General features: G+C 46.0%; 9 protein-coding genes, 1 long non-coding RNA gene and 1 other non-coding gene across 11 annotated transcripts; 5 read left to right on the forward strand and 6 right to left on the reverse strand.

Annotated features, from left to right (window-relative positions):
- Window positions 1-1,154: 1,154 nt before the first annotated feature.
- On the reverse strand, window positions 1,155-15,057 carry LOC131294368 (inositol 1,4,5-trisphosphate receptor). Its single transcript, XM_058322417.1, has 17 exons — window positions 14,957-15,057; window positions 14,678-14,864; window positions 11,649-13,574; window positions 11,246-11,577; window positions 10,870-11,168; window positions 10,107-10,421; window positions 8,695-8,976; window positions 7,942-8,466; window positions 7,475-7,818; window positions 6,689-7,393; window positions 4,124-6,047; window positions 3,909-4,060; window positions 3,422-3,797; window positions 3,000-3,337; window positions 2,119-2,385; window positions 1,423-2,067; window positions 1,155-1,355 (listed from the first exon to the last, which is right to left on the reverse strand). The coding sequence occupies exons 1-17, from the start codon at window positions 15,055-15,057 to the stop codon at window positions 1,269-1,271; spliced, it is 8,805 nt and encodes a 2,934-aa protein (XP_058178400.1). The 3' UTR covers window positions 1,155-1,268.
- Window positions 15,058-15,247: 190 nt separating this feature from the next.
- LOC131282309 (uncharacterized) lies at window positions 15,248-30,657 on the reverse strand. Its single transcript, XR_009188663.1, has 3 exons — window positions 30,564-30,657; window positions 29,211-29,498; window positions 15,248-15,359 (listed from the first exon to the last, which is right to left on the reverse strand). It is a non-coding gene; the product is annotated as an uncharacterized LOC131282309 (long non-coding RNA).
- Window positions 24,748-24,820, reverse strand: Trnat-ugu (transfer RNA threonine (anticodon UGU)). Its single transcript has one exon. It is a non-coding gene; the product is annotated as a tRNA-Thr (tRNA).
- A 912-nt stretch (window positions 30,658-31,569) lies between the features above and the next one.
- On the forward strand, window positions 31,570-53,071 carry LOC131282102 (mitochondrial adenyl nucleotide antiporter SLC25A25). The gene is made up of 6 exons (XM_058311498.1): window positions 31,570-32,457; window positions 35,629-35,870; window positions 35,944-36,055; window positions 51,757-51,915; window positions 52,005-52,572; window positions 52,664-53,071. The coding sequence occupies exons 1-6, from the start codon at window positions 32,191-32,193 to the stop codon at window positions 52,867-52,869; spliced, it is 1,554 nt and encodes a 517-aa protein (XP_058167481.1). The 5' UTR covers window positions 31,570-32,190; the 3' UTR covers window positions 52,870-53,071.
- Window positions 53,072-56,103: 3,032 nt separating this feature from the next.
- Window positions 56,104-57,218, reverse strand: LOC131294369 (angiopoietin-related protein 7-like). Its single transcript, XM_058322418.1, has 2 exons — window positions 56,428-57,218; window positions 56,104-56,242 (listed from the first exon to the last, which is right to left on the reverse strand). The coding sequence occupies exons 1-2, from the start codon at window positions 57,216-57,218 to the stop codon at window positions 56,104-56,106; spliced, it is 930 nt and encodes a 309-aa protein (XP_058178401.1).
- Window positions 57,219-73,981: 16,763 nt separating this feature from the next.
- LOC131294370 (uncharacterized) lies at window positions 73,982-74,296 on the forward strand. The gene has a single exon (XM_058322419.1). It carries the CDS (start codon window positions 73,982-73,984, stop codon window positions 74,294-74,296), a length of 315 nt encoding a protein of 104 aa, XP_058178402.1.
- Window positions 74,297-91,883: 17,587 nt separating this feature from the next.
- LOC131294372 (uncharacterized) lies at window positions 91,884-109,638 on the forward strand. The gene is made up of 6 exons (XM_058322420.1): window positions 91,884-91,901; window positions 100,664-100,719; window positions 106,608-107,429; window positions 107,970-108,412; window positions 108,504-108,752; window positions 108,833-109,638. Exons 1-6 carry the CDS (start codon window positions 91,884-91,886, stop codon window positions 109,636-109,638), a joined length of 2,394 nt encoding a protein of 797 aa, XP_058178403.1.
- Window positions 109,639-115,309: 5,671 nt separating this feature from the next.
- Window positions 115,310-116,491, forward strand: LOC131294373 (uncharacterized). Its single transcript, XM_058322421.1, has one exon. The coding sequence runs from the start codon at window positions 115,310-115,312 to the stop codon at window positions 116,489-116,491; it is 1,182 nt and encodes a 393-aa protein (XP_058178404.1).
- A 1,690-nt stretch (window positions 116,492-118,181) lies between these two features.
- LOC131294374 (protein suex-1-like) lies at window positions 118,182-118,727 on the forward strand. Its single transcript, XM_058322422.1, has one exon. It carries the CDS (start codon window positions 118,182-118,184, stop codon window positions 118,725-118,727), a length of 546 nt encoding a protein of 181 aa, XP_058178405.1.
- A 17,269-nt stretch (window positions 118,728-135,996) lies between these two features.
- On the reverse strand, window positions 135,997-136,395 carry LOC131281358 (uncharacterized). The gene has a single exon (XM_058310683.1). The coding sequence runs from the start codon at window positions 136,393-136,395 to the stop codon at window positions 135,997-135,999; it is 399 nt and encodes a 132-aa protein (XP_058166666.1).
- Window positions 136,396-142,109: 5,714 nt separating this feature from the next.
- On the reverse strand, window positions 142,110-142,922 carry LOC131294376 (uncharacterized). Its single transcript, XM_058322425.1, has one exon. It carries the CDS (start codon window positions 142,920-142,922, stop codon window positions 142,110-142,112), a length of 813 nt encoding a protein of 270 aa, XP_058178408.1.
- Window positions 142,923-143,750: the final 828 nt, after the last annotated feature.

Here is a 143,750-nt window from a genome sequence, read left to right on the forward strand (position 1 = left end):
ATGGGTGCTTCGGAAACGATTCGTTTTCAACAATCAAACAAACGAAGCAAAGTATCACAAAGCACGGTTTAAGCAATCATCCAAGGAAGCGATGAAACAAATGGTTACTGTGTGGTATATACTTAGATATTATAGCATTTTCCTTGCCTTCGTTGATGTAGCGTTTTTTTTAAGTGTGTAAATCTATTTTTAGGTTAATTTTTTTTTGTTCGCGAGTATAAGGAAAAATTATACGGATAGCGTTTGCGGAGAGAAGCCTTGCAGATTTTAAACCTTTTCTAAGGCGAGTAGCAAATAACCTATGTTCTTCGTCACAGACATTATTATTGTCGAAAGGATTGCTCGATTGAAATGGGTTTCGATGGTTGAAGCTCTCTCGAAGGGGGTGGATACAAAAAAGTCAAAATCAGTCTGTTAGTTCGATTGGAAGATGGGAAGACTCGAGGGGAGCGTTGGGTCAGAGATTCTTAAAGTTACAGTTCTTCTCCGTTTAGGAAGGTGGTAAGTAGATAGGACGAGGGAAGTTAGGTAATCAAATAGCGATAGAAAATTGGTAGGCCCAAATCACAATGTTAAAATGTTACTCGAAAAATTATTAAACGCCACGTGGTACGACGATGATGTTGGGGAAAATATTTGTCCATGTATCCGGCACTCCCTCTCTCTCTTTCTCTTCTCAGTCGACGAGTAAATCATTTCCAGTGCAGTGCGCATCGTCTTACGGGCTAACTTATTACTCGTCATCGTCGTCATCGGTAAGGTAACACTGTGAGATATTATCCTGTTTTGCAGTGCATTTATAATAACTACATTTCCCTAGTGTACAAGTATATATATAGGACAAATTGTGTGCAATAGTTTAACTACTATCTATTTAATTTACTACAACATTTAAGCATGCATTGCATAACAGAACATATTCACAAAAAGTGGGCGCGGAAAACAATTTCATTTTCCCGAACCTTCCTGGACCGACATTTAAACACTAACTCTCACTATAGGAAGCATAACGAGAATCGATTCTCCTGCTGAACTAGAACTAAAAGCCGGGTTACAATTAACTCCTTCTTCAGTATAGATCCAAAGGATAATTTAAAATGGGAGAAATTCTTCTTCGAAACTACCAACCCTCGACCAACGGATCCTTTTCCCTTCGTTCTTATCACAAATCAGCATCACTACATCCGCAAAGGCTTTGACGTCCCTGCCCGGGTGTCGTCTTACAGCTTCCTTCGAGCGTCCTCCCCGAGCAAAGCGGACGTTGAGCATCAAAGCTGTGGATAGAACTGGTACGAAGTGGATGTGGTCGGGTTGAGCAGGGCGTGACGCTGTCGTTGTTTGCGCTGTTCCGTCATCTACGGGAAAAAAGAAGTAGAGTGAGGAAAACGGAAGTATAAAACCTTATTCTGAGCCTCCGCATACCTTATTCTCCAGCTCCATTATCTGTGCCATCAGTTCCCGCACGGCGATGTGGTTCGTTTCGAGCAGGTTCTTCAAGCTGCGCAGCTCGATCTGCTCCCCGTCGCCATCGACAGCGGCCAGCGACATGGCGCGCAACCGCGGGAACCAGTCCTGGATGTTCGCCTTCACCATCGCGTGCACGTAACTCTCCGGTCCGGTGAACTCGGTCGGATCCTTCACCTTCACCAGCACGATAAAGTACAGATAGTGCCACATATTGTGCTCGTTCTTGATGTGCTCCTCGAAGCTGACCGTCTTGTTGTCGAACGCCGACCGGTTCAGCCCGCAAATGAAGCAGGTGTTCTTCAGGATCAGCTCCTTCTGCTGCTTCTCGCTTCTCAGATCGGCGAACGTGTCGATGATCACACCGAAGATTAGGTTCAGCACGATAATGATGACGATGAAGAAGAACAGTAGATCGTAGATGACGCGCGGTACGAACAGCGTCTCCTTGCGACTCGGTGCCCGCAGTATGTCCCCGATGCCTCCGCCATTCCGGAGCCCCTGATTCATCGTGGTAATAATGCACATGATCATCGAATCGCAGCCCCGTTCCTTCATCTCCCCATCGGCCCCATCGGCGGCTTCCGCCATCTGGTTGATTGCCTTCGAACAGGTTTGTTCCACCACCTGTTCCATCACTCCGGGTGGGGGTACCATGTGGCTGGCGAGCGTTGACGCAGCATCCCCACCCTCGCCGCAATCCATGGCGCCAGCATCGACCGGGGAAGCCACCGACGGTGGAGTATACTCTTCGTCCACCGGCACTAGGAAGTCATCCCGGAAGAACATGTACCCAATGATGGAGAACATGTACACCAGGATGAGAGCTAGGACGGCTGTCAATATAATGGAGCGACCGTTTCGAGTTACCGAGCGTATAACGTTCAGCAGCGTTTCCTCACGATAAACCACATCGAATAGCTGGAAATAAGGTAAAAAAGGAAATCACAAAAAATAGTTAGAGAAGAGTGACCGATTTGTAATACTTTTGTTATACTATAAGTCAAAGAGATTGTTGCTAGATTAGCATCAAATCACTTACAATATAGGTTTTCTATCCTCTTAAACGTAAACCTACGAATCCACTTTTTCGCAAATGCAATAAAATCATCGTTATTTGTATACTATTCGATAGTTGGCAAGGCAATTTGAAGACTTAAAAGGATGAATTTAAATAGATTTTAGGAGAAATGAAACTAGCCTGAAAGGATGGAAATGATATAAACAAAAATTGTCGTTACCTTTTCCAAAAACCCGTCTTCCATCTTTAAATAATAGCTTAAAATTTATTGTCTAAATAAACATATTTTGTTATTGTTACTTGTTTTATGAAGCTTTAAAGTGAGTATGCTGTTTGGAAACCAAAAAATGTGAATTTCAACTACATATTTAAAGTTGTATAGTTTTTCTAACGGTTTAAAGCAAACAAATATTTTTAAGATGATTAATTCATTTGAAGAAACTAAAGATGCTGTATGAAAAGATGGTATAAAATGTCTCAAACACAACACACCTAACTCGCCTCCCTTACGTACCAAAATGGAGAAGAAGAATGGATGCAACAGGACACCGAACACACAGAACAGCAGGTAGAAGAAGTGATACAGCAGTTCCGCATCCGTGATGATCGAGACAAAGTGTTTCTCGAGCGTTCCGTAGTTCCCCATCAGGCTGATGATGTGCACACCCTTCATCACGACAGTAATGCAGCCGAGCAGCCAGAGGGTCGGTTCGGGTCCGCAGGAAAATATCAACCGTAAGATCAGAGCCACCACGAACGTCCGGATGCCCGACTGCCTGGGCAGCGTAATGACGATCGCTAGCGAAACCAACATCACGATCCAGATCAACGACGACAGATGGAAGCTCAGCTCTGTGGGGAGAGAGGGAGAAAGGAGGGGAAACACATGGTGATACATGATCACGCGAACCAAACGAATTGATATTTTCCTCTTACCCGGTACGGCATTCTCGAACGGATAGAAAAACGCCACGATCAAGTTGATCAGCACGGCCAGATTGAACAGGATGTTACTCCACAGCGACATGTAGCTGCTCACCCAGAACAGGGCCGGCTGGCCGCGTAGCTTCTTCTGCCACTTCATCTCGTTGAACATGGCCTCGTGGCGGTCGAAAAAGTCCGCCACCTTGCTACCCTGGTCGTCCCGCTCGGCCGTGTTGAGCACGCGCACCTTCGTGTCCTTGGTGAGATACTCGCAGATTTCCGGAATCGGAAAGACGATCTGCTCGAGCGTCCGATCGTGCCGCACGATCTCGATCTGTGCCGTGTGCGTCTGGTAGAAGAGAAGCGCTTGGTTCGTTTTACTGTTCGCCTTGCTCGTGGCACTCGATACGGCCGATGCGGCGGCGGTTGGGCCTCCCGCCCCACCAAGGCTTGACGCTGGCGTAGCAGTGATGGTGAGTCCGGGACCGCTGGCCGTCGCTGCCGCGCTTCCGGCGTATGTGTCGATCTTCAGCAGACTCGCAAGCTCCTTGTTGTGCTGCGCCAACTGATGGCATAGGATGTAGATGTTGTGGCCGACCTCCTTCGGCGATACCCCCACATCGTCGTCATCGTGTCCATCATCACCGAGTTCTTGGCGCAAACTACCATACCCATCGTCACTCCCACCGCCACCGCTCCCACCTCCTCCCGCACCCCCACCGTCGTTCTGGTTCAACAGCAGCAAAATGTTCTCATCCTGATGATACGCCCGGCAGGCCACATCGATCAGCTGCTTCGGGTTCATGTTCGCCAGAATACGCTCCGCGTTCTCACTGTCCCCGCGGGACTCCATGATGGCCAGTAGCAACTTGGATGCGTTGTTTTTCAACTCCAGCACCAAATCCATTCGGTTTTTGCCGAGTGGATTGATATCGTTCAGGATCAACGCCGTGATGATGTCCAACCCGTTCGACTCGTGCGTCGCGATGCAGTTCTGATTGTCGTGGCACGGTCCCTGGCAGTACTCGGTGAGTGTTTCGAGCGTTTGGTTGATCAGCGTCACGTTGTTCTCGTTGATGTACAGCCCGAGCAAACCGAGCCCGCCCGTCGTCGAGCCGCAAATGCAGTCCAAGAACATGAGCGTCTCCGAGACGAGATTGTAGTTGGTCTTGTTGTTCTGATTCCTCAGCAGATTCTGCAGCTCCGGGTTGTGGTTTTCGCAGAGCAACTGTAGAAAGCGTAGGATCGGTTGCATCACGAGCACCTTGTTCGAGAGCTTGTTGTTCTCGTCCTTGTCCTTGTGCTTCTCGAGCTTCTCCGCCAGGATATCTTCGAGCGCCGAACTGCCGATGCTCATGAGCGAATTTTCATCCCCATTATCCGACCCGGTGCCATCGGAGGTGGCCGCCAGGTTGCGCGCATTGATGTACGACTGCTGCGTCATGAGGGCGGCATTTTGAAGCTCCTCCTTAAAGTCCTCCGTGATCACGATCCCGTTCACCTTGTTCACGTTCTTCCGTTGGCCGAGCTTGTCCAGATCCTTGCCCTCCACCTTGCTCTCGCTCGCCTTGTTCGCCGCCATGTCGGACGTGTTGACCGTGACGGTCGATTTGATCTCCTGCTGGGCGTCTTTCATCTTGTCGAAGAACACCTTAAAGAACGACTGACTCAGGTCGTTGCTGAGGAACTTGTTGTACATACCCTTCTGGATGATTGGATTACCACCCTCGAGCAGTGCGATCCCGAGCTCGATCGCTTCGACGAAGATCGACGGTGAGTTAATCGATTTGATCACCAGCTCAATCACGAGATCGCTGGCACCTTCCTTGTCCAGGTGGTTTTGCACTTCGTGCAGCGTTCGCCCGGCACGGATGAGGTACTTTGCCCCGGGACCATGCGATACGCTCGCCGTCAGAGGACCAGCCGCACCTCCTACACTCGCCGCGGGTTGAAGAACCGCCGGAACACTGGCCAGTGGGCCCACCACACCGAGCGGAAGGGCTACCGCCGGTGGTTGCAGTGAGAAGTCATGACCAAAGTAACGCTTCAGCAGGATCGTACGCAGATGGTCACCCTTGTCGCCGTAGTCGCAATCGATCGTCATCATCTCTTTCAGTGTTTTCAGGATCTTCACGCACAGCTTTTCCTCCTTCTCTTCAAGCAACTTCTCCGTGTGCTTGATCAGATGCCGGATAAAGTCACCCGTCTCGCACTTCTTGCGTGATTCCGTGTTGAGTGGAAACAGTAACTCCGACCGGTACAGGATGTCCACCAGCAGCGACTGTTCCGCCTCGACCAGCGGCTTCAGTTTATCCTCGAGCAGTGACACGATGTCCTGCAAGCCCTCGATGATGCTTCGGTCCATGCGCATGATCTGCGACTGGGAGCGTTCCATCTTCGCCTGCTTCGTCACCAGCAGCCATTTGCTGGTCTGGCGCGATAGCATGGCCGTTTTGTTGAACATTTTCACCACCTGATTCTCCAGATCGATCGGAATCGCGATGCCGCGCGGTTTCGCCTTCTCCGACAGCGTCCGGATGCAATTTTCCACATTGAAGCGCTGGGATTGCGTCAGATCTTTGCACTGCGTCAGTTTGAACGAGTTCTGGAGGATCTTCACGAATATAAGCTGTCTTTTCTGTGCTCGAAAGGGAATAAATAATAAAACCTCGAGTTAATGAAGGGTGATTTACAACAAAGAAATGATCCTCCATAAGCAGTTAGCGAAATACGTTCAAAGTTCAACGATATCTAGCCTAGCTTCTTCTACGAAACACTCTCTTTTCACGGGCGTTCCTTGCCTGACTTAAAACCAACTTTTTCAGCAACGGCAACCGAATCTCGTTCATGCTGTCCTGACGCAACAGCCGCTTGATGTGATACCGTTGGCCGGAGATGATCCGGTTCAGTTGCTTTTCCCACGCGCGGTTCGAAGCTTCATCTTCCTTTTCAGGCACCTCCAATTGGGGATGTTTCTTGAGGCAGCATAATGTAATTTTTATGACGTTTGATTAAATAATTCCGATACTTGAGGGACTGGAAAATAATAGCTAATAAATGTCTGACTTAAATATCCACTTTCCGAAGGGTAATAAATCAAACAATTCCCACAAGGAAAAACACTTTATGTCCTTGTAAATTTAATTCCAAAGTTTGTCAACCCTTCAACATTTTCAAAAATATTTAAATTAAAGAAAATGAACTGAACTTTCCTCGGTTTCGCTGGTTTGAAAAATACCACTATCTCGTTCACCCCCGGCGGGTGGTCTGCCTACTAACCTGAAGGGCCGTACTCTGGTCGGAAAACTGACTGTTGAAGAAGGTGATCAGTATGTTCATGACCTCGTTGCAGACGTAGTTCTCCAGCTGGCGGTTGGTGAACGCTCCGCCCTTCACCACGTTGTTGATATCGATCAGGAACGACTTCTCGAACAGACACCACATATGGTTGGACGAGTAAATCTCCTTCACCTCCACCTCCGTGTCGATGTAGCAGTGGCACAGGAAGTCGACGTACGCCACCTTCACCTCCGGGATGCAGTCCGGGTGCGAGATCATAGCCACGATATCGTCCAGCGCCAGCAAACTGTTGCACTTGATCTCGGTGTACACGTTCTTGCCCATGGTACAGCAAGCGAGCAGCTTCACCAGCTCGATATGGTACATCAGGGGACTCGGGTCGGCCAGCGTACCGGCACTGTAGCTGCGCATCAGCTCAACGAACGAGTTGAAGGAAGCCTTGTCGTTGTAGAATACCAGCACCTCCTCGCCCGCGTTGACCAGCTCCTGCATCACCATATCCTGGCACTTGCGGATGAACTGGTTCTCCGCCTTGATGATCGTCTGGAGGAACTTGAGATACTCCACGTGGCGCCCGTGTATTTCGATGCAATGGACAAAGTGTTGCACCACCTTGTCGCTTACCTCGTTGCAGAGGTTTAGGTTATCTTTGAAGATGGCACACACCGTTTCAGCTTCTAAAATCTGTAAACGAAAGATATGCAGGATGAGATTGTTTATTTTCATAAGCCAACTAATAAAAGAGCTCGCTCTGCCATCCCTTACCCCCGGGTTAAGGAACAGATCCAACTGTTTGTGCAGCAAGATCTGATTCTGCTGATTGCCCAAACAAAAGTTCTGCAGAAACTCGTGCGCCAATCGCATCAGCTCGTTCATCCGGTAGTCGTCCTTCTCGTCGTAAGGAATCTGCAGCAGGTCCAGCACCACCGTGTGCACGCCAACGTTACGCAGCAGTCGCTGTTCGTGCTTGCGTGGCTTCACATTCCCATCCGGACCGGTGGCCGTAATGCACAGTTTGTTCATGCGTATCAAAATCTGCTGGATCTTCTTGTACTCCTGCGCCTGCTCGGGATTCAGCTCCGGGCCGTGGTCGAAGTTGAGTTGCGATTCTTGCTTCACCAGCTCCGGTTTCCCTTTCGCTCCGGATCCTCCCCCTTTGCCACTCCGGCCACCATCCCCTTGGTCGTTGTTACCACCTTTCGAACCGGAACCTCCACCACCTCCACCACCACCGTCGGCTCCGTCTCCCCCTTCACCGCCTGCGAGCAAATCATCCGTCTGCTTCGACTTGTACACCCAAAGCTCCGACTTTTCCACGCTCTGCCGCAGAACGTCCAGATCGAACTTGATCTGCTTGTACGATTCAACGTCGCTGTCCGACACGAGCAGTTGCACCTGGCGGAAGGCGTGCAGTACCTCTTGCCGTTGGCTAAAGTGGCGGAAGAGTAGGTGCAACGCACCGGATACCAATGCCGGATACTCGTGCATGATCAGGTGGAGCAGGACACGCAGGAATGTTCGTCCGCCCTGCCCATCGAGATCCAGCGGGTTGTAGGTGTCCTCCGTGCAGCCAAAGATACCTTCCGCCTGGAAGCCGATCGATTCGAGGTCGATGTTTTTCTGCCGCAGATTTATGTTCTCCGCCGTCGGTGGCGCATGGGAGGTTCCTTCACTCCTACCACCACCGGGTCGTGTGTGTCCATCCGCCGAGGTTGTACTCTCGTTCGACATCGTACCGTGACCTTCGGAAGTGGAATCGGATCCCGTGGTGGTAGTCATCGTTTCGGTCGTACTGTTACTCAACGTTAGCGACACTTCCGACGTGGTATCACCCGCACTCCCGCTACTGTTCCCGTCCACCGTGGTACTGTCGGCCGGCGCAACAACTGACACCAGCGGAGACGGTTCCAAACTGGCCCGAACGATGGTCGGTGGCTCGGGCACGATTACGGTGGGTGGTGGTGGTGGTGGAGCAACGAGAGCCGTCGCCGCCGCTGCCGCCGTTTGCTCATTTTCATCAAATTCTCTTTTAAATATCGACAGTAAACAGCTGATCCGATAGTCCAGACGGACGTCCAGGATGAACTGGAGGATTTCGATAATCTTCAGCTTGGTGTCCATCACCAGTGGGTACTCCTTCATCAGCTGCGAGACGGACTTGCGGTGCTGTATCGTGGGTGACACGATGGCGGTCGAGATGGGACCGAGCGTGAGCGACGTCATGACCGCTCCCATGTCTCCGATTCGTCGCAACACGCCACCCTCCGCTGGAATGAGGGTAGGAACAAAGGTCTGTGTGAGTCGATGAACTGCTTGCCCCGCAACAAGGGTGGGACAATCCGGAATTGATAATTTTGATTAACATTTAATGCCAATCATACGAAGTCACAACCATTCGTTAGTAGAATCTACGTTATTAACCATAACCACTACTACTACTACTGGAATAAAAAATATACTATGAATAAAACTCCAATGAATGTAGCACATACCAACTCTGCGAAATTAGAAGGGGCAAACAAATGGAAGCCAACAGATTGTTCTCCCCAAAATTACGCGCGACCCAAATCAATTCATGAATATGGAAACATTTTCGTTAATGCCATATGAGACGTTCTAGGTCCAACCCTACCACAACGAACTACTGCTGGGTGGAAAGATTGACGAAAATGATTATGTCAGACACAGTGGTCTCTCGCCCCCTCTGCTTATCCTCCGCATGTTTCCACCATCATTAATCCAGCATAAATTCCATTAGATTCCGGCCAAATAACATCACACATGACACGTACAGACACTCATGAACCGGTGTAATCCTTCTTTTGGCATCCAATGGTTGTCGTTTTCGTATTTGTCAATTCACATTACGATAGATTGGGTCCTTTGAAGAAGCAGTGGAAAAGGCGGAAGGATATCGACTGGACAATCATAAAATACAAAGGGAAGGTTACGTGGAAGGAGGATAATTAATTGTTTAGCATTTAGCAACGTTCTATTGTGAGTTATTACCCTGTGCCACATGCAAAAAATTGTGTAATACTAGTGAAACTACAATTGCTGGAATTTGTAGAAATTTTCAATTATTTCCTAACAAATCAAATTAACTTTCAAAAGTAGGAGTTTGGAGTTGTGCCTTATGAATCTTTTGATCAGATTCATTGAAGCTCGATTCATGAATCGTTGGGATTATTCGGGAGTCATTCATATTCATGAATATGAATATGACTCTGCTTATAAGATTTGTAGTAAATGTATTTGTGCTGGATAGATTATTACGGTTTTAAGATAAACTTATAAATGCTTTATAAAAATAAAACTCAGTACAAAGTACAACACAACGATTAACAAACAACTACCAATACACAGCAAGCAATACACCAATCCCATTAACACTTACCACCACCGTTAGCACCACTTTCGCTACCAGACCCATTGATGGTTGCTTCCGGGATGCTACCGGACCGTAGCTTGGTGGCGTTTTTCGTTGCCTCGATAGCTGCCAGCACGGCCACGGTTGAGGCGGACCGGTTCAGCTTTTTCGGCATACCAAACTCACTCGTCAAAAGCCCACCACCACCACTGAGACTGCCACGCTTGGCGACGTCGTCGGTGGGATCCTTCCGCCCGGAAAGGCCCTTACCGCACGCCGTAGAACCAGCCTCCTGCCCTTGAATCGCGATTTCCGGCACTCCACCGGCACCTTTCTCGTCAGCTGGGAGGTCATATTCCACCGGACGATTGTGATGAGGATGACGATGATGGTTTGTTAGTAATGATGATAAAACGTGCATAAATGATTTGCGAACGTCATTGATAAAAGGTTATATAGAACGGCCAAGCATTCCCTGCGAGCATTATCGAACAAAAAATAAACAAAAAAACGGAGGCTTCTAATAACACTAGACACAACAATCACAGAATAAACTGCTGTAAAACTAAATGGCCTAACAGCAATCGAAACATAAGGTCTCCGGGCCCGAAATGTCCCACAACAAGCACGAGGGACACGCATCTATCCTATCAATTAATTCAGCCCAAAAACCAAAGCAAAACATTTCTCCCAGCTTATAAAGAAACCGATTGTTAGATATGGTTATTAGTTAACACAACAAGAGAAAAATGAAATCGAACCATCGGCGGGTCGCTCTTTCGTGACTTACAATCGATGTGACCTGTCGGAAGCCCGGTACCGTCGGCTTCACTGCTCGAGACGCAGTCCAGAATGTTCAGCAGCGTCTTCGTCAGCCGCAGCAGATCGCTGAAGCTGTAGAACCCGAAGTAGATCAGATCGCGCGCCAGCTTGACCACCTCGAACGTCAGTTTGTTCTGGTCCTGGTCGGCAAACCACATCTTCGACACGACATGATTGCACAGGTAGTCCTCGACGAAGGCGATCGTTTTGTTGAATCGTGCGCGCACCGCCTCCTTGTTGCTGTCCGGTTGCTTCTCGATGTCGTAACTATGGGTAACGGGGGGTTATGAAAACATTTTTTAAAACCATCAATCCAAGCAACCAAATGCTCGGTTCACACTTACTCGTTTATCGACATAACGGTGGGTATTTCGGACCAGAGCCGCGCGTACTTGACCGGTGTGACCGGTTCCTGTGGGTCGCGATCGACGTGGAGGTGAAGCATGAGGCGACAGAACGACGCCCGTAGGTCGTACGGGACGGTCTTGTCCGACATGCAGCGAAGGATTAGATCAATGTCCAGATGGGGCGAGAGGTTGTTCAGTGCCAGGTACTGCCGGTTGAGGCACATGTTCGAGAACAGGTTCAACTGGTGGCGGTAGTAGTCGAGGATGGCTGTGTCAACCGTGCGACCAATCTTCAGTCCCTGCGCAAGCCGACTCATGGATTTCGATTGCTAGAAAAATAAACCGAAAAGTCACCATATAAGAGCATACTTTAAACGTGGTCAGCAACAATTCGACCTACCGTGCGACCCTGCCACATTAGAACCACCTCGTAGCGCTTCTTCTCGTCCAGCTTTCGCTTTCCTTTCGCGGAGATTCCACCCTTAGAATCCGTACCGTCGATTCCACCGGACGATGTCGATTCATCCACCTCCCGAATCTCGGTGAACTCCCGATTGCCACGCTCCAGCTCGTTCAGATAACCCAGCGGATCATCGTCCACCTCGCGCAGGAACGTCTCGATCAGTATGTCGGCGTTCTTCGCGCTCAGCACACTCTTGCAGATCAGTTCCTGCGTTACCGCTATCGCCTTCTTGTTCGAGACGCACAGATCGGACAGGTAGTCAAGGAAGCGCGACTGCCAACTTTGCATGTTCTTGCGCACCAGCCCGACGAACGTTTCAATCTCCGCCGCCGTGATGTGCTTCTCCAGCAGCTTCCGGTTGTTGTGCAGCAGCGCCGTTATAGTGTCCTCCGCAAGAATATCGTACCCGATCTGTTTCTGCATCAGCCCGAAATGTTTCGCGATGTACTCTTGGTTTTTGCGGTAGTCCTGTTGGCTCAGCTTCAGTATCCGGTAGCACAGGCGGAAAATGTTCTTGAACGGTGCATTCTTCGGGTCGCCCAGTTCGTCGATCTTTAGGAATGGGCCGTCACTACCCTTCGTCTCCTGAAACGGTCCCTGTAGTATCTTGAACAGTTGCTTGAGAATGTACTGCTCGCGAAGCAGCTTCTGCCGGTCACGATTCGGGTTGTTGATCGTCAGCTCGAGCGCGTCCGACTTGTTCTGATCGTTCTCCTGGCCGGCGATGAAGAACACAATGTCCTGCAGTAGTGCGATCAGGGAGCGTCGTTCGTTAGACGAGATCGTGCCATTCTCGAGCTTCGTACTCATGGCCAGCAGCAGTTTGCAGGCATCGTTGGCAAAGTCCAGATCGCGAACTTCCACTGGCGACACCGGGATCAGCTGGAACGCTTCCTTGTCCTCCTTGATCGCCGAGCAGCCCACCTTCGACATGACGGGCTTGTCGTCGTCCGCATCGATCGGGACGGAAGTCGCGTGAACCCACGTGCTCGAGCAGAGGTGCCGTAAGCGGACGTAGCTCGACTGCGGAACCAAACCTTCCGGGCGCGTGATCGTCGTCGAGTCCAGCTCGAACACGGACGCGATGTCGGTCGAGTGTGGCACTGGCACGAGCCGGAACGAGTCGCCGCCCTGCGGATGGCTCGAACTGCTCGACTTTTCCGTGCGCGAAATGTCCTCGTCGATTTCGGCCGCCAGATAGTAGCCGGTGGCCAGATGCTTGAAGCGAAACAGCGAGTTCCAGTGACCGGCACCGCCCCGACAGCTATCGTGCTGCACCACCTCAACCTCCCACAACGCCTTGCTGCTTGTGGCCGCCGTCGCACTGCTCCGACCGGTCGTGCGCAGGAACACATGCTGCTGCTTCCGGTACTCGTCCATCGTAAGGAACTTTTCCTGCTCGGCGTGGAACAACCGCACCACGTCGCCGCCCTTCAGCACGTCCTCCTGGTTCTCGCGCTGCTCCATGAACAGCGTGATCTTCCAGGAGGTGGACGAGTTGAGCACATTCACCTCCTTGCTGCCCGGGTTGTCGGGCAGCTCGTACGTGGCCGCCACGTGCAGATTCTGCCGGTTCGCATTGACCGGCTTCAGGATAACCTTGTCGCTCACCACCACATTATCGCCAGCCGAGCGCAGCTTGTAGAACGGCATGATGTAGAACCAGGAGCCCTCGTTGCCGTTCGCGTCCAGGTACACACGCATCGCGTTCTTCTCCAGCAGGGCCGGCAGCCGGATGTTCACCGTCACGTACTTGTTCGACTTGAGGTGAAGCAGCTGCACCACGCTACCGTACTGGACGACCGTGCCGAGAAGTTTCTTGTTTTCCGACTCGTTCTGTTTCTTCTCGATTTCGGCCGCATGCTGGTTTGGTTATCAAAAAGAAAAAGCAAAACTCGATTAGTGCTCCAACTTTCTCCTTCTCATTAGCTCTCATATCACAACCGGACGTAAACCATGGGTCTGATTAAAACCACCGGAAGCATCTTGCTCTATCTTATGAATGTAAAATGTGTCTACAAACTTTTCCCACTAACCCAACGTGATGCCCAAAACGAAGCGGGAACGTCTTACAGTCCCGCATTTCTTGCCATTCCGATGGGGAACTAATTGTCGCTTTTGCGCACGAATAAATTCATCTCTCTAATTAACCTGTTCCGAGATTATACTGATGGGCCGATGTTTGTTAGTTATCAGGTGAAACGCACGGTGCTCGGAAGACACCATATGGTTGCGAACAATATCTGTTTCGCAACTAAAGCCACCAGGTCTCGGACATAGGGAAACCGGAATATAACAACGAGGTAAAGTTATAAAACTCCATGGCTTAATACCAGATATTGATCGTATGGAAAACAGACGATGTTCCGTAAACAATTTGACTCGATGGTTGTAAAAAAAATGTTATAAGCCATTTTGTATGCTGCAATGCTTCTCACGTAAATTCATATAGAAGTCACTTACAAAATTAAATCTAATTCATGATACGTTGATCCACTTAATCTTTGCAAACATGTTGCACTTGATGTTTGAGAAAAGAAAACTATAAAGATTTATCATTGTTCTTCCAATTTGTAACAATGCGCTATGCAAATAATTAACACGTTCGTTGTTTGCGTCATCCACAAATGGATTAGTCACGTTAGATAACGCTTTTTTTATCCTTTAAGTAATGTATTTTCAATTTTCAAACGGCTGATGAAAGTATATTTTAGGTCCTTTCAGCTGACCGTTGAGAGTATCATTTGAACAACGACCGAATTAAAGCTGTTTTGGGTTCTCTCTATGTAACTTTCTAAAAACTACTCGTTGATGATAGAGAATGCCGTTAGGAAATACACTTTCCAAAGGAAAAACGATAGTACTCATTATTCCCCGTTTTCAGATCGTTCGCTCGCTTTCGCTGTGTTGGCATTCTTTCTACCTCGGGGCAGCACCCGTTAGACCAAAGGCACCAAAACACTCACGTGCAACCGCTTCAGCAAACTGGTGTCGGTGTTCGTTGTCGTGCTTTGCTTGGCCGCCTTCCAGAACTGCTTCTGAGCCGAGTAGCGATTCATTGGGCAGATTTTGATGAGACAGTCGCGGAACTTTTCCGGCGGATCCGTAAGGTCGCCGGCCCCGGGACACACGACCACACGGTCATCGACGAGGCTAGTGCATAGAGGAGACGGAAAGGGGAAAGTAAATGGATCAATATTCGAACGACCACAGCAGCCGGACAACACAAGACGGATGATACTCACCCGAGGGTACTCAGGAACCCGGACACGCTGCCCTCGGAGTAAAGGGACACGATATCGCCGAGGTGCAGGAAGCTAACCGAACCCATCGTACTGTCACCCATTGTGAGGCTGTTTGCTATTGTTTCTCCGATCGTTCGTGAATGTATCCCGCTTGTCCTTGCGGTTCTTTCTCCGATGAATTATCAGTTAACCCTCCGGGGTGGATATCTGGAAAGTCCTCCCCCCCAACTTTGCAGGCAAGGAAGGGAAGGTTCTATAATGGAGGAATAATTCCCCACACTTAACCTAGCTTTTCCGTTTGTGATGCTGATGCGCTGCTCTCGAGCGTTTGCCTTCCACCTCTCGTCTCTTAAAGCTTCACGCCAGACCCTTTGGCTGGCGGTTGTTTCAAGCGGTCGAACATCTGGAACGGAAAAAGAAAGGGGTGGAAAATTTAGTAAAAAATATATCCAACAACTTTGTGCATGACTAAGAGCGCATCCATTCCAACGAAGTTTCGAAGAAAAACCATAAACGGTTCGGTGTGAAGCTGTGGGAGGCCACAAGGGCCCCAGGCCTCTGGTGTTCGTTGCAGTGTCAATCGGCGAAGAACCACTTGTCACCTTCACCAACGAGGGAAGTCAGCGTTGGCGAAAAACAAAAGTCGTGAAATGAAAATTGCACCCAAACCGGAACGGCGACGAACGGAGCGAAGCGGGACAGAAAATTGCATCGCAATGACCAGTCTGTTAGTCGGTCTGTGTTCTATCGTCTTTTCCCCCGAACGGGTCCACCGATGGGAGCTTCGATCCGGATGCGGCGGGAAGTATCTCCCGACAGGCAAGCGGAAACCATTTAGCTGTAATTGCAAAACCATGCACTCGCCGTCTCCCGAGCGCACGGATCAAATGGCGATTAAATGGAGACCAATTGCTGGCCTAGACCCCCCTCTCCTGCTGCCCAGGGAAGAGCGGGGGGTCTCGATTTGCCATCGGCGTTTGGGGGCCGCTTTTAGAGCATGTGTTTCATTTCCCTTTCGCCCACGAAATATTGTGCTATAAATTTTTGGTACAAATTTGCCTCAGCCAGCGAACGGGTATTATTCATCCTCCGTGGAACGGTTTATCCCCTCGAGGGGGGCGCCAAGAGTATGCCTTTCTTTTTTTTAAGGAGATATTTTTCCGTGGCAACATTATGGACTCCATTTATAACTGCTCGTGGGGAATAAGAATAATAAGCTAGTTTATTAGCTTCCTACGCCAAATCGAGCAGAATAAATTCAAGTATAAATATATTCATTTTTTCAAGCCCACAATAGACTTCATCAGGCTTAGCAAATCGAGCACACAGAGCTAGAACATTTATATACCGATATTGCACTCGCGATCGGGGCGAACCTGTGTGCGTTTCGTGCATCGAATGAGTTAGTTTAAATAAATAAAATCTCATCACCCGCACCAGCTTCGCCTAGATGCAAAGGCACAACATTCAAAACAAATAAACCAAGCTGATGAGAAAACTGGCAAAGGCATTGGCGAAGCAATCGCGGTTCCCTTGCGCCCCATCAACACCTTTCAAGGTGCATCTTACGACGCAGATAATGATCGCTAATGAGATGCGCATGACACGCTCGGGTCTAAGCTAAATGTAAAATCAAAACCTACGCAGGGACATGAGATGATCGGTTTTGCAATGTACTTAATACATACGCGCGAGGAAAATGAAACACCGGCCACCGGTATTGAGATTCATATAAATCACCATCGGCAAGTTCTGGCTTCCTGCTGTAAACGACACCCACTTCCTTTTCTGATGCTTGAAATGGATCGAGTGATCGAGTGAAATCTACATAAACATTCGCAAACCGAAACTGGATTTCGATCGGATTACGAGGAGGGAAGAAAAAAGAAGCCATAAATATCTTGATTGATTTCAATTCGATACCATTAACGATTCCAGAGCATTTCCAATCGGAGGTCCATGAAACCCAATCCCGATTGGCGAACGATACTTTGCTTTTTCTTATGTGAAGAAAAGTACGCGATCTCCCGTGTTACTGGAAGGGGATTGAATTTTCCACGATCAGTCCCAAACTCGGTGTGTGGAAAATAGCCTCCCTTTTTGTTATGCCTAATCCCTGAACTGAATAATCTCCCGCGAACCTATGGTCCCGATCGAACCCGAGATGCTGTTGTAAACATAATCGAGAGTAAAAGTTAATGTAACGCGGGTGTTTGCAGCATCCCTTCTTCTTCGAAACGAAAAAAAACCACCCATGTGAGAAGAACGTGTTCCGTACGCGAGTGTACTCCCCGGGTATTGTTTTGGGTGGCGGTACCAGACAGAGGTGAGTCAAAATCGAACTCCAAAATAGACAACCGATTGGAGCTGGGATAACGGGTGGTTTTTCTTTGGAGCCAAGAAGCGAACAAATCCTCGCACCATTTCTTGGAGCGGGAGATGTCAAGGGGACGGTCGGATGGGAGAAAATAAACATGTTGCCACCAGGCATCCATCCAGTAGTACTAACACGCGGACACACGCACACACACTGGAGCACGCAGCATGACATCATGTCGGGGTTTTGGCGGGGAACAACCCGGCGGAGGAGCCAATTGAACGTGATTGTGCTAATCAATTCACCGGTTCGCCGAAAGCTATTCCTACGTTCAGTAGAACCGCTATATACCGTCAGCTAGTTCCAACGATCGATAGTACAACGAACTGAGCATCTAGTTTATCTTCCCTCTCAGATGCAGCTAGGGAAATGGTGAAAAAAAATTGGTTAAAAGAATTGTGCTTCTTGTGGTATCCATAATTTGTGCTATATTAAAATATTTTAAACAAAATAAGCGACATTTTTAACATCATTTTTTAAATGAATTCACTTCGCGAGCGTAAGACAATTAGAACCTTGAAAGGAACAAAGTATTGATTATTTCAACTGAATATTATTTTTACTGAACAAATTTGAAATAACCTACAACTGCTTTGAAAAGTATTCCAGGATGTCTAAATATATTTCGACTAGTTGGACTCAGAGCTTCTCAAAAATATAGTACTGCCAATTAACTTGTAATGAATACGCCTTTTAACGAGTTAAATTGTATTTATGGAACATCTTGTTTTTGCTGTTTAAAATTTAGACAACTCGTTAAAATTTTGTATCCGCAAAAAAAGGAAAGTTTTCTTTACACCTATGCATCGTTCAATGAAAAGTAACAAGTTGTTTCAAATTACTTTTCATAACTTTCACAATGTTTAAGGTTGATGACAACATTTTGTACACTTTTTATGAACATTATTTTGTGGGATTTACTTTACTTCCTGCAAATAATATGAACACTGAAACAATTTAATTTAATTAAACTTGAAACAATTTCTTATCGGCTTTAAAAGTTCATTTAGAAAAAAAAGATCCAAATATTGGATAACATTGAAAGGACGCGTAAAAATGTTTATATTTACGTTAATATTTTTAAGTATATCTATTATGGAATGCTTATTTTTGAGCTTCGTTCGAGGACGTCACGGAGTATGTGCCCAGCTTCTCCCACGCGACCTTCACGCGGAAACAACCCGCTTTGGTAGGGCAAGATATTTCAGAAGAAATCGATAAAGCGAGTTTTTCCTCCCCGGGGGTCGCTCCGGGAGAAACTTGATACCGGCCCGACGCCAAATGGAGACGCCTGGTGCCCGACTTTGAAACGCTACCCGGAACCAGACAGCCATTTCCCGACCATGATTCGAGGTTGGCAAATGAAATGAAACGAAATGAAATGTTTTACAAACAACATACAGGGGCTTGGGGGTAGGGTTGCGGTTTTTCGCTGGACGCGTGCCACGTCGAGTATTTTTCATTTATTGCCATTCGCCGGTGGCAATTGGCCCGGCAACCATCCCGGGCTCGTCATTGGCCAATAAACCCGTTTACGATCCAATTGGCAGCGCGCGGCTCCCCTTCGAAATGGTGTGCGTTAAAGGTCCTATGAATTATTCCGGGCGCACTTGAACCTCCCAAGGAGGTGGAGGATGAACGTTGTATAACTGAACCGTGAATCAACCAAACGGGGGAAGAAAACTGTTCTTGATAGAGTTTGTGGAGCGAAAAAATGGAGTTGAAGTCAACATAAACTTGTTACTTGCCTGACAGACTCTCACCTCCCGCTGTCAGGGAAGTTGTCCGGTTCCGTAACCCAGTTTGCTCCGAGTTTAAGGTTGATTGAGAGGGGTAGCAAGAGCGAAGACGAACAGAAGAATAATGGCAAACAGTTTTCAACGAACACCGGCCGGCGCTTATTTCCTTCCTTACTGTCGGATGGTTATGGGTAGTGAAGGTCCTATTATGATGCGAAAGGCGTTGCATAAATATGGTTAATACAAAAAAACACAACTTAGACAAGCATGGACGAGGCGAACGAACGAAAACCGTTCCTTTCTTGCTTTCCCGACCATAGAATTTGTTCCCAGGGACTGCGATGTGAAAAGAGGTATAGAAAATGTGTTTCACAATCATTTGCCTATACCTAATTGGCATTTCCGTACGGTTTCCGCATTTATGCGACGTTACGTTCAGTTGCAATTCTCCACCTTCCTGCCCTCCGCAACACGCTCCTGTGCTAACCCTCGCCCCAGTTGCCTAAGTTGGCGCACAATGTTGCCAACGAAATGCGGCTGCGAACAAACACCTAATACCCAGCAAGGGAGTTGGCCGGTGCCGTTCGTTTGGTGCTGGAAAAAAGGAGATTATGTTACCAACAAACATACACACACATACACGCGGGAGGATGTTACAACACACTGGTGCCTATCACGGTCCGCCCGGCACGGAGTGTGTGTCGTTGTAGTTGCTTTCTCAACTCGTATTTCCGTGGCTACGGTCGGGTGTTGCATATTCTGCACTTGCTGCATCAAATGCTGTTGTGCTTCTGATATGGCCAAAGTAATCGGCTATAAGCTGTGCATTGCAGAAATAGAACAGTGTGGAACTTAGGGCTGAGGCATGGCGCAATCATACTTCACCAGCACTGATTGCCATTGTACTTTCACCGATTCTTGCTGCTGGACTAGTTCCGATAGCACGCTTTCGTTGGGTGATTTGTGTGAGAGCTCTAGAGCGATTGCCGCTTTTAACTGGAGGTATCTGTTGTCCTGGTTCAGTGGAGGCCAACGTCCGTAACCACAACTGGGATTTGATACCTCCTCTGGAGACATAATTATACTCTCGGTATTTCGACAAGGTTGCTCCAGCAGTGTGTCCATTAGTCACTGACTCGATCACACCTTGTTCGTGATGGAGTTTTGGAATTTCTCCAGTGATGATCCTAATGGAACAACGACGCAGAACTTGGTAGACCATTTGTTACACATCGAGAACACCCTAGCAGGATGTCGGCTTCCGGCTCGTTCCAACCGATTTTCCAACAGGCAACCATCACCCGAAAAAAGGAAGTCACACATCAGGAGTTTTCTCTCACACACAACGACGGGTCAAATCGCAGCGTGGTTACGTAACCACAGGAAGGAGTGAGCCTCACGGAAGCCGAATCGGACCCGGACCACGTACCACACGGGGTTCGGGGAAAGCAAAAGTACTCTACTGGGAGTCGGCAGAATGGCCTCGTGGTGGGCTAGTTGTTAGAGTGCGTGCCTGGTGCTGCGACCTGGGGACGAGCATTAGCGTCATTGGTCCTACGAGGTTCATCGTTCACACCCGTAAGTTACATTATCACGTAGCTTTCCCTTCCCAGCGTAGGCCCAACTTTGCAACAAACAAACTCAAGGTGATGAAACTGATATTGGAATGGTGTTTTTAATTACGAAGCAACAGCAACTATAGATCTTGTGTTCGGTTTTTGGCCTCTGAAGTGTCTGCAAAACAATTTCCATCATCCGCTTTTAATAATAAACAATGAAAACTATTTCAACATAGCATCAAGAGCGTTCAATTTGTTTAAAATTAAAAAAATAACTCATTTCAATTTATTGCTTAAAAAATAGAAAAGCTAAACAAAGAAAAGTAGAACAGTAAAAAGCCAAACGATAACTCAAAAACGAGTACCAGAAAATCCACATTGGAAAAGACAGAGCTTGCAAACATTAAAAGCCAAACATTTCCTCACCTTGCGGTATATGCCAAGTATCATCGGGCCGACGTTAATTCTTTCGAAAGAATGACTTTGTCAGGAAACATCAGGAGTTTTCTTTCACTTCCACCCTGCTTTGTGAGCCGTCAAGAAAAGGGCATGGTTGTAATATGCTGCAAAGGATCAGAAAAGTGTTTCTTTGTGGCTATTAAACCAAGCCATTCCCTCCACCTTTTGTAAAGATGCAAATGCTCCAGCAGGAGCTAGTAACAATACGTCCGTCAAAACCAAAGAAAATTGAGCTTTTTTTTTTGGAAACTCAGTAAAGTTTGTGAGGCTGAAAACAAGGGTAATATTCTACTTTACTCTACTGAAAAGTTGCTATGGCAGTTGGTGCAGAAATCTTCAACTAACGTTCGTAAAATATTTATGATAAAATATAAAATATTTAAAAGTAAGATAAAAATGAAAATCTTATGTTCATGCATACCGCAACGTAGTTCTCTTCTTCCATCGTGTTAAGATGTTTGCAATAGGTAGTGACATTCACATCGCTTCAAAAGCATTTCTACTGCTGAGGTATTCTAGAAAGCCCCGGAGAAAATTTCCATTTTCGCATGCTATTTGCATTCGTGAGAAGTTTTCTCTTTCTACCCACCAGCCCAGAAAACATTCTTGCTTTCCTTATTTTCACTTATTACGGACAGAGCACCTCTCGAGCAAAAGATGCTTCGTAGCATAAATTCCTCCATTTCCTGCCCCAACATGGCCAGATTTAAATTTAGCTGATTACGGCGATGGCGTTGGGCGATGGTTATGGTTTTGCTTAAGTTTTCGTTATGCTTTCGTTAGAAATTCCGCTCGGTGTGTCGGCAGCTTTCTCATTTGCTTCGAGAGGGCTCTTAAAAACTCTCGAGAATTTTAGGAAAATATGACCATCGTAATGTTTCGGCGATTCGTTCAAATATGCTCCGACAAAATAGTCGACTGGTGCTACGCTGGCAGGGATGATTGGGTTGTCAACATGCAGTTGATTGCCCTCGTTGAAAGCTACCGTCCGCCCGGTCACGGTTGATAAACAAGATAGCTTCATCAAACAAAGATACCGGGTGCGTCGACGGGCGGCTTTTTGATGGATGGCCATTATTGTTTTATCATCCGCCAACAATCTGCTGACACAACAAACGTCTCGGAAATTTATGCCCCCGGGGGAGAAAAGCGGACCGCAACATAATCCACTACCAGTAGCGCTAAATCCACCTGCCGATCGGTTCGTTCGGGTGGGAACATTGGCGCGTGGTATGATTTATTTGAATTTACCGGGGTTAAAAATGGCACAAAATGTCGTGCGTCCCACCGATCGGTTGCCATTCATTACAGCCCTCGACTGCCACTAGCCTTTTTCGTGTGGGAGTTTCGTCGACTGGATCGTCCTTTCCATAAGGTCCACACAGCCCGGCCGGTTTCATCCCTTTTTGCTAGTGCCATCGCGTTCGCTTTCTATCGTTACAAAATTGAGATGATTTGTGGCCACAAGCGCACACTCCGATATTCCAATCACGTATTCTTGGAGGCCAGTAACGCCCCGGCAACGAGCGTCGTCCGTCGCCTCCGCATAGTCTGCCTTGAAACTACTCATCTATGATTAATTCCCTCGGTCCAAAAGGCAAGGCCAGCAGCCTACAAACCGTTTCTTCGCTCGTCCTCGATGCGGCTTCTCTAAATCTTTTGAAAGTAAGAGTAATCGAAAGCGAGTAGATTTATGGGAAAGCAAATTCGGCATCCAACTCCTACCGTTTTCTTGGAATTTGACCTGAATCATCGCGTTCTGCTTCGTTTTAGTTTGATTTTGATATCTTGGGTAATCAAAACAGCGTTACTGAATCTTAAGGCACATTTGCTTGGCGAAATGTCATGATTTATACATTTGTAAATTTGTTTTATTTAATTTGCTTACTCGTTAGGAAGGCATTATGTGTTCCGTTAGACACATCAGCCCGATCGCCTTTTTCCAGTATTTCGTGTCAAATCAATTCGTAGAACGTGACAAGGGATTACTTTTTCTAGTCAAATTTATCTAGGCGGAAGCAAATGCAAACCAAAGCGGGTAAAAATGTAAGCCTTCCTTCCGGGGCTCGTTGTGCTATTTGATTTTCATTTGCTTGCTACATGAAATACTGATGACGAAGGAAAAAAAAATCCCCACAGAACATTTTGAAGGTTTTTTACCCGGTTTTCGCCTCAGCATATGTACACTTAACATTTGCCCCCGCCTGGAAACCAACCCAGCCGGTTCCCGCGCAAACCGACCCCGCCAAAGGACCGCTCTCGAAATGCCGCTGCTTATCGATAAATAAATAAACAAACAAGCGATCCAAACGAACCCAACTCGCGAATCGAGCAAACGCACACCTACCGAGCTGGATTCAATTTCGGGACCGTGTTTCCACTCCAGGTTGCTGCACCAGTCCCTCGTTTCGTCCCATCCCATACCAAGGGCAGTGTGTAGTCGAGATGAAAGTATGCGCGAGCGGGGAAAACCCGGTCCGATGCGGTTCCAATTTATGAGAAGTTCTTGGCTTTTCGCGATACGCGCTGTCTTTTTTTTTTTTTAAACTCTCCTAATTTCGAGCCATGTTCGCCCAAATAGCCCCAGACCCAGACGAATCTCAGCGGCTTACCTTTGCGAACGGGGGAGACTGGAGATTTTTCTTTTCCTTCGAGCCGAAGCAAAACAAACCCTAAATTCATTCCCACCCACAAAATGGAACAAGAAAAATGCAGGAGTTAGTTTGCTCATTCCTTTTCCGTTTTTCTTTCCCACTGGTGGGTAAGATACTATTGGGTGAAAAACGAATTCCCCCGATCGTGGAAAACATATCTTTTTCCGGGGCAACACAGACACACACACACAAACAGTCCTAAACCTTGCGCCGGTGCTTTTGTGGTGTTGAAAGAATCTGTGGAGGGTCAAAATTATGTGCACACATTAATTTCAACGGAGGACTTTCCGCAAGTCAGGTTGTTTTCGTTACGATCGAATTGATTTCGTTTAGTAGTGCACGCAACGAAAAAAAAACCTTGGAAGTTATAGTCCTTACGTTTAAAGAAAAGGATAACTCCGAAACAAATACTTGGAGGTTGATTTATGTGGCTTTTCTTTTCAATTTTAAAACAACAGCCGGCGTGCATACTAATAATTTGATTCTGAAAATTTGAATCCTTTCGTTTCCCTCCAAGCGAGGCGGTTTACAGTCGACTACGAGGTACGTTAAACAATGTAGAACCGTTAAGGTCCACGGCGGGGAAAGGGTAGTTTTAAATTATGCATTTTAATTGCCTGCAAGCTGCTTCTTTTGCTTGCCGCGAGGGTCGGGAAAATGAGGTACAACAACAAAGGGCAATCTTCCCTTTTCCTGCTGGCTGATAGAGAAAACTTTACACGGTGGCGATGGTTTGAATAATGAATTTCCTTTCGTGTTAGGTATTCATTACAGAATGATGGAATAATTAAACTTTTTACGTAACAGTGTTGCATAGAATCCGAGCTACTTTAAAGAATTCTAAACACACTTTTAGTGTTAAAGAATGTTAAATGATAATAACAGGGTAAAAAGCCACCTTTTCAATTCCCATGCAAACAAGTCAAATTATTTTCGAGTAATAAAATACGTGCTTGTCTCGGGGGAGAAATTACTTCTCCCCCATTTCCAGCGCATTCTCTACTGCCTCCTGTGAGAATCGAACTCACGACCGCTGGTTTACAAGACCAGCGCTCTGCCAACTGAGCTAAAGAGGCTCCGACGATAAAGCCACCATTTTTAGCCATCTGTTTCTGTTCTTACTACGGTTAGCATCAGATGCTCCTGGAGCCTGCGTCACAAACGGCCCAAACCCGGTCGGTCTCTTCGGACGTTTCCCGGCAGCGCAATGTGTCTCGTTTCCTCTCTACTGTACAGCTCATCTTTTTCCGACTTTGCACAGCTACGTTTCAGTGCGTTTGTTTTTTCCTCGCGGCTAATGTTCGGTTTGTTTGTTTGCCCGCCGTACTGTTTTTCAGTGCAAAGCACGACAACGACGACGACGACGACGACGACAACATATAAAGACGATGACGGGCGGCCTCGCTGTGTTGTTGGACGTGCTGCTAGTTGGCGCTTGTTCTAAATTCCAAAATCTATCATCTGTTGAACGACGGGCTGTATTGCTAACGAGACAGTCAACAGGTCAGCGGCGCGACCACGAATACGACCGACGGGGACACGACACGGTCGTTGCCATGGCAGGGAGCGAAAACACACACAGAAGAACGGGGCGAGTCCATTAGCGTTGGGTAAAACAGTCATCAACCCGCAAAGCTGAGCATCGGTTCGAAAAGGTAGATGAGGTTGGTAATAAAAGCGGAACACCAAGTGTCTGATGAAAGTTTTTGCGTGGAACATTTATATGACAACGGGCTTTGTTGATGGTTGATGGCACCATTTTGGATACTGCACCAAATGCACAAGTGTCCGGCGGACACGGGCATTCTTCATCCGACGGAGGACGTCGTCGAAACATTCATCTCGCGGTGCGTGGAAGATATTTTTCAATTTGGCACAAAGGCATACCAGTTAATTTGTTTCCAAATGAGTGAAAGGAACCATTTTCTCCCGTCCCACGAAGCACACACACAAACTGGCGACATGTTGTGCAGAAAGAATTGGGCGAGGTCGTTGCCTCGCTCCAAGGAGGACAAAGTAACGACGGGAGTGGGGATTCATGTCGCGGGAGTTCCCCGCCAAAAGAATGACACTGGATGACACCGATCCACCCAAGAGCCGTGTAGAATGTTTCCAATCTCTTTGGTTTTTTTTGTTCGTAAGCCATTTCAAAGAAAATTTTGACACTTAAATTAATGATCCGCTGACGGAAATTTTAATTTTCTTTACAGCACAAAAACGGAGGACACAATTCCGAGAAGGTTTTGGACGAAGATATTTGCCTTTAGGTTTCATTATCTTACACAAAGATGACCCAAGATGACGAATTGTGTATTTCCATCCTCTTTCGAGCAAGGATTTGTGACTTCATGACAGATTCTGCTTCAAATTAGATCTTCACGGTGCAACATTAATTTACAACCATCCGAAAGCTACCCACTGGGCTTTGCCGGAGGAAAAAAAAAGCAAACGCAGGAAACGTATCCATCATCCGGTTTATCATCGTTTGTATCGGGTTGCTCGTGTAGCCCGAAGGTCGGGGGAAAATGTTAGGATTGAGTTGGTATACATCCCTTGGTCTCGGGGACCGAAACTGGGAAAAGTTAATAAAATCATCTGCCCTACAGGGCTTTGGGGTTGAAAATTCATTTAACAACAACAAACGAGAATGCACGACCCTTCGATCCTGAAGAACCCAACCAGAATGGAAAGCTACCAAACGCCGGATCGATCAAAAACGTAAGCTTTTTTTTATTTTAAACAATACCGAACCCGGATATTTTCCTTTCTTACCCTACTGCTGTCACTGCGTTCAGCTTCCAAACAGAACAAATCAACTTGAACCAAGACCAGACGCTCAAGGACTCATCGAATGGCGAGTTAAACGATGGATTCAGCGTCGTGGAGGATTATCTGGATTTGATTTCCAAGTGGATACTTTTGTCGTCTCTTCTACTACCTTCATCTATTTGTATTGACTTACTAAAAGGGTACCAATATCGCTTAGCCGGTTTTTCGCAATAAATCCTTCTTTTTTCAAAGGTTGATTGATATTTCGAAACCATTAAATTTTGGTTGAGGTTAAGTAAAAATAAGATCGTCCGTCATTTTCTTTCTAATTACAACAAAAAATATACAAAAATACATGGGTACACAGAAAGTAATCGTTTGCAACACTATTTTCGGAAAAACTGTCCTTCAAATGCATTTGCTAAATGGCTTCTCCATCTACGCTCCCCCGTAGCGTAGTTCCCCCGGATTTGAAGCACTTTCAGCGAAGGTCTTTCGAGTGATTAACATAAATGGACTAGATCCATTAATTTTATTCGCACGGACATTTACGGCGGGAATGGCTCTTCGTTCGATTGATTTGGAATGTATGAGAGGGCGCCAGAGTTTGGAGTAGCAAAGCCGCGAACAATTCGGCATAAAATAAATGAACCCTAAAAAAAAACTAATGTGAAGGTTAATGGTTATTTTTGACGAATCTTTCAAAAACAACCTCGCTTATTTAGTGTTACCAATTACTCCAAACGATGGACATTTGTGACATTGAAAATATGCGTTCTTTTCTACGCGAATCAACAAGGGTATGAGAAACGCAGATTGCAAGACTGGACTGTTTGTAAATGAAAAGTAGTCGGCAAGAGTCGGCACGCTCGACGAATCAGACACACTTCCGTTCAGCGTGTTGTTGAAATTCTCGATTTCTTATCACCTCGTCCCCGGGTGGTTCATATTTTATGTTACTTTTTTGCAGCTGGCGCCGTTACTCCCACCGATATTCCGCCGTGTGTTCACAGTTTTGAACGAACATACGAACACAAACCTATTTGCATGGCGCGTTGATCTTCCTTGGGCGCAGTTAGACCACAAGCCCGAACAACTCGTCAGCATTAGAACTTTCGTTGGGGCTTTTAATTAGCGTATTCCCGCGGACTTTTCTCACCCCTTCACAAGGTCGTATGCGTTCTAATGAACGTACCAACACAGCCACTAACCATTCTAATGCAGGAAGTTGTACAACTTTAGCGTTTGCAAAGACACACCAACACACACCCGCCGAGGGGATGGATGGCGAGGAGGGTTAGGTGGGCTGGAAATATAGATAGGAAAGGAGGAAAACGTGCCCCTGGCGAGAACCCCCCACTACGGCAAAGATGGACTTAGAACGATCTTCCCATTCCAGGGGACAAACCGCGACACTGATAATGGCTGCAATTATGGCAGCGAACAGCATCTAACGGGTCTGATTGGGAGCTGTCGATAAGAACATCTTCGGAGGATCGAGGAGAGAGAGACCGTCGCACAGTGGCGCAACCGTGGGTGGGGGGAAGTCGGACATCAATAATTTTCATGTTTTTTAATTAGAATTGTAATAAATAAATAGAGTGCATTTTTGGTACTAGCATTAGACCGTTGCAGTTCCAGCGAGATTTTTTTTAATATTCTAAACTGTCACATATTTAGTAAAACTGTTCTGTCATAGAACATCAGCAAACTATTGAATCAACACCGCAAAAGACCATCGAAACCGAAGACAAAAGTTTAAATACCCGTAGCTCCTAGAAATGCAAGTGTATAAAATTTTTACTGGAAAACTTTTTAAGACGTAATATTTTCACGCATAATAAGTTCTTTTTAAAGTTGACGATTCGCAATAATTTTAATAGAAAACTATCGTAAACATGTAATTTTCAATGAAATTGTTTTTAATAATTTTTACAAGTAATTAAGGTTAAAATCTAAGCTAATTGACTTCAATACACTACATTGCATACACATAGTTGAATGATTGACTTGATTAGAAAATTACGTAACCTACTGGAAACTGTTTGGCATACGATTACGTCCAGAGGCGCATTTTGCTATTTAATTTTTCGTATATTAAGTCAATGGAAATGTCCACTCGCAGAGCCACTGTGCGGGGGGTGCACCATAACGTCCACGTCATTCGATGGAACGATCATTTGGGCTAAGAATCCCCTTTTGGATTTTTACATTTACATGTTACATTGGGAAAAGCGTTACGTTTGGATACAGAATGTTTTTAAATGAGTCTTATGCTTCTTAAATCGTGTTAGTATTTAAAAGAGTATTTTTTCCCTCTCGCTAAATGCCTACATACTGTAACTATAGCGACAAGTAAGAAGTTAATCGGACACCACTGGCAAACCGTTGCTACGGTATCATGTTTTTCACGCATGAAGAACAATTTTCATCTCGGTAACTCTATCGGACCGTCTCGGTAACAACAGGTGCTGCCACTGCCAAGATGCCATTGAATAAAATGTCACAAGTTTCTTCGTTTTTCCGTACCAGCATCGCCTGCTCTGTGTTTTAATGAAGACGCTTTACGACGACGAAGAGAAGCAACGAACACAAAAAAATGCTACGATATTGTGAAATGTAGCTGACGTCTGCGAGAATGTTCTGGAAAATATCTGAATTAAACTGAACCCAAAAACATCACCAGAGTGCACTTACCGAACATAAAACTGGATGAAATGTAAGTTTCGCTGCTTCGTTGAAGTGAGCCGATTTTTACAGTAAACGAATATTCATGGGACAAACTCCGTCCGTTGCACTGACCAGGCGTTGTAAAACTCCGACATTCACAGACACGGGACGTACTCCATACCGGATGATCTTCACCGTTTCGAGAAACACTTTCAAGCGGAAAAATGACGTAGGTGCGAGGTGCGCAACGTGGTTCGCGGTTTGCTGGAACTTATCCAAACCAAACGAATGGGGCTCGCGACTGGAGCTGCCGGCCTGCACCGCAGGTAAGACACATTAATGAACGGATAAACAAACCGATTTCGACCCAACCACCGCACCACCACTACCCCGGTACCCGTTGGGGCCTGCTTCCAGCTGAGAGACGCGCACCAATTATTTGCCAGCCGCGATCTTCACAACCTTCTGGTTCCCTATCGCTTTGCCTAGCGCACACTTGCGCGCGGAACTGGAAACGGAAGAGTGATTCCCCACAGCGGTGCGCTGTGTATAGAACGAAAACACAACACACCACCTTTAAACGCACGCGACCGCGGGAACGCTAGCACGCTAGCACCGCACAACTACGCACACTTGCATTGGACCTTCGATTACAAGATTCCGACATTCCGAAACCAATTCCATGATAGAAAAGGAATACAGGGAGCCGTACACCTTTGCCGCTTTGCACGGCTACATTCGACGTTCTGTCTCACACTTACGCGCGCGCGCCCCCCTCCCTCACACCCAATCGCCTGACCCTTCACTCTCGCGTGGTCAACGGGCTCCCCACTGGAGCCTCTTATTCTTGCCTACTCTTCTTCCAGGCGAGATTTTTCTCCGGTGCCGATGCTGGGGCTTTTCGATTTCACACTTTTCTGAGGTGACAATCAGGTTGGCTTTTGCTGCCTTTTTCTTCAAAAATAAAAAAAGCTTAAGGTGGCCAGCTACCTGTTCCTCCCGAATGGGGAGAGTTTTTTGGGTAGCCACGCGGATAAGTTGCAAAGCCACAAGAACACACTGCACAACTGGACACGTATACAATCTACGGTAACATCACATTCGCACTTACAACAAAAACTTATGTTTTAACAATTGCTAAAGCCATTGGTTTTATTTAACAGTCAACACACCGCAGCACAATTGGAGCCTTTTTCGTGAACGAAAAAACAACAGAGCAAACAGTTAAATGGCGCCTCTGAAAAACTACCTTTTGGGGGAAGAAATGAAAACCATTTCCTACGCCCAACCAGGTGTGCCGCTTATTCTCCAAACCCTCCGCCCTGCGTACGAAAGCCCCAACCGCAGAAGAGCAGTATGTGCTGCAGCTGGATAACCTACATTCCACGGACGGCAAGCAAACGGATGGCGACGAACCAAACCCGTCCGTGAACGGGAAACGTGAACTCACGCGACGTACACGGCACAAACTCCAACACTCGACTGAACACGAACTTCCGAGCGCCGCACGTCAACGCTCGTGCAGCCGTCGTTTCAAAACAACGCGCACTTCCTTCTCGCTCTCTCGTTGCTGTCGCCACCTTGACCATTTTTCGCTTTTTTCCAAAGTGTTGTTTACCTTTTCTATTGGACAGCGTCGAGAAAACTGAAAGGTACCGTCGTTTTCGATTCTTCTAATCGTGATGACCTCAAATAATTGATGAATAATGCCGCTGAACTTTGCCGTAGATTTGTAAAATTCTGTATTGCGTCATGATGTCAAAGCGAGTTATTTATTAACTGACCTACTTGAAACATATCTTGTGCTTTTCTAGCTGCAAACAGCTGTCAAAAGATGCCATAAACAAGATGAGTTAAAAAGAAGGTCACTTCATAGCGTCGTCGTTGTTGCAAATTGATTTTGGTGTTTGGCAACACAGCAAAAATAATTCTCAACCACGTGACCTAATTCTGATAATTAAAATTTAATTAATTTTTCTTAAAACCATTTGTGCGGAATTAAATTACCTTCTTCTATCGCAGTTTTGGTACAGTAAAGCCAAAGTATGAATGAAGAAGGTGAGGTCATAAACGAATTTGAATGTAAATTTTGATACCAACGGTTAACGTTCGTTTACCAAATTACGCTCGCAAAAACGAAGGCATCATTAAAAACCTTTAATATTGACCTGCTGAAACACTTTCTTATCATATTGAATGTGTTAATTTTTGCAAAACTTAGCTTCAGACACCAGGGAAACACAAATTGATTTGCGCGAGCTGTCAAAATACATCCGTATCGGTTTTGGATGAACCTACCCCCCTATTACAAACCTTGGCTGGGAGTGCAGATAAATTCATTCCGCCGTCACAAAGCGCTGGCGCATCAAAAGTGTCGAATCGTTAGAAAGCGAGAAAGTCTCGATTCTCGGGTGTTGTTTCGCCCCAGTCAGCTCGATATCGCGCAGCACGACACTTTGCCGTAGTTCGTGGAATCGTGGATCGATCCGCGTGTCTGGTGCAAAAATCGGTCCCGTGTGAGCGCGCCCCCGCGCCTCCGCACGACGGATTGGTCACGACGTTCGATAGTGTTTTCTTCACTCGCGGGTCACCAATTTCCAGGGAATTGGTGCAAGATCCTGCTGATTGCAAAGTTTTATACCTTCCACTTGCCAATGGGGCAACGTCAGGAAGCAGTGTGCTAGTGTTTTTTTTCGTGCCGTAGTTGGCATTGGGTCGAGAAAAAGTAACGCGTCAGAAAAGGCCCGTGAAAAAGTGTGTTAGTGGATTTGTGCAACCTTTTGTAGCTTGTCTGGTGAAAGCGCCTAAGGCCAATTTCGATAGCGTGGCATAAGTGTCGTTTCTTCCATCGGTTGTCCACTCGTCTCCCGGTGCTGTGTTGGTGGGCCCAAGACTTCCAGGTGCTTAGTGGGAGCGGCCCGAACGGCAGAAAAACACGTGGAAAAAAATCGTCACACACATCCGAAGAAGGTTGATTGGAAAATCGGATCCCGGTGTGGTGCATACAATGGTCAACATCAACAGAGGTCCGGCTGGCCACAGTAACGACAACAGCGCAAGCAACGGCACCGACGGTGGCAGTGGTGGAAGCTCGGACAGCCAGAAGTATCCGCCAGCGTTTCCACCGCACTATCTGCACGAACTGCCCCAGGCGGACGAGGAGCGGCTCGAGAAAATCTTCAACAAGCTCGATCGCGACGGCAACGGTCGAATCGACATCCACGATCTTTCGTCGGCACTGAAGGAGTTCGGCCTATCGCACCAGTACGCCGAGGTAAAAAGCGCCAGGCCACCGTGGCACTGTTGCCCAACACTCTACTCCATCCATCACATTCATCATCACGCATCAAAAGCTGACTCATCATATGATTTCATGGCCTCCTTGTTTATACTATCGCTTTACACTAAAGAAGGTCTCCGCTGAGGTTGCTGCGACGGTGAGCGAATATTTGCGCTTATTCGTGAATTTCTTTCTGGAAAGTTTCGTTCGTTTGTTTAACCTCTCCTCTTTTTAAGCACAATCGCCGTACCAGCAGTCGGTCACAAGGAGTTCCCGGGGAGAGTTTGCGAAAGTCCCCCCAAGGACAAACACAGCACCCCACAGCATTATGAGAGTATGGTAGACGGAACGGCGGGAGACAGAACGGGATAGGAGCCGTCTGTGACGACCACCACGACGGAAACGACGTATGCGCACTTTGGTTCGCGTATTTTCCCGCAATCCCTTTCATCCATCACCACGTGTCGGCCTCCTTATGCCGCATGGGGTGTATGTGCGGGGGCCAACCAGAGACGAGCCCTCTCTTTGGCGTCCATCGTGCGGGTTTGAAAGTGGAGGAAAAGTCAAAAGCCTAGACCTTCTGTTGCCACAAGACGTCGGATTGTCTGCAGCTCTCTTGGATGGACCGTGAACTGACCCACGAGTGAAGTGGTGAAATCGATTTTTTCGAATTCTCCGCTTCCTCGCGAATTGGATTAGCGGAGAGGTTGAGCGTTTTTATGAAGGTGGAAAAGATTGCCACCCTCTCGGGTTTGGGTGTAGTTAATTAATTAGATTAGTTGTTCAATCAATCAAACAAAGTAAATTATAGGTATGATGAGATGAGAGTTATTTAGATAGATTAGTTATTAATTGATGTAACAAAAATTTTGTTTTGGTACAATACTACTTAAATCAAACAAAGGCTAGTCAGAGTAGAATTATACGTTGATTTAATCGAACATTATAACAGTTAGTTGTACAAAATAACGCATAAATACAAAAATCTCACTGGCGGCGTGCCGATGCAAAGTCTTCCTGTGTCTATTCGCAGGAGATTAATTGATATTTTGCTTGCTTTATATTGAAAACAGGGCATTTTCTTTTAACCCACCCGCAATCGCGTGTAATCGGCTAGGAACAAGATGCCTTTTTTTCTTTCATCCTTCTCGGCTGGCGCGGCTCGCCTTATCGCTTCCGGATTTGAGGATTCCCTCGTGCCGTTGATAAGCGTGTGGCGTTCACTAGCGTTTCACTTTTTGCTGTTTTGCTTCTGTAAACACGAGGGCGCGTCAGCTGATCAAGAACGGAGCATCGATTACTTAAACGCACCCAATGTTTTCCCCAGCATAAAATTAAACGGGAGCGACACGCCACTTCGGTTATGTCTTACAAGGGGCCGTCGCTATACGTATGATGATAGCGATTTGGCACGCGAATGCTGTCTGTCACCGATTGAACCACCGGGTGGTATCGGGTGGGTGGCGCAGAGGCCCATTTACGACAGCCAGATGTAGCCGGTCGACCACAAGTTTTTTGCCATTTTCCACGTCGCTTCCCGGTCGTGTTCAAGAAAGTTATTTCCGAACCGCATCGTTGAACACCGGCGCATTTGATGGTACGAAAAACCGGGAACATCCCATGGGTAGCGGTTGCACTCGAGCAAACTACCGTCCTCCCTGATTTTCCTTGCCTTCCTCCTTCTCTTTTCGTCAGTCTGTTGTCTATATGGTGGAATTTTAATGTTATTTTTATCCATCCTTGTGCAATCCCAGCGGGGGCTGATGTAGCGTTGGCGATGCAGAGGCAACGTTTCCCGGTAGTTCATCGATGTGTGAACTACCTCGACATTGACAGTGGTATGATGAAACCGGCTGCTGTTGCTCCACGGAGCCGGCCAGCAAAATGGGATTTGCAAACGTGGCCAAGATATAGCAAATCAGGGTAGACAAGAAAAACTGTGCCGTGTAGGTGGTAGGTGCGAATTTTCCCTTTCGTTTGGAATTATTTACACCAGATTGATTGCAGAGATGATGGCAAAACTCAAAAAGGTAGAAGAAGAAAGGAATGAATCAGTAGGATGTTTTCATTGATTTCGAAGCATCCTACCCACAGTCTTTAAATTTAATACAAGCATTCGCCGACAAATCGGTAGAGTGGTCGATAGCACACACAAAATCTAGGCCACCGATCATATTGTGTTTACGCTGTTGTAATCTGCGTCGCAAGCAACATCAATGCCACGACAGGTGCCGTTAACAAACATCTACGTGTGGACTTGTAATATTTTCGGTGAAGGCCATTGATGGAATTTTGTCTTTGGTCTTCGATAAATTCAAGACAAGAGCAACAAACACCAGCTTATTCGAGATTGTGTTACTTGGCAAGCTATTCAAGCATTTCAAATTTTGTACAATGCCCAAAACACACTTGTGAAATTATAACAACAATGTCACAACAAGCCTTTGCACAATCCGTAGGTTGATAAAGCATCTAAAAGTAGGACAAAGTTAATGGCCATATGGAAATTTGCCAAGTTAACAGCAATATAGCGACGCTACCGAAAATAGGGACTTTTTGAACTAATTCCCCTAGTTTCTGTTACAATATCAAATTAACAAAACTCCATAAAAACTCCATAAGATACTTGCGTTCAGATAGTAAAATTACTAAAATACGCAAGATCAACCGGACATGTTATTATGTGCATCACTGTACAACAAACGTTCAGTTGAGTACAAGCTTGTGCGCAAGTATTGCACGCTAGTTGAGAGTCGGTATAAATCAGTGGTGTAGAACTTCTCCGTACAACGGCTTTCGGTGGGAATTCAAATAATTCAAATAAAGGAAACACAATTTTTCATTTCATACATAAATAAATGTGGCTTACACTCTTAACAATCGTAGCTTTTCACACAATGGCGCATGGTTAATACACTATCTTACAATTTTCGTGCTAATTTATTGTTTATGTGGGTGGTTTTTAATATTATTTCTTTTCCTCTTTTCCTTTTCTTTTTACATGGAATACAAAATACAAACTTGTAATCATCATTACGCATTACCACATCATCCAAACACTCTGTGCTTTGCTAATATGCTTGGGACAACAAACCTCTGCTAATGCAATATGCTCCGGGATCACAAATCGCCACGAAACAACAACAATACCATCGCACCAACCAGGAATATGGTCACTCGTTGTTCTTTCAGCGCTTCCTGAAGCAGTCGGACCAGACGCAAAGCGGCGATGTCGGGCTGGCGGAGTTCATACACTACGTGCGAGAGCACGAAAAAAATCTACGCTTACAGTTTACACACCTGGACAAAAACCGAGACGGCAAGGTCGACCTGGAGGAGCTGATAACGGCCTTCAAGGAGCTCGGCATCGACATGGACCGGCACGAGGCAGCCAAGCTACTTAAACGGTAAGAGAAATGGTACATCCCTTTGTTCGATCACGAAAAGCTAATTTGTATTTCTTTTGTGCAACGTTTTTAGAATGGATAAAGATGGCAGTCTGAACATCAGCTTCGATGAGTGGAGAGACTTTCTGCTGCTGGCTCCATCATCCGACATACACGAACTGGTGAAATACTGGCGGCATTCGACTGTGAGTACCAGCGTTAGTTGGAAGGCGTTTGTAACATCGGGAAGCATGCTGGCAATCGGAATGCATTTGAACGGGTTTCAACGGTCTACCGCTTCCCTTTAGAAGGAGATAAGAACAAACAGTTGTTTTGATATCGAATTGCACAACGTGTTGCCAGCGTGTCGACCTATCTTTACTAGGACAATGTTTCCTTCTCTTCCTCGCGAACGAAGGGGCTTTCGTAAAAGCAAATGTCTCGCGTGTTCACTGTGGCTAATGTTAAATTGTTCTCGTTTGAATGTTCTTCTCCCTCGAAATCATCTTTTTGGTTTTGGTTGGCATCGCAATCCGCAACGATCCGAATGAAAACAACCCGAACCGTGAATCGAATAACCCCGAAGAATCTTAGGTACAATGAAGCCTACCTAGGGACCGTTGGTCGTGGCCGTTCCGGTTCCGCCCGGCTGCGACCGCCGCTTTCGTCTTCTTCTTCTACGACGTCGGACGATGTGCCGATGCCAACGGAGGATGGCATATACGACCGGGTCCGTCCGGTGCTCAGGCTGCTCGATGTCGAACAGGCCATTGAACACGTCACGGACTTACTTTTGAACCCGCCGGCGAATGTGTCCCACCACAACTCCTCCACCAACCATGGCGCACCCTCGCACCTGCTGGTGGACGGTAAGGTACTGTGTTTGACACGTTTCTCTTTCTGCCCGCGGTTGCTCTTTGATTTTTCGTTTGTTTAATTTATCGATTTTGTTTTCTCTAAATTGTTTACCTACACACTACACACATTCCTGCCCCCCTCCGAAAAAGATTCCGGCTGTTATCGCTAGACGTTCGCACAGTTTCTCCCGTTTGTTGGACTGCTGGAAGTTTATCTATTTTCTTTCTGTTTCTGGCTCAAGATATGCTACTGCTCGCTATCATCACCCACGGAATGGCGGGGTCGTTTTGCACCTTTTTTATCGCTACCGTCGAATGCAACACGTTAGCGAAAAGGAAGTGTATGGTACCGCTGGCGGCGACATCGGTGCGGATTTTGTGTGCAAATGACACTTTCTTTCTAGGTGTGATATTCAAAACTGATCTCGTGCATTGCCTTTTCGCTGACGATTCGTAGACGTTTCGCTTCTGATGGCTAGTTGCTGTTGTATGACAAAAATAATTTTAATCATAATGCACAGCAGTTGTTTCCATGTAATGTTGGTTTCCTTTTTTTTTTGTTCTGCTTTTGATGCCCGTGAGTTCAGTTTGCGATCTTGGCCAAACGTTGAAAATCATTCGTTTCACCTCCCATATGACTGTGTTGCTCTGGCAGAGCGCCATTTAATGAACAGTTTCGTTCGGGCATGGACACGTTTTTGCTCATGAACTTTGTATGAACTTTTTGCTTGCACACTTGTTGACTCATTATTGCACTGTTCCGAGTTTCAACATTTCCGCCAACGTTCGCTAGATTGATGTCTTACATCATCAAGGCTGCAATTCCGATTTGCTCACATTGTGTTCAATACATCCATCTCATTCATGTACAATCGTTCAACAAGAATCAACTGATCATGTGTCCATCAAATATATATTATATGAAAATATGAATTAAGGAATGAATTCGTTGTAGACGAATTTTTAGACACGAATGTGGCATGAGTCGAAAGCTAATTGTAGACAAATTTTTAAGCTAATCAACAGTATTTTAGACAACTAAGTTACGTAGATGCTAGAGAAAAATAAATAGGTTCGATTAATAATTCAAAGTTAGCATGTAAGAACAGTTTAATGTAGTATTTTTCTGGAAATCAACAGCTTGTGATGAATGCAAACCAAATAGCCTTTGAGGTCAATGTCGCAACGTGACGCAGCGCGTTTCCGATCATTATTTATTGCCGCATGCCTTCTGATAACCCTTAGTACATCCCGGTTCTGAGAATGTGATACAATTTATCAGAAACGTAGCGAAAAACAAAAAAACATATTCCGCGCCTAACGTTTGTCCCCCCGAATGACGTAAAAGAAAACACGACCAATTGGCGTTCCGTTCTCAGTTCTGTTGTGTTTTCCTCTCCCGTTCTAATCGATCTGCGTACAAAGTCTACCACCTCATCCTCTTTGTTGTGCCTCACAGCCCGATGGGGCACATGCCAAGCCGAAATCCGCTTCCGATCCGGTTTCGGACGGTTCGAGCATCCCTATTCTTCGCTTCGTAACCTTTCACTCCGAACAATGATGGTTTCCTTACGACGATCGGTTTGTTCGAACTGATTGCACTTAGGAACGATCGTTCGCAGCTGACGATCGTTCCGTGGGGGGACGGCTGGCATTATTGAGGGCATCCACAAACAGAAGCAAGCACACTCTCTGGGACCTTTGACGCGCGAAGTTGAAAACGTTTTTCTTTGTTCTTATCTGGGCCACCACCACCACCACCACCAAGAGCGTCGACAGCCCGAGGTATGGCCGCGGATTGACGGTTTCGTTGCTGCGCCTTTGGTGCAACGTTCAATGGCCCCGAATGGACGCACATTGGCGCGGCGTGTGTTGTTGACGGTGTTCGGTTAGTTGTTACAATACGGCATCAACTGTTGGTAGTGAATTGGGATTTTCATAAATTAAAAACAAATGAAAGATGGTTTAATATTCCCTTATTGTATTTTTCTAGACGCAGAGCATTGAATCAGATTATAGATATTTTAATCTATATTTCATATATGGTTTGAAGATCAAAATATAACCTAAATCATCGAAATTACTTTCGAGTATTTCAAAATGTACAATTAAATTTAAATAGTCAAACAGCTTAAACAGCTCAACAGTTGCAGAATGGCCGTTAATTCAATTGCCACTGTTTGCTCTTATACACCTTGGTCGCGTAATCTTCTCCGACATACGGGCGCGTGGCTCCACGAGTCCCCCCTCAACGCTTTTCGTATATTTTTCCCAATCTTACACGTCGGCCTCAGCTAGAGCTTCAGCTTTGACCAATCAGCGATCCGGTTCCGACCGAGTCGAGCCTCCTCGCGAGGGCGCTCTCTGTTTGTGTCCGCAACGGTGTCGTCAACAACAGCCGGTTGCGATCTTCTATCCCTCAGCCCTTCGCCCTGGGCGCGTCACGGTGAAGCGAAACCCGAGGATTGAGGTGTTTGTGAGTTTCGTCTTTCCCCTACACCCCCCGGGTGGTGGAAGGTGGTCAAAACGATGACGTCTGCTTGACACTCGTACTCCGAGTGGTAGGAAGATGCTTGTGCCTTCGGTCGTGGTGCCGATCCCGGAGGGGACGAATGGACATCATCAGGGGCTTGTTTGTGTCGGCTGAAGCTGTAGTGTTTTCGAAGAAACACTGGGTTTCAAGTTACTCCCTGTTGCCAAGGACCGATATAGATGTCTCTATCTCTTCCACTCTTGTGGTGGTGGTACAAACTCGTCTAATTGATAAATGTTCCACCGGTGTGAAAGTCATGTTTTGATGTTATATTGTGGCCAGACCGATGGTAAACAAGAAATTGCATGCCTTGCACCACCGGCGCGGGGTGTCACAATTATCGCATAAGCCACCCTCGACAACGGCAAGTTTTTCATACCTTGAAAAATGTGCATCATTTATCTCGACGTCCATCGAGGGTGGTTTTGCGGAACCGTCTGTTTCAAATCCTACCGGAAACTAAAACCGGACAACACTGCGCTTGACTCCACCATGACCTTGAAGAGAGGCATTCACTCTTTTCAAGGTAGCTCATACCGTTTGTACCGGTCGAGACGGAAGCGCGTCTAGCCAAAAACGGCTCTTAAGGAAGATCCTGTTTTCGTGACGCTCCTTCTTGTTCGGATTTCGCTTTTAGAAAGACGGTTCTCGTCTCTACCTTACTAAAAAAAAGACAACGCTAACCAATGAACGTGCTACGCATATTATTCACTCTTGCTGAAGTTTATTGCTGCGTGATGTTTACCGGGCACACTTTTGTCATGTGATCTTCGTGAATGAGTGTATACTGGTATGTGCCCATGTTTCTCTGTTTTGTTTATGTTCGACCTGGGAATCCCAGGAACAGTTCCGTTTGAACTCGGAACGAGAGTGTTGTGGCTCGAGAAAGTTTTAAAAACAACATTCCATTCCCCTTGGGGTGCGTAATTATTTTAAATGGCGAAGCTATTTTAGGCTGAAAGTAACGTATTTTGAAAGACGGCCACAACCATCTTTTAAACGATTAGCCACATTTGTTAACTATAAATATTTATCGTTACATCAGATTACAATTGATGATACCTGAATAACTGGTCTTTGTTGGATGCTTATATCGATAAACGCCATCGTAAAATAAATTAGCGCCTTATTTCGTGCAGGAGAAAGCAATGTGTAAAGTACTATTTTTATCTATTGCATGCTTTTTTAATTATAGAAAAATATCTCTGTACAGTAAAAAATGGCAACAATAGAAATAATCGCACGTGGCTATATACCGATATTGACGGAATGAGCAATGTTCTTCTACAAATATAATTGGTTTCCTCTCGCCAATTCGCTCCTTATACACCCAGTTCGCTTGGTGATCGAACACATCCCACACTGGCAGTTAACTTTATCCCGAATAGAACGTATACGTATGCGAACACAATGAATGACCGGCAAACGGCGGGATGGTTATTTATAGTCCCGGTTGAGTATTGCAAATAAGTAAACCAAAAATAGAGTTCGCCGGTGGATAGGATAGTGGACGCTGCTTATATCATTGGGATAGGTACGGCCTGATCAAGCTGCTGACTGAAGTGTGTTTTAGGGTTTCTGTTTGTGCTATTTTTAAATTAATTATTACGTAAAATTCAAACCAATTAAAATTACTGTAATATTCATTTCTATTTCCATGTGTAGAATTTGTTTTGCAAGCGTTGAAACGATGTTTTAAAAACATTTTGTTTTTTCTTTTGAAGAAGTACTTGCCTTAAGTGTGAATCTGTATTTTTTACCATTTTTGCAATTTTCGTTGTATATTTGCAAGCTTTGAAACGATATTTTGAAAACATATTTTTTTTTTCTTTTGAAGAAGTACTTGCCTTAAGTGTAAATCTGTATTTTTTGCAATTTTCATTGTATTAACGATTGTTTTTTTCTTTTTTTGCTTTCGATGGAGACGCATGGTGGTTCTATGTATTATTTCACTTTAAATAGTTACCACTATTATTTCTCCTTTTCTTTTCGAATAATTATCGTTTGAAATGTGCCACCAAATTTGAGCAATACTTTTCTGCCAATTCATTTGAAAAGGTTGCTTTCATTCACCTGTTCGTACGTTGTGGGTAATTTACTCTTGTTTCGGTTTTTGGCCGGTTCGAGACCTGGTGGGGCGGTAAATTTTCTCAACACCAGCCGTCGGAGACAGATTTGGTGCTATATTTAAAACGTGTGCGATTTTCCTCGCCATAATGTGCTAGCTAACGAAGAACCGAGGCCAAAGTTGGGAGTGTTTTCGCGCAAACAAAATCTAACGCCGACGCAAAAAGAGTCGTAGAGTAATCAGAAGTTAGAGAGGCGTCAGATTCTGCGTGGTTTGTAGCGTGGAATGACGCTGTTTTCTAATCGTGTTCAGTTTCGGTGTTTAATTTACGGTCGTACAATGTTGTCTATTTTCTTGTTATTTTGCTCTCTAATACTGCTTCAGCTCCTGCAACTTGACACGAGTCTGTTGCCCATTGCCTATCAACTTCTTGGATGGATGGATGGAAGAGGAACTCGGAAATTAATGAAGCCGAAGGAAGCCATGCATTTGCACGATGCATGGGATGTGTCTATTTTGTAAATAGGACTAGGCCAATGTTCAGCGGGTGTGGAAAAGTACCACCACCGCACGGGGCACAACCAATGGGCTAGTTGTTTATATAAATTGGCAAAGTATCATCCCCCTCCAACCGTGCTCTCCGCCGCTTTCTCTACACGCCCTACGAAACGTCCCACATATTGCCATGCACGATGTTCCGGCAATCCAGTTTGGGCCAGCTTTATGCGGTCCTCTAATGGATGCCAATTGGCCAGTTTGACCATTGTCCCTTTGGTCGTATGTGCTAAAACGTCCCCTTCTCACTTTGACCCGTCCCAGCTTGGACTTCAAGACGATTGATGGTATGTCTCCCTGGATGTTTCGTCGTCGGATGGTGCGCGTGATCGTGTCGCGAATTATCATCCCGGAATGGAACGATCGACGGCGCAATTGGACTGGTAGAGCCAAAGAGTACAGTGCCTTTTAGCAGCTGTCTGGCACACGACACCCGCGAGCCGTGCGTGAATTATCGTTTTGAATGCCAAAGAGATCAGGAATTCGGGTAGGGGTTGAACATTTCGTGGGCACATTTTCTCCTACCGCGACGGTGTTAATCTGTCCTTCCTCTTTTTTTCGCACAGTTATGCAAGGTTCATGCCCATCAAATGTAGCACCTTTTGGTCCGGGAGCTAATGGTTTCCGAATGGCGATATTTGCCCTTCCAACTACCGCTCGAAACTGGTAGTAACCTGAAGTACTTGATCATGCAGATGTCATCTGATCTCGGCGAAGGAATTGAAAAGAAAAAGCATGGTAACTTTTTCGCGACAGGTAGATCCCTAATGTTTCTATACTCTTAGGCCAATATTTAGGTTAAATATTCTTCTGTGAGCTTCCCATTTTGAGTGCCACGGCTTGAGGTAGAGTGTATATTCTAGTGTATAGAGCAATTAGGATCGAACCATTTTTGTCAAGGATACAGGATGAATTCTGGACAAATAAATGCTTAGGTGACAAAAGGAATGATTAAAGCACAATTGACTCATTTGTACCAGCAATTTAATGTTCCAATTAGGGCAGTAGTAGAGCGCAAAATAGTCTAGTACTACTTTAATTGGAACATTACTTTTGCGTTTTGCTTCTCACATTTCTGCATCATGTAATAAGTCTCATTGTTTGCATCATGGAAAGTTACGAATATATTTTAACGAAGTCCTTATCGAAGATCTTTATGTCTGTATTTGTCAACATCTGGCTCGCTTATATATATATTTACCTTGCATTGACGCAAAAGGGGGCACGATCTTTGCATTGGGGTTTCGAGAGTCGTAAAATTGGATTGTAAATTTCCCCGTACAATGGCAGTGTACCCTACCTCTAATCTAATCTGCTTGCACGAACGTAAGACGATAGGATGTTATCATTTCGAAATGTGGGTTGTATCAAACATGCTCCTCTTCTGGAACCAATTGGAAGAAAGGTGTCCAATCGGAGGGCAGGTGCTCGGTGCATTATCCTTTGCGATGTCTGTCCCATCCACAAGCCGATCCCTCAGCTCGTTACGCGACATTCCGATCACATGGCCGAGCGCGTGTTACGGTGGTCACTCCAAACTAGCTCCAACCGGAACCTTGACCGCAGGCCATTTTTTCCCGGGAATTTGTTTGCCATCGTGATCCAATTAATAGGTTTTACGGTTGTTCTCGCACCGTACGGCGACGTGATATGGTGTCGCGTCATCGCGTCCGGTTCCCTCGTGCGCTTATCAGTCGCCAAACATGTGGCCAGCAATGTGTGCCAGCGAAGCGTATCGAGCCGACAGTGGCCCTAATGAAACACGGACTAGGCTGATACTGCGTTGAAAATATTTGTCTGTGTTACGAGAGGTTCTCGAACGCCGTTGTGTGCGATCGGGGTTTGTGACGTCGAATGTGACCGGGTTCTAAGTCCGTCCTGTGCGTTGCCCGGCCGTAGTCTAATCTACTACGCTTCAGCTCGCCATCCACTGCTTGGACACTCGTGTTTACCGTCTGAATGTTGCTGGCGTTTCCTAGAGCAGCACGACTTCATGACGTCAGCCAGCGACTAAGCGGCCGATGGATGCTGCCAAGATCGGTGACATTCGGCTTCTAAAACCACCACCACTATCGCTGTGGGGAATTTTTGTTTGGGCGTGCTTGATGACGTTGAACGCTGTGCATACCCCGTGTGATGATGTAGCTTAAAGCGATCGGACCGGCTTAAACCGATTCACGTCGGTTCACCGAGGGCAGACGAGAGCACTGCTCCTGAAAGGAAAAAAAAGAAGTTATTATATTCTCTTTGTGTGTCTCGTGTCATTTTGTGCTATTTAAGAAGATGATTTAAATTTGAGCGGAAAAGAATTTTGGAAAATCTTCTCAACACATTTTTTAAATTGATACCAATGTGATCGGCTTTGCGTCAATTTATTAATCATAATATCCTTTTTTGCGATTCTCACTCATTCCGATTCGGTACTGAACAAAACAACAAGGATGTTTTATCTTGGGATTTTCCTAGTCCTGGGAACATATGTTTGATAATGGGCATTGGAAATAATTTAATTTTGTTTATTAATACGTTCAAGAAATATCTGGAACCATTTTACAGTAAATCACTGCTGTTTTGTTATTTCTGTAGTAGTGAAGGATTTTTACTTTGCTTATTTTAGTTGTGTTAGACATGACGTTTAGGATCTACTAGTATTTGGGACTGCGTTCAAGTGTCTAACAAAATGGTGTCTTATAGAAAATTAGGTTCCCGATGTAAGGTCTATGGTATCTTCAAATGAAACCATTCTCTTTATATCTATTGATTTGAACTGTAAACGCATTTCCTCCTCCTTTAATGGGTACTGCAAGTGCACAGTACAGTATGTGCCAATGGATACATACGGCAACCGACGGTTTCACGTGCTTTTACGTAATGATGTACGATTTGTGCCCCCCACCTGCGACTGGTGCATCCCCCAATAACTTGATCATGCCTTCGCCACGATTTTTCTCACTTTCGCGGTTTCGTTATCGGTAGAGCACTCTGTCGCTCCATCGTAGTCCCTCTAACGTCTATTCGTGTATCAGTCCCTCTCTTCATCGCACACATGACTCGCGAGTCGCCGCCGTTTCCTGTGTCACTAACGCGCTGCTTGCTTCTGCCGGACGGCAAGACGACCGCTCTGTTCAGTGAGATTCTGGCCACCGTCTAGACTGGACGTGTTTTTCGCTAGTGTCGGCGAAAGTTCACGAATTTTCTCAATCGTGCCGAAGCGAAAGAGGTGTGTCCACAAGGACTGCAACTGCAACTCCGAGTTGCTAGGAACGTATCGTATCCAAGCCGGCCGAGAAAACGCACACGCTTCTCCGAGTAGGCTTCGAAATAGTACTCAACAATAGTGGTTGGATTTTTTTTGTGTTGGTTACTACGTTAAGCAAAATCCCACAATCTTTCGACGTGAAGCCTGCGGGGATATAGTGTTGGAAAAATCAAACAAAAAAATCGGTTTGCAGTGAAGAATCAGTTGTGCCGCCCTGTTTTAAATCCTGACGACCTTTCGGAACAAAGGAACAATATCTATCGGGTAGCAGTGAACAGCTAAAATACCCGCGAAATCAACAACCTTGCGAATTGGCAACGAATCCGTGATTCAGCATCCAACCCAACTCCATAAACAGGTTGCGAGGGGTTTTTTGTCCCCATCGCTAGTGTATTATCCCCCACGTCTCGAAACGACCACGCGCTTTGGTCCATAATCTCGACCGTGTATTGACGCGGTACGACGAAAAGAAAGGGCGCATTGAGCGAAAGAGAAGAACTTCCGCGACGGGCGCGAAACACAGTTTTAGTCGCTGTTGCTAAGCGCGATTGCGAACAGCTGTTTTCTACCGTTCGAGCGCGACGAACAAACGAACGCGCGTTACCAAGAAACGCGAATCAGCGAACCTCGAGCGGTGGTGAGACTGAACACGAATACGGACGAAAGGGCCGCTCTTACGCATACCCTTCAAAAAACGGGAAAGTACACGTGCTTTTGTACCGAAGCTGAAATTCCAGTGCCCAAGTGGAGCTGAAGCAAAAAAGAAATCTGCCCCGCGAGTTGGTAAAGCACGCGAGAAAAGTGAGAGAATCCTAGTGCGAGCGAATGCTGCACTAAACCCGGTGGAATATTCTAGCAACAGAATAGCTTGTGATATTAGCTAACAGAGGTCTGAAACTAGTGCACTTTTTTTTTAACGTGTGTCTATGTGAGTAGTGTCTGAATTTGTGTCGTGATACACACAAAGGAAAGCAACAAGGAAAGAAAAAATCCCGCCCTAAATCACTTGTGATAGAGTACGAGGGAAAGCCAGAACCAGAAACTCTGTGCCCTTAGTATCTCAAACCGTTGTATGTTAAGTTAACAAAAGTATAGAAACAAAATGGCCTTCGAACAGAACGCGATCCAAGTGGGCGGCGATGGGCTGGAGGATTTTATCCTAGCCTTGAAGGAACTGCTGTCACCGGTAATTATTGCACTTTAAACATTATGTCAACGGTTGGGCTTGGTAGCTTCGGTAGCAGCGCACTTGGTTTCCATTCGTGCATCCAGGGTTCAAATCCGGTTTGCAGAGAAATATGTTGTTTTCATACGATGACTTATCAGTTCTTGTAAAATTGATGCGTCACTCTTATCTTTCATCTTATCTAACTTTATTTACTATCGTCCCTTGTTTATCTCGAAATGAAGGGAAATTTCCGGCTTCGTTGGAATTTCACTGATGAGAGTGTGAGCATATCCGGTAGAGGGCTCTCTCAAGATGGGGAAGATTGTGATGATTCATACTATGCATACGCACGTTGTTGAATCATAAATGAATGAACAGCAAGTAAAAATTTGGTATGTGAAGAGGGGGCTCGTGATCAACAGAGCAGCAGCATCAGCATGGTTGCTTGGACTTAGGTGTGTGTGCGTGTGGGGTTTTCCATTCGGAAGGTTTCCCCCGTTAAAACCGGCCCCCCCTCATTCCATAATCCCCTCTCCAATCCCTCTAAAACAGGTTTTTAATGAGAGTCGTTGGCTTTGAGTTTTTAAACCCGCCTGACCGGCGGGATCGCGTTTTGCGATCGCTGTTGCTAGGTCGATTGACGTCTGCACGCGAACGTTGCTCGTACAGAAGGTCGCTAGAGCTCTGCACCGGCAACTGTTTTGTAGGTTTCAGTATTTTAGGGTTAAAAAAAGGAAACTATCGACTATAATTATATTTTTCAACTGTCATCGGTGTGTGAAACAACAATTAAGTTAGCAAATGTCATCCAAAACTAATGTTTTCCTATCCAACGATACTTTACCCTTCAAACAGCGCCTGGGTCGCCTGCCTTTGGGGTCAAGGCGCCAATGTCATCGAGCGTTAGTAATTAAGTGTCAATTAAGCACGACAATAATGCCCTCATAAACTCGTTTGTCCCTTCCGTTTGGTTCGTTTTTCTGCCCTTTTTCCCCCATCGGGTATGGCGTCGTCTATATTTTTTCCGTCGCGTCGGGTTAGAAGAACAAGAAGGACATGTGTCGAAAGAAAACCTTAAAATGTAAATGCACACACCCCCTTAACTAACACCCCCCTCTGTGATGGGTGGATTTGCCGTCGTTGGTGATATTTCCGCCCTTTCGGACACTGGTATGGTATGTGTCGTTTGGTTGCTCCACTTTCCGCCTTCTTCAGGCCATGCTTCTTGTTTACTCAAAGTGAAGGACCTTTAAGGACCCGACGATGATGCACCTCCCCCGAAGTCACCCAGTTTTTCCTCCGCCGTTTTTGTACCCGTTTCGTTAATGTCCCGGAAGGACACCGTCCTTTGCACAAAACAAAAACAAAAAACAACGGCCAGCGATGCACACTCTTTTGAGCTTGCGCACTGGGAAGGCACATTTTTGGCGAAATTTGTTTGCCAGAAAATGTGCAAAAAAGTGGCCTTTGCAGTGGACCTTGTGTAACAGTTTCCATTCAGTTTCGGTATTGGAACACCGTTACGAACAGCTGTGTCTAACGCTTGCCAAAACGTGATGCTTGCAAATGGCGTTAAGAAAAAGTGCACGCAACCAACGGACCACTTTTGAATTCGCAATCTTTTGCAGTCGTTGGGGATGGATGGAGAAAGAGAGTGCATGGCCGGTGGCATTTCGAAAGGATGACGGTGGAATGAATGGTGTACCTAGGCAAACATTCCACGTTGATCGTCTTTGGGATTTGCGAGTCAAGACAAAAAATACCGGCCGAGAGCGGAAAACATCGCGGAATGGCGTAGAGAGGGTGACAAAAGATCGAACTCCCCCCGGTGGAGTGGAAAGGATGGCGCCACCCATTCGAACGGGAAAATTGCTCCGAAGCTTTTCCCGAGCGAGCTGCCATTATGCTGAGCGTGACGGACCACCTTTTTCTCTGATTTTCCCGTTCCCGCTCGCTTGGGTGTGTGTGTATGTGTGTGCAGTTGGAGTTGAACGTGGTTCGAAACGTGTCTTTTTGCCTACGGTTTTCACCTTCCTCGCCAATTTTTCCCTGTCCCTCTCTATCTCTCTCTCTTTCTCGTACGGTACAAAATTACCTTTGCCGAACGTCGGTGGCCGCCCCGAAGGTGGACCGAGCCAGCCAGTTGACGGTTGACGGTCGGAAAAGTTGGTTGGGCCACCGTGTTGGGCTGGCGTGCAGCAGCAGTTTCGTGAGTGCCGGAAAACGGGTTTTTCGTGGTGTGTTCGTATATGCACCCCAAGGGTCCCGTGTGCGCGCTGCCTTGTTCTCGACCGAAAAGCTCCTCACACAAAGACAACCCCGTGGGGGCGTTTTGCGAAAGGCACAAGAAAAACGGCCTGCGACGCTAGCCGCCATGAGTTCGCTGGCAATGTTTCGCGTTTTCGGTTAAAGTTTGGCATTGGTTCACGTTTCCGGTTGGCAGGACCGACCACTAGGGCTGTAGCAACATCAGCAGCACCAGCAGCGCCCCCACGAGGACAACGTGCGTGTGCACGTTGCGCGTGGTTTTATCGATCTCTAGTCCCACCCCGCCCCCCCACCATCGTGAGTCCGTCCGTGCTTCCCTTTCCCACAACTTCGGCGTTCGTTTGCGGCGTCCAAATCAGCTGCAACGGTGCTGCGTCCTGTCGGTATCCAAACCCGGATGGATACGTTGGACAGTGATTTCTACGTTGAGCTAGTGACGAAGGTATGATGATAATTCATCAAGAGAAATTCAAAGAGTCGGAAAGGAGTTTTCTTGAACGAAAGAAACACATTTCAAAGGGATTGCTTCATCGTTGAGACAAGTATTTAATTAAAAAATCCCCTTGGATACCTTCGGTTCCATCTCGTGAAAGAAATCTACACTTTGTGCACGAAAGATCGCTGGTCCTGCTCTTCTTTTGTGCAAAATGTAACAGGATAGGAAGATCAAGGAAACGTCGGTTGGCGCACAGAGCTAAGACGATGGCGCGCGTTCATCCCTCAGAGTGTGACAGAGGACGGTGAACTTACGGACATTACCTATTTTTAGTAGCGCGTGACGGGTAGAGAAAAACCGTTCTCCTCCAATGCAAAAACACAAATGTTGCAAACCGTCGCTCAAACGTTCCTTACGTAAGTGGGAACAGAATTGGTTATGTCAGGTCTGTGCTATCGGTACGCGAAGGTAAGGGGATGCTTTTTTTCCCTTCACTTCTGGAATGCACTTGGAAACCGACTTGAAACTGCTGATGAATGGAATCTTCCGCGTGGTTGCCGACGCCAAACATGTGTTTTTTTTTTGCTTTCACTCCACATCAAATAACTGACCCTGGAAACACCCCATGGCCCCAAAGTTATTGCCCGAAAGCACGCCTCCCAAAATGTTTTGTGATAAGCCGAGGGTACGGTTGTTTTCGACGGTTCTTCGGTAATCGGCAACGGCGGGACTCGGCTGCTGTTGCCAAGGGCAGGTTGGGCCCCTTTCGGTGTAAGCTGCTGATAAGTGACCGGTCGATCACGAGATGGGATGGGAAGAAGGAGGTCAGTACGGGCTTTCCTAAGTCATCCCTGAGTTCGGTGGTACTGTCTGATAATCGTGGGACGTTGTTGTAGGCAGTGGACTGACCGCAGGCGACACGGCGAACGAGCTTAAATGTCATTTAAAAGCGGTCGATTAAACGCGACAAGCAATTTAATTACACTTCCTTCCCTTTGGCGTGACAGTGTACTAATGATGAAGATGACGATGACTCTCGGGGCGATTTTCCACTGGAAGGTGTGTGCATGGGCGACACGCAAGGAAGGAAAGACAACTTGTGTCGCAGAACGCTTTCGTATGCTCAAGGAGTGAAGCGAAACAATTTGTGTGTCAATAAAAGTAATAACCATTTTGTATGTCCTTTGCATACCTCGCGTGTCTTTTGGGATGGGTACACTGGAATGTAGCAAAATGGTCAGTCCTACCTAGTAAAGTCCATGGTTGGAAAGGTAAACATTCCACTTTTTATTTTCCGAGTCCTTCGGCATTCCTTTGAGTTATTTTAAACGATTTAAAGGCATGCAGGTGAATGTAGAATTGTAAGGTAATATTTTTTGGATGTTTAAATAATATTACCTTAACAGGCTTTAGCGCCTTGAGTTGCTCCTCTAATGATCCCGTTTTCAGTCTTTTTTCATCTCGAGCCCGTTCGGGACGAGCCCAAATGTTTCTTTATCGCTGACGCACGTCTCTTTGCTTAGAACGAAGGTTGTACTGTTGTTAGTACAATTGGACACGGAACACGTTCAGCTGAAATGACGCTTGAAAAGCTGGAGTGAACCAGATCGGGACGCATCTGCTTAGATGGGTCTGTTTCTCAGTTCATGTACAAGGGTACTGGTTCAAGATTTTGGTACGGGTTGATAAAGTTCTTTCGCGCAACAATAGGGAACCTTTCGGTGTGGTTCTCCATAACCTTTCCCAATTTGGAACGAGAGTTTAAAGGTGTCCCTGAACTAGATACCACTCTAGTGCCATGGAGGGGCAGTTTATTAATGCTGTACATAAATTATCTACCATGACTTCAGCGTCCTATGTCCAGCTGATGCTCACATGGAAATTGTTGTGACGATTGTGCCGACCTATGATGGGCAACAACTTCATATACTGCGGGCTAGCATGTTTACAAGCACAAAATGTTAGCCATTCGCTCGTAACGAATCGAAAGCAACTCCCTTGTCTCGTGTATGCGCAAGCAATGACGAAATAACACGACCCAAACGCGTCAGCGATAATGGAGGTCGTCGATCATCAAACACAACCGATAAGCGTCGTCACTCGGTCGCGGAATGCACGCGGTCATGGTGATAGGGATAGGTGTCCAACCAGGCAGGTTCAGTTTGTTGTGGTTTTTTTTTGTTGTAGCCGTCACTCTGTGAGTACTTTCTCTGAAAAGCAGCACGTTTTTGTTGTTCGAAAGTACGATCGCCGTTAATTATCGCTGCTAATTAATACTGGATCGATCTTGTCCAACGCCAGGGTTAGCGGGATTGATCCAGTTGTGTTGATGAGCAAATGCTGCTCAGAGCTCGCTAAACAATCGTGTAGATGCCACATTAGAACGATTAACGTTTCTTTGTAGCAAACACCTCTTAATCCACTAGCGGAAGTAGTAGTAAATGTGGATTATAATAATTCACTCAGTCGTACTCATTAACACACCGAGAACATTCTTCATCCATCATTTTTGTTAGCGCCACACGATCGTTGCTCGCCACATAGTTTTTCCTGTAAAATTAGCATTTCCTTTAACCAAATCGTGTTGTTCCGGCGACTTGGGCGTATCTTCTTTCCATTCCACACGCGCTGCCCTGCCACAAGCGTCACCGTACAATGCTAATTAGCCCTAGTTTTGTGCCAAATAATGTCGTTTTAAATGCGCCTTCTTTCTAAATACGCCATTCTAATATTAATCTTCCTTTTTGTGCCTTTGTTTTGCAGTATTTGGATATCGGTGAGGATCTGAACGTACCTGATGACTTCACGCAAAGCGAAATGCAAACCGGCATGTGGTGGCGCCACCTGGCGGCCGGTGGAATTGCTGGTGCAGTGTCACGCACATGCACGGCCCCCTTGGATCGGTTGAAGGTTTTCCTGCAGGTATGTTTTGTGCGCTTGATTGAAATCCGCTCTCTAAAGTGTGGTTTTAATTAACTTGTTTTTTATTTTGTTTTGTTTTTTTTTTTTAGGTGCAATCGACCAAACAGCGAATCTCAGATTGTCTTCAGTACATGCTGAAGGAGGGCGGAGTGCGGAGCCTCTGGCGGGGCAATCTGATCAATGTGCTGAAGATCGCGCCGGAGAGCGCGATCAAGTTTGCCGCCTACGAGCAGGTGAAGCGGCTGATCCGCGGCAACGACAAGCGCCAGATGACGATCTACGAGCGGTTCGTGGCGGGCGCTTGTGCCGGCGGCGTCAGCCAGACGGCGATCTACCCGATGGAAGTATTAAAAACCCGACTAGCGTTAAGGAAGACGGGCGAGTACAGCAGCATTCTCGATGCGGCCGCGAAAATCTACAGCCGGGAGGGCCTGCGCTCGTTCTATCGCGGCTACATTCCAAACATGCTCGGCATCATCCCGTACGCCGGTATCGACCTGGCGGTGTACGAGACGCTGAAGAAGAAGTACCTCAGCCACCACGAGACGGAGCAGCCGAGCTTCTGGGTGCTGCTGGCGTGCGGCAGTGCGTCCAGTACGCTCGGCCAGGTGTGTTCCTACCCGCTGGCATTGGTGCGGACGCGATTACAGGCACAAGGTAAGATACGAAGTGAAAGCAAGCCCCCTACCCTGCGCCTTTGTTACTTATACTAACTCTCTTGTTGTTTTCTTTGCTACCTTCCCCGCAGCGGTTACAATTGGCCCCAATCCGGACGGCAGTGTCACGGTGGAACCCAACATGACCAATGTATTTAAGCGAATAATACAGACGGAGGGTCCGCTCGGTCTCTACCGCGGTATTACGCCGAACTTCATCAAAGTATTACCGGCCGTCTCGATCAGCTACGTCGTGTACGAGTATACGAGCCGTGCCCTCGGCGTAAACATGACGTGATCTGTTTCAGCAGTGCAGCAACACCAGCAGCAGCAGCAGCAGCAGCAGCAGCAACGGCAGCAACGGTCGTCACCCACTTGCCCTTCGCCGGCTCCATCTGCTACAATATTACACACCTAAGCTAATGAGCACACACTCACACACATACATTCACACACGCGCCAAGACACCAAGACCTGGAATGGTCGTACCGGTATTTCGTCGAGATATATGGCTCAGTTTTTCCAACCTGCTCCCCAAACGCTAACGAAAAGTTGCGGAAGTTTGCGGGAAAAGCGATCTTTCGTGAATAACAAGACGATCAATCTCAACATACCGATCAAGTGTGTGTGTGTGCGTGTGCGTGTGTGTGTGTTTGAGAAGCGCCTTCATCTTCGTTCCTGTTGCAACAATCTACTCTTCAAGCGCTTCCTCGTTTCGTTGCCGTTGCTGAACATCCTTTTGAGAAGGTTGCCGATATTTCAATCGCCTTTCGCCACGACAAAAAATGGACAGAAGGGGAGCTAGAGCGAGAGAGAGAGGGAGAGATAGAGAGGCTATGGAAAAGAAAAGGAATGTGAGGAATGCAGCCGATGGTCCCAACCGAGGAGGTTTGAGGAAATCGGAAAAACTGCTTAGAAATGTTGAAGCGCATAGGTTGTGGAGCGGGCAGGCAGGGAGAGTGGTTGAGAAGGATAGAAAACAAACCAGCTAGATGCGAATGATGCAGTTCGTTAACTTATTTCTGTAATTTTATTAGAATCATTCTTTTTGTAATTTTAAGTTTAGTTTTTTCAATTCTTTACACCACATCATTCGCCGGCAACATCCCGTCCGTGTGAGTGAGAGACACGTGTGTAGGAAAAAAAACACGTGTGTGGAAAAAAAAACACGAATGGCACAGACGATGGGTGAAGCCGTCAGGAAGAAGAAGAAGCATGTTGTCCCGTGCCATGTGCTTTGCGAAACTTCAGGACAAGTTTTTAAACGTTCCTTATACAATGCATGACGCGCGACCAAGGCTTCCCCCATCTCTCCGGTCGCATTGCCGAACGATTGGGTTGACATTTCTGTTTTTTTTTATTTCTACACCTGCCACGTAGCGCTAGTTAGGACTTTAAACAATCGAAAAAAGGTGACGCTCTCTGTTTCTTCTCGTCTAGTGCGTTTGGATGTGCGTCACCGTGGGAGGGGCGTATCGTTGTGTGGCGGAAGCGCAGAAACTGATATTTGTTCGTAACCGAGCCGGTTTGGTTGGGTGGAAGTGATGCATCCTTACTGATACAAAACAAAACACGAAATAGAAAACAAATTTAGCAAAACTAAAATAAACCTTTCAACAAACCACGTACACAGCTAGTAAAGACTTATACAATGTTACATTATTTATTATAAAACGAAAGCAGTTTAAGCTAAGCGACCGCAGCCAATGAATGGAAGTAAGAAATGCTTATAAAAACAAAAGAAAAACAAACCAAGATAATGGAAAATAACAATACACAACCGTCTTATCGAATGCGATATGTGTTAGTATGTTTTTTCTTTGAATTATTTGTCGTACACTTTGATTGAGAAATGATTTACGATCGAAAAGTTAACAAACAAACCAAACGTGCAAGTGCATTCGTATCACACATTTTCTTTTATTTCCCATACTGATTATCACAGCACAAAATAATGCTTTTGTAATAAACGATATGTTAGACTTGTGTATACCTATGGTTTATTAATCGAATAATCATGACTTAACCGTTGCTCATAATCTAATACAACGGATGAATAATTTATTTATGTTATAAAAAGTCTATTTTAATTTTATTGGATGGAACTTGCATTGCTATCATACACAAGATCGAGTGGCCAATATGAATGAGCAGAATAAACAACTAACGACAACTAACGCAAATTCACGATCCTACGAAGCAAACAAAGCACACTTAGTAGAACGTATTCGAGCAACTCGATGGCAAATTCTCAAAAACCAACTTTTCGTCACCAAACAAGTTATTTCTCCTGTGATCATGGATGTTAAACTTTCATATAAAAGAGATAAGATTGAAGCCTTCAACGACTAGTAGCAATCAAATATTCTATTGTCGAACGTTTTTGTTAGATGATGCAATTGCACTTGCAGAAGAGACAAAAAGGGCGATCATGCAAGTACCGGTCCGGGAAGCGAAATTATGAATGTGGAAAGTAAAGGTTGAACGAGTAGGTAGGATACGACAGTATCTGGTTTGATAGCAACTGGATCTGCGGACGACTGCAACCGTTGGCAAGAAAATTAATGATAGCAAAGGGATGATGCGCCATTGTTTATGTGCGTATGCAATGTAACGAAATTTATAGCATTTTGCGTGTTTGTTACCAGTGATACTTAGAAGTGTATGTGTGTGTGTGTTTTTTTTTAAATTATACGATAAAAATCTACACACATACCCACAGATACTAAATCAAATAGTTCTTACAGATGATCGACGTTGATAATTCCAATCACTTTTCGTGTGGGTAAAATAACGCTGAAAAGTTTCTCACCACAAATAGTTAACACAGCTCAAACGTTACATGCGATTGGACCTTCTATACAGATTAATGTCCTCAAAGGCAATTGGTGGATTGCCTGAGAGGGACACTGTTTAACTTCTACTTATACATTTTCTCAACAGAATTCCTTTCGCATTTGCATGGAGGTGCATCCATAAAACATTTGTTCGCGTGGCTCGAGCAACACAGAGAAGAAACTGAGAATAAACTCCAAAACAGATGCTTCTACAACTACAATTATGTAATAGAAAAATTCAAATTTATCTATGAACCAGCCAATGACAATTTCAATAAATACTGCAAAACGAGTTGAAGTAGAGTTTTCTTTAGTAAAAGGGTAGTATCCCATTAACACAGTTTGAATTTGGGTTTCATTTGATTTCGTTGGGTTCCCTTCAAAGTGCGTCATATTTGAATGGTTTTTTAGATGATATTTTAAGAGTAGCAACATTTTTTCAAAAAAAGGAAGGATGTTTAAGAGTAGCTGTAAATACTATGAAATACGGAATGACTTTTTTTTTATTAATAGACTATAGCATAAATATGACATCAAAGCAGTGCTAACATTAATACGGAAATTTGTATTTATTGGTTATGGTATCTCTGGCCAATTTTATTGTTTCAAAATGGCTCTGTTGGAATCTCATATTTTCTTCACTGTCTACAAGACAGTGAATGTCTGTCTTCTGAATGCGATCGAGAGTCGAGTTTCTAATCAGCGTTCGCGGACCCCCGACGGGTCATCATTTTTGTTGATTTCAGCGAATAGTAGTCACCATGCCAATGATACCAAGTCAATCCCAGCATTTTCTGCACGACAGGTTGTTGGTAATACTTTCCATTCAAATGACTGCAAAAAAATTAGAAGATGTATTAGGTAGTTGAGAATAGAAACCAGTGGTGACTTGATTTTATTATTGAGTGTTCGCTCACCAATAAACACAATCACCAGTATCATGTGTCCTAAACCACCATCCTCCTTGAAGTTGGGAAGCACAATTTTGATTCGGGCGTTTATCGTTATCCCTATCGTACGTAGAGAATGGCATGTCTACGTGGAATTTAAACGAGTTTCCCGCCGTGCCCGAATATTCTCCCAGCTGTTCGAGTACGTAGTTTTCATCTTCACTTCCGATCTTAAAGTCATCGTAAAGCGCATGCTTAATTTTTCCATCGAAGTCTTCGAGCACAATGAGCAATTCGTGTTTCGCGGATCGGATCATTTGGTATAGTGGCTGCAGTCCAATCCAAAACTCCCCTTCTTGGTGACCAAAACCATTCTTGTATGATTTCCAGTTGCGATAAAAACCAATCGATTCGTTAACCCGTTGCTGTATTGTGGTCCATGGATTATGCAAAGTACTTATTCCCAAATCTTGCACATATTTGTCTAAACGATGCATTGGAGATTGATGTAGAAGGTTCAGAATCCCGATATCAACTTTTTCTTCCAAACGTTCCGCTATCTGGGAACTGTTATCGTAACGTTCCTTCATGCGAGATTCAAGCACATCCACTTTTGTATGCAGATGGCGCATCATGTCGAGAAACTGAGACGAACTGGTTTCGATTTTCGTTTCGGTTTGGTTTATTCTAGTCATTATCTGTGAAGTACTATTCTCGAAGCGCTTCTCCATGCGAGACTCCAATGCATCCATACGTGATTCCAAGCGTTCCAAAATGCTAGTGATCTGCGACAAGCTGCTCTCGTAACGATCTTCCATTACAGATTGAAAGTCCCCCAAATGTGCCAGCAATAACTCGAACTGGAATCCTCCTATGTCGTTATTAACCTGAACACTGTCACAGCGGCACTGGTTCGGCATTTGCACACCAAATGTAAGTACAAAAATTGCACTTAAGATGTTCATTTCCAATACTTTGAGTAGATTTTCCAAACTTCTAATGTACTTAACTAAACAGACGACCGTTCTCAAACACTTACGATCGCAAACTGATGGTCGTTGTAAAGTGACCGTCTCCGAACGAACAGAGTAGGCTTATCACTTAATGTGTCCGGTTAATACCAGGTTTTACGGAATTCTATTTTTTCTTTGTTTATTACTTTATGCTGCTTAACGATAACGTCTGAAAGCTGAAACGATTGGTCGATGTTCTTCAATTGAAAGCTGTTAGTGTTTTAAAAATTGGTGTATGATCTGCAGAGTCAAACACTTTTACCTAATCGATCAGAATCATGTAGGTTACCAAATGAGTTGCACTTGTTAGTTGTTATTATTTACGACGTTCTGGGTGTTTTTTTTTATTGTTCATTACAATGGCTGGTGTCGTGGCTTGATTCATTAATATTTACTACGAACGCTTTTTGACCAAACTCTTTATGGAGGTACTGTTACCATCTGCTGAAGCTGTTACATGAGTTGTTGCTTACGGGTAATGAGCCGTCTGCGGATCATCATTTGGCTTGATTTCAATAAGTAATATTGTGCATGAATATTTTGCCAATATACGCCCGTTTCTTCCTCGTACGTTGGTTTTCGCTTTGTCCAATTCGTTGGGGGCCCATTGAAATTTGAATGTTTTCCATCATGCAAAGATCCGATTCCTTGAACCGGTGCAGACTTCTGCTGTTGCTGCTGCATTCATTTGTGTAATTGTCGCATACAGCTTAAATCGTCGAACAGCTCCTCGCTATTTCTTCTTTTTACAGTTTTGGATTCGGCAAAGAATAACGATCTTTCAGAGGCTCGTTCATGGTTTCTTGTGAAGCATCGTGTTTATATTTGTATGTAGTTACGGTGGCTAGACTTTGATGGAGTAACTAGAATTCTTTTCTTTTCTGGTCAGTTTTTGTAAATTCTCGGTAGCCGATCAGCTATGATCCTTCTGGGGGCGGACCAACCACGGATCATCATTTTAGTTGATTTCAGCGAATAGTTGTCACCATGCCAATGATACCAATTCAATCCTTCCATTTCGTCTACGTTCGGTTGATGGTAGTACTTTCCATTCAAATTACTGCAAAAAAAATTAGAAGATGTATTAAGTAGTTGAGAATAGAAACCAGTGGTGACTTGATTTTATTATTGAGTGTTCGCTCACCAATAAACACAATCACCAGTATCATGTGTCCTAAACCACCATCCTCCTTGAAGTTGGGAAGCACAATTTTGATTCGGGCGTTTATCGTTATCCCTATCGTACGTTGAGAATGACTCGCCAACGTGATTCTGGAACGAGTTTCCCGCCGTGCCCGAATATTCTCCCAGCTGTTCGAGTACGTAGTTTTCATCTTCACTTCCGATCTTAAAGTCATCGTAAAGCGCATGCTTAATTTTTCCATCGAAGTCTTCGAGCACAATCAGCAATTCGTGTTTCGCGGATCTGGTCATTTGGTATAGTGACTGCAGTCCAATCCAATACTCCCCTTCTTGGTGACCAAAACCATTTTTGTATGCATTCCAGTTTTGGAAAAAATTAACCGATCCGTTGAAACGTTGTTGTATCGTGATCCATTGGCTATACAAACTACTTATACCCAAATCTTGCACATATTTGTCTAAACGATGCATTGGAGATTGATGTAGGAGGTTCATAATTCCGATATCAATCCCCCCTTTTTCTTCCAAACGTTCAGCTATTAGTGAAATGTTATCGTAACGTTCCTTCATGCGAGATTCAAGCACATCCACCTTTGTGTGCAGATGGCGCATCATGTCAACACACTGAGACGAAATGGTTTCTATGCGTCTCGCGACATTGGAGTCAGCCACCTTTATTTGGCGATCGAAGGTATCGATAATCTGTGATGAATTTTTCTCGATTTGGTTAGCCAAACGAGATTCAAATCCATCGATTTTTCCTACGTGTTGGTTCATCTTAGTGATAATTTGCGATGCACTGTTTTCAATCCGATTTTCTATGTGCAATTTTAAATCGTCAACTTTTCCTTCCCATCGTCTCAGAATGTTGTTGTTAGCTTTGTACCGATCGTCCGCAAGAGCTTTAAATGCGTCAATTTTGTGTGCCACTTGCTCGAAGCGGTTTTCTGCATGAGATTTAAATCTATCGGCTTTCGCTTCGGTTTGGTTTATTCTGGTCATTATCTGCGATGTACTATTCTCGAAGCGCTTCTCCATGTAAGACTCCAATGCATCCATACGTGATTCCAATCGTTCCAAAATGCTAGTGATCTGCGTCAGGCTGCTATCGTAACGATCTTCGATTGCAGATTGAAAGGCTGCCAAATGTGTCAGCAATAATTCGAACTGGAATCCACTTATGTCGTTATTAACTTGGACACTGTCACAGCGGCACTGATTCGGCATAAGCACACCAAATGTAAGTACAAGAATTGCACTGATGATGTTCATTTTCATTTTTTTTTCTATACTTTGTGTAGATTTTTCAAACTTCTAATGCACTAAACCAAACAGACGACCGTTGTTTAACACTAACGATCGCAAACTGACGATCATTGTAAAGTGACCAACTCCGAACTAGTAGGGTAAGCTTATCACTGAAAGTGTTCTAGATTCCAATGATATTCGGAATTTATTTATGCTTTTTCTTTGTGCTGCTTTACCTTGAGCTGCTATTACCTTGTGCTGCTATTACTATGTGCTGCTTGGTGATAACGTGGGAACGATGGGTCGAAGTTCTACAACTCATATCTGTTTTATTTTATATGACACAGCAGCCCTAAGTAGGACAAGGCCTCTCTCCGTAGAGAGTTACTGTGATCGAAAGACGGTGAAATATAGATCGGTGGTCAGCCGTTCGTAATACCGGAGGTTCGTAATACTACGCCATGGGCACGCTCACTCATAACTGTTAGTGTATTGAAAGTGGCAATGGCTGTAAAACTAGGAAAAGTATATAGCAAAAAGGTTTCATTTATAAACATATTCCTGCATATCCGATCACATCCTGCCTGATGCACTGAAGCGAAGTTGGATCGTGATCCATCCTTCTTCGCGGGCAATGTCAGGTTAGTAGAAAAAAAGCTCTCTACGATAATTTCCGCTGTTGTCGATGCGTTCTGCTGTTTTTTCAAAGCCCTTTTTTACGTTCTTTTCCAACTCATCTGCCATTAGAATGAATTGTTTGTCCATGTGAGGTTACAACGTGTTTCCATGCTCTTCGATTGTTTTGTTCATTTGTGCTAAAGTGATCTCCAAACGATTTTCAATTGCGTCGAGTTTTGGTTCCATTCGTTCCATCCTATTGAAAACGTTTGCTTCGAATCGTTCCGAAAAACTTCACCTCCTCAGTGGTCATCACCTCCTCAGTAGTCATCACCTCCTCCGTAGTCGTATCTTCCTCCGTAGTCGTCACCTCTTCAGTGGTTGTCGCCTCTTCCGTAGTTGTTGCCACTTCAGTAGTTGAAGCTGATTCAAATATTTATTTTCCTTAAAATTTAATAACAGCTCATTCAAAACTATCCTGGATCGTTTGACAAGTGAGCTCGCGACCCGCTTTCTTAACAAAGCCAAACAAAAGCCATGTGCGTGCAATTGATCTAGCCTAGTACCGGCAAAGAGCAGCTTGATATGGACGAACTGGCCCTGAAAACTGTGTATCAATCGATTGGTTGGTCAAAAACTTGTTTTTGAAACAAACGCCATTGTTTATGTGCGTATGCAATGTAACGACATTTATAGCATTTTGCGTGTTTGTTACCAGTGATACTTAGAAGTGTATGTGTGTGTGTGTTTTTTAAATTATACGATAAAAATCTACACATATACCCACAGATACTAAATCAAATAGTTCTTACAGATGATCGACGTTGATAATTCCAATCACTTTTCGTGTGGGTAAAATAATGCTGAAAAGTTTCTCACCACAAATAGTTAACACAGCTCCTACTGTACAGATTAATGTCCTCAAAGGCAATTGGTGTCATGTCCGAGAGAGGCAATGTTTAACTTCTACTTTTACATTTTCTCAACAGAATTTATTTCGCATTTGCATGAAAGTACATATTTAAAACATTTGTACGCATGGCTCGAACAACACAGAGGAGAAAATAAGTATAAACTCGAGAAAAATGCTTCTACAACTACAATTATGTAATAGAAAAATGAAAATTTATTTATCCAACAGCCAATGAATTGAAAGGGTAGCCCGAATTCACTTCACATTTGAAATTGGGTTTCATATGATTGCATTGGGTTTCCTTCATTGTGCGTCATATTTTGAATTGTAATCGGGTAAGATTTGGGTTAATCTAATCGGTAGCTAGACTTTGATAGAGTAACTAGAATTCAGTAGTTGCGTCGACGTAGTCAGTAGACGTTTCCCAACTGGATTCGCTTTTGTCGATTTTGTCAATTCTCGGATACTGATCAGCTATAGTCCTTCTGGGAACGGATCTTCTACGGATCATCATTTTAGTTGATTTCAGCGAATAGTAGTCACCATGCCAACCATGCCAATTCAATCCCTGCATTTCGTGCACCTTCGGTTGTTGGTAATACTTTCCATTCAAATTACTACAAGAAAAAATGAGAAGATGTACTAAGCGTTACTAAATTGTAACCAGTGGTGGCTTGGTTTTATTAAAGTGTGGTAGTCGCTCACCAAGCAATGCAATCACCAGTATAACGGATCCTAAACCACCATCCTCCCTGAAGTTGCGAAGCACAATTTTGATCTGGGCGTTTATCGTTATCCCTATCGTACGTTGAGAATGGCATGCCTACGTGTTCACGGAATGAGTTTTCCACCGTGCCTGAATATTCTCCCAGCTTTATGAGTACATAGTCGTCATCTTCACTTCCGATCTTAAAGTCATCATAAAGTGCATGCTTAATTTTTCCATCGAAGTCTTCGAGCACAATGAGCAATTCGTGTTTCGCGGATCGGATCATTTGGTATAGTGGCTCCAGTCCAATCCAATACTCCCCTTCTTGGTGACCAAAACCATTCTTGTATGATTTCCAGTTGCGATAAAAATCAACCGATTCGTTAACACGTTGCTGTATTGTGGTCCATGGATTATGCAAAGTACTTATACCCAAATCTTGCACATATTTGTCTAAACGATGCATTGGAGATTGATGTAGGAGGTTCATAATACCGATATCAACTTTTTCTTCCAAACGTTCAGCTATCAGGGAAATGTTATCGTAACGTTCCTTCATGCGAGATTCAAGCACATCCACTTTCGTATGCAGATGGCGTATCATGTCGAGAAACTGAGACGAACTGGTTTCTATGCGTTCTATTCGAGATTCAAATCCATCGATTTTTGCTTCGGTTTGGTTTATTCTAACAACAACTAACTGGTTTATTCTAGTCATTATCTGTGATGTACTACTCTCGACGCGCTTCTCCATGCGAGACTCCAATGCATCTATACGTGATTCCAAGCGTTCCAAAATGCTTTTGGTCTGCGACAAGCTGCTCTCGTAACGATCTTCGATTACAGATTGAAAGTCCGCCAAATGTGCCAGCAATAACTCAAACTGGAATCCTCCTATATCGTTGTTGACCTGGACACTGTCACAGTGGCACTGATTCGGCATAAGCAAACTAATTGAAAGTACGAAAATGGCACTTAAGATGTTCATTTCCAACGCTTTGTGTAGATTTTTCAAACTTCTAATGCACTAAACCAAACAGACGACCGTTGTTAAACACTAACAATGGCAAACTGACGATTGTTGCAAAGTGACCTACTCCGAATGAATATGGCAAGCTTATCACTCAATGTGTCCGGGATTCCCCTGTTTTTTTTAATTTAATTCTATTTTGTCTTTGTTTATTACTTTTGCTGCTTGATGATAACGTCTGAAATCTGGAAGGATGGGTCGATGTTCTTCAATTGAAGGCTGTTAGTGTTTTAAAATCAGAATCATGTAGGTTACCAAATGAGTTGCACTTGTCAGTTGTTATAATTTATGACGTTTTGGGTGTTTTTTTATTGTTAATTACAAGGGTGGTGTCGTGGCTTGTTGCATTAGTAAGAACTACGTACGTTTTTTTGACAAAACTCTTTATGGAGGTACTGTAACCATCTGCTGAAGCTGTTACACGGGTTGTTGTATACAGGAAATAAGGTATTTGCGGATCATCATTTTGATTGATTCCAATAAGTAATATTGCGCATGAATATTTTGCCAATATACGCCCGTTTCTTCTTCGTCCGTTGGTTCTCGCCACATCCAACCTGTAGGGGGTCATTCAGAGTGGAATGTTTTCCATTCAAATGGCTGGAAAAACAGGAATGGTGGATAGTAAAAAACTTTCGTGTTATAAACATATTCCTGCATACCCGATCATGCAAGGATCCGATTCGTGGAACCACCACCACGCACCGAAGCACAATTTGTATCGTTGCGGCGGGTGTTCGTCGCAATAGACCCATATCCATCGAAACGACGTTGGATCGTGATCCATCCTTCTTCGCGGGCAGGTTGCTTGAACAAAAGCTCTCTGTTAGCGCTGCCAGAAAAGTTTAAACATATTATCAAAGAAGGCTGAGTAAATAAGATAGAATAGGTCAGCCAAGAAATAAGTTAGTTGCAAGGAAGACTTTGAGAGAGGAGGTTGGAATAGTATTTTTTTTAGTTGATGGTTTGATGGTTTGATGAAGGCTTGAAGGTTCGAAGGTTGACGTGAAATATAGCTACCATTTGAACTATCTACTAAAAACAGCTATTTCGTTATTTTTCGAGATAACACTCTCTATGATAATTTCTGCTGTCGACGACGCCCGTTTGTTTTCCAACTCATCTGCCTTTATTGAATTGTTTTTCCATATGGGATTGCAGCGTGTTTCCGTTCTCTTCGATTGTTCTGTTGATCTGTGCTAAAGTGATCTTCATCCGATTTTCGATAAGCTGTTCCCGTAACGACTTTCCATACTTGACTCAAATTTTGTCAAGTGCGCTAATAACAACTCGCACTGGAATCCGCATATGGCGTTACCATGCTCGTATTTATAACACCGATACGGAGGCGTCGTAAACACAACATAGGCAAGTGTGGAAAACCCTTTCAGCTTATACGTTTTTATTGATAGATGTTGATATTGATGGAATATTTATAAATAAGAAACGATCGATTTACAAGAATGTCGAACACGAACTGAACGTCGCCACAAGGACTCTAAGAATGTAGTGATATTTTTGTTTTTTTTTTAATCATTTTCTTTCCATGATGAACAGAGTACACCTTAACCTTCAGGTCTACGACCAAAAATACCTACGTTAACATACGACCGCCTACCCGGGTAGGCCATACGTTTTGTATGGGGGTTTGCATTTTGCTGTGCTTCAAAGCTAACATCTTTTGTTCTAGATGCCGTAGTGAGTTGAAATTTTCAGTAATGATACTTAAGAATGTTTTCTAACACATCCCATTCAAATGATAATATTAAAAATTCGATAAGTAAGTAATTTTTTCATTCAAATATATTTTATCCCATAGATCTACAATCGCCAACTCTGTAAACCATACATTTTCCATAAGTTATTGTGTTTGTTTATATTTCTTAAGTTTCTGGTGAAGTAACTTCTTGGTGCCTTCAACATTTTTGCTTATAAATTGAAGTTTCAAAGATGTAGAAATATTTTTCTATTAAATTTTACGTTTTGGAAATGTTCATGTTCCTCAGTAAATTCAGTGGCATATCTGAAGGAAATTCTACATTATACATTGTTACATCTGATATTTAAGCCTTAACATTTTAAAACTTAGCTCATATACATAAATTCGATCGTTTTGTTTCAAACGATAACAGTTTCTTTTGTATTTAATTCAACCCGTTGCATCATGATTTTCTTGCAATTAAAAAATTATTATTTTGTGTAGCAAATGATGAAAGTTCACCTAGAATGCTTTCGATGCCGCTGTGTGGTCCAAAATGTAGCATAATTTGCATATTTGTAGATCGTCTTTGAGTTTATCTCATTACTAATTGTTCGAGGAGTTCGAGGAGTAAAACAGTCTTTCATAGTGTGTCTTAGATAAATTTGGATTGTTTTCAATATAAATATAAAAAGAAAAACCCGAGGGGCACCTCCTTTCACCTACTGGTGGTTTGTCTTGGTACAGAAAAATATAAACTCTCGTACAAAACGTATGACCTACCCGGGTAGGCGGTTGTAGATTTAAGGGGTATAAATCGAAAAATGGTGTAAAAAAATACTTAGAATAAAAATAAAAAGTCGGTTTTCGGCAGAATGATAGAGAACATGTTGCTTGAGGCATTCCAGGAATTTCGATTCGATATAACTGTTCAATTCGAAGTAATTGCAAAATAAAAGGGGAAAACTTACCCAGGTAGGCGGTTGTAGATCTGAAGGTTAATAGTATACCATTGTGGGGTTTTACCGTTTAATTTTGTTGTTCTTATTATGGAAATAGAACAAGCGACTTGAACTTCTGCGATACTCAAACGTTTTGCCGAAAAGTTAAATACGTAGCAGATAAAGAAGGCAGTAATCGTAGCGTTAAATATACCTTGGCCCCAAACAAATTTAGAACAACAAATTGGCTAGGATATTTTTGCAGAATTCTTTTGTAAGCATCAATTACGATTGCTATTTTTGTCATTTGGCTATATTAATATAAATCTTCCCGTGAGTTTCTCTTCAGATTGAATATGAGTCTTTCCGGGAATCGAAATTTTATCAAAATTTGCAAGATTTGGCTGCGCTTCTTGGATATTTATTAAATGATTTGTTTCATGTTTGACTTTCGGTGTAATCCTCTAAGTAATTTCTATCCGGTTGTTGCGGAAGATGACTCCTCACTAGTCGTTACCTCGTCCGCAGCAACGACTGTATCAAGTTTTTCTTCCAAACGTTCTGCTATTAGGGAACTGCTATCGTAGCGATCCTTCATGCGAGATTCAATTACATTCATTTTTGTGTGCAGATGGCGCGTCCTGTCAACAAGCTGAGATGAACTGGTTTCTACACGTTTCGCGACATTGGAGTCGGACACCTTTATTTGTTGATTGAAGATATCCATAATCTGTGATGAACTATTCTCGATTTTGTTAGCCAAACGAGATTCAAATCCATCCAAACGAGATTCAAATCCATCGATATTTGTTACGTGTTGGTTCATCTTAGTGATCATTTGCGATGAACTGTTTTCGATACGATTTTCCTTACGCAATTGTACCGTGTTTACTGTTCCAATCGTCCCAACGTGTTCCCATCGTCCCTGATTGTTGTTGTTAGATTTGTACCGATCGTTCGCAAGAACTTCAAATCGATCTTTTTTGTCTGCCACCTGCTCGAAGCAGTTTTCTGCATGAGATTTAAATCCGTCGATTTTTGCTTCGGTTTGGTTTATTCTAGTCATTATCTGCGATGTACTATTCTCGAAGCGCTTTTCCAGGTACGACTCCAATGCATCAAATTTTCTATTCAATTGTCCTAATATGCTCTCAAAACGATACTCCGTCATATGTTTGAACGCATCTACTTTTTCTCCCATGTGATCGATATGTTTTTCCATGCGTGATTCCATTCGTTCCAAAATGCTTTTGATCTGCGACAAGCTGCTCTCGTAACGATCTTCGATTACAGATTGACAGTCCGCCAAATGTGCCAGCAATAATTCGAACTGGAATCCACCAATGTCATTGTTAACTTGGACACTGTCACAGCGGCACTGATTCGGCACAAGCAAACCAAATGAAAGTACGAAAATGGCACTTATGATGTTCATTTTCTATACTTTATGTAGATTTTTCAAATTTTTAATGCACCAAACCAAACAGACGACCGTTCTCAAACACTTACGACCGCAAACTGACGAGGCCGGCTCCGGACGAGCAGGGCAAGCTTATCACTTAAATCTTTTTGGGAATTCCAGGTTTTCATGAATTTATTTATATTTTTTCTTTGATTATTACTTTGTGCTGCTTGATGATAACGTCTGATCGTGGGAACGATGGGGTTCGAAGTTCTTCAATCAAAGGCTGATAGTGTTTTGAAAATTCGTGATTGTTCTGAAGAGTCGAATACTGTTACCTAGTACACAATCATGTGGGTTACCAAATGAGTTGCAATTGTTAATTGTTATTATTTATGACTATTTGGGTATTTTTGTATTTTTCATCAAAGTGGTTGGTGGCGTGGCTTGTTTCATTAATATTTACTACGAACCCTTTCATATAATTCTAGTGAGGCACTGTTACCATCTGCTGAAGCTGTTATACGGGGAATGAGGCGTCTGCGGATCATCATTTTGCTTGATTTTAATAAGTAATATTGTGCATGAATATTTTGCCAATATACACCCGCTTCTTCTTCGTCCGTTGGTTCTTGCCACATCCAACCCGTTGGGGGTTTATTGAAATCGGAATGTTTTCCATTCAAATGGCTGCAAAAACAGTAAAAGTGGATAGTAAAAAGTTTCATTTTATAAACATATTCCTCCATACCCGATCATACAAGTATCCGATTCGTGGAACCACCATCCTGCCTGACGCACCGAAGCACAATTTGCATCGTTGCGGCGGGTGTTGTCTTTGTCGTACGTTGAGAATGGCTTTCCCTCGGATTTTCGCAATAGGTCCTGTGTGATCCCGGTGAAATTTCCTAGAAGTTTTATTTCGTAATTTTCGTCCTCACTGCCGATCGTAAAGGCATCATAGTGTGAATAGACGATTTCGCCATCGAAACCTTCGAGCACAAGAAGTAATTCATATTGATCCCACATAGTTTTCTGGTATAGGTTCTCCAGTCCTAACCAAAATTCTCGATGATCACCAAAACCATTTTTATACTCATTCCAGGTACGATGGAAATTCACAGACCCATCGAAACGACGTTGGATCGTGATCCATCCTTCTTCGCGGGCAATAGCAGGTTGATTCAACAAAAAAACTCTATGATCATTTGCGATGCGTTCTGCCTTGTCTATGCGTTTTGTTGTATTTTCAAAGCCCTCTTTTACGTTCTTTTCAATCTCGTCTGCCTTTAGAATGAATTGTTTTTCCATGTGAGATTGCAACGTGTTTCCGTTCGCTTCGATTGCTCTGTTGATCTGTGCTAAAGTGATCTCTAAACGATCTTCGATGCGTGATTCAATTTCGTCGAGTTTGGCTTCCATTTGTTTCATCCTATTGAAAACGTTTGCTTCGAATCCTTCCAAAAAGCTTGATATTTTCGATATGCTGGTCTCGTAACGACCTTCTATGCGGGACTCAAATTCCGCCAAGTGCGCTAGTAACAACTCGAACTGGAATCCGCATATGCCGTTACCATGCTCGTATTTATCACACCGATACTGAGGCGCCGTAAACACAACATAGGCAAGTATGAAGAACACTTTCATTTTATACGTTTTATTAGTAGATGCTGATATTGATGGAATATTTTTAAACTAACAAACGACTGATTTCCAAGGATGTCGAACACAAACTGAACGCCAGCGCAAAGAGGCTAAACGCAGACGACGAGGACAGTCTTATCACTTTCTAGAGTATATTTCTTTTTGTTTTGATATTTTTTGTTACATTCTCTGTCCATTATGAACACTGTACTGATAGTGTCATATTTTTGGGTTTTCCCATTTAATGTGGTTGTTGCTATTTATTTCCTTTCAAGCAACTTCTCCATTTGGGCTACACATAGTCTATGCCACAACATCAAATAAGGAGTTGGCCGTCGTTGTGGGGTCAACGTCGTTACTGGGTCGACGGCGTGAACGTCTGGAATACTGGCTTCCTCGTGGCGCCACTGGAGTGATCTGGGAGGGAGAGATATCCCACCTCCCGTAAACTATCAGAGTGAAACCTCAGCTGCCAAGAGTATGGTAGTGAGCCGCAGACGCAACGCACCTCGTAAGGTATTTGTAATCCTGAGAGCAGGTATCAAGCCCTCTGGTCGGAGGTTAGGATGAATCTTATGTCAACGGACAGGAACGTGAAGACGTAGGGCGTGTTTCAGATGGGACTCACTCTCCTTTATGATCACAAAAAAGTCGCTGAAGTCGAGATATATGGGTGTTCGGTTAGCTCCTGGACCAGGGCAATCTTGACCAAGACCGACGCGTAGGCCGAAAGTGACCCCCGGCTACGAAGGATTTGAGACATGGGTTCTGCACCGTAAAAAAATAAATAAAAAAAAAACAACGCAGGTGACGTCAGCATGCAAGTGCAGTAAGTGAAGTAAACTACTCGTAGCAAACCAATCATGCCGGAGCGTGGTATTGCGGGTCGGTTTCAGCAAGGAAGGAGAGGATATCAAGAAAGAGTAGTGATCCAGGAAGGTACAATGTGCCTTCACAGGAAGTCGGCATGGCCAAGAGGTGTCAGAACTAGTGAACTAGTTCATAATATCCAGCACCATGTATGAGAGTAGCTGTAAATGATGTAAAATACGGAATAATCAATTTATTTTTGGATAATGGACTTTTTCAGGAATAAATATGGCATCAAGGCAGCGCTAACATTAATCTGGAAATTTGTATTTATTGATCATGGTAAATTTGATCCATTTTATTGTTTCACAATTTCTCTGTTGGAACCTCATATCTTCTTTACCGTCTGCAATACAGTGAATGTCCGTCTTCTGAATGCGATCGGGGGGCCGATTTTCTAATCAACGTTCGCGGACCCCCGACGGATCATCATTTTAGTTGATTTCAGCGAATAGTAGTCACCATGCCAAGCAAACCAATTCAGCCCCTGAAGTCTCTGCACCTTCGGTTGTAGGTAGTACTTTCCATTCAAATTACTGTAAGAAAAAATGAGAAGATGTATTAAGTATTACTGAATTGAAATCAGTGGTGGCTTGGTTTTATTATTGAGTGTTAGCTCACCAACTGCTGCAATCATCATGTGTCGTAAACCACCACCCGCCTTGCAGTTCCGAAGCACAATTTCGAGCCGGGCGTTTATTGTTATCCCTATCGTACGTTGAGAATGACATGCCAACGTGATAGACGAGCGAGTTTCCCGCCGTGCCCCAATATCCTCCTAGCTGTTTGAGTACATAGTTTTCATCTTCACTTCCGATCTTAAAGTCATCATAAAGCGCATGCATAATATTTCCATCGAAGTCTTCGAGCACAATGAGCAATTCGTGTCTCGCGGATTGGGTCATTTGGTATAGTGACTGCAGTCCAATCCAAAACTCACCTTCTTGGTGACCAAAACCATTTTTATATGCATTCCAGTTTTTGAAAAAATCAACCGATCCGTTGAAACGTTGTTGTATTGTGGTCCATGGGTTATGCAAAGTACTTATACCCAAATCGTGCACATATTTGTCTAAACGATCCATTGGAGGTTCATATGGAAGGCTCATAATCTCTTTATGTACTTTTTCTCCCAAACGTGCAGCAATTGGGGACCTGTTATCGAAGTGATCCTTCATGTGAGATTCAACTACATACACTTTTGTGGGCAGGTGGCGCATCATGTCAAGAAACTGAGAAGAACTGGTTTCTATATGTTTAGCGACATTGGAGTCGGACACCTTTATTTGCTGGTTGAAGGTATCGATAATCTTTGATGAATTATTCTCGATTTGGTTAGCCAAAGGAGATTCAAATCCATCGATATTTGTTACGTGTTGGTTCATATTGGTGATCATTTGAGATGTACTGTTTTCGATACGATTTGACATACGCAATTTTACCGTGTTTACTGTTCCAATCGTCCCAACGTGTTCCCATCGTCCCGGAATCATATTGCTGGATTGGTACTGATCGCCAGCCAGAACTTTAAATCCACCCATTTGGTGTGCCCCTTGCTCGTAGCGGTTTTCTGCATGAGATTTAATTCCGTCGATTTTTGCTTCGGTTTGGTTTATTCTAGTCATTATCTGCGATGTACTACTCTCGAAGCGCTTTTCCATGTAAGACTCCAATGCATCAAATTTTCTATTCAATTGTCCCAATATGCTCTCGTAACGATACTCCGTGATATGTTTAAACGCGTTTACTTTATCTGCCATGTGATCGATATGTTTTTCCATGCGTGATTCCATTCGTTCCAAAATGCTTTTGATCTGCGACAAGCTGCTCTCGTATCGATCTTCGATTACAGATTGACAGTCCGCCAAATGTGCCAGCAATAATTCGAAGTGGAATCCACCAATGTCATTGTTAACTTGGACACTGTCACAGCGGCACTGATTCGGCATAAGCACACCAAATGTAAGTACAAGAATTGCACTGATGATGTTCATTTTCATTTTTTTTCATTCCTTTGTGTAGATTTTTCAAACTTCTAATGTACTAGACCTAACACACGACCGTTTTCATACACTTACGATCGCAAACTGACGATCGTTGTAAAGTGACCGACTCCGAACGAGCAGGACAAGCTTATCACTCAATATGTCCGGGAATTCCAAGTTTTTCAGAATTTCATTCTAAGTTTTCGTTGATTATTACTTTGCTGCTTGATGATAACGTTTGAACTCGCGAACTATGGGTCGATGTTCTTCAATTCAAAGCTTAGAAAATTTGTGTTTGTTCTGAAGAGTCGAATACTTTTACTTAGTCGATCACAATATGTAGGTTACCAAATGAGATAAACTTGTTAATTGTTATTATTAATATAATCATCATTCGCCCGGCACGAGACGACGAGGAGCTCAGCGAGCTCGGTGGATGGACCAAGTGGAGCAGAACCTGCGAGACATCGGATGCGACCGGGGTTGGAGGGCTGCAGCCATGGACCGAGCTACCTGGAGAACGATTGGTGACCAGGCCATGTCAGCACGACGTGCTCAACTGCGAGCGGGCCATTGAAGAAGAAGGAGAAGAATCATCATTTTGCTTGATTTCAATCAGTAACTCTTGTGTATGAGTGTTTTGCCATTATTGTATTTTTGGGCCGTTTTCTTCTTCGTCCGTAGGGTTTTCGCAATTGGAATGTTTTCGATTCAAAAAGCTGCAAAGACAGGAAAGTGTTATAATAGTTTCGTTTCATACACAACCGCGAGTACAGCCTTGTTACTTTCTAGAGATTTTTGTTTTGTTTTATATTTTTGTTCCATTATCTGTACACGATGAACAATGTACACGCTGATAGTGTCTTCTTTGGGGGTTTTACTATTTTATTTGGTTGTTGTTATTGAGGAAATTAAGCAAGCAAGCAAGCTGATAGGAAAGTAGTAATCGTACCGTTAAATTTGGCTTGCCCACTAACGGAAAGACTGGAATAGAATAAATTAGGATTGTTAATTTTGACTTTTGGCTACAATCTTTCCCACAATCGAAAATTATCAGAATTACAAAGATTTTGTTGCGCTGGATATTCGTGGATATTTATTAAATGGTTTGTTTCGAAAGGACCATGCTTGACTTTCGGTGTGTTCTTCAAAGTAATTTCTATCCGGTTGTTGTGGAAGACGACTCCTCTGTAGTGGTCGCCTCTTCCGTGGTCGTTACCTCCTCAGTAGTCGTTGCCTCTTCAGTAGTTGTTGCTTCCTCCGTAGTCGTTGCTTCCTCCGTAGTCGTTGCCTCTTCCGTAGTCGTTGCCTCTTCCGTAGTGGTGACCTCCTCCGTAGTTGTCGCCTCTTCCGTAGTTGTTGCCTCTTCAGTGGTTGAAGCAGCCTCGGTTGCGGCCGTTGTAGTTGAGTCGGCTTCCGTCGTTGACGACGCCTCTACTGTCGTTGAAGCGACGGTGGTCGTACGATGTCCGAACGGTGGTCCCCACCACCAGGGTCGACCTCCTCCGGGGCCTCCGTGGTGCGGTGGACGAGGACGCCACGGTGGGCTGATCGGTGGAAACCTTGGGTTCGTCCACCAATGATCTCGGGGGGAAGGTCTGAAAAGGCCTATATCGACCTTTTCCGGCTCGGAATCGTCTGAAGAAGAGGAATCACTATCGGCACTGCTCTCAGAAGATGAAGAACTACTGCTGCTAACATCGCTGTCGGAATCGTCTTGTGTGTGCGGTGGTGATGGTGGTGGGGGGCCTGGGCGTGGCCGAGGACCACCGGGACGAGGGTCGGCAGATTGTGCAGCCGTAAGTCCCACCGCAAGTGAGGCGACTGCCAGGAAAATTAAGGACAACTTCATCGCTACGATGTTCAGTTCGAAGCTGGATGAATGATCTGTTGAAGGTATCTGCTGAACGATGGTCGTTATATACGGTTAAAAGAGGGTTGCAACAAATTTTCCAAACATCAGAAAATTGCCATTTGAATAAATAGTATGTTCACCTAAATGTTGATCAAACACAATTTGCAATATTTTGTTTGATGGTTTCATAGAGCGACCATACAGGGATCATTTACACATTATCAATCGATTGGTTGGTTAAAAACTTGTACTACTTCAAGTGAAAGTCATAATTTATTTATTTCCGTTGTTGATAATCATCGTGACAGTTTCGGTTTGATGATTGATCCATGCATTCAATTATCATTTTTAATAAAATGACTTTCAACATGTTTGTTCCAGGTCCGTGAATAAACCATTTTCACTCTAAACCCATCAAAACATTGACACAACTGGGAATGCATCGGAAAGGGCGTCATTATGCAAACATTTCAATTCCACTATAAAGAACCGCGTTAGGTGAGCGTTTAGAGTCATTCTCGTTCTGACCATCGTTCCCGGGAAAGTCACTCGTTGACCAACAAGTTGGTCACCACGTTGAAACAACAAGGCTCATCAAACCCATCGAAGCAAGATGAAGTGTATTGTGCTGTGCCTCTCGACCCTGTTAGCGATCGGGCTGGCCCTTCCGGCACCGCAGTGGCCTCAGGCTTTCGGTGGTGGCGCATTCGATGTATTCCAGAATGGCCTCTCAAGCGGGTTCAACTTTTCCGGCGCCGGCAACGGAACCGGTCCGTCGCTACCGGACTTTAGCCGTTTCCTACCAACCAATCTGACGTTCCCTTCGCTGGGCATTCCGACGTTGGCGAACTTCTCGAACTTCAGCGTTCCATCGTTCTTTCCCGCTGCCGGGAATCCCCTGGGAGGAGGCATTCCGTTTTTCGGTTAGAAAATCAACAGTTGCACCAATGTTGGCTGCAACGATGAGTAAAGGAAGAAGCTAATAAACACAACCCGTTAGATCGGAATCAAAATCGTTTTACTTTGAACGTGCACATCTAATTTTCGCTACCAAAAACGCTCGAAAGATGATAGATTATTAAATTATGGCTATAATCCAATCATACGTTTTCCACTCGGAACCCGATTTTTATTGCTGCGTGTAGAATCTTGGTTCAGCGTGAGGAAAGGGAAAGGTTCAGTTATAATAGAAAATAATAAAGCGGTTTTTCTCCATTACATTACTTGCTATTAAAATGATGAAACCGGCTACATAATTTGATATTCTTTAAATTGATTGTAACCATGTGAAGCAACGCTTATCATTTCCGTGCTTGCAATATTTAAAAAGAACGTCGAAAAACATTAAACCTTACTTATTGTTGAAGCAATTTTTCTGTTAACCAATTACAATTCTGTTCATCAGATGAAAGAATCATACAGAATGTACCAGAATAACTAACGAAATGTCTAAATAGAACTTAGGGAAAGTTTAAAAGGGAAAAAGGGTTGTACAAACGATTGCAATATATTCTTTAAGTGTTTCATTCTTCTGACTCATAGATAAAGGAGTTGGTTATTGACTCCTGATTATTTTCATAATTTCATAATTAGATTACATGAAGATCACGAACTGTCTCTGTGTCTCGCATGAGCGGATTATGGCTTGCACGTCGTTCCCTTTCGAAAACAAATTTGCCTTATCAGTTCAGCAACGTTTGGGCGTACTTCATACTTCCGGCTAGGTTTTCTGCGTTTACACTTCGGAATTCATACTGGTCTTGGTTATAGCTGAATACGTGAAACAAGAAGAGCGTTCCATTGTTGATTGCCCAAATATTATGAAAACAACGCTTCAACGATCGCGTAGTTGCGATTAGAGTGTTTACGCCCTCCTTACGTCACGACATGACATGACATTTTGCATTCGTTGCAGAAAGGTTGTCCTTTTTGGGTTACCAACACGAGACGGTTGGGGACTACTTTCCCTCGTGTAGGAAAAGAAAAAAGAACGAACAATATTGGTAGTACGTTGAGTTATTACCCGTACTGTCGATGACGAACTAGGTCTCGAAAACGACAGACCAACGAATCGAAATGACCTAACTTGGTCGATGCGGTCCCAGAGGGGAGAGTGGGTGGCACGTGGTCTAGAAGCTCGCCTGGGGCGTCATGGCGTCACGCTCGCGTGTGACGTGTGTCATCAGCAATTAAGTGTTCGATTTTTGAGACGTAGGTCCACGGCGTCGTTGCATAACAATAAAGGAGGACCCGGCCGGAGCATGATAGGCTTATCAACATAAAACGCAAGCATGTAGGAGGGGCGCCACTCTGAGGGGCCCGAAAATTGTGGCGCTAAATTGTGGGTTAACCGTTGCCAACGACGTGTGCCGAAGTGTCCGATTGATTAATCGACCGGCCGGCTAGGGGTTATCTGCCCCCGACTGGCGTTTAGACGGTGCGCGAGCATAACCTTATTTCACATCCTGCCATCACATTTTGTATTCTGATAACGTGGATGCGTTGGGTGCCGATTTTTTGCCCTTTTTTCGAGTGCGTGCCCGGTGCGCACGGTTCCATTTATGCTACGTGAGCTTTCGGGCGAGTAGGTGGTTTGCAGTGTGATGGATCGCTTAACATTTCCTACTAGTTTTGCCGAATCTTTCGTTTTGGTCTCTTGGCATGATTCCATTGGGTAAGTGTTATTCAATTAATATTGTGTGGAAATGTTTTTCACACAAGAAGAAAGTTTAGTTCGGAGTGGTGCCTTTTAAATGTATTAACACGGTGTATAAAAATGCATTATCATTGCACTTTTTTAAAGAACGAATTCTTATTGAAGTTTGTTTCTACGTCGTAGAAAAAATGAATAATATTTAATTAACATTAATTTAAAAATTCATTAACCAACAAGAACCAACAAACAATGCTGTTTGCAAGTATTTTTAAAAAAACTTCAGTTTTGTTTTTTTCAGTTCAATTTTCCACTATTTCCCTCCCGCACAGAGAGCATCGTAACGATTAAACCGTTGAGTGAGCATAATTGATACATTATTGAATTATAAAGCATAAAAAAAAAATGGAACCTTTATATGCCCCCTTTTTCCATGTTCGTTTTCCATTTTAATCGTTTGCAAGAACATATGCTAACCGAACGAAATCGAACCGGTGATATCTCCGACGCTTTACAGTTAGGTGTGATAATAAGGAGCGAAATGGTAACGAAGGAAAACGGATTTGTACAAAAAAAAGGAATCCCTCTACCATTACGGGAAGCCGTTAAATCCGAAGGGGAACATCTATCTAGCAGTGCGATTAATAAATACTGCACGCCAATATGACTTCAGTCTCTCGGCTTGCCCCGCTTCTGCAAGAACGATTTTCCTCGCCCCGACCCACATCGGGGAGCACCGATCTGGCCGATTGCGATAAAATTTGTATCGCAAGAATTAAAATCCAAGCGGACGCCGAACGGGGTACTAAGGGATTGCAAGCTTGAGCGGAGAGCCATTGCGGGTTGTTAGCCGCCAAGGAAGTTCTCGCTGGGTGTTCCAAGCGACGAACGCCAGTTCCAATCAGCTGAGGCAGCCAGCCAGCTACTGAGAAAGCCGATCGGAACGGTTGTAATTTACATCTGAAGCGCTATAATTTTAAACCCTCGCGAATCGAATGCAAGTCAGCGAGCAGGGATTGTGCCTGTGGGTGAGGGGGGGGGGGAGCCGGGAAGGAATGCTCCATCCATAATCACCCTTCCGGAGATTGGAAGGGATGGGATGGGTTCTCCGAGAGGGGACCAACCATCCCACCTCTGATGAATGTACAATCAAACGGCTAAATTGTGCGTAGAACGGGTGTTGCCTCATTATTCGTTCGTGTTGTGTATTTTTTTGTTGTGGTTCTGTTTTGATTTTGCTCCTTTTCCTCGCGCCAGCATCGTGAACAGTGAAGAAAATTGCACGGTTATGGTTGGAGGTAAGCGTTGCTGTTTATGCTACTGGACGTTGCTGGCTCATTGCACACGAAGAATTATTCTGACAAAAACACATTTCAAAATACGGACGGTTCCTGAAGCGAATAAAAGCACAGTTTATTTCTCTCGGTTGAGTATGTTTCCAAGAACTATTTGTTTTGCTTTCTAAGAACCATCTTGCATTCTAATGAAATTTATACTTTTGACAAATCTCTTAACGCTCTTCAATTAGTAAAAATGTTGTTAACTTTTTTCCTATCATTTCCGGTTTAAATTTGCACCAACTTCACGTTTGGCAAGTGATTGAACGAACACAACCTTGTGGAGATAAGTGCCCAAAATGTTACACCACATCATTTGAGTTAAGTGTTGATTGTGAAGAATTGCATCGAAAACAAAGGTACGAAATCATTCATTCTACGCTTCATTCTTTTTGAGCGAATCGTTTGTGCAAAACTCTCGTTACGCTTCATTTAACGTCAGGCTTAAGCCCTGACTAATAAGGAAGCATTTCATTAAAACATTTGATTGCTATCCACCGGCGGGCGTGGATGATTTGTTGGGCATGGCCATAAAAAGGAAAGGATGTGGTTCCACAAAATAAAACTTATTCCATCAAGAACGGATATAAATGTTAACGATAAATGTTCTTCTTTATCGCCGTAACGAGTTCGCTCAACTTATAAACGCCGCGAGGAAAGAATATGGCATTTGGTTTCTGCCAGCTTTCGATGCGTTGGTTGTTTGTAACCGAAAAGATTGTAAGTCGATTTAGTGTCAAAAGTTTACCCTGGGTTTGCGATTCCAGCGGAGATTGTTTGGAAAAATGGAAGAGAGATTGGGAATATTTTTGGAACGCCCGTTAAAAGAACGGTGAGTCATTTTGACGTGGGATTTACGGATGTTCCTTTGCTGAAACCTGATTCGGTTGTACCGGCGCCGATTGTGCGGCGATAGACGTGTTTCGATTATTTTGCGACCAGCATGTTCTGGGAAGATAGTTCCAAAAGAAATGGGTCATGCCTTGGAAGTCTCCAAATATGACGAGACTTGCCAAACTTTCGGCGGCAAAAGTCACAACTGGAGATCATCTTCTACGGACATTTATGAGTCGGCACTCGAAGGCCCGGTGAAGGTGTTTGTCTCTCCCGAGGAACGTTTATTGAGGCAAATAAACAAACTGCCTCCACAGTTAACGATCTTGTTTCTCCTCTTTTGGTTTGGGACGGTAATTCACCTGCTACACTAGGTAAAAAAAACGCCTGGTATCGATTGTAACAACCAACAGTCGATAGTTCGCCTGCAGCGAGAGTAGAAAAAAATCTTTCTTGTTTGACCAACGAGGTCAAGTTTGCGAGACGGAAGAGTCGTCTTTATAGATGAGAAAATATATTATGCTCGGGTCAAAACACGCAGCAAGAAAGTGTAATGTGATCTTGCCGACCGGCTTCCCACGTCGTATAAACAATTCCCCTCACCACAAAAGGGTCGAGCAACCGATTGTTCAAAGGTGATGGGCATTGCGCAATTGAATGTTCACATCGAGTGTAGCTTTTCTCCTTTTTTTTCCGCTTGGTTTGTATGATACATAGAAAGCTTGTTTCCTTAGCCAACCAGGAAGAACGGGACGCATGGATGCAGTGGATTAAGCAAGCGAGCGTGATCTTTCAGCCGATTATCGGACGATCGACGAGCATAATTGCGCAGCCAGCAGCCCGATGCTAACCCCTGCATGGCAGCAATCCGCGCAGGAAAGTACGCCGGATGGTAAAATTGGCACAATCAGTTTGTCCCATTTCGGGCCGACCCTTTTCCACTCCTTTATTGACGAAGGTCAACGGGATGCGCAGGCCAGACAATGGAAAGGGAGTGTTTTGCGGACGTTCAAATTGGCATGTGTTTATGTGGTGTGGCGCGTCCCTATCCGAATCGCCCGGTGACCTGGTAACTCATTCGCGCTGTGGCTGGAACTGGAAGTGAGGCCCTTTAACGATTGACCGCAGAAAAAAGGGGGTTACACCCGTCGTGTCGCGTCCGGCACGGATCAAAGGATCAAAGACACGCACGAGATTGATGATAAGAATGGAAATCATTTGGAGATGGAAAGCAGCGTGTGGGAGCCGGGACCGAAAATGGACCGGAAAAGAAACCCGACCGATGGAATCCATTAGCGAATAGGTCACAATATTGTAAAAGGGGGAAACAACAGGGGAATTAAACCATCCCATCAGTCAATCATGTGTTGCGGGAATCACTACTATCTCGCCCTTCTCGAGGTGGTATTTACTCTGACAACACGGTTTCGTGAACACTTGAGCGGGAAGCGACTTTCTTTCCGACTTTTATATTTTCTTGATATTTTATATTTGACTTAGCAAAACAGTCTGAGGGCGGGCGTGTCAAATCTTCCAAAGACCCTGTTACAATGCATATTTAAAACGCAATCTTTACATGCGGTTCTGATAGCATTTATCTTTTCTCATTAGATATTATTCGTGTCTTCCAGAAAAATATGTAAAATTGAGTTAGAAAGGATGAAATTATTCTTTTTACTAACTTGTTATGATTCAATTGATCAGATCTTTTCATAATTTATGTAACAAAAATGGAATTTAAATGGCTTAATGTTGAATTTTTCTAATATGAAACGAAAATACTATTCGTGATAATGTTTTAGTAACCATTAAATTACAAAATTAATTCAATTTTTATATTTGTGATAGTTTGTTTGATGATTTGATTTGATTGGTGATACAAATCAATTTAAATTTGAAGACATTTAAAATTCAAAGACTTGATAATTAACGAAATTTATTTGCAATATTTATTAATGGTCTTTATTTCAATTCATCTTCATCATTCATGAATTTGATGTCTGCAATTCCCCGTCTCATAGAATCATCCAGTTGTATCAAATTTGATGATTGATTATAAGGTTTAACCTACAAAACTTGACCCATTTAGCGAGCGCGCGCGACCGTTTTCCGTACCGGTTGTCGTGTGGATTAAGATTTGGCGTGTGCGCTAGTTCGGGACAAGAATAGTCAGACATGTATCGCGCAGACGAATCGCAACGGGACCGGTTTACTTTAAATTCTTCAAACACACAACTTCTTTCGCTTCTTGAAACTTAATCCATCCACACTTTCACGCGCGTTCTCTAGCTGTCAAAAAAGATAGACTCTGGCCGTCGGAGTTAATTAATATCCGCTTCGATCGGCAACGTTTAATCCTGTTTTGCCTTTCCCTCGCCTCGACTACTGTTGACAGTGTCTCATTATGTTTGTGCAAAATAAAGGCACTGACATCAATCTGACCGCTGTCGCAAAACTATCCATTTAGTTAACCCATGTTGTAGACAAGTGGTGTTTTTGCGTTTCTTGTGGTAACGTGTTGCCCGACTGATGGATCAATTTTCCGTTTTTGGTGCGCCCGAGGGGGGGCGTCCAATTTTTTCATTTTTCGGTATGGCTACGAAAAAAGTGTTGCTAAACCAAGAAAAAATATAGTCCATCGATAATCGCGGAGAGCAAAAAACATCGAACGGCAGAAAAGAATGAAAACAGTTCAAAGATACACGAGGTGAAGGAAAATGGCGCACTCGCGGTTACTCGGAGGAAGTTAGATGTATGTGCAGCATAATAACAGCATCACGTGAGCTCGCGTTTTGGCGCGGGAGGAAGAAGATAAAAAAAAGCAGACGCTCCGACACAGTCTGACCTTTCCGCGCAATTGCGTAACTGTAGATTTTTGCTCACTTCACCGTGTTTTGAGGCGTTTCAAGAATCGTTTCAATTGTCTCCCACCCTCGGGCGCTGGTCACGTTTCGCGGGGTCGACGGGAAATGAGAAACGGAAGATCACCGGCACGAAATGGACAAAATAGCTGTCATCATTGGGCCGCATTGTCCGATCGACAGTTCGGCACTGTTTGGAGAAGATCTCCAGAAAAAAACGGGCCATTTTAGCATCGTATGATGAATGTTCCGGAAGGTAGAACCAATTGCACGTAAGTAGACTTTGGCGCGTCAGCGAAAAGAAAATCGATGGCCCACATTTTTGGCGCTTTGGTCATGAGGGACAGGATGTATGGCACTGTTATCGAAAAGAGGTTTAGTGGAAGAATGCTTTAGTTATGACAAGAAAGACAGGAAAACGAGTTTAAAAAAATACCATGCCAAAGGTTAGGACCTTTCCAATAAGATGGAATGCCAGATAAATTTCCTTCTTATGTCTATGACGATCAGAAATTAATTTAACAGCAGAGTCCAGCATTATGACAGACTTTTCAAGCCACAACAGATCGTTGTGTCCGATAATGTAACGCGTGTAATAAATATAATCTCCGGTCCAAGAGGTTGAAGAGCACTGATCGCTTATCGGGCCGGAAAATGTAAACAAGCGCATCCGATCGGGGGCATAGGTGCGCCACGCTTCTTACGTCTGTTCTTTTAATCTTCCTCCCATCACCACCGATCGTTTTTTTGGGGTCAACTTCGGCTCAGCCGCGCTGACCATAAGCGGAATCGCGCAGCTTTCGAATCACTTCAACCCCGTTCCGTGGGGCACTTTGGAGTTTTTCGGCGGGGTGAAACAAACCGGAGAGTTCTCAGCCGGGCGTGGGGAGGGGAGAAACATTTCCGTCTGTTTGCTTTACGTTCCGCTGCCCGTGCGCTTTTCTTGTTTCTCCGTAGTAGACGAGAGTTAGTAGGTCAGCGGCGGTATCGCTTCGATCTGGTCCGGTGCGCCGAACAAGGCTTGTCTCGCGGACGAAGGGAAGGGCGGGTTTGGGGGCCGTGTGTGGTGACAAATTTGATTTCGGTCTAACGCAGCGGCAGACGCCATCGTGTGCGATCGATAATGGTGCTGGGGAAGATGCGGCCGAAAAGCTAACGGTCGCGCAGATCACACCTGGGTGTCAATTGGGAATCCCTTTATTAACGATGGGTGGATGTGGTGGGAGGAAATCGAAACCGGGCTCGGAAGCATAAGGCTTTAATTTACGATAGTTAGGCTAATCTGCTAATGTGAGAAGATTTTCGTGGGATCGGTGCATTATTAACTACACTGCCATGGCACTTAAACATTTATTTCTAGGTTGGTTTCATAGAGAGTTAAAAAATGTAAAACTTGGAGGGAAATCCATCAAACCTCGACGAAATGTGTTAAATTAAAAGATTGTTGGCAATAAACTTGGATTGATGTGGTAAAACTCGTGCCGTGTGGGGATGCATCGTGAACCGTTTTATTGTGACTCATGTTTAATGCATCGTAGAATGGTCGATTCGTTTGTAAAATTCAATTCTCTGCTGCGAAAACATCACTCGTGCCTGCATTTATGATGCGGGCAATAACACTTCAAACTCAACGGGCTACGAAACTGAAGATGAAGGAACACTCTGGATTGAACTGGTGCTGTTTGCATTTTACAAAAAAATGGTACATCGGGTGGCTGTATGAAATTCAAATTTATATGCTGCCATTTCAGCGCTTCTTGCCAGGGTGCATTCCGTGACTGCGCGGTCGGTTGAGCAGTAGAAATCACCTTCTTTACGATCATGTTCAGGCATTTGTTCCAGTGGTGGTCCCTTTATAATGCATGTTCAACACCGGACGACGGATAAGCCGCATCATAACATCGCCTTAGAATAGACACCTTTGTCAGTCGATAAAATACTCTGTTTTCCTTTTCGCCACACCTGAGAACGGCACCGTGCTGTTAATTTATCTTGCCAGCGGCGATCGTTTGGAGGAAATCTTTTAATTGTGTTGTGAAATAGATTCTTCCTCCCAGTGTTCGCCCATGTTACCTGGCCCAATACAAACCGTACCGTGCCACCGCATGGACAAACGGTTCCTTATCTAATGCCTTCCATCGAACACTCTCGGTGGAGATGCATAAATTTCGTGACAAAACATTCCCGTCCTGCTTCGTTTTCGCCGCACTGCGTCACGCTCAACAAACCACTTATTTGGTAGTTCCAGCATATATCTTTCCCTGTCGTGTTTTTGCGGAACGTTTGAACAAACGCATGTGACGATTTGTTGTAAAAATATGCAAACGGGTTCGTTGCCTTATCGGACGTTGAAGTTCTCGGCTTTCGGTAGGCTTATATATTCCTGCCGACTTTTCAATGTTGCGTTATGCATGGACGTTTGCCATTTTGGGCCTCTTCTCATACTCTTTTCCCCTTCAACCCCCTCCCCCCCCCCCCCCCCCCCCCCCCCCCCCCATCGTCCTGCAGAAAGGGATTTATCTGTTTACCACAAAATTTGGTTCATACATTTTTCTTCCGAATTGATCTGAAAATAGCAAAATGGTATCTAATAATTGATTCTCGGGACGCCGAATGAATGACTGATGCGGTTTCTACTCTCTCACAGCGGGTATATCATAGCCACCGATTGGCCCCCCCAAGGTGTCCAACGTCCCCAAATGGAGTCGTCGCGATCATTTGGCGCTCCAATCGGGGCTGAATCAATCGATGACCTATTAAGCGCTGTGCCATCTGGGGATGAGTTTTTCTTCCATTTTGCTTTTCGGCGAACAGATGCGGTCGACTATCGAATATGCGTCAGCGGCCGGTCGTTCTTTCCAGTGGTTGGTCGGGTTTGCGATAGCGGGACAGTCCTGGCCAGACAGCCTCGATGACGAAGGTGATGATCGAAAACGGTGATTGCTAAGGCAAACGTTTTCTGATGCACGCAGTTTCACCAGATCGGTTGCAAAATTTTGCCAGCTGATAAAGTTTTATTTTTATTAGTATAGGAGCATTTATTTCGTACGGGTTGGAGGGTTTTTCTTCTTCTGGGAACAGGTTTCCCAAGAAGAGTAGATACTAGTTTTGATTTTATAACAACGCTATCAGAGAATGGTAATCCAAGTCCCGGGGAATCCGCAAACCGGAGACTTGAGATGGGCAGAGAAAGCTATTCTTCCCGTGGTTGACCTTTTTCTGCCACCTTGGTGCGCCGCATCGGGTGGCGTCTTGGGCCGAGGACGGGTTAACTGTTTCGACTTTATTGTGGCGTTTTTGGTAGCCTAGTTTCTCAAAAACCCCTGCCCCGTGCGCCATGCGTAGAGAACATCACACGCGCCTTGCGCACGGAATGTTAGGATCCATTTGCAATCCATTATCGTTCGCGCAAGTCGGCAGAAAGAAAAGATCGTATTAAAAAAAAAAACACACACACACAAACGGCCGTAACCCATCTAAACTTAAATCCAAAATGCAAACGGGTGCGCACTCGCACCAGATTGGAACGCAATTACGCTTTGTCTGTGCGGAGCGATCGTTCTGACGGAATTTCGCCGCTTTTTCGAGCGATCGCGCGCAGGTTTTGGATGGGGCCGGTTGAGCTTTAGATTTCGGAACATTTAGCACATTCCGACGGGCGCAAGTTTACTTAGTTGAACGAAAAACGAACAGAAACGAATGGAAAACGGAATTGAGTTACGGTGGGTAAACGCAGCTATTGAAGGCAAGAGAAGCAGGAAAAATCTTTACCTACTCGTTGAGAATTGGAGTGATTAGTTAGCTTGCTTTTATTATTGAAGTAATTTTTATTAGTTTTGGTATTGTTTTTATTTTCATTTTTGGAATAACATGAAATTTAATTTCCTCCTTTGTATCTATTTTTCATTTTTAAACATTATCTGAAAAAGGTTTTATACCCCTTATTAAGAGTTTACACAATTGAAAAAGCATCAGGGGGATTTGTAGAAAATTATTCCTTCAAAAGGTGGTCAGCAGATGGGACTGCCCATTGCTTCCAGCGTTCGTACATGGCGACACCTTTCCTGATGGACCACTCCTGGTGTTGGACACGTCCAATTCGAAACATCATCTCCTGATGTGCACGATAACGATGGGCTGATGGGCTCGAAACCGTTCAACCGTTCTCATCCGATCGCCCAGGTTCTATATGTTCGCCTCATTTTTGCACCGCAGGCACTCCCGATGGCAAGGCGTCATGTAACAACGGGTACAATGTCATGCTGGCGTACTTAAAGTTCAGTTATGTTTGTTTATGGTACGGCGCCGGATGCTACCAGTGATGGTTGGCCGCCTCGAACCTCGAACGGTCTGCGTCTCCCCATGGGGCGGCTGGTATTTTCCTTCCCTCCAATACCGCAACAGCGCAACCGGCCAGGAAGGCATCGTTTGCAGTGATTTGTATCTTTTTCGCTCGCCTTTTTCCACAATTGTTCGCGTGCGTGCGATCGCGAAGCCGTGGTTCAATGCCTTCCGTCAGCCATTCAATAACATCACGCCAGCCGGCATGCGCTGCCCTTTTATGCCCTCCTCTGCAGCCATCTCGCCTTAATCTGGATCGGCGATTGGGGTCCCAACCACAACTCGCCGCCTCCTCGCTGCAGAACGATAAAAAACGATTTATTGCCATAATTAATCGGTAAATTTTTCGAACGGCACAACTAGAACAATAGGTTAGGAAGTTTGCTCTTATTTCTTTCTTCTTTGCCTTTGTCTCTTTTTGTTTGCCTCTGTCTTCCCGGCAAAGATTGGGGAAACTCGCGCGATGAAGGCGGGGGGATGGGTAATGTTATCGGGGTTTTTAGTTTAGCGCCGTGATGGGAAATTAGCGGCATGTAAGAAGTTGTAATTGCTCCAATTTCCCACCGCGTGGAAAAGGGGCATCCGACGCGACCTTCGAGGAGTTGTTTTCCTTTCTTCCGGTGCGCAATACCTTTATCCGCGTAGACTTACAATGTGCGCTGAATATTTATAAAATTGATTTTGGTTTGTTATTTTATTTTCATCTGATCTGGAACACGTTGCTCCACATAAAACCGGACCGATATGTGGCGATTTATGCTTCAATGTTGCACATAAATTGCAGCTTGATGGGATCATATTTCGTACAAAATCAAACAATTTAATTAGTGGAGGTTAGAAAGTCGTTAAGCGGCTTATTAGTTTACGTCTTTCATTTATCTCCAAACGGGTGCTTATCGGTGACAGTTTTGGTCCCCTTAAGCCAAACTCCATCTACTTTCTCCAACGAATTTTTCGAAAATCGGATTAGCATTTCATATCAATCGGTGAGCGATCACAATCTTTCGGAACGGTTATTCTGTGGTACGGTTCTCATCCACCTTCGCCTGCAGCACGGGACCGCAAATTAAATCACTATGAAAAAAAAAACCATCCCCATTGATCGGCCTTTGCCGGTGTGCGGTGTGAGAGAACGAGAGTGAATCATCCCCAAAGGCGATGATCAACGGCGAACGTCGCGAGAACTGATTGAGTGGGGCTCGATGGGATTAGATTGATTTACGACAGCGGGTCACTTTGGGGTTGAATAACTTTGCATTCATTTTCGGGTGAGTGTTTCATTCCGAAGAGTTTTCCGGCCCCGGTGTCACCATGGGTTGTAAAATACGAAATTTTATTATGATCACCCAAGAGGATCGTAAGCAAAAGAATCTGTCGAGGATTATGGCTAAAATGTAGGCAAAATGATTTTTTGGTGAGATTTTTTCACTCTAAAAGATGGAATAATGAATTGAACGAACTTTACGAGCCGATTTCGATAACAGTAGCTTGGCGGCTCTTTTTTACAAACGAGCGTGACACTGTTACCCTTTTCGACTCAGCACGTTCATGCCAACGCGGCATAAAGCAATCCAAACAACACGCCCGAAAGGTGCATAAACTTCACTTCTGAACCATTAAACTTGAACTCGGGTGTGAAAATGGGTTCAACACTCAGCATTCCGGTTTGATTCTGGCCGGGGTGTGTTGTTTTCCCCATTAATTGCGAGAAAATGACCCACGGCGAGCGGATAAAACGGGCGTTTAAACGTTGTGGAACGCAACAAAAAGCCGCTTAATGCTGTGCCTAAATGCGCACAAAACCGTAGGTTTGGGTCGGTTTTCATGAACCGTTTCAGTGGCTGCAAGGTTAGAATTTTTCACCACCCTGGAAGGAAATGCAGTTGGCAGACCGAGCGGCAGACGAAGCGCTCATTAAAACCCGTTGGAATATGAAACCCAGGCTTATTACATTGTTTTGTAATGGTACGGTTGGGAGTGTGATACACGTCTAGCCACGGCTGGAATGGTACGAATGTGAGAAGAGAAGAATTAAATAATGCTCCATTAAGGTATTTAAATATTTGAACAAATATTTGGCGGCGTTGAACTAAATTAAAGCTTAGATCGGTATCTCCACGATAATTTTTCATCAGCTAGATTAGGGAAATATACGTTAGAAAGTTGGGATAGAACTTTCTTCCTGCTAAAATAAAACCAACGTCATCGGTATCGGACAGCGTCACTTAATCGGACACGTCCCCTTTAATCTTCAAACGATCAATTAATGATCATCAATTAAGGGTTCTGCCAACGCCTGATCATTACCGTGCCTTAATGCCATTGACCATCGTCCAACAAACGTCTTTTGCGACAGTTTCCCATTGTGTCTGGGCAGAAGATTGACTGATCTCATACGAAAGTTCCCATCCTTTCCGTTTGGATGTGAACGGTGAACCGTGGGATGGGAAATGATGGGCGGTGAAACTTTTCCTAAGCGGGAAAAGCCTACTGCGGGAGGTACACTTTAATGTCCAATGGGACGCTATTTACATACGAAGCTCATTGACCCAACCCGGGCACCGGTTTAATGTGACAAAGCTCTAGATTGGTAGCCATGATGGTGGTGGTCTAAATGTAGACATAAAAAGACGACACAAACACGTGAAATCTTTTTATTTTGTATGTTTTTTTTCCTTCCGTCGAACGGAACGTCGTAACGTAAATTCCACTTCAAAAGCTATCGTATCCGCCAATCGGAAGCAGCGTAGGAGAAAAGTCCACGCACCGGGTTTGCTTCATTTGGCAAGCGGATCCAGATTCTAACTGGACATTTTATGGGGTTTCTCTAATATAATCGAATAATAATAGTAGACCACGAGAACGACAAAAAAAAAGTCGCTGGAAAGATACACCTCACCACATCCATTCTCTAGCCGTAGCCGCCCGGTTGCAGGTTGCGTTGGCCGATAATCAAGTCGTAAAATTCATCCCCAGTCCCCGTGGTCCGCGAATTTAGTTATGTTGGGGCGAACTTTCTTCGATTTGTGCGATTCCCTCCTTGTGTGGATTCCCCGAATTATGTCACGGCCCGACGATCATGTGCGTCATGTCACGCATGTAACGCGCGTTACGTTGCAACGTCCGGCTCGGAGTTGCATCGAGCGTCGCGCTACAATCCGCGGTCGCGCTGACCCCAATGCAAGGTTCGTCGCTTGTTCGGCCGGGGCGGCAGTCTTTTGATTATACGATCGTAAATCTAGCCTTGTCAATGCCAATTCTGGTTCGCGGTCGTGGTTGTGAACGATATCTATGTCTTCCCGTCCAAAGGGTAAAAGGTAGCGAGGTAGGAAGAAAATTTCTGCACGGAAAAAAGGGGAATTGGCAACAGGAATGAATGATGCATGAATTCTCCGGCCACGCACCGGGTCGGTGGGGGCCGGGAGAAAATTCCAAAACCAGCTCAACAAATAAAAAAAGGGGGTAACTGAAGAAGATTCTCACAGCACCCTGACACCTTCGGACGCACCCTGTGGCCGGGTGTGAAAGCTTCTTCTCCCCTTCGCACCGGTGCTTGTTGTTTATTATTTTATTGCTTCATATTTAATCACGGCATAACCGTCAGTGCAGACAGCATCTGGGGGCAACCTGGGGCGGCATTAGGGTAATGTTTTTATTGCACAACTGCCAATTAGAGCTTTGGCAGAAGGAAGAAGTTTCTCTCGCTCATAATAGCAATTAATCGATGCCATTCTTGAGCCATCCGAGAATTCAACCGGTCAGTGGGGTTTCCGGTTTTATGGTGGCCCGGTATTTGCGGGTTAAATGCATCCCCGAACCGGAATAGTAACTGACGGTTCCGGTTTTGGCTCGGTATTACCTAACAAGCAACCATTTTCGCTCGTTATCAACTAATCGAAATCCATACGGTTCTTGGGGAGTGAGACTTTAGACCTGAGTGTCTTTTCTTTCCCGTCCAAAATCAGGTTTATCCCACGGGTGCTTCTTCTCACCACGATCACGTCTCACAAACACATGGAAAGGGGAAAGATTCTACACACCGAGTTCGGCGAGCAAAGATTGCAGTAGACCGTGGTTGAAAACGTTCAGGTTGTTCTTCTTCACCACTGATACGGCCCATGGGGTGGATATTGACTCCATCAAGAGCTGCTTTCTTTCTTTCCCTTTGTTTCGTCCTCCCTCCCCCCCCTCCCCCCCCCCCCCCCCCCACCACAAAAAAAGGAACATCAGGATCATGTTCCCCCGACGAACGACGAACCTCCCGTGTCGCATCGGGTTCGGCTGCGCTACAGAGACTCCTTTGCTACAGTTTTAGCTTATGCGCCCCGATGTGGCTCACGGGCGGCTCGCATTCCCAAAGGAAAGCTTCATAAAACCAGCTTGCGCGGTCGGCCGAGCGCACAGTTCCATTGTAGCAGTGGCCGGAGAATCATCCCCCTTCCGTGCACCAGGGCAAGCTTGACCGGGTGGTTCTGTACGCGTACGTTCCGTGGGTTTCGGTGGGTTTTTTCTGTGTTGAAGCCCTTTTGGAGCATCTTCCAGTTTCACCTTTCATTCGTCGCGAAGGTCGTTGTTTGGGTTTCTCTGTGTGTGCGTGTGTGCGTGTGCGGCAATTTCCGAGCGGAAAGAAAGAAGGCTGGTGAAAATCTTAGCTCCGAACGAGACCGCAGACCCAGAACAAACAGTAAAGTAAAGCCGCGAACTCGTGATCGTGCAGTTAGTTTGGTTTCGGACTTCCTGTGTTGCTTCTGCGCACTTCGCCTGCCGACAGTGAGTGAGGAATTTTCTTCAGCAACAGCAGCGCAAACCTTGAGCGTTTGAGTGAAAAGTTTGAAACAAAGAACCAGCGGAAACAGAGTGCCCGGCGCGCGATCAACGACGGGTTTGAGATAAAGGAAAATAAAAAGTAAAACCCACTCCCAGCAGCACCCAGGGTGAACCACCACCAGGAACCGGTCAGCATCAAAATGAAGCTCCTGTTAGCGGTAAGCAAAAGTTTCCCATTTACTTTGCTGATGTTCCTATTTCCGGGCGGGAGTGTATTTGATTTGGAGTGCGTTTAGAACCATCGCTACTTTACCTTTGTTTTTTTTTTGGTTTTCAATCGGCAACTCGTGAAACCTTTTCTTTTTCTGACCAAGGGTTTTGCTGATCGTCGCGATGATCGGGAACGGGGGGTTTTCGTCTCGATGCTATTTGATATTCCGCGTACGCAAAGTGAAACGATGCGATGATCGACGCGTCCGTGTTGGAGAAGCCGTTCGATGTCCCCGTTTTCGTGCGGTGATCGATCGAGCGGTTTTGCACAATAACCCTCCTTCGATCGCTCACTCGATCGGCGTCTTCTGCCATTCGTTCATCACTTAACATGGCGTGACAGAAAAGAAGAAAACAAAAAACCGTCCATGCTGTTTACAGTTATCGTACGATCGATGGGTGGCATAATTGTAGCCCTTTCCCTGCGTAATCCGGCGTCGACAGGCAAAAGAGTCAGTGGAGCGTTAAAGATACAGGCAACCGACAGCCGAGCGACACGCGTCCGATGTTGTAATCTGCTGCGAGCGAGCCGTAGCGTTGGGATTAAATACGACCGCCGGACGGTTTCAAGTTCAAGTTCATGATCTCTGGACCGGCACGAAAGCCGTAACCGTCATCAATCACGATGAGGAACGGTTCTGCGAACTCCATCCAACCGGTTCGAAGATGCCTTCGTAGAGTGCACTGTATGATTTCGCCTTTCTGAGGAGCTTTCTTGTTGGCAGTCTTGCAGAAGTTAGTGGTGGCTTAGGAATTGGTAAATTAATTCAATCAGCCTTCGTTAGTTAAGCACGTAACGTAACGGAGGAAAGCACACCAAGGAAGTTTGAGCTTTGAAAATGTTTGTATTCACCCTTTTTAACCATCTGGTCATTTACGCCGTTTTTAATTTTATAAAATCTAATCAAAATCATTCCCAACGCGCAGCCTCTGCCTCTTATGAATGCATTTTTAATTGAGAATGCTAGATAATACGATTCACGAGAAAACCGAAGAAAGAATTGGTGTTATACTTGTGAATCGAACGAGATAATAAAATTAGTCCAATTTGAAAGGCTTTGGGATGATTTGCTGCAATCAGTACTGACGAGATGGAAAAGCATGGAAGATGGGTAACTTGGGTTCCGTTATCTATAGGAAATTTTGGTTTGGTTTTTTAATAATTTTATAATGCATTAATTCGTTCTTACACATACTTATGGATACTATCGATATATTATATCAAATAAGTGTTAAAACAAACGATTTGAACACTTCCTCACTTGTCAAATCTCACATTAGGAAACGAAAGGTGCTAAATGGTCTGGCAAGCAACTCACAACTGAAAGCTACTCGTATTGCTGTGGCGTTAACCGCGAAACATTGAACAAATATTTTCTCCTCAACACTCTCACGAGTGGTGTACTTTCTTGCCAGGCGAAGTAGTTTAAGTGGTGTTTGTCTAGAAGAGGAATGGCCATCAAGCGAAAGGTATGTCATGCCGGTATGAATTTCGATACCCCTCCCGCGGATATCTTTCCGCCAGCCTCCCTCAGTCAGTGCAACGATTGAGGGTAACCAAATTAGAATCAATTTGCATACAAAAACCCCGACCGCGAATTCCTGTTCTGCTAAGGGGTGCTTTGCATCGGAACTGGAAAAGTTTGTCGTCAAGTTTGTTGGTTCATGGTACCTGTGGTGTACGTGTGTGTGTCTTATAATTTGTTGCCAAACAATCCGAACGATCCGTGCATTCTTTGCCAGTCTTAATGCTTGTTTTGTTCACTCGGTTCAGCATTCGTCTTCAGCAGAAGAAAACCGAGAGATGTTTTAGCATACAACATCATGAGCTCCGTTGGTTCATTTCCTGCATGAAGCCACTTCTCCGAGCAGACATGGGTTTCCATTTTTTATTTTTCATCTTTTGTCAATTATGTTCCCCTGTTCGCTTGTCAGCTCTGGCGGAGGTCTGAAGACGACGAAGTTCAAGTGTGAAGCAGAGGAAAACGTAATTACATTAATGCTAATTATGGGTGTTGCTTGCCCGGTGTAGAAAGGGCCACCCTTGACCATATTTCTGCGCCGTGCATAATTATCACCCATTTTTCGTCGAAACGGAATGTACTCGAGCAAAGTTTCCGAGTTCGGTAGAAAAGGGCCTAATATTTCTCCATTCTTGTGCTAGAAGACTTTTCGGCTTATTTCCGTCCTCATAAATCAAACGACGATGGTTCTAAGTGTGCTGAGGATGTTACCAATTTTAGAAAATAGTTGACTAATTTGTAAACATGGGAAACTGAAATAAGGGTTGGGTATAGGTGCCTCCGGTGGGGTGTTAATCGAATTAATCAACTGTTCACTCACCCCAAAAGGAAGCGATAAGAACTTCCAACCGGGGTAGCGCCCCGATGGGTCCGAAGATGGTGCTCGAAGAAACGCTGGGAAAGTGATTTATGCGAGGAAAGTGTTGCGCGTACCCTTGGGGCTAATGAAGCGACCACCTGAGGCGGCGCATGGTAGGAGATGCTAGGAAACCCTCATTAAAATGCAATTGTTGCTGTTTCCCATGTGCTTTGCAGGAAAAAAAAGGCTACTGATTTACGGGCATACATAAATGTCAGGTCCTATTTCATCGCGTGATCCGGTGGGGAGAATTTTCAATAGTGAATGATCGATTTGCTTTCTTTGGAGAAGTTCTTAATTCCCTTGATTCACCCAAGTTCAGCAGATGAAGCACATGATGCAGCATTAATTGCATCATCATTTGCCACACAATTTGCAATCAGTCAACCCGGACGATGCTGATGAATGTGCATCGGGAAGGATGCACGAAAGGATCGTCACCGAGGATCGTCACAGATCTGATCGTTAATCAGAGTTCGTACGGGCGACCAATTACTTGCGCGCGGGTTGTTGGCGGGGTGGGAAAAGAACCAAAAGGTGCCCCCGGTTGGCGACAGCCTGTTATTATCGTCTAGCCGGTGGCGTTGATGACATTAAATTGGTTCGCGGGAGCGATAAACGGGCTGCCCGGGCGAGTATGCAAAGGAGTTCCTTTAACATGCAGCTTTTCGGGATAATTGTTTTCCCTTGCCCATTTCCCTTCGCATGAGTGCACCTCGTTATATTAAAAAAAAAATCTCACTAGAAGAAGCCCTCGTTAAAGGCACATAAAATCGGTGTTAAATGAGATCACGGGAAAGAAAACAAATCACAGCCGGATAAAGAATCCTCGCCCTTGAATGTCCTTGGCCGTGTGCTTTGGTCATTAGCGTTGGCTGCACGCCCACCGTTCGTGGGGCTGTGGTTTTGTCGTTTTTATGGCTACCAACACAACACAATACGATGCACAATAAACGGCTTTGCATTCGTTCGTCGGTCGTCCACCACCCGAAGATGGTGATCTGGTTCTGCACGCCTTGCTTGCTTTTTACCATTCGACGCAAGAACGTTGCCTCTCGTTGGGTGGTTTTGGGTGGGGATTTCCAAGAGAGCCGCCGGACGACTTGCACCCGAGTCATTAAGATACATTATAACGACCCCTTTTTGGAGTGTGTGAGGTCAGTCACATTGACTTTTACGGATGAAGGTGATTGGAGTGTGCAAAAATAAAAATGAGAACAGGTTCTAAACATTAATTTATAGTTTTATAATTCTATTTAAAAGGATCCTAAAATGATTTAACATTGTAAACAAATAAATCAAGATGTAAATTTAAATCCTTCAAAAGAATTTCATCTTCAGACAGTTGAAATTGACTACTCATTTGAATGCACTTGGTATTTCAATTAAGCTGCAAACCAGAGGTGGTTAAAATATCTCGCCTTTAGACCACAATTGTGTCATACCACAACTCTCATTTCTGGAACGGGAATGAACGCTGGCGGAAGGAAAATAGAACAGCGTGTGGTAACGATGGACGAACATAACGTTGATCTCCTAACCTACCGCCTTCGATCGGTTTCGATTTGTTATCGAAAGCTGCAGGAGCTCTGATGTGTAATAGGTGTAAACAAATAGGACCAAATGCGGGCAACTATCAGCAACCGGCCCATCATTAGCAGCTCCCGATTCGCGCGAATTGTTTCCGGAAAAATTCCACCCCGAAACGGTGGCCCAAAAGGGGACCGCGATTGTGATTGCAGTGATTTGCAATCAGTTGTTCGGTGCAACCGAGACGCTGGCCCCGCCGTGGCATAATGACGAAGGTGAATGATGACGATAATGTGCGGTGGGGCTCGGTTTGAAAATATATCTTTGTTTAGCTTCCCTCCCAGCGCCTCGTCGGGGGGAAGGAAAACCGGGCGGCACGGAAATCGTACAGGAGGGCGACGACCGCAAGGTTCTTCAACGCAAATACCCCGCTGAGGCGGGTGGCTGTGGACAATTATCCTTGTGTTCACTGTCCATCCCAGCCGCGTTGGCTAGTTGCTGGCCAGTTACGGTGGGGTACGCAAATCATAAATTTCCGACCATCCCTAGCGCGCCCGACCCAATTATGGGAATTATGGGAAGCGCATTTCGTTCGCTTTCGCTGCTATTTGCGATTCCCGCCCTTCGCCGTGGTGGATTTCCTGTGGCCGAGCGTTTGCTGACTTTGTTGCCTCGGTGGATGAACGAAGCGGAAAGTTTGCTCGGGAGCTTCATTCTTGGGCGAATGAAGGAAACGAACCGACGCTTACTTTGCTCCACATGATACACACCATCGTTTGGCGAAGCGATTCTATCGATCGACCGGAGAAAGATCGTTTGATCGAGTTCCGCAGTTGGGCGAGGAAGAATATAAATAGAACCGGATAATCCCAACCCCCCGTGCGATCGGGGATTTAGATTTTTTGTTGCCTCGCCCTCAATCAGGATGAAGCCATTGGTTCTAACATTTTTATGCACCATTTTCCACTCCACAAACTTCGACTTCGATCTTGTGCGTTCGCCGTCTGCATTTGGGCCGTTCTGCTTTTTGGGACCAATTTCGAGCCCGGGTCAACGGACTGGCGGAATATTTCCTCCCCTCCCTCACCGGGAGGTCCCACGAACACCGGGGCGGAGGTGCGAAGAACCCGAAGCGATACACTTTTTTTTGCCGTCTGCCTCCGTTTCTTCTTTATTATAATAATCCGATCAGTCGGAGGTTCTGCAAACCGGTGGGTTCCCCCGTCCGGAGGGCTCCAGGGCACGTACGGCACCTACATTGTTGGTAGGAGGGGGAGGGGGGAGGGAAGGAAAAACCGGTCCTCCAGCTGCCGGGCGGGAAAGGAGAGCTTTTGCACCCCGATTGGCTGGGCGAAACCGTGCTGCCAACGGTACATTTTCGTGATCGTGCGTGCCGGGAGCGTCTTCAGTCTTCGCGTTGCAGTTTGTTCCGCTTTTTTTACGATACTCTCGCTATTTTTTCCTTGTTTAATTTAACTTGGCCTTAACTCGAACCGGGCGCAATCGTGGTGGAGGTGATGCTGATCCAAAAACGATTAATTAAACGATCGTTATCCCAGCCGGCGGCCGTAAGCGGATGAGATTGATTAGACCGATCATTAGGCTGGCAGGCCCATCCCACCGCCCCAGCACCAGGAGGGAGGGTGGAAATCAAGAAGAAAATCCTTCCAGTGAGTTCGTTTTACGCCTTTGTCGGACGAAACGTTAATTGACGTGCACCGGTCGCTCTCTCCAGCCCAGTTTTAGCCGAAAACGCGATTGACGCGTGAAACATTTGGCTATTTTTCGTTGTTTTGTGTGCTCAACTGTGAATGCGAAAAACGATGGTTCCGAGGAATGTTAACCGCTTCACGACCAACTCCACCCCCGAATGAGCTTGTTTAAATGAAAAAAAAAAAAAACACAGCCCTCGTTCGCACGGCAACAAAACACCGAAAAGGTTGGCTTAAAATAATTGATTTCATGTGACCCGGGGAGGGAAACACCCTGACGGGGGTTCGCCCTCAAGATGGCGGATGACTTATGGTGGTTGGAGGGCAATAAAAACGGGACACTTCGACGGGAGACCGTAAAACTGGTTTCGCCGGCCCGAAACAATTGGCCACCGGGTCCGATGTCCCGTTCGGTTGCATCGCCCGGCTTGACCAACATTATGTCGCTCGGAGAACCGCATTCCAGGCGAGCGCAAAAATGATGCAAAAAAAAGGAGCGTGCATGAACGATGTTTGCTAATCAGTGGCAAACGGTGTTTTATTGCGGTAATAAATTGTATTTCTTACAGAATAGCTGTGGCTGTAAAGTTTTCGCATGTTGAAGACGAATCAATAGGAACCACGTACCTTATCTTCCTATTGTTTGGAACAGAATGAAAGATCACAGAAGCTCTACTTCGGACCATCAATCATGCTTGCCTGCTTTCAACTATTGGTGATTAAAGTAATTGATTTCGATTATCATTAGCAGCTTTCATCACGCTTGGCTACCGGTTCGTCCAATCATGGCACCGATTCGGTGCCGACGTCTTATGTCCAAAAAACCTGTTTGTGAATCAGCAAATCTCGCCGGGTTCTGTAGGGACTGAACTCGATATCGATCTTTTGCTTTGTCTCATTCCGACTAAAGGATGCTGAAAATCACTTCCTCCTTTCGAATCGCCTAGGAGCGCACCAAGTTTCAAGGGAGAAAACCACACTTTGCACCATTGGCCATAATTGGCATTCGGTATCAAGGGCACGAGTGACGACTTCGTTGCTCCCTTTATCCCGAACGATGGACGCAGGATTCTTTTATCGTAGGCCCAAGGTGGGTTTGTTGCAAGGATCGCCGGTGTTTACGACACTCCCTTAAGGGAAATATTTTGCCAAAGAATAATTACATCGTTAATGAGCACCACGGGGAGGCGTTGAAGGTCTTGGGCGGATGGAAATTTATTCGATGTCGTGGTCGATTACAAGTTGTAATGAGAGGAAAATATATCACTTAGCCCACAGCCGGTTAAAGGCTATTTATAAATGTTGCATTCTGAGCCAGTTTTGTAGTGTGGAAATTTATGGTCATTTAATAAAATCATAGCTACTCACCCCGGATTGCCCCTTTTCATCATGCAAGTTTGTGGAAACAAGATGGTTCAGCTTGTAGAACATACTCACAAAAAAAAAGAGATGAAGATGGATGGTAAAAGCCCACACGACGTAAATACACAAATCAGCGCTTGACGATGATTAGTGGCTGCCCTAAGACCGCATCCCCGCGACTCCGGCGAGAGTTCACTCCAAGCTGTCCAGAAAACGAATGAAGACATTTCGCCGAGGCTCACACACGCACTGATTGCACGGATCACAGCAGCTCGCGAGACAGGACGCGGAGTGAAGTATTACAGTTTGCGCTCTATAGCAGCGATTAAGTTGGCCATGATTGCGGCGTTGCCCCTAGGAGGCTAGAATCTCTCAATCTCGGCCAAGCTAAGCTGTCACTTCGCTGACAACGTGAGGCAAGAAACGGATGGAACATCTTCACCGACCATCGCACAAAACGGGTCGTCCCGCAGAGTTCTACTTCGTCTGTAGCCTTTTATGCCTTATTCTATGTTTTTCCTATGGTCAAATGACTTCTTCGACATCAGGCTATTCGCCTGTAGCCTAATCAATGCTGACATCTTAAAAATGACCATTAGGATGATGATGATCTTTCGTGTAGACGATGACAGGTTCGACGGGGTTTTCGTTCAGCGTTGACGGCGAAATGTGTTAATCAGAGATGGCTTAGAGTTAAACCTATACTTAATAAAGTTGAGGTTGACACTTCAGTAAGGGATTTAAATATAGTTTACAGTGCAAGGTTATAGAAAGAAGGCACAGTTGGTAGTAGTAATGGTAGTAATGTTTCCGTGAGAGCTAAATCCAAATGAAAGAGCTACCACGCTGCTCATTCTTTGAAGACCAAGCCTGCATTCCGTCGTGCTGAAAATGATACACCAGGCCGGAGAAGCACTCAGCAGGAAAGTCTCTTTAATTACACTCCGAAGAGGTTCTTCGACCTTTTGATGCGTGCGATAAATTCACCGGACGGCGTTACGGCTTTCGGAGGGAGAACGTAGAACGAAGAACTGCAAAGCCAGAGTCGGTGCAAGGTTGGCCTTCCGCATCGTCGGAGATTGTTTAAGCGTAGCAGAACACTTGCCGAGATCCTCGTCTTGGAGGGCGTCAACAACACAACACAGAGTGGAGTGAATGCAGTGAACATTCCTTTCACAAGCTCCACGCGACGTACTGTGAAGAACACATCTTGATCTTGGTGCCCGAAAGGTGGAGTTTCTCGTACGGTGATATTTGTCTTTCATTGCGCCACTGGTGATTGTAATCGGATCGCGGTTGCAGGTTGTTGTAGGAGCTGGATATCCTACCTTACCATCCCTAAAGGACGTTCGCCTGCTGGCAGGTTTTTAATGGGCATTAGTGGTCCTAATGGATCGATAAGTGAGACGGCAATTTGTGGCTAATTACGGTGCGAAGAGTTATGTTTTCATTCGTGTACTTCCTTTCTCGAGCTGGCGCTTGACGAGTCGCGAGTTTCCACTACCGTACGGATCATATTACACTCGTTCAGTTCCTTCTTTGCTCTGAGTTGCGTATCGTATTGTTTCGTTCTCGTAGCTATCATAACTGTTGACGAAGGTACGCAAATGTCTATTTCGTCAAGTTTTGAAAAATGTAGATGGTGCCATCATGCGAGAAAAAGTTAACCCTTTCGGGTCCGGCTTTAAAGTGTTGTCACTCACACTCTTCGTTTCGCGGTTCTTCTGCTTGCCAAATTCACATTTCGGTCGACGGATCGATGGTAATAAATTTGTTAGGCAAATTTATAGCATCGTTAAAGATAGGCTTTTATGACCCAAATCGCTTTGCGGGGATGATTCTCGAAGGATAAGGTTGTTTTTCTTCTTTCACACATTTTTGTGTGACTTGTGTATTTGGGATATCGTCTCTCGTCGGCATTCATCTGGCACACAAAATACTGATTAATTTTAGGGGAACGACTTGATTAAATTTGATTGCATCGCACTTAAATGTGTTTTGCTTTAAGAATGAATCATTTATTTCATTTTTATTCAACCATGCATTCCACAAAATTTGGGAGTGTGTATTATTCTGAGGCATGTCGCACTCGCATACAAATGGTAACAAACGAATTTTCATCCATGTAATTTCCATTCTTGTCAGCGTTTCCTTTTTTTGCGGAATGCTTTCGACTCATCTCAACCAGAGAGAATAAAGATTCCTGCTGTTCCTCACAAGAACCCGTTTTGTGTCGATTGTGTCAGCTGAAGACACACCAGACGAGGTGTCCAACAGCTAGTTTGTCTGACTTCATTTTTCCCCTTTCGTTATGGTTTTGTTCCACGTTCTTCAGCTGACGGTAGCAAAACTTCTCATGCCCCGGCTCCGGTCCGCAGAATGGGGCCTCTTCATGGGGGGTCAACGAGTTTGGGTTTGCAAACTGCTGGAAGAGAACTTCTCTGAAGAGAATAGAATTTCACCACCACGTGCGTACCGTTAATGCCCCCTAATGAGCTATCTAACCGGGAATCCAAGATGGTTCCACCAGCTCAGCACGTTTGGCGAGCTGTTGGATGGCTTAAAATGGCACGAAAAAAGTTGAATCAGCTTTCCGGACCAACTTGACCTCTAAATCAAGTATTTATAGTAGTAGATTCGCTGGTTTGGACATCTGTTTGGTCAAAATAGAAGTCAAGGTGTGTGTAACAATTTAATTAGTTGACATTGAGTAAGTTTATATCAGAGGTAGGAAACAACGATGAAATCATTGTTCAATTCACCTCGTAATTTAAAAAAAGATCCTTCAATACTATCAGTATGATCGACGGTACCTCGCTATCTACGTGGTTTCGTTAGAAATGATACGTATTTGTATATTTTGTGTGTTCGTCGCTTGCTCCGAGCATTAAAGTCTTTCTAAGTAAGGTTGCTGTTCGCTTTATTTCTTGTCATTGCGCGTTTCAACCAAATTTTATGACAATCGTACAGACTTTGCGACGATGAATAATTCATCTCCGACACGTCTTGCAATGGTGATTGTACTTTCGCAAGACTTTACACTTGTTTGCGACCAGCGTTAGAAGCGAAAGAATTGAACATTCCTTTACGGTCCTTGCCTTATGTTGGAATATTTATTGAACATTTTGGAGAAGTTTCATCGCGCTAGGAAGGTTACTTACGCTAGTTATTTAAAACCAGCGTTGTTCCAATTTTATTTCAACACCGATATTCATCTCTTCTTTGTTTGCTTCATTCTCGTTCCAGGTGTTAACATTCGCGACGTCCCTGCTTAGCATACAATGCCGTCCACAGGCCGTACAGTAAGTGTTGATGTGCAATGGATTCTGTTTTAGTGAAGTTAAATTAAAAAAAGGAGATTAATTGCAGCCTTATAAAAATTACTCATGAACATCAAAAGAAGCATGAGCTGAACTTGGTTTAAAAAAAGGAAGATAAAATGAGATCAAGATAGAATTACAAACGAACGGAACATGAGAATGTGCTGCCGAAAATTTACATTAAAACTCATTACAACGCGACCTGCTGTCTGTTGCGTGGTTATGTGCGCGGTTCCCATTTCCCATTTCCCATGTTCCTCCTCCCATCATCGTAGTGCGATGAAGAAGACAATCTCTAAAATTAATCTTGCTTCCTTGCAGGCTTCAAACGCGTAGACTTGCTTCTCAGATTTTCAATGTATCTCTTTTCCCCTCTCTTTTCTTTCAAGCAGCGTGCGTGCTCATGTTCTTGATGGGTTCTCTTAATTTTCACTTATAATCAGCCCTCTTTCGGGCATTTTTCCTTATTGAGGCTTTTCCATAATGGAGCAACGATCCTCACGATCGCGGGGCGTTCTTTCTTCCTGAGCGTGTCGTGTCAGTAATTGAATGTGTTTAGCTGTAAGCTTCTGTACTAAAAATAATACCTCCATTCTTTCTAGTGCGCCCTTTTTCCTAGAGTTTAATACCTTTTGTCCCGCTAATACGCTGTTGGCTGTGTGGTAATGGGATGAATTTTTGAATGGTGTGTGTGTTGTTTTTTTTCCCCTTTATTGTTTTTGCGGTCATTTTATTTGTTGTTTTCTTTTTGTTCCGGCCGGAATGAAGCGGTTCCCTGATCGTGCGTAATAACACGTCTATCGGCTTCCTTCTCGCGTGTCTATCGATCTTCCCATAGTCTCTAGTAAAAAAAGTGGGCATTCTATGCCAAACGGGGCGGATGTTCTTCGTGACTCTGCAAATACTCGGCCGCGTCCTGCGATCGTGCTCGCGTTCCGTCCGCGCCATGTTGCTGCCTGCTTTAATAACCGTTAATCGACAACAAGCTGCTGGGCCGCGTTTCGCGAAGGGGAGGGATGTGGATTTGCCCGTGTGCCAACGATCGCCAATTCGTGCCCCCTGCGAAAATGACTCCCTCCGCAACGAGGGATCCAACCCCTTTCGGTGGGGCCGGTGGGACCTTCAATCATCATGTTCGGAATCGTGTTTTTGATCGGTTTCATTAATCCAATACCGTTTGGGGGAGGAGTCGGGTGCTGTGGGGTCGAGGCGCAGGAGCGCGCCTGATTATAGAGTTTGATGAATGGGCGAAGAACAGTTTATCGGGACCGCGCCATCCGCTGTGGTGGCGTTAGACCATCTTCGGGCTAGCAGAACCGTTTTTACCTTTTGCTTTCGGTGCTGAAAACCCGAGGAGGATGAATTGAATCATTCACGAAACGAGTTGTCAAGAGGCGATAACGATCGATAACCTTCAGGAATGGGTTGTTTCATGAGTTCTTTCTTCTTGTGTCATGGTCATGGTCAGAGGAACATGTAGATTGTGTAATTAAGTATAGTGGTTCTTTACTTTTTCTGCTGATTTAATCATTCTGGTTAAATCAATTCGTTCAGCCCAAATTCGAAAAAAACATTGGTATAATATGTTTTTTTTGTATTAGAATTTTGGGTTTTGAAACGCATCAGAGTAAGTGTCAGATACACTTCAATTAACAATATTATGAATAAAACTCACAGCTTCGAAACATTACATACAAAGTAATAATAGTTGTGATCGTTCAACACTAAAATAAGTTGAAGTCTTTAAGATTGTAAAAGTTTTTAATTTTGATTGGATTACAAACTAGCAACCGTTCGACCAAGAACTGGTCTTCAGCTCGTGCGTGTTTCACCCCCGGCACGAATTACATTAAAGTGGCAGCAAACTCGTCAGCTTGTTAACTGTACCTGCATTTGGCCAGCACTTCTGGGCAAGTTTCGGGCGCAGTGGCCGAGTTAGCTGATGGATCGAGTTCCTTATTTCATCCCTTTCGTCGCAGCAAGCCGGGGCCCCGCGTTTCCACCTGAACTAACGTTACACCCTTTGGTACACCACCATTTTCTCTAACCATGGCATGCTTTAACTGTTGCTAATGCTCTAACATGGTTATGCTTGCGTTAAAAAGCGCCCCGTTCGAAACCAGTTACAAGTGTTCTCGGTACTTTGTTAATTGTAGGAAGATGAAATGAGGAAAAGAAAACAAGTTATTCAGGGAGGCCCTTTCCGTACAATGGCTGAATGGATGCAGTTAGCAGTCACGGTCACGCTACAAATAGGCGAAGCAAATAGAATGCTTACCGAATGGCCAGTGTACCGTTTCAAACGAAGAGAAGAAAAAAATCTTAGTATAAGGTAATTCCAGCGACCTAGGCAAGATCATCATCATTGGATGTTATCTGGCGGTCTGTCATTTGTCAAGTTCAGTCTTTTAATGATTAGTTATTTATTATTGTTTCTTTACAAATGTATCAGTTCAAAGAGCTGCAAAGGTGTGATCAATAAAAGAAGTTATAGTTACCGATAACAAATGGTATTCAGATAAGCTGATTTATCTGCAACAAGATAAAATACATCTAGTTCAGAACGAGGGGAAAATATATCATTCGATATTTCTTTTACAGCTTCATTCGAGTTGCATAGCAAACAAATCAGCTTAGTTAAGTCTTAGTCCTCTATGTGATGTGTGTTTTCCTGGTCGGTTGTTGCCACTTCCAACATGCCCAACTCAAGTGCCCTCCCTTATTCGCGTTCCGGGGCTCGGCCCTTCCTCGTACTCGGGTGTGATATATCGGCTGGCGGAACTGTGCGGCTCGGTGTGACTGTGTGCAGATGGCGGTGGTAGGCGAAAAGTGCGACACTTAATAAACACAGTACTACCATACTATGGCCATAATACAAACCAATAAAGCTCAGAAATAACAGCGTAGCTTCTAGTAACCAAATGTACAGGTATGTTAACTGAAATTAATATTACTCTTGTTACCTTCATCTTTCTTTCATCTGTGTGTTCTCTTTTCTTACTCATCCTTTGTTTCCTTCACTTTGTTACTGAACAAACATTAAATGAAGAACCAAAATTAATCCATTTAACAAACGATCCACGTTTGGCGAGGTGCTTAAAAACATTTTAAATAAAATATTGAACTAAAAGTAATCCTATCTGCGATCGTGATTATTCCAGTTGATCTAGATTTTATTGGATTTCCTGTAACAAACGTTGCATAAATTTCCCTTCTCTTAGAGTTGTTTGTTGGCAGCCTGGGGAAAGTAGCGAAGCGAATGCTGACTTAATTTTAGACTATTTCTAGGTCTCAGAATATTAAGCCTCGAAATTAATATGCATGATGTGAACTAGCACTAGCGTCAAGCGTTGGGCGGATGAAAAAAAAAAAACTTATCGAGGTTGATTACCATAATTGGTCGCGATGAATTGATTAACCCATTTTTACTGCTCTGGGAAGACAAAAGCTGGCAAAAATCGTATTCTTGGACTCGCAATCTGTCGCACCCAGCTTTCCGTCACATTTTCCTCGCATCACCTCAGCCGTCCCTTTTCCACCGCACCTCAGCCGTCCCTTTTCCATTTCTTTTCACCATTCCACCCCAAACCGGAGATGAAGCCGTTCCAACGCCATTAATCGGTCTCGTTTTGTTCGACTTTTGCAGGATCGAAAAACAGGTGATACGCTTGCTGCCGGATGGTCGGTCGCTGGAGCCGCTGCTCACCAACCAGCGTGGCTCGGTCGAGGAGACGGACCGCATTCTGCGCGAAATTGAGCGCATCAACATTGCGATGGGCTACAAGAAGAAGCCGGACGTGGCGTTCCCGCGGAGCGATCAGGGTTTCGACGGTGCGGGCTACTTCTATCCGCGGCCGGCCTACTTCCCGCCGAGCTTGGTGCAGCTGAAGGTGGCCCCGCAGCCGCAGAAAGCGTCCAAAGGCATCGTGCCACACCCGTTCCGGGCGCAATCTTTCTTCTATCCCGCACCGTATCTCCAGCTTCCGACGCTGGCAAGCCCGCGGGCGTTCCAGTTCGTTCCGGTGGCCACCTTCTCGGCCCCGGTCATGCCGGAGATCGTGCGCACCGGCAAGGAACTGCGCCAGTCCAACCCGATCTACATACTGCCGATCAGTGTGCCGGCAGCCGACGGGAAGTCGAGTGAAATTCGCTACATTCCCAGCACGATCAACTTCGCCTCGTTCGGGGGAGTGCAACTGCGAGGAAAGTCACTCGATTTGGAGGGCAGGCGGGGGGGAAAGAAACCGAAGGGCGTGATGGACGAGGTGGTGGAGGTGGCCGATGCTGTCCAGAGTACCAAGCTAGAGGAGGAACTGCTCGAGGAGATCGCTGAAGCCGTCGATTACGACGAGGAAGATGACGAGCGTAAGGGCGCGGGAACTTCCGACAATGCCGAACCAGCGCTGGCAAATGATAAGTTTATGGGTGGCCCTCCGAAAGCCTCCGCGGAAACGGAGGAGGAGGAGGACGATGATGGAGAGCCGGACGTTGAGATGGTTATGCTGCAGAAGGTCGCGGGAAAGAGCTTCAACATTTCGAACGTGTTCAACAACTTCACGCAGCGCTTCAGTATACACTCGACCACACCAGCAACGGAGCTTTCGACGGAGGCCAGTGAGACGGCCCAGGATTTGAAGGACCTAAAGGAGAAGCCACTCACCGGGGAGGAAGATCCGCCGGCGGAGAACAAGGGCCCGTTCGGGATCTTCGGGACGAAACAGGCAGACGCTGGCAGCGGCCTAGTGATTCAGAGACTGCGAGTCCGCCACGGAGGTATTGCCATCGCAGGGCCCGGGGGAGTGGCAACGGCGGGTAGCGGAGGAACGGCAATCGTCGGTCCGAATGGGACGGCCATAACGCATCCGCGCAGCCTCACGATTGCCGGCCCAGGTGCGAAGATCTACGCCGTACCGGAGACAGTGGATCTGGCGAATACGATCAACGCGACTAAACGTAGTCTGCCGCTCGATGCGGTACTGGTTGCCAGTGGACCGGTTGTGTACTATCGGACGTAGTCGACTCCACCACTAGGAATGCACTCCCTTTAACACAGACGGCTGTAAATAAGATTGTACAAAACTCCTGCGCCGGGAGAGCGCACTTGCCATGCAGACGGGAAGCCAGCGAGCTCGAACTGACGAATTTCATCAGAATGACGACTGCCTAGAAAGGACTGACATCTTCCATCAACTAACTACTAATAATGCGTATACTGTAGACGTAAGGAATTTTAACGGACTTTTCAGATAAATAAAGAACAAAACAACAACGAAAAAAGGTTAACAAATGAACCTCCGTTTGGTGTGCGTTTTATTTTGAGGAAAACTACTCATGAACTCATGTTGTCAACTTTCATGCATGATCATTGTATAAATCCCATAGCTTATGACGCTGCGGAGGAATGTCGCCTATAATTGCCTACGGACGGTTTGGAGATCCTCGTAGCTGGACGATCAACGAAACTTGTGCCAAAACAAGAGGTCATGGTATTAACCAAACGAGGACTTCAATGTGTGCTACTAACCAAATTGTCCGGTTTTAACACCTACCTCAATTCGGCGCCTCTTATATCCGAGAGCGTCGAAGGAATGTCTATCGCCGAGGAAGCTGCTACTCACCAGGGAAAAGGCTTGATAGGGACGGTTATATCGCTTGCCAAAACGTCTAACAACAAACGGAACCGTGTGTGTCAGAGGATCGATCGATCGACGCTTGCGCTTATAACCAATGCATCATCCCGTGTAGAATAACCCCTCGCACACGCGTGTGCTTGCCAACGGTGAGACGACATAACCCGGTGCTCCAACTGCTCAACCGCTCAACTTATACTCCTTCGTTCTCCCGTTTCTCCTTCTTCCTTCCTTCGAAAGCTTCTTCCCTTACCATGCGACCGAGCTGCCGGCGCCATATCCGCCGTTCGCCGTATCGCCAGTGTACGCGGTTGGCAGTGTCGGGCGTGGTTTCAGCCGGCTGGTGCCGGTGCCATACCAGGCGAGATTTTACCCCGCACTACCGACTACGGGTCCGGAGCATGGGGTAAGGTTACCGTCATCATCATCACCACCGCCACCACAAGACGCGTCGCCAGAGAAATTGGAACAACCGAAGTCAACGTTGTCAACTAGGTCGAAGCGACCGCGCGCGAAGAAACCGAAACGGGTCATGAATGCACCGTTTCTGCAAGCCCTCCAGCAACCGAGTGGTCAGTTTAAGCTGCAGTCGTACGAACTGGTGGGTTCGGAAAAACAGGCACAGCCCCAAGGACCACTTAAAAAAGAGCAGGAGTTTCAACGGCAGCAACTTCCACCGGCCAAACCATCACGACCAAAGTCACAGACTTCGGGGACGAATACCGCCAGCTTATCGGGGAACCCGGTCGTAGTGAGCTCCATTGGATCCACCACGGCCGATGCTCCGGTAGGACGCGTTCCGGTAGCACCGACCGTATCCGAGTACTATCCCTTCTATGGCTCACCGATGACGGACCAACGGGAGGAAGCGTCGCTCATTCTGGAACCCTCGTCGAAGGCCATCTCCGGAAACGGTGGCACGGCGATCTCTACGCCGGTTTCGCACGCCATCCTGAAGCAAGGCAGCAGTACGAAAATTCTCTTCCGCCCAGAATCGGTCGCAATCGTCGGTGCGAACGGACGAGCTCACGCGCAGGCCGATCTGATAGTCGATTATGTGAAGTAATCAACGTAACCCAACAATAAACAGTGATTCAAATCCAAACCACCTCACGTCATCGAATATCATCCGAATTGTACATATGACCATCGAGCTAATAATAATCATTTCATTACTTCCAAGTTCCAACGCAACATTCTACAACCATAGGATCATCTCAGCGGATCGAGTCAGCAAAGACTTGTGTTTATAATGTACATAGTTCATCTTCACTGTGTATAGTTTCCTTCTTTCCTACCTTGGTTCTCCTAGCCTACTCTGGTATTACAATTTCTCCCGTAGTTAATATGCATGACACCATTTCAAAGTAACTGCTGTCTACAACCGCTCCATCTTCTGTCATTTATTCCAAACCCACTTCCTGCCCGTCCTGAACATGGCCATCTACTTCCTAGGTAAACCCCACGTAACCTTGACGACGGGTGGTGTCAACTCGGTCAAGGTTACTAAGATTGAGCTGAGACATAAAAAATCTTTTGTCATTTTAAAGACTACAAGCAAATGCTAACTATTTTGTGTGTCTTGTTTTGCTCGGTATGTAGCCCGGAGCATCGGACGGCCACGGATGTGCTGAAGCTTCCATTCTACGGTGGAGCTCGTGGGCAGATACTGGAGATCCGCAAAAACAGCGATGGCACGGTGGTGAGCAAGATCCTGCGCGGTGACGACGAAGACATGGAGCTGAAGGTCCACCAGGTGGCGGATGAAGCACCAAAGCCCACCGTGAAGGAACCCGAACCGGAAGCGAGCGAGGAGGAGGCGGGCGGTGTGACGCAATCGTTCGGTGACTATCTGGTGAACATCCAGAATGCGGCCGCCTCGCTGGTGGCGCTGCAGGACTCGGTGAAGAAGACGGGCAAGCTGTCGCCTGACCAGAAGAAGGTGTACACGGAAAACCTCGAAAAGTTGGGTGTGGCCGCGCAGAAGTTGGCTCACATTCAGCAGGCCGACGATGATCACGATGCGATTCGGTTCCTGTTTGACTGTAAGTACTCTGTGAGGCAATGTCGAGGGGAGGCATTGGTTTTTGTTTTCGTTTTCGCGCTTGGAACTCTCTTTTTTTAACGACCCATAAGTGTCCGCCTTGACAGCCAACTATGAGACGGTGCCGTCGTCTGCAAATCCGGCGTCCGCTGGCGAGGTCCAGAAAAAGAAGTCGCCCAGTAGCACGAAATTGACCTTCCCAGGCTTCAAGGGCAAGGAGGAGAACAAGAAGAAGGAGAAGGAGGAGGAGGAAAACGTCGGGGAAGAAGGATCCGGTGGGGATAGCGTGCAGGTGGAAACGCAGGAGAAGGAATCTTCCATTGCCGAGGCGAAACCCGTCGGTAAGTAGGGCGCTAACGAGTTCTGCAGAGGATTGGTAGCCATTCTAACGGTCACTTCTCTATCCTTTGCTTGTTGCTAGGTCTTGCCATTGCTGGAGAAGGAGGTGTCGCATCGTCGAAACCTGTTGCCACGGCCGTCGTTGGAGACGGTGGTCTAGCAGTCGCACGTCCAGTCGCAACGGCCATTGCTGGAATCAAGCCGAGCGAACTCGGATCGCTGGGTCTACCGATTTCTCTCAACAAAAAGGTACTCACCAAAGGCAAGTACGGACTGGTGGCCGCCTCGGACGAAGCTGCCGGTGGCGTGCTAGTTGGTCCGGACTATGAGGCACGCGTTGCCCCGAAGGAGATCGAGGCCGAGATCGAAGACAACCGTCAGCAGGCGATGGCCCACTTCGACACGGAGAAGTTCCTGGCCAATCTGCGCCTCAAGACGGCCGCGCCAACCGTCACACCCAATGTTCCGCAACAGTTGACCGCCTACCCGCAGCCGCAGTCGTACCTTCAGCAAGCCGTACCGTACATGTCCGACTACGGACTGGGTCAGAGCGCGTACCCCGTCTATACGCCGATCATCACGCCGTACTACAGCTGGCCCTCGACCTACTACCCGTACCAGTCGGGCGCGCTAGGAACTCTGACTGCCTACCAGCTGGCCGCCCTCCAGTCCGCTCAGTACAACCCGTACGCGCTGTACGGTGGCTACCAGCAGCCCCAGCTCCAGCAGTCCCTCGCCCAGAATCCCTTTCAGCAGTATGACTATCCCCAGCGGGCTGCCCTCTACAACCCATCGCCCGTGGTCAGCTCACCGGCCGCTGCCTACTCGAACTATAACAATTACGCATCCTACAGCAACCCGTCGCCATACAGATTTTTCTACTATTAGCCTGCTCATCGGTAGCGGCCCAGGGGACAGCTTCGTTCTGAACATCGTCTCCAACGGGCCTGGTGCGGCTCACTCACGGTTGATGACTAGTGGTTAGTGTAGGTTTTAAATGGCCAATGACATTTTGTAAGTCTTTCGGTTGCATGGTCGCCGGCCGTCCGACCGTCCGGCACGTTAATCCTAAGACTTACGAGACTGACACATCGATTACTTACGCTAGATAGGATACGAAAACCGAACCCGACTGGAGGGAGGTGGGCAGGGAACATTTGCCTCATCTCATCGGTTGAATTAAATTAGCTACAATAGTGAATGGTAGGCATGGAGTGGATGGCGTTCGCCGTTCGCTAGTGCGTCCCGATCTGATAAGTGCATTTCTTTTAGCAGTAAGAATGAAATAAACAAACGGAATAGCTTCCACTAGTGATAACCCTTGATAAAATAATAACTAGCTTGTGTTTTGTGAGTTTCTGAATGAAAGAAAAATGGGAAATTTTACCTAAAGCTGTTACGATTTCTGGTGATGTAATCAGTTGAATATTTTTGCTATTTGTAAAATCAAAATAAGGCAAATTAATAAAGCATAGTATTGAAAGAGAATCTGTAAAATTAGTTATCGATATCCAACTAAATTAAATACCATGCTGCACAGCACAGTATTCTAGATTTATAACGATTGCTTTCAAGCTCATTATGTCGAATTTGAAATCATATTGTATGTCTGTTAAATGCACAGTTGAAGGTTAAATTTGCTTGTGTTATCGATCGAAATCAATGCTGGATATTCAGTTTGAGAATTCTAATTTTCCATTTTAACCCCTTCAAAAAGCATTTAAAATCCATCAAGGGTGCATTCAAAACTTTAGATCTCGCTTTTCTCCTGCGTTGTTGATGCAATTTGAGCTACGCGCTTATTTTTTGCTTCAGTAAGAGCTTGTAAAGCTCATGACTAGAGCTTTTAAGCTCACGTTTCCGAAGCGTACAGGGTGAGTCTACAAAAATTACTGCTTATCACAATAATATTGTATTTTCATTTTGACCGTTCTCAGTAAACGAAACGATTGGAATGCGTTATAATTGTAGCAAAGTAAAATGAAGATTTTATATAAATTCAGATATGCTAGAGGGGTTCACAGGCTCACCAATAAGGAGCATGATCGTTTCTCAAAATCAAGTTTTGCATAAGCCATATGTTTAGTTCAGCTAGCAGCGAGTAGAATAAAATACACAAGTTTGTCTTTTTACCAGTTTTTACGGTACATTGCCCACCCTCTCATTCAATTACAGACCTTTACAATAATGCAATAAAATTAAACACATAAAACAGTTAACAGATCATACGCTCGGTTCTAGCAGGACGCTCATTAAAAACCTGTGGATTTTTCCTGCAGCGAAATGGTACGGAAGGGATCAATTAGCTAGGACTCGTTTATTTCTCAATTGCCAGCTGATGGCAGGACCATAAAGCAGCGTCATAAAATGCAACTCCTTTGTGGCACGTAAAGGCTTCGCACATTATCGTGCTGATTTGATCTAACAACCCGGTCAACTGGCCGGTTCTGCTGGCAGAAAGAGGATGCCTCGGGGCTGGCGCGTGGATGCCAGCTAGTGACGCTGGTTCCGACTAGAAAATTCGATCAGCACAGCCACTGCACACACAGCTCGTTTGCCCGGCACTCTGCATGCAGCGCATGAAAGTTCACGCAACATAAAACTCAACCCTCTCCTGTACGCACACAGCCGAAGAACTGTTTACCGTGCGCACCAGCAACACGTCCTGCGGTAGGTGCAGTTTTATTGAGGTAAGGTTAGTGCCATTATCGACGACCGTGCCGGGTCTGGGCCTCCGTTGACTGGATGCAGTTTTTTTTCTCACAGCAAGGGATGGTTTTGTTATTTTATTCTGCAATTGTCCGTACTTGTTTTTCGTTCCGTTCCCTTGTATCCGATCGCAACCGGAATGCAATTTTGCCGACCGCGCCGTATCTCAGCTGGGCGCTGGGTGTGTTTCAGGGCGTTGAGGGGTCTTCTGCCGACCGGTGCCCGAAGGTGGAGGCTCGACATTCGGGGACAGTCACCTTGACTGGCTTGATGGTGGTGAAGACGGCAACGGATCGATCAGCGACCAGTTCACGAGTGGGGCCAACAACTAGTAGCAAACGGGGCCGCCGTAGTATGGTCGATCTTAAGAAACTTATGCAAATACCAACATACTTCGTGTACCGCGGAGCATGATGGTTGGTGCGTGTTGGGTCATTTGTTTTTTCACGATCAAGCGTATCAAAAAGAAACCAGTTTTTGAAGCTTTTATCCAGGGGGGATGTGGGTGAAGAAGATGATGATTGAACATTCTCAGCTCGATACCGATGTGTTTAATGTTACAGATAATGAAAATGTGGTACAAAAAATATGTTGCAAATAGCCGCAGGGTTAATAAATAGTAATGTAGAATGAAGTGTTATTTGGTGTTATGTTATGTTATGTTAGAAAAATTACATTTTCAACTCTGTTTTGGTGATTAGTTTTAATTTATTACGTTCTGATTCATATCTAATCATGCTTTCTTCATGAAAGGTTATGTTGGAATTGTTGTGGTTTTTTAGTTGATTGAATATTGCAAAAGAACAAACAATCTTGAAATATAGTCCATGATTACTAGTTACATTTACCTGCGGAATGGAACGAAAATAAATGGATGAAATAAAAATAATTAATGAGAAAATTATGTGGCATTCCAAACGGTTCTTGACAGTTTGCAATAAAAGACGTCTTCTGCTGCATCGCAACGAGCCGATCTGGCCATTTATAATTGCTGCTGCACACAATTACAGCGGCTTTGCATCTGCTCCAGCACTACCGATGTTCTATCCTGTCGCTTCAAATGGCCATCGTTACAGCGAGTGCGACGACCGGTCGGACAGGATTGGAACTTGGAGTGTTGGAGTGTAGAAGAAAAAAATAAACCCCATTCGAAACATGTTCCGTGCAAAGAACTCCATCTAGAAAAGTCTGCAACTGCACTCCCAATAGATAAAGATGACCATTGGGAAGACTCAGCGATCAATCCGGTACCGCGGGGCAGCTGAAAAGAACCGGTCGATCGTGCAGATGAAAATCTATCGATCGATAAGACTGAAGTGGTACCAGGGCCGATGGAAATGGGCTCTTCTGGACGGTCGGACGAATCGGGATGGAATCGGCTTTCGGAGGCGTTTGGGGGAAGCAAACCCTTTTCCTAGGATGGTCACGCCTCGGTTCCGCTAGGAACGATCGAGAGAACGAAGGAAAATGCAATAAATAAAACCGTTAGAAAAGCAATCCAATAAAGGTCACAAAAAGCGTTGGCGATCGCGTGGAAAAAGGATTCAAGAGATGTTGAATAACATTCAACCTTCTCGAGAAACGATGCGTGCGGTATCACTGCAGGTATGCATGACTGCTAAATTATGCATCCAGTGTTTTATGCTGTGGGAACGTAAATAATAAACCTGATCGGGAGCAGCAACCGCAATATAGTGCTTCCTTCGGCTGCCTCTCGGTACCGGTTGACGATGCGAGATCATAAAACAATTCCATCCCGGGAGGAAAATGGGCTTAATGTTGGGTACAAAAAGGAAAGAACGCTGGGAAAAAAACAAACCTGTAGAACGATCGCGCGTTTCCCGTATTCGGTCGATTTATTGCGTGTTCTACCTGAAAAATAACCGGCAATAGTTTTGCACCTCAGCAGCACTCCATCGCGAAGATGACCAAATGCATCTGCAGCAGAAAACAAAACAAAAGGAAAACACAACTAGTTGCTTCAAGTAGAAAAAACTTCGAGGAACCTCGTAGAATGAAAACTGTTCCAAGATCGCTTCATTCCATCTTCGCTCCGAGCAGCTTGTTTGTTATTCAGTCATCTAGAATTTCTTGACCATTTTTTGCTACTTTTTACTCTTTCACCCAGACAACCGGGTTTTTATAAAGCCATTCCGTGTTCCTTGATCAACGCATCGGTTCGCCATCGTTGGCTTGATGTACATCATTTATTGTTCTAGTTTGCGCTGGGGGTTCGTAAAAGAGCGCACCACCACAGGTATCCGTCCACGGCAGGCCGTAAGTACGCCAACGCATACTGCAACCGAGCGTGCAATTGCACCGTGGCCGACCACTAGGATAGAGCAGGATAGACCAGAGGCTGCACGGTCGTATGTCGGACAGACTCGTTCGCCGCGATCGATGGAGGATCGGGCCGGGCGGATCCTTCGGTGCCCGGTGGGCGCCAGGCAGCAAGGGAGGAAGCTTATAAAGGGCGTTCTCGGGGCGGATGCGGCCAGTCAGTGTCTGCTAGTGCTCCGGATCTAGTCGGTGTTAGGTGGCACGGAATAGTGAAAAATCAGTTGAAGAAGTGTGCGCTCCATTTCTTCTAGGATTTCCCAGCAGTTTCCAGCCAGTTATAAACGGCGCACGGGCAGAGGGCAGAAAGTTTTGAAGGTAGGTTAGTTGGCTTGACGCTCTAAGGTTCAAGTGTACATCCGTTTGGTGTGGTGCAAGAATGGCATGTGTATGGTTTATTTTACCAATCGTTGTATTAGTTTGTCTAGTAACTTAGTAATTCAAAACGAAACCTGTGTTTCTACTATCGTCTCATGAATTCGACTTTCCTTGTTTTGGACACATTTCTGAAAATGAATTGTACAAACCATAATATGTTCTTGTAAGAAAAGGCAATTTCCCGTCGCTGCTTCGCTTGTTGGAAATCGTTTTACGTATCTTTTCCAATAACTTGAATTTTTACTCACTTATTCACTCACTTACTCATTTAAAAAACCTTTTTACTTACTTAATTAGTACTACAATTGCTGAGCGGTCTTGGATTGGTGAGTCGTGTTAGTAAATGTTGGCAGTTGTTGGCTAAAACAGAGGTACCAAGCAAAGTCAAGCAATTTCAAACACTTTAACCGATTTTTTACGTGTATTAGAGTTGTACTACGGTTTCTTTTAAGCCAATAAAATCACTAACCATTTTAAGAAAAAAATGGTAGATAGAAATCAAGAAACTGAAAATAAGCTCGAAAAGGGATTTTAAGCCCTAACAAAGTTTAAACTTTCAAAATGGATGGAGTTTGCAAATTAACTTTTTGTATTTTATTAATACTATTATACAAAATTGGTTAAACCTAGGTGTATTAAGATAAAGCCGGCCATTGAAAATCACAGGATCGCGAAAGAAAAGAAAACCACAAACCTTTTTTATTGGGGACAAAAACTGTTCCTGCCTATGCTTTCTTTCCGTTCTGTTACGATTGCATACCTTTTGCCCCGTTCTGGTGCAGTTCCTGACCTTACCCACTGTCGAACCCGGGCAAGAAGACTGCAAAAACGGCATAACGCAGGGTGCAGTGATTGCGATGGCTTCTGCAGCAGACCGGTTTTCTGCCCGACGACCGGTTGGAGCTGCGGGACACATTTCTTCGGGCATTCAAGAGCCGTGGGAATGGGAGTGAAAAGGGTGGGAAGGGTGCCCAGTTGATCAAGACTTGTGCACCGCCCGAGTGTACTGCGTGTTCAGGAGGGCCAAGTTCAATAACATCTCCCTTCCGGGGAACCAGTTCTGTCGGCTGGGGTTTTATTTTTATCGTCGTTTTCTTCTCTCGTTGCATTCGCGTGTGCATTGCAGATTCGCAGAATGGGTCACCTGAGTACTGCAGTGGTTGCCCTTTTGGGTGCGTTCGCCGCCTGCCAGGCCGCCCCGACGGCCATCCTGCAGCCGGCCCAGTACTATCTGATCCAGCAACAGCCGTCGACGCTCAAGATCCAGCCGCAGCTAATCCAACCGATTCAGCAGCTGAAGCTGGAACCGAAGCAGTACCTGTACTACTATCCATCGCTGCCGCTGGCCGCCACCACCACCACGACCACGCAGTACACCGAGGGTAAACCGATTCGGCTGGTCAGTCTGAAGCAGGACGAAGGTAACTGGTGGTCGTCGGTGTTCGGCTTCTTCCAGCCTCCGACGACGCAGATGCCGGCCGAGGAAGCGGAACCTACGGAGGCTCCCCCTCCGGCCGAGGGCAGCAAGGCGGGTCTGCCCGAGAAGAAGCTGATGTTTATTGCGCCCGAGCCGGCCAAGGCGGGTGAAACGCCGGCCTCAACCACCGCCGCCCAGCAGCTACCTCAGCGCTACTACATCCTCAGCGGCACGCCCCAGTTCTATGGCAACTTCGACGCCCTGCAGAACCCTCTGAGTCCGATCTTCAGCCTGCAGCCGCTGCAGGCCATCCACGCCCGGGCCAACTCGGACATCCAGGCCGAGGACGAGCTGCAGCCCAAGTTCCAGGCGCAGATCGTGTCGTCGCTTGCCCCGATCGCCCCCGTGCCGGCCGCCGTCCCCGCGCAGCTTAAGAACGATCTGCTCGAGTCGCACCAGGACAAGGAGCAGACGATAGACCGTGCCTGGGCCCGGTCGCTGGACGATGAAGAGCAGCAGCAGCAGCCCGAGAAGCAGCCGGTCGTGATGGTGATGCTCGAGGAGGAGCCGGTGGTCGTGCAGGGTCGCTCGAAGTCGGTCGACGACGAGGAAACCCCGGAGAGCCAGCCGGCCGTGGTGCGCGCCGTCGCCGCCCTGGACGAGGAGGAACCGGCCAAGGGCAAGGAGGGAGGAGCGGTGCAGCGCAGCGTGAACGATCCGGCCATCGCCGCCGCCAAGCCTTCCGGTATTGCGCTGGCCGGACGCGGTGGAGTCGCCGCCTCGGCACCCACCGGCACGGCCGTCGTCGGTAAGAATGGTCTAGCTCTGGCTTCACCGTCGGCCACTTCCGTTGCAGGTAACTTCTTCGAGGACGAGGACGAGGAGAAGAAGAAGCTGTAGAGGGGCCCCTCTACCCACCCACCCCGCACACACAATCACACTAGACTAGAGCCTTGAAGGGTCTCGCCCTCGGCATCAGGATCATAGCTGTATACGGAACCACCATCGAGGACACCACACGGTCGGCGGAGGAGGAGCGATTGCGGACAAAATTTAGCCATTTTCGACCACAACCGGACGCTTGCGGACACTCTCACACGCCCAGAGAGAAAGATGAGGCAGTTTCCGGTTGAACAAAACACAAAAAAAAACCAATGCGTGATATTTCTTTTCATTAGCCTTTAAGGATCGCCTAGACTTAGTGGAGATAACACAACACACACACACACACACTTATGAACACATTCATACACACCTTCGCCCACACGAGGCAAAAGTGTGAAGAAGCGGACTGAAACGAAAACCCACCCCAAAAGAGTGACGGGTTCGGATCGGGACTCATCTGGAATCAAAGGAGCTCATTTGTGATGTGCTTCCATGTTTGAACCTTTCTATGAGAAACCGATTTGCTGCGCTCATTTCAATTATCATTTCATCACCCATCATCGTCATCATCATCATTATCATTTTTGCAACAAAGTCCATCCAGCGGAAGATTCATCGGTCAAGCAGGCGATGAACCATCCCGTTGGAGGACTTTGTTGCCTCATCACTAACAAAACATAAAAAGATGGAAACGTGAAATAGACGAACTGAAAACCGTACCTTGCGCGTAGTTTCTTTCCGAACGAACACCAACACCATCGGGATCGCAGCCGAAGTTTGCAGTGAACAGTCGCGCGATCCGCCAGTTATCCTTTTATTGCCCTTATCATACCCGGTTGACGTAGTTGAACTCGATGCGCTTCGGTATGTAGCGCACACTCAGCAGCTTCAGGTCGAGCGTATCGTACAGCACGAAGTCGGGATAGTTCTCGCTGATGATCGTCGAGTAGATGTAGGCAATGGCGTTCAGCAGGTCGGCAATGATGTACGGATCGATGGCTCGATAGCTCAGGAGCGACTTGGCTCCACTCCCTCCGGCCGGTAACGTCACGTTCGCTGCCTGTATGCGCGCCAGTACCTCCTGGCGGATGTCTTCGAGGGAGAGTGGCTTGGGGTCCTCGGCGATGATGACCGATGCCAGTACCAGCACGGCAAAGATGAACAAGGTGGATCGGGCCATGTTGAGTCGATTTCGTTGAGATTCCTTCACAGTGTTTGATACTAACTGCTGATGACTTCTGGAACTGGTAAGGCTTCTTGTTTCGCGGGGAACGTCCACGTGCGATGGCGGCTGCAATCGTACTGTGCTTGTCGGGACGGGAGTTGGGAAATTTTAGGTACCCCAAAATATCAGTTCGTTCTTACCGTCGAATCTCCCACCTCCAGAACTTGGCAACCAACGAAACCCGGACCGACCAATCACGGGACGTTCGGGCCCCAAAGTCGGGATCCCGAGCTGCCTTCGGTGAAAGGTGTTCCCAAACCGGGATCTTCTGGTGGTACCTTTCACTCGCGGGGCTTCCGATCGGATTCGCGCGGTATCACCGTTGAGCTGGGAAACTTTCGTCAAGACATCCCGGCCCGAAGGACCTCAGTGCGAGTCGACCCGGGCACGGAAGCGGACAGCGGCATCGTTGGCGACTATTCTTGGACAATCTTGGACATCCACAGTTGACGCACGTAGCATTTTCGCACAACCGGAACGATGAAGACGTATCTACTAGCCTTTACCCTGGTGGCGCTAGCCATGCTAACTGCTGGACCGGTGTCGGCCGAACGCGAAGTGGACGTGCAGCTAGTCGGTGGCTACGGAGCGGCCCACGGCGGTGGTTACGGTGGTGGCGACGATGATGGCCGCCCTGACAGTGGTTACGGTGGAGGTTCTGATGGTGGCTACGATGGCGGCTACGGCGGAGGTTCTGATGGTGGCTACGGCGGCGGTGGCTACGATGGCGGCTACGGCGGCTACGGTGGTGGCCACGGACACCGCAAATGGGGCGACGTGGAGATGTTTCTCAAGATGCGCGATCTGCTGATCGAGGCGGCCACCAACGCTGTTGGCTTCAGCCAACTGAGCGCACTGAACGGGTTCAACGGTGATTTGATCGATCTCCCCTTGAGTGTCCCCAACACGCTGAGTTTGTTCGTGCGAGACCTTGATAAGGTCCCACCGTACTACAAGTACGACTATTTGCATAAGAAACCGGCCCGAAGTGTAGACATAATGGATGAGGCGCATGATATGAAATAAACTTGATCGGATATAATTTTATTGGCACATGAAACTTTGCAGTGGTTTTTTCATATGTTTGTAGTTTGTTTTGAACATGTTTTCATATATGTAAAACAATGGAAGATCATGTGAAACCTGTAATAATGTCGCTTTTGGCTGAATCCGAAAGGTGAGAAAAGTGTTAAATGAGTTGTTGAAACGGCTTTAGTTGATAAATAAACCTATCCGAAGTTATGCGGTGGTTCGATAGGTTCGTTACCAGGGAACGTTTACAATATGGCATATTTATGTCGTTTTGTAAATTATCAAGTAATTAAACTTGTGCTATCGCAGTGCGGTCGAATTGTGCCCTGGTATACATAACTATAGATGATATAAGCTGTAGCTAATGTAACAACGATCAATAATATTATTGTTAGGAACCACGAGTATCTTTAACCACGATCCTTAAATCAGCTCGGTTGTAAGCTTGTCGATTCGGTGCAATATTAGTATGGAACAACGTACGCCACAGACAATTGGGAAGGCACAAAGAAGAAGGGTGTAGGAATAAATGTATATCTGTGGCTATTTTTGAGGGACTATCTCATTCTCGTGACTTCGCAACATGTTATCAAAACATAATCTAGCAATCATTTTATGAACACCATCTTTATTGGAAGGTAAGAAGAAGAATTTTTAAGGAAACCCTCTTTTAATAGTTTCTGGTTCAATGCAATACAGTTAGTGTATCTCACTGCGGTACTGCTGGTTAATGATTTCAAGCTCTTTTAAGAATTCTCTAATGATATCGGTCAAATAACGTTTATGCGTTCCACAATAACGGTGTTGCAGATTTTTCAAGCTTTTAGATTTAAATTAAAAAAACCTTGTTGCTGAAATCTAGATCTAAAACCTACAAGATAAAAAATCTGTTATCTTCTAAAATAAATAACACCTTGTTGTTTGCTCATCTCTTGAGCATTTTGCTTCATACGTTTCATTATCTTGCGGATTTATAAGTGGTCTACAACCGGGTGCAAACAATTTTGTGGCCAATTTGTAACAATTTATGCAAGTAAAGCTTGCGTTAATCAAAGTAGTTCCTTCAGTTCATATCATTTCATAATATTCAATTGAAAAATACTATGGACACCTAGGCCTGCATCCTATAACGTCCACGTTTAATTGTAATGTAAGCTGAAAATGTTTCCATTGGTTCTGTATGTCTGTCTAGCTGAAAATGTAAAAAAGTCTGGCTTCTCGTTTCTTTCCGGTTTACAAAGGATGCAATACATTTTCGGATAGTCGCGTTGATTGGAAAAAAATACACAAGAGTGTTTGATGTTTGATGTTAAGAGTCTATTTTCCTTATCAGTGTCCTTAGTGCTTCACAAACGGCTGAACTCGGCGGCCGGCAAACTTCTGGATCGTCTCGAACGCTGCCTTGAACGCTTCCTTACTGCCTGCCTTGTACGGGCCCGGCTTGTGAGGGCCTGGAAAACCCTTATCCGACGGATGCTGAATATCGTTATCGTAGAACAGCGCGATGCTGTTGTAGGCCATCGGGTACGATTGTATGGTCTCCCGCAGGGCCTTGATGCGTTCCAGAACTAGGCCGTACTGTTTGAGCATGTTATCGCTGAGCAGCACGAGAAAGCGCAGCACAATGTCCGTGCCCTCGGGCAGCCAGGCTATTTTGTTCGGGATGTCGATGTACTCGATGACTTCTTCGGCGTGCGTCGGGGTAGTGCAAGCGCCGAGGAGCAGGGCGAGCACGGTGAGCGAGAGGCCGTAGAACTTGGACTGCATCTTGGAGCGGACGCTTGCGGACTGATGACTCGGCCAGCCGAGTGTCTGCATTTTGTTGAAATTTTGGGAAAAAGTTCGGCTTACTTTCACCGGCGAGGGTTTCGAATTGCGAAGGAGGGGATATTCTGGCGTTTCGTTCGTTCGGATTCGGGGCGGAGTCAGAGTGAGTGAAATGCTTAAATTTGCGTTCTTGAATGTGCTGTTGTTTATTTTTTATTCGTTCGTTTATCAGTTGTGGTAGCCAATGTAATCGGTGTTCCTGTGCTCGTTGTGCTTTTCGATGTCCAGCACGAAGTTATTCGACTCTTCCTGAATCTCCTGGAATAACCGCAACATCTGCTCGGTTTTTTTGAGCAGTTCCTTGGTGAGCGGGAGCGTGTTCTTGTTCGGCAGCTCCAGCGTCATGGAAACGCTACGCAGGTCCTGCTTGCGCAATTCCTCGACCGACGCCAGCTTCGGACGCTGCGGGTCTCCCAGAATCATCTTGGCGAAGATGGGAATCTCCCGTTTCGGTGGTGGGGCGTCCAGAATGATGGTCGGAATCGGTACCTTCTCGCTTGGGGTTTCGTCAACTTCCTGCTCCACCTCCACCTCCTCCTCCGGGTCACTCCTCGCTCTCTTGGTGGTGGTAATGGAGCGGCCCTCCGGCACGGTCGCCTTCACCTTGGGTTGCTCCTTCTTCTGCAGCTGCTCGGCGGGTGCTTTAACGGGTGAAGTCAACAGTGCGGGCTTCAGCGCATACTTGGCCCATATGCCTTCGCCTGCACCGGCGGTGCCTTTCACCGCGACGACGGCGACGCTTACCAGCACGAAAAACAAACGGCAGTTCATCGTGCACAATCTCCCAAAAATTGTCTTACGAATTCACACGAACGGACACGAACGACCGAGCAGATCGGAGCAGAATGAAGTAAACCGGCATCAAATAGCGGCTTATATGCGTCGCTCCTTGTGGGCTTCAATATAGTTGAACCGCGTTTTGTGTTGCCTTGGATACGAAAGCAATCTCCCCGCCCATTCCTTCGGGACGCGACAATGATTCTGTAATTCGGACTTTCTTTGCACTTTGCTAAGTCAATCTCAAATGGCACTAAAATACTGTACGTAGGCTAGCGATCCATTAGAATCGTAGACAGAATAGCTAACGAGTACATCTGATAATACATAATGATAAAAATAGGATGCTGCATTTAATTACCGGTAAAAATAAGGGTGTCATAATATCATCCATACGCTCATACAACTAAATCTTGTACATTGAGGTCCTAAGTCGTATTCAACCAGCGGTCGAGCCGGAGAGAGCCTTTCACTCTGCGCGAGCGTTCTGTAGGAACTAACTAACGTGCTGCGAAATCCCAGGACTTTATGCTGCACGTACTACCGGAAATATTTCTCTTTTAAGCATTTAAGGAACAACCAGGTGGTCTTGGGGAATACATGAGTATATATTTGCGAATGAATAAAATGGGTGTATCTGCGGGAACAATTTTTAAGAGTGTGGAAAAGAACATCTGAAACAGTTTGTAAAAGTAAATCGTCCATAGGTGTTATACGAATGAATTTCTTTCCATCGAACCTTTGAATAAAAGTTTACCACGACTAGACAATGTGCTCTTGAATTTTTTTTTTATTATTTTAATATAAGTTTGTAAATCGTATTATAGCAGCGTTTCACCCGAGGCTGGTGGAGGTGGTGGAGGTGGTGGTGTTGGGTCCGGATGGTCCATGTTATGGTAGTAGTTGACCGTGCCATACGCTGGCGAAACGTCGGACATCATTGCAAGCAGCTCGTACAGGAACAGGTTCAGGTTGACGACATCCTTGAAGTTGGCAAACTTGGCGACCATCTTGTCCATCCGGTCGTCGATGATGGAGTGTTGATATCCGGCGCTCCTACCGATCATCGACAGCACGAGGAGAGCACTCACGATCGCCGGCCAGTTCATGATCAGGCTTCGGTGGGCTGTCCTGTTTTGTTTCGGTGCAGTGTTTGTAACACTCCGGTGCTGCTTCGGTGCTGGTTGGAGCAGAATTGAACCGTTCTTGAGAAAAGCTAGGAGATTTTAAGACATTACGATGTCGCTCGGGAAGAGCACCGAAGTGAAAGGTACCTGCGAAGTCACCCAAGTCTTTTGGTGAAAGTTTCATACCGTAAACAGCACTTTTGAAAGATCAGTAGAATGCACTTGGCGACACGCCTTCTTGCTGATTCCGATTATATTTGTTATGCCTTGTGTGGTTAAATATGTATACTTTTGAAAGATCAGTAGAATGCACTTGGAGACACGCCTTCTTGCTGATTCCGATTATGTTTGTTATGCCTTGTGTGGTTAAATATGTAAATAAATACAATATTCGAATGCAATTCGGCAACAATGCTTTGGTTATTTGGAGTTCAGTGGTCTAAACGTTAAAGGAAACACTTTTGTGCATTATAATTTTGATTTTTATTTATGTATAAAATATACTGTTAACATCATTTTTGAAATTCCCAGTTTTCCTGCCGTATGCCGTTCTAAAGTACCACACAAGAACATTCGTGGTCGCGCAATTTATTGGACTTACGCTACGTGATCCTATAAGCCTTCCCCAGGTGCATTTGGATGTGGCAAGTTATGGTAGTCGTTGATCGTACCGTACGCTGGCCAAACATCTGACATCATTGCAAGCAGCTCGTAGACGAACAGGTTCAGGGGGACGACATCCTTGAAGTTATCAAACTTGGCCACCATCTTGTCCATCCGGTTGTCGACGATGGAGTGTTGATATCCGGCGCTCCTATTGATCATAGACAGCACCAGGAGAGCACTCACGTTCGCCGGTCAGTAGTTCCTGGTGCGAGTGTTGGGTCTCTTCGTCGGACTGTATATGAATCAGGCAAACTTCCTGTTGCTGCTACAGCGTGAGCAGAATTAAATTGGAGCGAGGGAAAGCATTCCTGTTTTGTTGAATTCTTGCGCTTCGAAAACCCTTCGTGTGAGATTGAATCTCAAAGTGAAAGGAGCAGCGTAGAATGGACCGATGGGACAACTCGCGGTTACATTCAAGTCATACGATAACGTGTTATTTTTTCTGTATTTCAGAGTCACAGTACAGGCAACATCTGAACAACGTCTTTTTAACAAACAACGGCATTAGAGAAGGTTACAAAATCAGCACGGCCATCTGTTAAATGTGCAAACCACGAGTTACATGTAAAAAATACAATACAATACGACGAAACCCATGCAAAAGCATCCTTCGAAACGACTTTCTCTTATTTTCATTACTACTAGCACCTCCTTCTCTTCCACTTCCTCGTTCCAACACTTCCGCCACCGCCACTTTCTCCTCCTACACCACCACCGACACTTCTACTAACGCTTCCGCTGTCTCTACCACCTCCACCACCTTCACCCCCTTCTCAACCACTTCCTTGACCACCTCCTCCTCCACCACTTCCTTTCCCATTTCCACTTCCACTTCCACTACCGCTTCCGTTTCCACTTCCGCTTCCTTGACCACTGCCGCTTCCACTACCACTTCCTTTACCATTTCCGCTTCCGCTTCCACTTCCACTTCCACTTCCACTTCCGCTTCCACTTCCGCTTCCTTGACCACTACCGCTTCCGCTACCTTGTCCATTGCCGCTTCCACCGCCGCTGCCGCTACCTTGTCCACTGCCACTTCCGCTTCCACTGCCGCTGCTACATCCACTTCCACTGCCACTTCCGCTGCTGCATCCGCTACCGCTTCCACTACCGCTTCCGCTTCCACTTCCACTTCCACTACCGCTACCTTGTCCACTCCCGCTTCCGCTTCCACTGCCGCTGCTACATCCACTTCCACTGCCACTTCCGCTGCTGCATCCGCTACCGCTTCCACTACCGCTTCCGCTTCCACTTCCACTTCCACTTCCACTTCCACTACCGCTACCTTGTCCACTGCCGCTTCCGCTTCCACTGCCGCTGCTACATCCACTTCCACTGCCACTTCCACTGCCACTTCCGCTGCTGCATCCGCTACCGCTTCCACTACCGCTTCCACTTCCACTTCCACTTCCACTACCGCTACCTTGTCCACTGCCACTTCCGCTTCCACTGCCGCTGCTACATCCACTTCCACTGCCACTTCCGCTGCTGCATCCGCTACCGCTTCCACTACCGCTTCCGCTTCCACTTCCACTACCGCTTCCGCTTCCACTACCGCTTCCACTTCCACTTCCACTACCGCTACCTTGTCCACTGCCGCTTCCACTGCCGCTACCGCTTCCACTACCGCTTCCGCTTCCACTTCCACTTCCACTACCGCTACCTTGTCCACTGCCGCTTCCACTGCCGCTACCGCTTCCACTACCGCTTCCGCTTCCACTTCCACTTCCACTACCGCTACCTTGTCCACTGCCGCTTCCACTGCCGCTACCGCTTCCACTACCGCTTCCGCTTCCACTACCGCTTCCGCTTCCACTTCCACTTCCACTACCGCTACCTTGTCCACTGCCGCTTCCACTACCGCTACCGCTGCTACATCCACTTCCACTGCCACTTCCGCTGCTGCATCCGCTACCGCTTCCACTACCGCTTCCACTACCGCTTCCACTTCCACTACCGCTACCTTGTCCACTTCCACTTCCACTTCCACTTCCACTACCGCTACCTTGTCCACTCCCGCTTCCGCTTCCACTGCCGCTGCTACATCCACTTCCACTGCCACTTCCGCTGCTGCATCCGCTACCGCTTCCACTGCCGCTTCCACTACCGCTTCCGCTTCCACTTCCACTTCCACTACCGCTACCTTGTCCACTGCCGCTTCCGCTTCCACTGCCGCTGCTACATCCACTTCCACTGCCACTTCCACTGCCACTTCCGCTGCTGCATCCGCTACCGCTTCCACTACCGCTTCCACTTCCACTTCCACTTCCACTACCGCTACCTTGTCCACTGCCACTTCCGCTTCCACTGCCGCTGCTACATCCACTTCCACTGCCACTTCCGCTGCTGCAACCGCTACCGCTTCCACTACCGCTTCCGCTTCCACTTCCACTACCGCTTCCGCTTCCACTACCGCTTCCACTTCCACTTCCACTACCGCTACCTTGTCCACTGCCGCTTCCACTGCCGCTACCGCTTCCACTACCGCTTCCGCTTCCACTTCCACTTCCACTACCGCTACCTTGTCCACTGCCGCTTCCACTGCCGCTACCGCTTCCACTACCGCTTCCGCTTCCACTACCGCTTCCGCTTCCACTTCCATTTCCACTACCGCTACCTTGTCCACTGCCGCTTCCACTACCGCTACCGCTGCTACATCCACTTCCACTGCCACTTCCGCTGCTGCATCCGCTACCGCTTCCACTACCGCTTCCACTACCGCTTCCGCTTCCACTTCCACTACCGCTACCTTGTCCACTGCCGCTTCCACTACCGCTTCCGCTTCCACTACCGCTTCCGCTTCCACTTCCACTACCGCTACCTTGTCCACTCCCGCTTCCGCTTCCACTGCCGCTGCTACATCCACTTCCACTGCCACTTCCGCTGCTGCATCCGCTACCGCTTCCACTACCGCTTCCGCTTCCACTTCCACTTCCACTACCGCTACCTTGTCCACTGCCGCTTCCGCTTCCACTGCCGCTGCTACATCCACTTCCACTGCCACTTCCACTGCCACTTCCGCTGCTGCATCCGCTACCGCTTCCACTACCGCTTCCACTTCCACTTCCACTACCGCTACCTTGTCCACTGCCACTTCCGCTTCCACTGCCGCTGCTACATCCACTTCCACTGCCACTTCCGCTGCTGCAACCGCTACCGCTTCCACTACCGCTTCCGCTTCCACTTCCACTTCCACTACCGCTACCTTGTCCACTGCCGCTTCCACTGCCGCTACCGCTTCCACTACCGCTTCCGCTTCCACTACCGCTTCCGCTTCCACTTCCACTTCCACTACCGCTACCTTGTCCACTGCCGCTTCCACTACCGCTACCGCTGCTACATCCACTTCCACTGCCACTTCCGCTGCTGCATCCGCTACCGCTTCCACTACCGCTTCCGCTTCCACTTCCACTTCCACTACCGCTACCTTGTCCACTGCCGCTTCCACTGCCGCTACCGCTTCCACTACCGCTTCCGCTTCCACTACCGCTTCCGCTTCCACTTCCACTTCCACTACCGCTACCTTGTCCACTGTCGCTTCCGCTTCCACTGCCGCTGCTACATCCACTTCCACTGCCACTTCCGCTGCTGCATCCGCTACCGCTTCCACTACCGCTTCCACTACCGCTTCCGCTTCCACTTCCACTACCGCTACCTTGTCCACTGCCGCTTCCACTACCGCTTCCGCTTCCACTACCGCTTCCACTGCCACTTCCACTACCGCTACCTTGTCCACTGCCGCTTCCGCTTCCACTGCCGCTGCTACATCCACTTCCACTGCCACTTCCACTGCCACTTCCGCTGCTGCATCCGCTACCGCTTCCACTACCGCTTCCGCTTCCACTTTCACTTCCACTACCGCTACCTTGTCCACTGCCGCTTCCGCTTCCACTGCCGCTGCTACATCCACTTCCACTGCCACTTCCGCTGCTGCATCCGCTACCGCTTCCACTACCGCTTCCGCTTCCACTTCCACTTCCACTACCGCTACCTTGTCCACTGCCGCTTCCACTACCGCTACCTTGTCCACTGCCGCTTCCACTACCGCTACCGCTTCCACTACCGCTTCCACTACCGCTTCCGCTTCCACTTCCACTTCCACTACCGCTACCTTGTCCACTCCCGCTTCCGCTTCCACTGCCGCTGCTACATCCACTTCCACTGCCACTTCCGCTGCTGCATCCGCTACCGCTTCCACTACCGCTTCCACTTCCATTTCCACTTCCACTTCCACTTCCACTACCGCTACCTTGTCCACTGCCGCTTCCGCTTCCACTACCGCTTCCACATCCACTTCCACTGCCACTTCCGCTGCCGCATCCGCTTCCGCTTCCACTACCGCTTCCACTTCCACTTCCACTACCGCTACCTTGTCCACTACCGCTTCCGCTTCCACTGCCGCTGCTACATCCACTTCCACTGCCACTTCCGCTGCTGCATCCGCTACCGCTTCCACTACCGCTTCCACTTCCACTTCCACTACCGCTACCTTGTCCACTGCCGCTTCCGCTTCCACTTCCGCTTCCGCTACCACTTCCGCTACCGCTTCCGCTACCGCTTCCACTTCCACTTCCACTACCGCTACCTTGTCCACTACCGCTTCCGCTTCCACTGCCGCTGCTACATCCACTTCCACTGCCACTTCCGCTGCTGCATCCGCTACCGCTTCCACTACCGCTTCCGCTTCCACTTCCACTTCCACTACCGCTACCTTGTCCACTCCCGCTTCCGCTTCCACTGCCGCTGCTACATCCACTTCCACTGCCACTTCCGCTGCCGCATCCGCTACCGCTTCCACTATCGCTTCCACTTCCACTTCCACTGCCACTTCCACTACCGTTTCCGTGTTCGTTGCCACTTCCGCAGCCGCTTCCGTTGCCACTTCCATGACCATTTCCGCTTCCGCTGCCGCTGCCGCATCCACTACCGCTTCCACTTCCACTTCCACTACCGCTACCTTGTCCACTGCCACATCCACTTCCACTGCCACTTCCGCTGCTGCATCCGCTACCGCTTCCACTACCGCTTCCGCTTCCACTTCCACTTCCACTACCGCTACCTTGTCCACTGCCGCTTCCGCTTCCACTGCCGCTGCTACATCCACTTCCACTGCCACTTCCGCTGCTGCATCCGCTACCGCTTCCACTACCGCTTCCGCTTCCACTACCGCTTCCACATCCACTTCCACTGCCACTTCCGCTGCCGCATCCGCTACCGCTTCCACTATCGCTTCCACTTCCACTTCCACTGCCACTTCCACTACCGTTTCCGTGTTCGTTGCCACTTCCGCAGCCGCTTCCGTTGCCACTTCCATGACCATTTCCGCTTCCGCTGCCGCTGCCGCATCCACTACCGCTTCCACTTCCACTTCCACTACCGCTACCTTGTCCACTGCCACATCCACTTCCACTGCCACTTCCGCTGCTGCATCCGCTTCCGCTTCCACTACCGCTTCCGCTTCCACTTCCACTTCCACTACCGCTACCTTGTCCACTGCCGCTTCCACTACCGCTACCGCTGCTACATCCACTTCCACTGCCACTTCCACTGCTGCATCCGCTACCGCTTCCACTACCGCTTCCGCTTCCACTTCCACTTCCACTACCGCTACCTTGTCCACTGCCGCTTCCGCTTCCACTGCCGCTGCTACATCCACTTCCACTGCCACTTCCGCTGCTGCATCCGCTACCGCTTCCACTACCGCTTCCGCTTCCACTACCGCTTCCACATCCACTTCCACTGCCACTTCCGCTGCCGCATCCGCTACCGCTTCCACTATCGCTTCCACTTCCACTTCCACTGCCACTTCCACTACCGTTTCCGTGTTCGTTGCCACTTCCGCAGCCGCTTCCGTTGCCACTTCCATGACCATTTCCGCTTCCGCTGCCGCTGCCGCATCCACTACCGCTTCCACTTCCACTTCCACTACCGCTACCTTGTCCACTGCCACATCCACTTCCACTGCCACTTCCGCTGCTGCATCCGCTACCGCTTCCACTACCGCTACCTTGTCCACTGCCGCTTCCACTACCGCTTCCGCTTCCACTACCGCTCCCGCTTCCACTTCCACTTCCACTACCGCTACCTTGTCCACTACCGCTACCTTGTCCACTACCGCTTCCGCTTCCACTACCGCTTCCACATCCACTTCCACTGTCACTTCCACTGCCGCATCCGCTACCGCTTCCACTTCCACTTCCACTGCCACTTCCACTACCGTTTCCGTGTTCGTTGCCACTTCCGCAGCCGCTTCCGTTGCCACTTCCATGACCATTTCCGCTTCCGCTGCCGCTGCCGCATCCACTACCGCTTCCACTTCCACTTCCACTACCGCTACCTTGTCCACTGCCACATCCACTTCCACTGCCACTTCCGCTGCTGCATCCGCTACCGCTTCCACTACCGCTACCTTGTCCACTGCCGCTTCCACTACCGCTTCCGCTTCCACTACCGCTCCCGCTTCCACTTCCACTTCCACTACCGCTACCTTGGCCACTACCGCTTCCGCTTCCACTACCGCTTCCACATCCACTTCCACTGCCACTTCCGCTGCCGCATCCGCTACCGCTTCCACTACCGCTTCCACTTCCACTTCCACTACCGCTACCTTGTCCACTTCCGCTGCCGCTACCGCTGCCACATCCACTTCCACTGCCGCTTCCACTTCCACTACCGCTACCTTGTCCACTGCCACATCCACTTCCACTGCCACTTCCGCTGCCGCATCCGCTACCGCTTCCACTTCCACTGCCACTTCCACTACCGCTTCCGTGTTCGTTGCCACTTCCATGACCATTTTCGCTTCCGCTACCGCTATCGCATCCGCTCCCACTTCCACTTCCGCTGCCGCTTCCACATCCATTGCCATTTCCACTGCCGCATCCGCTACTTTGTCCACTACCGCTGCCGCATCCATTACCACTTCCACTGCCACCTCCTTCACCACTTCCATGACCATTTCCGCATCCACTTCCACTGCCACTTCCGCAGCCGCTTCCGCTTCCACTTCCATGACCATTTCCGCATCCACTTCCACTGCCACTTCCGCATCCGCTACCGCTTCCACTGCCGCTGCCGCTTCCACTACCGCTTCCGTGTTCGTTGCCACTTCCGCAGCCGCTTCCGTTGCCACTTCCATGACCATTTCCGCTTCCGCTGCCGCTGCCGCATCCACTACCGCTTCCACTTCCACTACCGTGTCCACTGCCGCTTCCGCTACCGCTGCCACATCCACTTCCACTGCCACATCCACTACCGCTTCCGTGTTCGTTGCCACTTCCGTTGCCACTTCCATGACCATTTCCGCTTCCACTACTACTACCGCATCCGTTTCCATTTCCACTACCGCTACCTTGTCCACTTCCACTGCCGCATCCACTACCACTTCCTTCGCCACTTCCATGCCCATTTCCGCATCCGCTTCCGTTGCCACTTCCGTTACCGCTTCCGGTGCAACCACCTTCTCCACCACTTCCATGGCAACATCCTCCATTTCCATGTTCACTTCCTCCACTTCCATGCCCTCCACCTCCACCTCCACCGCCATGACCTCCATTTCCGCATTCGACGCTACCGCCTCCGCCATTTCCATTGCCACCTCCTCCATTTTCGTGTCCACTTCCTCCATTTCCATGGCCACCTCCGTGGCCATTTCCTCCACTTCCATGACCACCTCCTCCACATCCTTGGCCTCCTCCTCCACCTACACCACCATGTCCTCCACTTCCGTACCCGCCAACACCGCCTCCTACACTTCCATGTCCACCACCTCCATCTTCACCATCGCAGTTTCCTTTATCGATGCAAACTACCACACCATCGCTATTTCCATGGCCCCCTCCTCCATTTCCATGGTCACCTCCTCCATTTCCATGACCACCTCCTCCGCCTCCACCACCATGTCCTCCAGTTCCGCACCCGCTGCTACCTCCTCCTCCATTTCCATGACCACCTCCATGACCACCTCCACCGCCATGTCCTCCAGTTTCGTATCCACCACCACCGCCTTCTAGACTTCCATGTCCACCACCTCCACCACCTCCATGGCCGTGTTCCATACCATGCGGATATCCGTTCTGGCTTCCGTGTACGGGGCAGTTGGATTGTTGGTGACAGTTCTCGTGCCCGTTTCCGCATCCATGTTCTCCTCCGTTTCCATGGCCGCTCCCGTGACTATGTTCACCATAGCCGTTCCCTGCATCAGGTTTAAGCGGCTCCCGGTTGTGGTGTACATGCATCAGTGCGAAAGCAGAGTTGACATCGGAAAGCGTTTGATGAAGTTCGTACAAAAAGCGGTTGAGGTTGACGATGTTTTTGAAGTTGGAAAATAGTTCTACGACTCTATCCAATCTGTGGTCCAAATCGTTCTGATACGTTGCACTATAGCTCACGGCGGTTATCAGAAGCAAAAGATATATAGATGCTTTCGAAAAGCCCATGGTAACGTTCAATGGGCCTTCGGATCACACACGGACGAGAGAAGTTGATGCTTCTCCTGAGATAACTATTCTGGAACGATCGATGAACCTCCGTTCATTTATACTGCCTTCCCGAGAACCGTTTGTTCTTATGGCACAACTGAACCAAAAATAAAAAAAAACGAAGTGAAAGTTGTTTACACACGTTGTAAACAGATAGGTGGACTTTATGTTTCTTTCATTTCACTTCGTTCCTAGAATTCAATTGAGCTTCGGACATAAATGTTAACCATTTTATGGCATTTCATCGAGTGTACAACTGGCATATCAAGCCAACACTTTATGAAATAGTCATGGAAGAAGTGCAGTAAAGAAATAAGAGCTGGGATAGTTTATTATTACAATCTTTTGGTTTTTTTTTGTTACGCGGTTTTATAGCAACTATTTTTGTCCAGAGTCCTGAAACAGATATTCGTTATTATTAAGGGCATAAGAGATGTTTTGTAAACTAGAAATTATTACTTCCATGGGACGGTTTTATATTGTATATTAACAGAAGGCATGTTTTTTCTGTATGAAACTAAGAAAATGATTGATACCTATTCAGAGAAGTAAAATTGCCAAAGTTGCGTTTCAACAGAACTATCCAGTGTAGTTTAACCTTAATCGGCGTCGATAAGTTTTCCAAGACCACTTTCACCACTTCCACTTCCGCTGCTGTTGTCACTTCCACTTCTGCTGTCGCTGACAATTTCGCTGTCAGCATTCAGGTTCACTGCCGGTGACGCATCCACTTCCGCTACCGCTTTCGCTTCCGCTGCCACTTCCGCTGCCACTTCCGCTGCCACTTCCGCTGCCACTTCCGCTGCCACTTCCGCTGCCGCTGCCGGGTTCCGGTGGTTGCATGTTATGGTAATAGTGAACTGTTCCGTATTCCGGTCTCACATCGGACATCATCTCCAAAATTTCATACAGGAAGAGGTTAACATTCACGATATCCTTAAAGTTCGCAAACTTTGCCACCATCTTATCCATCCGGTCGTCGATGATGGGCTTGTACGTGGCGCCCATGGTGATGAGTGCTATCAGTACTACCACGTAGGCGTAGCAATTGGAATATCCCATGGTCAATTCTGAGCAATGGCTCGGTCCGTGCTGTTCGACGAGTTCCTCTGCACTTGTTTCGCCAGGGTTCGTTAGCTTGGTCTTATTAAGAAGCTTCCCACAGAGATATACTAGGCGACCTGGTGAAAGGGAATCGTAAAAGTTGAATATTTTGAAAGCACTTCGAAGATCCTTCATTTTCTGTTCTTCACGACACATGGGTTTATGTGAACTGACCTAATTTTCATCATGCGCTGCTGCTGGAAAATTGTGTGTAGCTGGTTTTTGCTACTTTGGAAGCTGGAACACGTTCCGATTCATTTTGAAACGAGAACTTCAACTTAAAATTGAAGCACGGCTCATATGTCAGCTTGATTCATTTTGATTTATTGTTATTTTTTCAATGAACTCCTTGTTGTGGTACTCATTCTTTGTATGGTTGCCAACTGCAACGTAATAAAGTCCATCCGTGTTCTTGTTGCATACTCTCTTTCAATCTGCACTATGAAACGATATTATGTAAATGTTTTAAGACTCAGACATCTGTCACATGGGTTCTATGATCCTCAATGCTTAAAAGTCATATTCTGTGCCGTCGTTCGTCCTATTGTGTATACTTATACTGGTTTAGCTGTTGCTCGTCTATACGGTAGATCTGACTAGCAGATGCCACCGTACTCGTACGGTTGCCTGTTCTTGGGCCTTCTCTCCCTCGAACAGATGTATCTTTCGTCAGACCGTGTTCATGGCAGGAGTTATCCTGGACAAGATTGATGCCCCAGAGTTGTTGGCCCGCGTAGAGTTCTACGTCCCTTCCATTCGTCCTTTTGCTCCTCTTAATGTCGATCAGTGTCGCACCGGTTTCGGGAAAATGATTCTCTGTTTGTTTCAATGCGCCACTTAAACGTTAATCTGTCCGATCACTTCGACTTCAACTCTACCCTTTCCAATTTTCGTTCTTCAGTTTCCTTCACTCCTGCTTTGCTCTTATTATGTCTTCTTTCAGCTCCAACAAATAAAATAACTCTTCCACCACGTCTTGTCAAACAGAATTATAGACGCATAATTTCTCTACAGGAGACGAATACAGGACATAATTTCTCTTAAGAGGACGATTATACTACAAAAGTTAATATCATACAAAAGAATATCTATGAGAATGTAAACGAAAAGCTCAATCAAACAGTAATTTTATAGCTCTAACTTTTGAGCATAATAAATTACGTGCATGCTTCAAAGATGTGAAAACAGTGAAATTAGAATTTAAAAAGATGATAAAAAGGAGGAGAACCTTAATATAAACTTCTTCCATTTAGGAATTGAAAACGTCGAAAATCATTCCGCGCAATAAGAAACGTATCGTTGGAACATGAAGACGGTCACTGGATTCCCACAGAGGTACGAGCTATTTAACTATATACACACTCTCGAAAGCTCATCAGTTCCAATCGGGCGACTCCACCAATCAGACCAACTTTCGGTGCTTCGGATACTTCTTACCTGCAGTGGAGCATATAAAGGCCATCCCAGCGTTTAACCATACCATTCGTCCCCGGACCGGTAAGGCGAAGTTCTTGAAGACACTCACTCTCATCGCGACGTACGACGCCGCAAAATGTCCCGTTCGGCCCCCGTGTTCGCCCTGATTGCCATTGTGGCCCTGTTCACCATCGAGCCAGTTTCACCTGGCGTCATCAGCAGCGTCCCGTCGAACGTTCGCCAGTTCCACAAGGGCATTGCGCTGTTGAATGCCGTCGTCAGCTACCCGGACCCACCGCCACCGGCCGCCACGATCGAGGAAAAGCTGGACTACTGCGAGCTGGTACTGGCCGAGCTGGAAGCGCAACTCCCGCGAAAGTCCCTGTTCCGCTGGCTGTTCCACGATCGCATTCGGCTCGCGTCGGGCTACGAGAAGGAGTTCCGATTTTCGTACGATTGGTATCCCTACCTTCACGAGAGGGACTGAGCAACCTTTCTTTCGCTAATTGAAACCGATTTGACAGATCTTTAATTATAAAAATAAATAAAAACCGTTCTGCTGCTCAACAAAACATACAAATATTCTTTTACTTTGGATATCTTCTCCTTCGGGTCTGTTCGGGAAAATTGTCCCCACTCTCATCGGGGCACTTCGGGAAGACTTTCACTCCAGCAGGTGAAAGGGGTTTTCCTGATCGTACCGAAGGTTTCATGCACGATCACCTCACCAACTGCAAGCATAAGTTCTTGAGCCACCCGAGAAGCAACACGTCCCAGCCGTAACATGCGTACCATCCTTAGTGTTCTCTGCGTGGCGATCGTAGCCCTCGCCCTGGCGCCACCTCCACCGGTGGAGGCCGGCCGCATCCCCGAGGAGCTGGACAACCGCCTGGCGGAGATGATTAAATGGTTCGAGGCACGCATTCCCATCTACCAGAAGGCGAACTATCTGCTGAAGAAGCTCGGCGTCGAGGTGGCGAAGCTGTCGGACCTGCACAACGGCATCGACTTCTACTACCAGGGATGGTCGGATCTGGAGTACTTCGGAGGACCAGGTAGTGGAATTCCGTCGAAACGAACACCCCAGCTGCGCGTGGTAAAGGTGACGAACGATGAGGTGGACCTGAAGCCGGTCGAGGAAGTCGTGAGGAAGGCACTGGAGAAACGCACGGTGAAGAACATTTTGCAGCTCAGCCCGGAAATCAAGAGCGCCTTCAAGAAAATAATGCACAAAAAACAGTAACGACCCCCGAAACGAGACAGTTTGGATAAATGCGTTGAAATAAATAGTTATGCTTAGAATAATTGAAACATGTGTTCTATTTGTTAGTTATTGAATTGAAATTTGATAGAAGATATGTTGTTGAGAAAACAAAAATCATATAAAAGTTGTGTAAAACACGCGGGTATAAGTCCTAAATTCTCAAATTTAGAAGAAGAATTGCAAGTAATTTATATATCATTTGTTTCCTTAAAACTTTAAAATACAACTAAACATTGAAAGTTAAACACTGTGAACGATTGGTTGCTTTGAAAAATACTATTGAAAAGTGGATTTTCCTTTCTTTTTGAATAACAAATTTGCTTCAAGTTGCTAAATATATGTTTATCTGTTTGTAATACGGAAAAATATGTTCTGTAAAAAATATGTATTTAATGGAAATGGTAATTTTGCATGAAATTGAAAAATACATTTTATGATGTTTGTTTAGTATTTGATCATGCTTGCTTTATTGGGCCAATTTGTTCCATAAATTCTTAATAAGTTAATATTCTTTTCTGTATCCTATCGCTGCTTACACTATCATTCGCTGTTAGATCGATTTCGAGGCATTTGGTAATTTGTATTCCGCAAGAACCGTCCATTTATTCAAACACAATCATATACTTGTTGTTAGCGTTCTGCACGAATCGGGTGTAGTTTTGCAGCAAGTAAACGGCCGAGTACGAGACGTCAATCGTAAGCTCCATGAACTGCTTGGTGAAGTACTCGAATCGATCCATGTTGTTCCGGAATCCATAGTGACCCCCTTCGTACCCTTCCCGGCCTTCGAGAGTATCCTTCTTCTGAGCGATCCGCTTGGCGATTTCGAACATCTCCGAGTGCTGCGACGGGACGGGAGCTAGCGGGTCAAAGTTACTGTCCTCCTGCAGGACATCCAGGGTGTCCAGCGGTATCAGCTTTCCAGCGGCCGGATCGAGGCAGGTACCGGCTTTTAGAAAGGCGAACAGAACCACCGTGCACAAGACTGCAAGGGAATTCATTCTAACGATACCTGGGAATGGAGCGAGAGGTGAAAAGGGAACGATCATTAGCGGGATGAACTATCGCACAGGGGGGAAAACAAATAAAAAACAAACGAGACAAACGATCCGGAGGAGAATGTTTGAAAGCATTATTCGATGGCCAAGTAATGACCGCCTTCGGGTCGGCGATCGTGCTTACCGTATGCGTATGTAGCTGCGAGTGGATGAAAGAAGAATGAAAGAGGTTCAAAGCGATCTCGCCAGCTTTATGCGTTTGCCGGTGCCAAACTTCGGGTCCCGTGGGCTCGGGACCTGGTGGCCGTTCGGTTCGCGCGAATTTTGTTTTCTTTTGTCTTTCGCGCGGTGGGTCGCCGGGAGTCCCTTCACTCGCGACTTTGCGCCAAAGTAGCCGCAACGAGACCGCGGGATCCCGGGTGGCTCATTCTATCGTCGAGTGCATTTTCGGCCAGAACGATCAGTGAGCCGTCGTAGAAAGTCATGGTAAGTCGGTGGCTACGGGAACGAAAGCTGTTTTTGATCATAACCTCATTTTTTGGGATCATTTTTTCGATGTACTTTTACAGCATTTAGTACACAGGGATCTATTTCTGTTAACGGTTTGCGTCGGGTTGGTCTTGTCAACCGACGTTGGGAAGGATACGCCGGATACGATAGTACCAACTCCACCAAATTTGGTGGTGATGGGCAATATAACGGGCGCCACCACGTCCACAACATCAGCCTTCACGGTACCTACAACAAGGACTTCAGATCAGCCCTTTACTTCCACCACTCCTCGCCCTCCACTCCCCTCGGCCAGAGCAAACACTACACCGTCAGGTAGTGTTTCGATTAAGAGGATCACCACGGGCTCCGCAACAACCGGAACCACTTCGAAACCGTCCGCCAAGCGGCAGATCAGCTTGAACGAGTTTCAACAGCTGGTGGCGAAGGTTAACGACGAGATCGGCATGCTGCGAAACCAATCGGCCAACCTTTCGCAAACATACGACGAGCTGGTACGGCGGTACAATGAGCGCACCTCGCAGATACCGATCGTGCTGTACGATGTGACTGATTGCTCGAATGGTAGCAAGTCTGCAAATGAGGAACATATCGCCACATCGAGAAATGAAGATGGATCGATTGCGTTGCTGAATGTTCAGGGAGCTTCCAATGGCACTGAATCGGAAGAGATCGATAAGAAAATCGAAGCACCGTCAGTCATTACAATGGAAAGCGCAGCTAGTACAAGTACAACTTCTGAGCGGTCTCCGTCGACATCAAGCGAAACCATTGTTGAACGAGAGCCTCCAGTGGTTCAAGCTCCAGAGATCGCTCCTCAACATCCATCCAATGGTCAAACTCAAATCTATGGGAATCAGTATTACAACTACGTGCACTACTTCATGTACCCGCCGAGCGAGGAACAGCTGAAGGATGTCCTACGACCCGCCATTCCAAAGCATCGGAAAAAGAATGGACACTTTTCCCAGAAAGCGGCAAATCGGCGTAGACACGGTGGGCACAGTTTTGAGCAGGATTACAATGACTCACTGGAAGAAGAGAACACTGGACTTCCGGTAGATGCTCGCTGGCGATTTCCACCAAATTTTGCAAATCCAATGAATGATCAAGAGCGCCCAGGGATGTTGAGAAATAACTTGAGAGTTCATCCACTTGATGCTCGTCCATCGTATGATCCACCACCTCCGACGTATCCTTACGACGGTGCGTACAGATGGCGTAACAATGGTAACCTTATTACACCTCTCGAAGAAACTCCAGTCAGACCCTTCGTCGAAAACAATCCTCCCACTGAAGTGCGCACACCTCTGCTAAATCCGTTCCGTGACGATCTTCCCTTCAGACGTCCTTCGAGACCAGATGCATTCGAAAGGTTTGAAGCACCGAAGGATGTTCCCAAAATTCCAAAGCCTCTAACACCACCGATTCTCGCAACACCCGAACGAGCCTCCACCGACAAGCTAGATGCATTTTTCGAGCGACGGCGGAAGGTAAATGGTCCGACCGCGGACAAGCCACCGGTAACTCCCAGGCGATCGGTGCAGACCACGGAGCGCTCCACAACGCCACTTTCATTGGAAAGCCTACTGAACGGTGGGCTGAAGATGGGGAATTTCTCCATCCCAACCACCGTCAAGCCGGTCGCAGGAATCGAGCGGAACGGTTGGGATGGATACGATTTTTCATTCGTCCGGAAGGTGTTTAACAAGCAGAAAAATAAAGACCAGCAGGAGCAGAGAACGGCTAGGGTTGTCGGACCCGCTCTCTGAGCGTATCTTTTAGAAGAGTAGTTTTTTCTTTCCTGTTACAAGTAGAACTATGTTTTTGGGTAGAATAAACCATTGATTTTTTTTTAAATTAAGGTAGAACAATAGTTTGTGGTGCATTTGCGAATCAAAAATCACGTTGATTTATATCAGGATACTAACACATACTTCTAATGAAATAAAAATACAATATATGAAATAAAATAATCTGTTATTAAGCTTTTCACTCGAACAAAGAATTAATATAACTCTCTCACGACATGATCGATCTTTTTAGGAATGGCATTTGTTGTCAGACAAATCTCCTAATGGGGTAGGTATTTCTTCCATAGAATGGAAAAGATTCCAAGTCGCAACATAAAATCATCCTGTATATATTTTTAAACATCTGGTAAATGTCTGAAACTAAACATTTATAATTATATCCTTGTACCATAGAACATCAAATGGATTTTTATCTGTCTTTAATTTAAGTATAAAGTTAAATTAAACTTCACGTCAACTGTAAAGACATTTGAAATGAAATAACATTAAAACGTCTTTTACCTTAAATGCCCTGATTTGCGGCGCACATTCAAACCACAGTCACTTTGTCGGAGCCTTTAAATACGAATTAAGAAATTAAAGTAATTGTGCCCATGCTTTGTGGTGGAACCGGATGCCTTGCTGTCCGATACATGACAGACGGTCAGCCAATTAGCAATTCTTGAGATGCGGCTCGCATGCTTCATGTTTGAAAGGAGTTCAATCGCAGACGGCGATTTGATGGGAAACCAAAAAAAACGATAAAGATGGTTAAAATTAACGAAATATTAACCCGTTACTTGCCCTGCTTTGTGATATGTTATCTAGCAGTCCAGTTATCCCTTCACTTCCGCGGAGCATCACGTGTGATGCGGTTTTATTGTGTCCCCAAACGGGGCACCCCGGCCGATGTGCTCGTAAGAGAACAGCATAAAGTTAACGAAAATGCACCGAATTAATGTAATGAATGCTGTTGCTGTCGAAAAACAAGTCGAGAATGAGCAATCGGAAAGCGGACGTTCACTTTTTGGTGCAAAATCATCGCACGAGAAGTAAAAGCGGAGATTGTTTTTGCGAGCGGACGGTTGCATCTTTGATGCGGCAGAACCCGCGAAGAACCTTTCTAAAAGCCCAATTTCGGTGCAAACCCGGGCACGCCGGGTGATAAAAGGAATGCACCCCAAAACCAGCTGATTCGATGCAGTTCTTTTTATTGCAGCAGGTTTATCCTTTATGAAATTGTACCGTTGCAAATCTCCTTTCACTTTGGGGGACCGGTTCGGGTCATCTTCGTATTGTTTGCGTTATTACAACTTCCCACTTCGTGAGGCTTATGCTGAAGGTACAAGGTGCTCAAATGCGTGATCTTGGCCACCGGGGCAGAGCGTGGAAAACTTGTTTTCCTCTGCAACACGACCGATGGAGGGAAACAGTCAAGTTCAAAGTCGTCTCTTTTTTTGGATGGAATATAATAATTACCGACCGGTTGAGAATGCCCGAAAAAGCAACACATTTGGTGCCATAGAGGGACAAAGCCCCATAAAATGTAGGTCAAAGTGAAGGGCGGCTGATATTTTTGGAAAAGCTGGTTCTCCCACCGTACTGAACAGGTCGGTAGTGACAGGATGTGAAGGGACAAACAGAGCTTATTTAATCGGAACTTAATGCTCCCGAGAACGAAATGAAGAAGCCAATTAAAGGCAATAAATTTACCTTCACGAGCATCTTTTGATCGCGTGGTGAAAGAAATCCCATTTGGTTAAGTTGAATTGAAGAAAGCTTGGTGTGCTTTTACGATGAAGCCAATTCAGAAAGAACGGTAATTTAATATCTCACCGCAGGGATATTTTGTGTGAAGGGTCGATTAAAAGTAACGATAATGAACAGTGAAATGTGGCGATAAAATCAACCGATTTCTGACGCGTTTAAACTACGCATATGTATTGAAAAATGTTTTCCGGATAGCAAATAATAACAAAATCATTTACTTCTTGTTAAAACTATTGCTAATGCTGCAAGCAAGAAAGAAATGTTAATTAAATCTTACAAAAAAACCCTTTGTTTGTAAAACTTCCTCTAACTAAAACCATTTTGTAAATCGCATGTAGTTGCGTTTAAATCGAATATATTTAGGACAAAGCTGATTCTACATGTCTTTGAGTAACTATAGCTGGATCGCTTGGTTTAAAAAAATCCTTATTTAATTAATAGAGAAATCTTGAAAGGACCTACTCGTACTCAATATTTTACATTGTCCGCAATGATTGTTGCATAGAAATTTCTTTACAAGTTTTAGGCGAAAGTCAGAAATTAGTTTTAGAATAATATAGATAAAAGTTAGTTGAAACAATTATTGTATGTACTTCTCTCTCTTTATGAAAAATTTTTCTCTTTAAAAATGCTTCATGCCAAATAGTTGTTGTTGAAGCAGATATACAAACACGAAGGTCTTTTCAATTCTGTGTTGCCCGATTCAATGAAGATATTTATTGAACAGGTGTGTAATTGAAACAAAAACCAATTTTTAGTTTTAGCTTATGTTCATACTCAAATTACATACATGTTTATGTTAATGTAACCGAAACTCTCGAAAATCTAAATTTGTTTTTATTCAAAACGCTATTTACACAACGATATGAACGTTTTTAAAAGCAATAAACGGTCGCGCGATCCTTACATTCTCAGGTTCGGTTGCATTCCAACTTCGATGCGCTTTGCATCCCATTTAGTTTGAAAAACAAATACACCTCTCGATTACCGATTGCACCACGAGAAGTTCCCAAGCAATGGCGTTACCGTTTAATGACCACACGAAAAGTGGTGGGTGAAAGTTGAAAGTTTGTTTGCGCGAGAGCGGTTCATCGTCAGTTGCCTGTGATCATTACCACAGATACGATCGCTTTTCGACTACTGAAAGACTTCCACTCAACACCTTAAACATGTGTTTGCCGAAGGTTTTGTTAGCCGTCCTTCTAATCGCCGCGCAAGGACTCGAATTGAGTGCAGCGCTTGAACAAATCAGTCAATTGGGCACGAAGCAGCTCATCGTCATACATCCGGTGATTGATTCCCTCGCTGGGCTTTGGAGTTCCTTCCAGGGAGAAACAACGACACAGTCGGCAGTGCAACGAATCACCCGTGTAACAACAACTACGACTGCTTCCGTAACGGAAGTCCCAGCAGGATACTACGAGGCCTTAGAGGCTTTGTTAGCGAGTGTGATGCAAGCAAACGAGGAATTGTTCAATAAAAAGATGACCCACTAATTAAAAGAAAGCAATTCTCTACAGAGTGATTTTATTGTGCGATGGTTCGTGTACGTGTGTTTGTCTCTAAACTGTCTGTAATTAGTCGGAGTTGGTCTGGGTGGTGTTATATAAATAAATCTAAGCCTGTGGTCCACGCGCTGTGTGTCTATTCCTTGTCTTCGAAGAGTGTATCCAGAGCTTCCGCTACGTCGCTATCGATTCCTGGCTGTTCCGCATCGTCCACGGCTACTCCTGGCTCGTGCTTCACTTCCTGTTCCTCCACCGCGGCGTCCACATTAAGGTCTCGGCCGTAGCGTCGGTTGGCTCCGCGTTTCCGTGCGTAGTATTCACTGCTATCATCATCATTATCACCCGTTCCATAGGATTCCGTGGTCGTGGGCCTCCAGCTGGTCGTTTCCGGTGTCGTCGTTAGTGGGGGCTTCGTTGGTCGCGGTGGTCGTGGCTTCGGGCCATAGCCCGGTCCGTATCCGGGGTTTCCGTAGTCACCGCCATATCCTGGGCCGTATCCGTACTCCGGGCCTCCACCGTACGCCGGGCCTCCTCCATACTCCGGCCCTCCTCCGTAGCCCGACTCGTAATTGCCATGATGGCCAGGTTTGATGCGCTCCGCGATCTCGTCCATCATTTCGTTCGATAGCTTAAGACCGCTCGATAGGGAGGCCATCTTTTCCTCCAGGTTTGCGCGGAAGCCGGCCAGCTCCTTGTCCCAGCAGCCGTGCCTGAATTCGTCATCATCGTCATCGTATCCTTCGGATTCCTCACCATTCAGGCTGTAGTGCACCTTCAGCAGGGCCCTCCGGATGTCCTTTTGAGCGCGTATCAGTTCGCGAATGATGCGACGCTTCTCCTCGGGTGGCAGGCTGTTGACGTCATCGTATCCGGAATAGGCACCGATAACGAGCCCGCAGAGCATCAACGCCCCGAACAGCGGGAGAATCACCTTGCCTGTCAAACCCATCAGTGCTTTTCTGTCTAAAATGATTGGAAAAAATAAAGGAAAAATTACAGAACACACATTAATCTTCATTCTTTCGATCTTGGATAGGATTTATTGGGAAGCGACGATCTTACCTCACGTGCTCTGTTGGCCGAGAGTACTGCTAATGCAATAAGCATACCGTTGCGCAGTGCATTCGTTTTTATATGGACGCGATTTTCGTCTGCCAACTCTTTCCAAAAGAAAGTTCTAGCTCCTCCCATTGGCTCCTTCCAGGAAAAGGTGTCCTGCCCTTTCACCAACCACAGAAGAAAATATATCGTTCATTCCTTTTCTAAATTGTGCTGCTATTTCATTCACCGAATCGATGACACGTGTTTTTACTGAAACAAAACGTTGTTCCGTAGAGTTGACAATTATTTGTTCCTATTACATTTGTTGCATGCGCCAAAAATGAAGGGAGTTGAAATATTGTTAGGCTACTATACCGGATAGTAATTATTTTTTTGTAATTTGATACCGCTTGAAAGGAGGCTTTTTTCATGTCTCTTTCCTTATCTATTTGTAGATTGAAGGGTTATATTAACTAACTCTCTGCTAATAATGATCCTGATGACATTTACAGTTGGAATTCATTTGAATTCACATTGCCAATCTGTTTTCTAAAGTATCAGTAAACTATATTGTTAAGAACTGTCTCAAAAATTACAAAAATATTGTAAAACAAATGTTTGACCATTTGTTCAACTTATGCCTTATGTTTTGATTATGCTAGTGAAGATAAAATTGATTAACATTAGACATTTGATGGACACATTTGCTCAAACCATCGCACATTTTCTCAACATA

Source organism: Anopheles ziemanni, chromosome 2 (assembly GCF_943734765.1).
Source record: "Anopheles ziemanni chromosome 2, idAnoZiCoDA_A2_x.2, whole genome shotgun sequence".
NCBI lineage: Eukaryota > Metazoa > Arthropoda > Insecta > Diptera > Culicidae > Anopheles > Anopheles ziemanni.

Coding starts and splice junctions, on each gene's coding strand:
- LOC131282102 (XM_058311498.1), top strand. CDS start 32,191: ATGGTCAACATCAACAGAGGTCCGGCTGGCCACAGTAACGACAACAGC. Junction 32,458..35,628: donor TATCGCACCAGTACGCCGAG/GTAAAAAGCGCC, acceptor CGCACCAACCAG/GAATATGGTCACTCGTTGTT. Junction 35,871..35,943: donor GCAGCCAAGCTACTTAAACG/GTAAGAGAAATG, acceptor CAACGTTTTTAG/AATGGATAAAGATGGCAGTC.
- LOC131294373 (XM_058322421.1), top strand. CDS start 115,310: ATGGGTCACCTGAGTACTGCAGTGGTTGCCCTTTTGGGTGCGTTCGCC.
- LOC131294368 (XM_058322417.1), bottom strand. CDS start 15,057: ATGGGTGACAGTACGATGGGTTCGGTTAGCTTCCTGCACCTCGGCGAT. Junction 7,394..7,474: donor ATCTGTTCCTTAACCCGGGG/GTAAGGGATGGC, acceptor TTTCGTTTACAG/ATTTTAGAAGCTGAAACGGT. Junction 2,386..2,999: donor CATTCTTCTTCTCCATTTTG/GTACGTAAGGGA, acceptor CCTTATTTCCAG/CTATTCGATGTGGTTTATCG.
- LOC131281358 (XM_058310683.1), bottom strand. CDS start 136,395: ATGAATTCCCTTGCAGTCTTGTGCACGGTGGTTCTGTTCGCCTTTCTA.
- LOC131294376 (XM_058322425.1), bottom strand. CDS start 142,922: ATGGGTTTGACAGGCAAGGTGATTCTCCCGCTGTTCGGGGCGTTGATG.
- LOC131294374 (XM_058322422.1), top strand. CDS start 118,182: ATGAAGACGTATCTACTAGCCTTTACCCTGGTGGCGCTAGCCATGCTA.
- LOC131294372 (XM_058322420.1), top strand. Junction 100,720..106,607: donor TGCCGTCCACAGGCCGTACA/GTAAGTGTTGAT, acceptor TTCCTTCGAAAG/CTTCTTCCCTTACCATGCGA. Junction 108,413..108,503: donor GATTCGGTTCCTGTTTGACT/GTAAGTACTCTG, acceptor ACGACCCATAAG/TGTCCGCCTTGACAGCCAAC.
- LOC131294369 (XM_058322418.1), bottom strand. CDS start 57,218: ATGCCGAACCAGTGCCGCTGTGACAGTGTTCAGGTTAATAACGACATA. Junction 56,243..56,427: donor GTAGACATGCCATTCTCTAC/GTACGATAGGGA, acceptor ATTTTTTTGCAG/TCATTTGAATGGAAAGTATT.
- LOC131294370 (XM_058322419.1), top strand. CDS start 73,982: ATGAAGTGTATTGTGCTGTGCCTCTCGACCCTGTTAGCGATCGGGCTG.